We start from the raw sequence: 144,179 nt of genomic DNA on the forward strand, positions 1-144,179 counted from the left end.
CTGACGGTTTATGGATCCAGAACGTATTCTCTGATGAAGGACCTTCTAGCGCCAGGGAAGCCGGCAGACAAGATGTTCGAAGAGCTCAGTAAGTTGATCGGGGAACACCTTAAACCGGCGAGCAGCATGCACATGGTGAGACACCGGTTTTACAATCACCGGCGGCGAGAAGGGCAAAGCGTTCCAGACTTCGTGGCAGATCTCTGGTGACTGATGAGCCAATGTAAGTTCCAAGATGCATGCAGAGCGGAGATGCTGCAAGACTTTTTTATTGAGGGCATCGGGCACGCTGGGGTTTTCAGGAAACTGATTGAGACCAAAGACTTGACCTAGGAAGCAGAGGCTCTGATAGCCCAGACATTTATCTCAGGGGAGGAAGAGACCAGAATGATGTATGACAAAAATCTTGGCTCAAATGCGGCAAACGACCAGGGAGTCAACATTGTTAACGTGGCACACAGTTCTCTAGCCAGACAAGGGCAATCGGACATGCCCCAGCATGTAGTCGAATCCAAAGAGGGAATTCAACAGAGAAAATGGCTAGCTGAACGGCGATTCATGCCATTGCAATGCACAATGCGGCCAGTAATGGGACCATTAACACCTGTTAATGGTGCGCTTAAGGACAGTGACAGAGACAGTCAGAGACAATCGACTTGTAATGGACCTTTTGTTTCCAACAACTGGGCCTCCAGCTCATGCTGGAAGTATGGAGGCAAACACCCAGCCAGAGCTTGCAGGTATCAGCAATACACCTGCAGAAAATGCAACATCAGCGGTCACTTGGCGCGTATGTGCAGGAAGCCTGCAGCCAGGTTGATGTATGACGAGGACGGGCCCAATGTAAACCCTATGAGGCCAAATGAATATTGGGGGAAATCGCTGGAAGCTGAAGTTCAGCGAGTTCATGTGGAGCACATATACAGTTCATATACCAGGACGCCACCGATAATGATGAAAGTGCTCCTCAATGGCATCCCAGTATTAATGGAGCTAAACACGGGGGCCAGCCAGTCCCTGATGAGTATCAAACAGTTCGAAAGATTGTGGGTGTCCAAGGCCAGGAGGCCAAAATTATTGCCGATTGATGCACAGCTACGGACATATAAAAAGGAGATCATTCCGATGCCCGGCAGCGCCACGGTAGTCATGACCCATAAAGATGCGGAGAACAGGTTGCCACTCTGGATTGTCCTGGGGGACAGTCCCGCACGACTGGGGAGGAGTTGGCTTGCTGTCATGAACTGGAAATGGGGTGATGTCAATGCAATTGCTTCTGTGGAGCGAGTATCATGCTTTCAGGTCCTGGACAAATTTGACTCATTATTTCCACCTTCATCGGCACTTTCATGGGGGCCAAGGTAGTGATTCACATAAACCCGGACGCCAGACCAGTACACCACAAGGCCAGTGCGGTGCCGTACGTGAAGCAGGAAAAGATAGAATGCGAATTGGACCACCTGCTGAGGGAAGGCATCATCTCACCAGTCGAATTCAGTGACTGGGTGAGCCCGATCATGCTGGTGCTCAAGACGGATGGGTCGGTCAGGATATGTGGCGATTGCAAGGCCACCATCAATCGGGTGTCACTCCGAGACCAGTACCCGCTACTGAGAATGGAGGACCTCTTTGCGATGCTATCCGGTGGCAAACTTTTTTCAAAATTGGACCTGACCTCAGCTTACTTGACTCAGGAGCTGGCGAGTGAGTCGAAGAAGCTGACCACCATCACGACACACAAGGGGTTGTTTGAGTATAACAGATGTCCGTTCGGGATTCGTTTGGCCGCCGCGATCTTTCAGCGAAATATGGAAAGCCTCCTCAAGTCGATTCCAAGAACGGTGGTTTTTCAAGACGACATCCTCATCACGGGTCGCGATACTGAAGAACACCTCCACAATCTGGAGGAGGTGCTACTGGACCGGGTAGGGCTGCGAATGAAATAGGCGAAGTGCATCTTCTTAGCTCCAGAGGTAGAATTCCTCGGGAGGAGGGTAGCAGCAGACGGGATCAGACCTACTGCATCCAAAACGGAAGCGATCCAGAGAGCACCCAGGCCCCGTAACACGACGGAGCTGTGTTCGTTCCTGGGGTTCCTGAATTATTTTGGTAACTTTCTTCCCAAATTGAGCACGCTGTTTGAGCCGCTATACATGCTCCGACACAAAGGTCACGATTGGGTCTGGGGGGACAGCCAGGAAAGGGCTTTTGATAGAGCACGCAATTTGTTATGCTTCAACAAACTGTTAACATTATATGACCAATGTAAGAAACTTGTTTTAACGTGCGATGCGACGTCCAATGGGATCAGGTGTGTGTTGTAGCATGTGAATGCCAATGGTCAGTTACAGCCGGTAGCTTATGCCTCCAGAAGTCTGTCCCAGGCATAAAGGGGCTACAGGATGGTAGAAAAGGAAGCGCTAGCATGTGTATATGCAGTAAAAAAAAATGCACCAGTACCTGTTTGGCAGGAAATTTGAGCTGGCGACAGATCACAAACCCCAAACGTCCCTTTTGGCCGACAACAAGGCCATAAATGCAAATGCATTGGCCCGCATACAGAGGTGGGCACTCACGTTAGCTGCCTATGACTACACAATTCGGCACAGACCGGGCACTGAAAACTGCGCCGATGCATACGGCAGGCTCCCACTAGCCACAACTGAGGGTGCAACTGAGCATGATGCTGAGATGGTCATGGCTGTTGAAGCTTTTGAAAGCAAAGGCTCACCTGTGACAGCTCGTCAGATTAATGTCTGGACAAATAAAGACCCGCTACTGTCTTTAGTTCAGAAATGTGACCTGCATAGGGACTGGGCAGCCACGTACGGGGCATGCCCCGAGGAATTTAAACCGTTTCATAGGTGCAAGGATGAACTCCCGATTCAGGCCGATTGCCTACTGTGGGGAAACCGAATAGTCATGCCCCAGATGGGCAGAGAGATTTTTATCAGAGAACTTCACAATGAGCACCCGGGCATTGTCATGATGAAGGCAATTGCCAGGTCATAAGTTTGGTGGTCAGGGATAGATGCAGACCTGGAACTTTGTATTCACAGGTGCAACACGTGTGCTCAGCTGGGCAACACACCCAGGGAAGCCCCCCTTAGCCCCTGGTCCTGGCCCACCAAGCCATGGTCATACATCCATGTGGACCACGCAGGTCCTTTCATGGGAAAAATGTTTTTGATTGCAGTAGACGCCTACTCCAAATGGATTGAGTATGCCATTTTAAATTCAAGTACATCCTCTGCCACGGTAGAAAGTCTATGGACAATGTCCGCTGCCCATGGTCTACCAGATGTCTTGGTCAGCGACAATGGCCCGTGCTTTACAAGCACTGAATTCCAGGACTTCATGGCAGGCAATGGAATCAACCATGTCAGAACGGCACCGTTCAAGCTGGCCTCAAACGGCCAGGCAGAACGAGCAGTGCAGATAATCAAACAGGGGATGCTCAGAATCCAAGGGGGTTCTTTACAAAGCCGCTTATCATGTCTCCTGTTGGCCAATAGATCCTGACCACACTCACTCACAGGGGTTCCACCCACAAAGCTGCGAACGAAAAGGATGCTCAAAACCAGGTTATCCCTTATACACCCTACTATGAAAGAAATTGTTGAGAGCAGGCGTCAGTCACAATGTGACGACCATGACAGGAATGCGAGGAAGCGATGTATTGATGTCAATGACCCTGTTTTTGTCCTTAATTAAGCTGCAGGGCCCAAATGGCTTACAGGCAATGTGATTGCCAAAGAGGGGAATAGGGTTTTGGTAGTTAAACTTACCAATGGACAAATCTGCCACAAACACGTGAATCAAACTAAAATGAGGTTTCGCAACCCCATAGAAGAAGCAGAGGAAGAACACAATGTAGAGTTTACTCCACCACAGGTGACCGACCACCGGAACCAAGTGGAGGAGAGCCCAGTCACTGTGGGCAGTCTGGACAGGCCTGAGGCACCGCAAACAGCAGACACTCAGGCCAGCGCCCAACAACCGGAGCCCCAACTCAGGCGCTCTACAAGGGAGCGTAAACCACCAGAGAGACTTAACCTGTGATCCCAATAAGACTTTGGGGGGGAGGTGATGTCATGTATTCAACTATCATTGTAACCCATGTATAAGCTGAGCTAAGTTGTGCACCTTGAGAACATTGACCACAAGGAGGTGAACTTGTAGGAGACACTCCTAACCTGGACTATCAGGTATAAAAGGGGAAGCTCCACCCACCTTCATCACTTGAGGTCTTGGTAATAAAGGTAACTGGTCACAGAGTGACCTTCTCTCAAGTATGGGCCTCGTGTGCATTTATACTGTATAGGAAGGACATATCATACACAACAGTCCAGAGTTGACTTTGCAACTTACAGGGGGGATTGTTCTATGAGGAGAGATTGAGTAGACTGAGCCTGTATTCTCTGAGAGATGATCTCATTGAAACATACAAAATTCTTGCAGGGCTTGCCCGGGTAGATTCAGGAGGATGTTTCCCCTGGCTGGGGTGTCCTGAACCAGGGGTCACAATCTCAGAATAAAGGGTTGGCCATTTAGGACTGAGATGAGGAGAAATTGCTTCATTCAGAGGGTGGTGAATTTTTGGAACTCTCTACCCCAGAGGGCTGTGGATGCTCAGTCGTTGAGTAGAGTCAAGACAGAGATCGATATAAAGGGAATCAGGAAAGTGGAGTTGAGATCGAAGATCAGCTATGATCTTATTGAATGGTGGCGCAGGCTTGAGGGGCGGAATAACCTACTCCTGCTCCTATTTCTAATGTTCTTGTGTAAAACAGTTACCAGATTTCTGAACGTCAGAGGCGTACTCTACAATGGAGTACTGCTCTCCGGCATGGCTATCTAGTCCACATGTCAAATCTGTTGATGTCAGCTGAATTCTGCTATGAGTATTATCACCAGTATGCTTTTATTGACACCAACACCATAGCTGTCTGTGCTTGCAATAATCGCACCGCCACACCTATGCCGCGAATATGCAGTCTCCAGAGTATACAATCAATACACCAGCAAAGACACGCCAATCCAGGCTGACTGTATTCAACCTTGATTCAACCTTGATGACCAATGGTAAAATACTTGGAAGAACTTGGAAGAACTGTGACCTATGGAATAGATTCCTTGTAGAGGACCCCACAGTACAGCCTGAGGGATCAGACCTTCCTCGCAAACAGTGGACAACCATCATAAGGGATGGTTTTCTAGACCAATATATCAAGGAACCAACTAGGGGGGAGGCCATCTTAGACTGGGTGTTGTGTAATGAGAGAGGATTAATTCGCAATCTCGTTGTGCGAGGCCCCTTGGGGAAGAGTGACCATAATATGGTGGAATTCTGCATTAGGGTGGAGAATGAAACAATTAATTCAGAGACCATGGTCCAGAACTTAAAGAAGGATAACTTTGAAGGTATGAGGCGTGAATTGGCTAGGATAGATTGGCGAATGATACTTCAGGGGTTGACAGTGGATGGGCAATGGCAGACATTTAGAGACCGCATGGATGAACTACAACAATTGTACATTCCTATCTGGCGTAAAAATAAAAAAGGGAAGGTGGCTCAACCGTGGCTATCAAGAGAAATCAGGGATAGTATTAAAGCCAAGGAAGTGGCATACAAATTGGCCAGAAATAGCAGCGAACCTGGGGACTGGGAGAAATTTAGAACTCAGCAGAGGAGGACAAAGGGTTTGATTAGGGCAGGGAAAATGGAGTACGAGAAGAAGCTTGCAGGGAACATTAAGACGGATTGCAAAAGCTTCTATAGATATGTAAAGAGAAAAAGGTTAGTAAAGACAAACGTAGGTCCCCTGCAGTCAGAATCAGGGGAAGTCATAACGGGGAACAAAGAAATGGCAGACCAATTGAACAAGTACTTTGGTTCGGTATTCACTAAGGAGGACACAAACAACCTTCCGGATATAAAAGGGGTCAGAGGGTCGAGTAAGGAGGAGGAACTGAGGGAAATCCTTATTGGTCGGGAAATTGTGTTGGGGAAATTGATGGGATTGAAGGCCGATAAATCCCCAGGGCCTGATGGACTGCATCCCAGAGTACTTAAGGTGGCCTTGGAAATAGCGGATGCATTGACAGTCATTTTCCAACATTCCATTGACTCTGGATCAGTTTCTATCGAGTGGAGGGTAGCCAATGTAACCCCACTTTTTAAAAAAGGAGAAAGAAAACGGGGAATTATAGACCGGTCAGCCTGACCTCAGTAGTGGGTAAAATGATGAAATCAATTATTAAGGATGTCATAGCAGCACATTTGGAAAGAGGTGACATGATAGGTCCAAGTCAGCATGGATTTGTGAAAGGGAAATCATGCTTGACAAATCTTCTGGAATTTTTTGAGGATGTTTCCAGTAGAGTGGACAAGGGAGAACCAGTTGATGTGGTATATTTGGACTTTCAGAAGGCTTTCGACAAGGTCCCACACAAGAGATTAATGTGCAAAGTTAAAGCACATGGGATTGGGGGTAGTGTGCTGACATGGATTGAGAACTGGTTGTCAGACAGGAAGCAAAGAGTAGGAGTAAATGGGTACTTTTCAGAATGGCAGGCAGTGACTAGTGGGGTACCGCAAGGTTCTGTGCTGGGGCCCCAGCTGTTTACACTGTACATTAATGATTTAGACGAGGGGATTAAATGTAGTATCTCCAAATTTGCGGATGACACTAAGTTAGGTGGCAGTGTGAGCTGTGAGGAGGATGCTATGAGGCTGCAGAGCGACTTGGATAGGTTAGGTTAGTGGGCAAATGCATGGCAGATGAAGTGTAATGTGGATAAATGTGAGGTTATCCACTTTGGTGGTAAAAACAGAGGGACAGACTATTATCTGAATGGTGACAGATTAGGAAAAGGGGTGGTGCAACGAGACCTGGGTGTCATGGTACATCAGTCATTGAAGGTTGGCATGCAGGTACAGCAGGCGGTTAAGAAAGCAAATGGCACGTTGGCCTTCATAGCGAGGGGATTTGAGTACAGGGGCAGGGAGGTGTTGTTACAGGGCCTTGGTGAGGCCACACCTGGAGTATTGTGTACAGTTTTGGTCTCCTAACTTGAGGAAGGACATTCTTGCTATTGAGGGAGTGCAGCGAAGGTTCACCAGACTGATTCCTGGGATGGCGGGACTGACCTATCAAGAAAGACTGGCTCAACTGTGCTTGTATTTACAGGAGTTCAGAAGAATGAGAGGGGACCTCATAGAAACGTTTAAAATTCTGATGGGTTCAGACAGGTTAGATGCAGGAAGAATGTTCCCAATGTTGGGGAAGTCCAGAACCAGGGGTCACAGTCTAAGGATAAGGGGTAAGCCATTTAGGACCGAGATGAGGAGAAACCTCTTCACCCAGAGAGTGGTGAATCTGTGGAATTCTCTACCACAGAAAGTTGTTGAGGCCAATTCACTAAAATTATTCAAAAGGGAGTTAGATGAAGTCCTTACTACTAGGGGGATCAAGGGGTATGGCGAGAAAGCAGGAATGGGGTACTGAAGCTGCATGTTCAGCCATGAACTCATTGAATGGCGGTGCAGGCTAGAAGGGCCGAATGGCCTACTCCTGCACCTATTTTCTATGTGTCTATGTTTCGAACCACCTCAGAACTGGTCATGGTAGATGCTGCCATCTTCTCCATAGGCATAAGATTAAAAAATCACCATCATGCGACTGTGGAGCTCCTAATCAGACCCTGGAGCACATCATTGAGCACTGACCTCAGAGGAAATTTGCAGGCAGCCTACAAGATATCCACACTGTTACACCAGAAGCTTTGGCCTGGATATCTGATTTAGATACTGACATTTGATTTGCTTTGCTACTGCCATACGATCGAAGAAGAAGACGGAAAGTGTGTCAAAAGCCAGGGATAATCAAATTTGCAGAACTCATCTTTACTAAATTTGAGAATAAATGCATCAGGCAATATAAAATGGGCGATGGCAGCACTGAAAGAGATAATGATTTCGAGACTTGGTTGCAGTGCAGTAATTGAAGATAATGGGATTAGAGGTTTTCTACCAAGTAGCATGCATAAAGAGTAATGTCTTATAGTAAAAAGGTAAATCTAAAGCTGTGGAGTAATGGAGTATTTCAGAATAGTACATTTAAAGCATTCAGATATACTGTCTACTAAGAGGGGACTTTTGGATTTTCTGATGAGATTGTTAATGGTTCTGATGGCACCATTTGCAAATGAGTAGAAAACAATTTCGAGCTAGAAAAAAGTGGGTAAAGCTAATGAGAGCAATTATTTTAGCACTAATGTGCCTGAATTAAGAGTTATGGTTCTGCACTTCCACTTTTAAGTGCTCATCCCCTTCTATTGCCAGTGTAACGGACTTTGTAAAAGTAACTATGAGGGAAAGAACCAGTCCTCAAACGGACTACCCTGATTGATTCCTAACTTGTAGAACAGCAACAACAACTTGCATTTATAGAGCACCTTTAAAGTAGTAAAACATCCCAAGGCGCTTCGAAGTCAGGAGCATTATTAAACAATCTTTGATACCTCAAGAGTCACATGACATATTAGGCAGATGACCAAATGCTTGGTCAAACATTTCGGTTTTAAGGAGCATCTTAAAGTAGGAAAGAGAGGCAGAGAGGCGGGAAGGTTTAGGGAGAGAATTTAAAAGCTTAGGGCCTTGGCAGCTGAAGACACGACCACCAACGGTGAAGTGAGTAAAATTGGGGATGTACAAGAAACCTAATTTGAGGAATGTAGATATCTTTGAGGAGGTTACGGAGAACTCTCATCCTGGCGATGGAGGGATTTGAAAACCAGGATGAGAGTTTTAAAATGGAGGTGTTGCTCAACCGGGAGCCAATGTAGGTCAGGGAGCACAGGTGTGACCCAGTCAGCGCCTCACAACTAACCTGGCATGCTTTGATGAACCCGAGATGCAGAATGTCCACAGCGTTGGTCTACTCTCCAGACCTCCACAACCAGTGCCTGCAAAGAGACGCTCGGTCACTCAAACATGGAACACCAGGACTGGTTTGATGAAAATGACAAGGAGATCCAAGAGTTAATAGATCGCAAGCGAAGGGAATTTCTGAGCCTTAAACAACAACCCAACTCGGGAGCAGCAAGGCAGCATTGCAGACGGCTTAAGGCTGAGATCCAACAAAAAAAAACGGGACCTAAAGAACAGGTGGTGGATGGAGAAAGCACTGGAGATACAGCAACTGGCCAACAGCCATGATGTGTGAGGATTCTTCATTGCAGTTAAGGCCACCTATGGGCCAAAAATCCAAGGCCCCACCCCACTGCTGGCCAAGAATGGGGAAACACTCATCAAAGACACCGAGGAAGTCAGGGCCCGCTGGAAGGAGCATTTCAAAGATCTCCTCAATCGAGACTCTGCCTTTGACTCGAGTGTTCTCGACTCCATCCCGCAGCATGCTACCCACCACCACCTCAGTAAAACTCCAGCAAAACCCCAGCACTGCACAAGGTAGAAAAAGCCATAAGAAAGTTTAAGAACAACAAGGCTACGGGAAGGGGTGGAATCCCTGTTGAGGCATTGAAGTATGGTGGAGAGGCACTACTGGCGTGAATACATGACCTCATCTCTCTCATCTGGAGGGAGGAGAGCATGCTGGGAGATCTCACAGAGAGAGTGATCGTGACCTTCTTTAAAAAAAGGGGACAAATCCGACTGTGGCAACTACAGGGGAATCTCCCTGTTCTCAGCCACTGGGAAAGTTGTCGCTAGAATCCTCCTCAACCGCCTTCTCTCTGTGGCTGAGGAGCTCCTCCCGGAGTCACAGTGCGGATTTTGTTCCCGCACAACGCACATGATTTTTACAGCGCAACAGCTGCAGGAAAAATGCAGGGAACAGCACCAGCCCTTATAAATGGCCGCCTTTGACCTCACAAAGCTTTTGACACTGTCAACCACGAGGGTCTATGGAGCGTCCTCCTCCGTTTCGGATGTCCCCAAACGTTCATCATCATTTTCCGCCTGCTCCACGATGACATGCAAGCTGTGATCCTTACCAATGGATCAATTACGTCCCAATCCACGTCCGGACCGGGGTCAAACAGGGCTGTGTCATTGCCCCAACCCTTTTCTCAATCTTCCTTGCTGCCATGCTCCACCTCACAGTCAATAAGCTCCCGCTGGAATGGAACTGAACTACAGAACCGGTGGGAACCTGTTCAGCCTGGCAAATCCAGGCCAGATCCAAGACCACCCCAACGTCTGTCATCGAGCTTCAGTATGCGAACGATGCCTGCGTCTGCGCACATACAGAGGCTGAACTCCAATTCATAGTCAATGCATTTACTGAGGCGTACAAAACATGAGCCTTGCGCTAAACATCCGTTAGACAAAGGTCCTCCACCAGCCTGCCCTCGCCGCACAGCACTCCCCCCTCCCCCCCCCCCCCCCCCCGCAGTCATCAAGATCCACGGCGTGACCCTGTACAACATGGACCATTTTCCCTACCTTGGGAGCCTCTTATCAACAAGAGCAGACATCGATGACGAGATTCAACACCGCCTCCATGCGCCAGCGCAGCCTTCGGCCGCCTGAGGAAAAGAGTGTTTGAAGACCAGGCCCTCAAATCCACCACCAAGCTCATGGTCTACAGGGCTATAGTAAGACCCACCCTCCTGTATGGCTGAGACATGGCCATGTACAGTAGACACCTCAAGTCGCTGGAGAAATATCACCAACAATGTCTCCGCAAGATCCTACAAATCCCCTGGGAGGACAGACGCACCAACGTTCGCAACCTCGACCAGGCCAACATCCCCAGCATTGAAGCACTGACCACACTTGATCAGCTTCACTGGGCAAGCCACATCATTCGCATGCCAGACACGAGGCTCCCAAAGCAAGTGCTCTACTCAGAAACCCTTCATGGCAAGTGAGCCAAAGGTGGGCAGAGGAAACGTTACAAGGACACCTTCAAAGCCTCCCTGATAAAGTACAACATTCCCACCAACACCTGGGAGTCCCTGGCCAAAGTGGAAGAAATGCATCTGGGAGGGCGCTGAGCACCTCGAGTCTCATCTCCGAGAGCATGCAGAAATCAAGTGCAGGCAGCAGAAAGAGTGTGCGGCAAACCAGTCCCACCCATTCTTTCCCTCAATGACTGTCGGTCCCACCTGTGACAGGGACTGTGGCTCTCGTATTGGACTGTTCAGCCACCTAAGAACTCATTTTTAGAGTGGAAGCAATTCTTCCTCGATTTCGGGGACTGCCTATGATGATGATGGGTGAATGGGATTTGGTGTGAGTTCGGACGAGCAGCCAAGTTTTGGATGAGCTTAACTTTATGGGGGGTGGCAGATGGGAGGCTGACCAGGAGTGCGTTGGAACAGTTAGGTTAACAAAGTTTTGCTCTCCTTATTTAAAGAAGGATATACTGGCATTGGAGGCAGTTCAGAGAAGGTTGATTCCGGTTGACTTATGAAGAAAGGATGAGTAGATTGGGTCTATACTCATTGGAGTTTAGAAGAATGAGAGGTGATCTTATTGAAACATGTAAGATAGTGAGGGGGCTCGACAAGGTAGATGCAGAGAGGATGTTGCCACTCATGGGGGAATCTAGAACTAGGGGGCATAGATTAAGAATAAGGGGTCACCCATTTGGATCTGGGATGAGGAGGAATTTCTTCCCTCAGATAGTCGTAAATCTGTGGAATTCTCTTCCCCAGAGAGCTGTGAAGACAGGATTATTGAATATATTTAAGGTGGATATAGAGAGATTTTTGAGTGACAAGGGAGTGAAGGGTTATGGGGAGTGGGCAGGGAAGTGGAGCTGAGCCCAAGCTCAGATCAGCCATGGTCTCATTAAATGGTGGAGTAGGCTTGAGGGGCCAAATGGCCTACTCCTGCTCCAAATTCTTTTGTTCTCATGTTCTTAAAGGCATGAATGAGGATTTCAGCAGCAGATGAGCTGAGGCGGGGTGGAGTCGGGCGATGTTAGGGAGGTAGAAGTCGGCGGTCTTAGTGATGGCGTAAATATGTTGTGGGATGTTTATCTCAGGGTTCAATTCAACATACCACACCAATGCTGCGAACAGTTTGATTCAGTCTCGGACAGTTGCCAGGGAGAGGGAACAGAGTCGGTGGCTAAGGAACAGAGATTGTAGTGTGGACCGAAGATACTCAAATTCTAGTACCTTGCATTGGAGTTCAAATACCTTTCCCTCTTGCTTCAGGACCTTGATCTGAGCAACTCTCTTCTCACTTCATCCATTAACACATATGAGCATTTGAAAAGAGAAAAATAAGGTAACATTTCCGGTGGGTGACAGTAAGGGGAACATTTGTGAGCCCTGTTATTGGAATAAAAGAAACAGAGATATGATCAAAGAATGTTGTTGGTCCAATACACTAAATATTAATTGAAGAGAATGTGGTTGAGGCTTGAGAAGTCATGAGGGTACCAGTTTCATTAATGTTAACTTCTGTGATGAAGATATACCTCTGCCAGGAACTTAAGGGCCTGGAGTTTCCGTTCGATTTAGCTCATTTTGCCCCAAATCGGCATAACCAGGAGAAAAGATCGCAAATTTTAAGTGCAAATTACGTTCAGTGCAAATTGAGTTTCCGCGATCTTTTACACTAGTTTAAAAAACATCGCGCTAGAAGCCGGCCCCACCCATAAAGCTGGCCATGCCCCCAGGATGAATAAATCACCATCAGGATTTTGCACTAATTGTGCTCATTTGCAGGCCTTTGAGGAGGCTCTATAAATTTAAGCTGGAACTTTTGAATGTATTTTTCTTTAATTTACTAAGAAACTGACTACTGTACCCAAATATAACTAGCAAATGGTTTGGTATATGTCATTTTCAGTTAGTTAAAATTGGGTTGATCACAGGAGGTGGTTGACACTGATCAAAAATGTTGTTGTGATAAACCCATTTTCAGCTATATTAATCAAACTGCACCAAGTTATCACTTAACTATATCAAGGAATATTTTTAATGCAAATTTCTGCATTGGCTCATGGCAGATTTTGCTTTCAGTAACATGCAAATGATTTTGAGTGGAAAATTGAGGAAAAAAAAACAATTCTCAGATAGCCAATTGCGCCCAAAGTGGAAACTCTACCCCAAGATGTTTGTCAGAGTATGTTTTTGATGCAATTTGTCGTTCCTCAGTTGCCTGCTGAAATGGGCTGAATTTTCTCTACCATTATGACTGCACCAAACATGTAGACTGGTACACTGCTTGAGTAACAGCTTTGCTTGTCTTTAAGAGAATTTCTTTTGTTTTAACCAATTATACGGTGCCCTCCACCAGATTTGAGAACAGATATAAAGGGAGCTGGGCTATCTTGCCTGATAAGTTTGGGTCGAAGATTGTGAGAAGTCGTATATATCATCATCATCATCATCATAGGCGGTCGCTCGAAACGAGGATGACTGGCTTCCACGCCAAAAAAAAAGGACGAGTTCACAGGTGTTTCAATAAAGGACCCGAACTACATCCTATGCATGCATTTTTTTAATGTGGGCTGGCCGTTGCACACCAGCCACCACATGGGCTTGACAGAGCTAGGTCATGGTCCAGTGGTAAGGATTCGCCAAGACAACTGGAGACCAGTTCTGCTGCACGGACCTAGTGCGGACACGTATTACAGTGTGGGCTGGTCCGTGCTGCCCCTGGGCCCCTGGCCCCGAACTCGCATCTCCCCTGGGCCCCGATCACGGAGCGGCGAGAGGCTGTGGTCATGTACAAGGTCCACATTCATCTAGCAACTGGTTAAATTCATGAGAGGTTACTGACGCAGTAATAATTTAGCTAGATCAAGCATTTGGGCAATATGTTGGAGAGTTTTCAGTGTGCATCGATATAGGCTCAGTCAGTCACACTCTGGCCTCTGAGTCGGAAGGTTGAAGGTACAACTGACACTCCAGATGAGTACTGAGAGTGCTGCACTGTTGGAGGTGCCGTCTTTCGGATGAGACGTTAAATCGAGGCTCTGTCTGCTCTCTCAGGTGCACATAAAGGATCCCGTAGTACTATTCCGAAGAAGAACAGGTGAGTTATCTCTGGTATCCCAGCCAATATTTATCCCTCAATCAACATCACTAAAGTAAACCAGATTGCCCAGTCAATATCACTTTCCTTAGGAGCTTGCTGTGCGCAAATTTACTGCTGCATTCCCTACATTAGAACAGTGACTAAACTTCAAAAATACTTCATTAGCTATAAAGTGCTTTGGGACATCTGGTGGTAGTGAAAGACACTATATAAATGCAGGACTTTTTTCTGTACTCTCGCATAAGCTGGCACCTTCAGGCGAGAAGGGGAGAACATTAGTGATAGGGAAACTAGTGTAAAATGAAATTGGAAAAAAGCGTTAGCAGCACAAAAAGAATAGAAAGAAAACCAGTCCACAAATAATATATACAAGGTCGACATTCATCGAGCAACTGATTAAATTTGTGGGTTGATTTGAAAGCTACAAATGTAAAAGAAATGTATTGACTTACTTTGGAGTGGGCTGCATGCAAGACTCTGGCCCCATTTTAACTCTGGGCAGGTTTTAGACTGGAAGACGATGAAGTGATTTGGAAACTCATCCACTGCTGCACATATCGGGCCTGGGTTATTTTTGTCTCGGTGTCAGCTGTGGCTCAGTTGGTAGCACCCTCGCCTCCAAGTCAGAAGCTTGTGAGTTCAAGTCCCACTCCAGAGACTTGAGCATAAAAATCTAGCCTTGCCACTCTAATGCAGTACTGATGGAGTGCTGCATTGTTGGAGGTGCTGTCATTCTGATCAGATGTTAAATCGAGGCCCCCTCTGCTTCCTCAGGGATATAAAAGATCCCATAGCACTATTTTGCCCTCAATCACCTGAAGAGAGTATTTGGTCGTTATCACATTGCTGTTTGTGGTAACTTGCTGTGCACAAATTGGCTGCCGCATTTCCCCAAATTACAGCAGTGACTACACTTCAAAAGTAATTCATTGGCTGTAAAGCGCTTTGGGATGTCCTGAGGTTGTGAAAGGTGCTTTAGAAATGCAAGTCTTTCTTTAACTCCCAGGTTTCATTAACTGCCACAGGTCCATTTCCTGCCGTGGGATGGAAGTGGCTGAAAAGTACATGTCTGCACACCAGCAAACAGGTAGGTCTGGAAAATAGGGTTGTAGGAGGATCTCGCAGGGAGGAAAGGAGTGGGATGAGTTCTGGAGCAGGGTGGTCTTAACTTTATTGGTGGGGAATAAGGGGAGCACTCATGAGAATCGAGCTGCCAGCAACAAATTAGAATAAATTAGTTGGGAAAGAATGGCTACGATAGAAATAACTTTGTATTGGTGGTTTTTCCATGACCTCTGATGCACTTAATGCGCCTAATAATCTTGGATGCCCATTTCAAATGAGCATCATTTGCATTGAATGCTCTGCATGCCAGAATGGCTGGAAATTGCAAGCAGCGACGAGCGCACCCCCAAAATTGAAAGAATTCATCTGCCTATTTGAGGTATGTATGACCACTGCTGTATATCCTGCCTCTTAAAAAATGCTTGCCGTAAAAGATGGTTGGGTGCACCTTAGGCAGGACTTCTGCCCATTTTCTGCTCCTGGTTACCGAATTACTGAACAAAGATCAGGTTGTTAGGTCAGAACAATCGAAAAGAAAGAACTACATGGATTTATATAGCGCCATTCATGACCACCGGACATCTCAAAGCGGTTTAGAAACATATAAACATTAAAATTAGGTGCAGGAGTAGGCCATTCGGCCCTTCGAGCCAGCACTGTCATTCAATAAGACCATGGCTGATCATTCCCTCAGTACCCCTTTCCTGCTTTCTCTCCATACCCCTTGATCCCCTTAGCCATAAGGGCCATATCTAACTCCCTCTTGAATATATCCAATGAACTGGCATCAACAACTCTCTGCGGCAGGGAATTCCACAGGTTAACAACTCTCAGAGTGAAGAAGTTTCTCCTCATCTCAGTCATAAATGGCCTACCCCTTACCCTAAGACTGTGTCCCCTGGTTCTGGACTTCCCCAACATCGGGAACATTCTAGCCGCATCTAACCTGTCCCGTCCCGTCAGAATCTTATATGTGTCTATGAGATCCCCTCTCATCCTTCTAAACACCAATGTATAAAGGCCCAGTTGATCCAGTCTCTCCTCATATTTCAGTCCTGCCATCCCGGGAATCAGTCTGGTGAACTTTCGCTACACTCCCTCAATAGCAAGAACATCCTTCCTCAGATTAGGAGACCAAAAATGAACACAATATTCCAGGTGAGGCCTCACCAAGGCCCTGTACAACTGCAGTAAGACCTCCCTGCTCTTATACTCAAATCCTCTAGCTATGAAGGCCAAAATACAATTTGCCTTCTTCACAGCCTGTTTGTACCTGTATGCCAACTTTCAATGACTGATGCACCATGACACCCAGGTCTTGTTGCACCTCCCCTTTTCCTAATATGCCGCCATTCAGATAATATTCAGTCTTCGTGTTTTTGCCCCCAAAATGGATAACCTCACATTTATCCACATTATACTGCATCTGCCGTGCATTTGCCCACTCACCTAACCTGTCCAAGTCACCCTGCAGTCTCCTAGCGTCCCCCTCACAGCTCACACTGCCACCCAGTTTAGTGTCATCTGCAAACTTGGGGATATTACACTCAATTCCTTCATTCACATCATTGATGTATACTGTAAAGAGCTGGGATCCCAGTATTGAGCCCTGCGGCACTCCACTCGTCACTGCCTGCCATTCTGAAAAGGACCCGTTTATCCCAACTCTCTGCTTCCTGTCTGCCAACCAGTTCTCTATCCACGTCAGTATATTACCCCCAATAGCATGTGGTTTGATTTTGCACATCAATCTTTTGTGTGGGACCTTGTGAAAAGCCTTTTGAAAGTCCAAATATACCACATCCACGGGTTCTCCCTTTGCCACTCTACTCGTTACATCCTCAAAAAATTCCAGAAGATTTGTCAAGCATGATTTCGCCTTTCACAAATCCATGCTGACTTGGACCGATCCTGTCACTGCTTTCCAAATGCGCTGCTATTTCATCCTTAATAATTGATTCCAACATTTTCCCCACTACTGATGTCAGGTTAACCGGTCTATAATTCCCCGTTTTCTCTCTCCCTCCTTTTTTAAAAAGTGGTGTTACATTAGCTACCCTTCAGTTCATTGGAAATGATCCAGAGTCGATAGACTGGCTGAACATGATCACCAATGCATCCACTATTTCTCGGGCCACTTCCTTAAGTACTCTGGGTTGCAGACTATCAGGCCCGGGGGATTTATCGGCCTTCAATCCCATCAATTTCCCGAACACAATTTCCCGCCTGATAATGATATCCTTCCGTTCCTCCTTCTCACTGGACCCTCGGTCCCCTAGCGCTTTCGGAAGGTTATTTGTGTCTTCCTTCGTGAAGACAGAAACAAACTATTTGTTCAATTGGTCTGCCATTTATTTGTTCACCATTATAAATTCACCTGAATCGGACTGCAAGGAATCTACGTTTGTCTTCACTAAGCTTTTTCTCTTCACATATCTATAGAAGCTTTTGCAGTCAGTTTTTATGTTCCTGGCAAGCTTCTTCTCGTACTCTATTTTCCCCCTCTTAATTAAACCCTCTGTCCTCCTCTGTTGAATTCTAAATTTCTCCCAGTCCTCAGGGTTGTTGCTTTTTCTGGCCAATTTATATGGCTCTTCCTTGGATTTAACACTATCCTTAATTTCCCTTGTTAGCCACGGTTGAGCCACCTTCCCCGTTTTATTTTTACTCCAGACAGGGATGTACAATTGCTGAATTTCATCCATGTGATCTTTAAATGTTTGCCATTGTCTATCCACCGTCAACCCTTAAAGTATAATTTGCCAGTCTATTCTAGCCAAGTCACACCTCAAACCATCGAAGTTACCTTTCTTTAAGTTCAGGACCCTAGTTTCTGAACTAATTGTGTCACTCTCCATCTTAATACAGAATTTTACCATGTTATGGTCACTCTTCCCCAAGGGCCCTCGCACAACAAGATTGCTAATTAGTCCTTTCTCATTACACATCACCCAGTCCCGGATGGCCAGCTCCCTAGTTGGTTCCTCAACATATTAGTCTGGAAAACCATCCCTTATACACTCCAGGAAATCCTCCTCCACCGCATTGCTACCAGTTTGGTGAGCCCAATCAATATGTAGATTAAAGTCACCTATGATAACTGCAGTAGCTTTATTGCATGCATCCCTAATTTCCTGTTTGATGCTGCCCCAACCTTACTACTACTGTTTGGTGGTCTGTACACAACTCCCACTGGCGTTTTTTGTCCCTTGGTATTCTGCAGCTCCACCCATAGCGATTCCACATCATCCAAGCTAATGTCCTTTCTTATTATTGCATTAATTTCCTCTTTAACCAGCAATGCCACCCCGCCTCCTTTTCCTTTCTGTCTATCCTTCGTAAATGTTGAATACTCCTGGATGTTGAGTTCCCAGCCTTGGTCACCCTGGAGCCATGTCTCCGTGATGCCAATTACATCATATCCTTTAACTGCTATCTGTGCAGTTAATTCGTCCACCTTATTCCGAATACTCCTCGCATTGAGGCACCCAGCCTTCAGGCTTGTCTTTTTAAAACACTTTGCCCCTTTAGAATGTTGCTGCAATGTGGCCCTTTTTGCTTTTTGCCTTAGGTTTCTCTGCTCTCCACTTTTACTTTTCTTCTTTCTATCTTATGCTTCTACCCCCATTCTACTTCCCTCTGCCTCCCTGCATAGGTTCCCATCTACCTGCTGTATTAGTTTAACTCCTCCCCAACAGCACTAGCAAACACTCTCCCTAGGACATTGGTTCCGGTCCTGCCCAGGTGCAGACCGTCCAGTTTGTACTGGTCCCACCTCCCCCAGAACCGGTTCCAATGTCCCAGGAATTTGAATCCCTCCCTTCTGCACCACTCCTCAACCACTTATTCATCTTAGTTTTCCTGCGATTCCTACTATGACTAGCACGTAGCACTGGTAGCAACCCTGAATTTACTACTTTTAAGGTCCTACTTTTTAATTTAGCTCCTAGCTCCCTAAATTCGTCTTGTAGGACCTCATCCCATTTTTTTCCTGTATCGTTGGTACCTATATGCACCATGACAACTGGCTGTTCACCTTCCCGTTTCTGAATGCCCTGCACCCGCTCAGAGACATCCTTGACCCTTGCACCAGGGAGGCAACATATCATCCTGGAGTCTCGGTTGCGGCCACAGAAACATCGATCTATTCCCCTTACAAATTAATCCCCTATCATTATAGCTCTCACACTCTTTTACCTGCCCTCCTGTGCAGCAGAGCCACCCAAGGTGCCATGAACTTGGCTGCTGCTGCCCTCCCCTGATGAGTCTTCCCCCTCAACAGTACCCAAAGCGGTGTATCTGTTTTTCAGGGGATGACCGCAGAGGACCCCTGCACTACCTTCCTTGCACTGCTCTTCCTGTTGGTCATCCATTCCCTATCTGGCTGTGTACCCTGAACCTGTGGTAAGACCAACTCACTAAATGTGCTATTCACGTCATTCTTAGCATCATGGATGCTCCAGGTTTCGTCCACCTGCAGCTCCAGCCAATGAAGCACTTTTGGAGTGTAGTCACTGTTGTAATATAGGAAACACGGCATCCAATTTGCACACAAGCAAGCTCTCACAAATAACAATGTGATAATTGTTATGTATTTAACCCCTTGTAACCTTGTAACCTGCATCACACCTGTCCACCAGTGGGCCTACCTTGGCGTCCCAAGGGATCCCAGCATCCCTTGGGAGCACAGTATATAAGCAGGCCATCCACGAGGTACCTGCACTCTGGAACTACAATAAAAGAGCTAAGGTCACAATTGCTCATTCCACACAGTACTCGGTCTGACCATTTATTATGAGTATAACAATAATGACTCGATAATCTGTTTTTTTTTTGGTGATGTTAATTGAGGGATAAAAAATTGGCCATCACATCAGGGATAACTCCCTTGTTCTTCTTCAAAATAGTGCCATGGGATCTTTTAAGTCCACATGAGAGGGCAGACAGACCCTTGGTTTAACGTCTCATTTGAAAGTCATCATTCGTGGTCCCACGAACGAGGATGACTTGATTCCACGCGATCACAGGTGTTTCAATGAAGGACCCAATGTTCCAGTCCTGAAGTCCAATTGAGGGTGTGGAAGATGCCTGTGCATGAATTTTTTTAACATGTGGTGACCGTTGCATGCCAGCCATCACACGAGCTTGACAGAGCTCGGCCTTTATCCAGTGCCAAGGGTTAACCAGGACGACTGGAGACCTCCTCTGCTGTACGGACCTAGCGCGCACATATCACAGTGTGGGCTGGCCCGTGCTGCCCCTGCACCCTCAGCTCTTCTGGGCCCTGTACCCTCATTTGCCGCACCTCCGCCACGATCTCTCGCCACTTCTATGCCACGATCTCTTGCCGCACCTACGCCACAAACTCTCGCCACTCATCCACCCCGAAAGACAGCAACTCCGACAGTACAGTGCTCCCTCAGTACTGCACGGAGTGTCAGCCTAGTCATTTTTGTGCTCAAGTCCATGACTTGAACCCAGAACCTTCTGATTCAGAGGCGAGAGTGCTACCACTGAGCCACAGCTGACATTCTAGGCCTCACTGTCTAGATCACTCTTGAAGGTTGGCCAACTGGAAGAGGTAACAGTATGTAAACTGTTGTGAAGAACAAGCTCACGTTAAAAGTACAAAAGCAAAATCCTGTGGATGCTGAAAATCATAAATAGAAACAGAAAATGGTGGAAACACTCAACAACAACAACTTGTATTTATATAGTTCCTTTCACGTATTAAAACATCCCAAGGTGCTTCACAGGAGTATTATAAGAAACAAATTTAACACAAACCACATAAGGAGTAATTAGGGCAGGCGACCAAAAGCTTGGTCAAAGAGGTAGGTTTTAAGGAGCATCTTAAAGAAGAAAAGAGAGGTAGAGAGACGGAGATGTTTAGGCAGGGAATTCCAGAGCTTCGGGCCAAGGCAACAGAAGGCACTGCCACCAATGGTTGATCGATTATAATCGGATGCTGAAGAGGTCAGAATTAGAGGGATACAGAGGCTGCAGGAGATTACAGAGATAGGAAGGGTGAGGCCATGGAGGGATTTGAAAACAAGGATGAGAATTTTAAAATCGAGGCCTTGCTTATCCAGGAACCAATGTAGGTCAGCGAGCACAGGGCTGATGGGTGAGCGGGACTTGGTGCGAGTTCGGACATGGGCAGCCGGGTTTTGCTTGATCTCAAATTACATAGGGCAGAATGTCAGCCAGGAGTATGTTTGAATAGTTAAGTCTGGAGGTAACAAAGGCATGGATAAGGGTTTCAGCAGTGGATGAGCTGAGGCAAGGGTGGAGACGGGCGAAGTTATGGTGGTAAAAATAGGCGTGCTTACTTATGATGCAGGTTACACTTAGAAGATGAGGCAGCATCTGTGGAGAGAAAAACAGTTAACGTTTCAGGTCGATAACCTTTTGTCAGAACTGAAAAAAGATTCGAGCTATAACAGGTTTGTAGCAGAAGCAGGGAAAGGGTGGAGAGGAGGAAAGAACACAAAGGAGGCTCTGTGATAAGGTGGAAGACAGGAGAGATTGAATGACAAAAGATATGATTGTGCAAGGCAGAAAGTGATGGTAATGGGACATGTAAAGAAACCTTAATTTTTTTTTTAAACAATGGGAACAACCATGAACATTTCAACACTCGTGCTGCATTTCCAACATTCAGATTTTGCATTTGGTTTTGGACCATCTGAATCATTCTGTTTCTATGAAAAGCTGCATATCAAATTAACCCAAGGTCGTCTCCCTAGTCACAACATATTTTTAACTAGCGCTAGGAATTACAGCCTGCTTCCTTAATCTTGGCTTCATGATTAATCCAGCTACATAATAGAAGCTAAGTCATAATACTGAATAAATATTTCAGAATGTTGAAATGTTCTATTTGAACATTTCTGGGCAGCAGGAGGATAGAGTACAACACATGCTATTAAAAAGATAGCTCGAATGGCATAAACATATTTTTAAGCCGCATATTACATGCATGCTCTTGATCTGATTTGCCTGGTGGGTATTTTGTCTAGTTGAAGATGCAGTTGAGAACAAATTAAATTGTATTGTGAGGGACCCTGTCGTATCCTTATCAAACCTTTTAGTTTTGTACTGAATAAACACAGCAACGTGACTCGGTGCCAAATGCAAAAACACTGTTACCCTGCCAATTGCTTCACCAAGAGAGGATGCCTCTCATGTGTATGTCATCTTGTTAATCTTTACATTCTTAATGGAATATAATGAATGTTATCAAATCTTCTAACCTTTCGACCAGATTAATGAGGATTATTATTGCACAGTTAGTCCCTGTAGCTCTATTGTGGAATTTTTGGCCCATAGGTTTGTGGAAGATACCAGATTTAAGAAAACAAAGATTAATTAAGGAAACTGTTGGAAGGTGACCAGAATTAATTTGGGGTTGACTTTGGAATCAAGAAGTGTTACGTTTTAGGATTTATGATCTTATTTTTTCCTTTGTGGACAGGGGTTTGGAAATTATTTACTTTGAAGGGATGCGTTGTAAAACAAAGTGAATTCACACAGGTTTAATCATTAAGGGGCCATTTCAATACCCTGCCTTGTGTATTTCATACCCCTACATGAACCGAGGCTGGAAAAGCTGACTCTCTGCTCCAAAACTGGATGGTTTGCAACATTGATACATTTCAGGCTGTTATTCAAACAGGGAACAATATCAATCATGTGCAATTTTGGGGCTGGAAGAATGAGTGCGGACTTAGTTGGAGCATATGAGTAACAATTGAATTGAATATCAGTTCATCAGAGAGTAGAGGGATATAAGTATGGCCTCAAATTTGGACGATGAAAATAATCCAAGAGAGATTCAAAACATAGATATCAATCACAAGATAAGGTAACTTGTTAAATAGTTGCCTAGTTTTCATATGCACCAGTTCACTTCCCTTATATCGTCGTCTAAGTGCAACAGTCAAATAATTGAGACATTTATATCTTTACTGATGCACTGAATTTATTGAGCATACTATTTCTCAGCTGTATTTCATCCACTAATAACTTACTATAAAGTGTGTAATAATGTGTTTTTTTTATTTTACATTCAATTGCTTCACTTGAGCCAGTTATCACAGAGTATCCAGCTACAGTCCTTCTCTCCCACTGATTTAAATTTAGGTTCTACTGATCTGACTAACTTTAAAGTAATATTCTGGGTTCACATTATCTACTGTAATACATTGTCTACTGTCATGGTACATCAGTCATTGAAAGTAGGCATGCAGGTACAACAGGCAGTAAAGAAAGCAAATGGCATGTTGGCCTTCCTAGCGAGAGGATTTGAGTATAGGAGCAGGGAGGTCTTACTGCAGTTGTACAGGGCCTTGGTGAGACCACACCTTGAGTATTGTGTGCAGTTTTGGTATCCTAATCTGAGGAAGGGCATTCTTGCTATTGAGGGAATGCAGCGAAGGTTCACCTGCCTGATTCCCGGGATGGCAGGACTGACATATGAAGAAAGACTGGATCGACTAGGCTTATATTCACTGGAATTTGGAAGAATGAGAGGGGATCTCATGGAAGCATATAAAATTCTGACGGGATTGGACAAGTGAGATGCAGGAAGAATGTTCCCGATATTGTGGAAAATGTTGTGTCCAGAACCAGGGGTCACAGTCTAAGGATAAGGGGTAAGCCATATAGGACCGAGATGAGGAGAAACTTTTTTCACCCAGAGAATTGTAAACCTATGGAATTCTCGACCACAGACAAGTGTTGAGTCCAGTTCGTTGGATATATTCAAAAGGGAGTTAGATGTGACCCTTACGGCTAAAGGGATCAAGGGGTATGGAGAGAAGGCAGGAGTGGGGTACTGAAGTTGCATGATCAGCCATGATCATATTGAATGGTGCTGCTGGCTCGAAGGGCCGAATGGCCTGCTCCTGCACCTCTTTTCAATGTTTCTATGTTTTTATGTTTCATGGCAAAACTATTAAGATTTTGCAAGCAAGCTCTCCTGGCCCAGTATAAATATTCTTCGCAAATATCTATGGAGAATCTACTGTTTAGACGAATGTATATTGGAGCATTATTTATTTCCAAATGCAATATCAATGATTCTTCAGAAGCAGTTAGAATGGGTGCTCTTTTCTCCCAGATACTGAATGGTTGCACAGAGGCCTAGAACATAAGAACATAAGAAATAGGAGCAGGATAGGCCATTTGGCCCTTTGAGCCTGCTCCGTCATTCAATAAGATCATGGCTGATCTGATCTTGGTCTCAACTCCACTTTCCTGCCTGCTCCCATAAGCCTTGACTCCTTTATCAGTCAAAAATCTGTATATCTCCACCTTAAATAGATTCAATTCAGCCTCCACTGCTCCCTGGGGTAGAGAATTCCACAGATTCACGACCCTCTGTGAGAAAAATTCCTCCTCATCTCCATTTCAAATGGGCGATTCCTTATTCTGAAATTATGTCCCCTAGTTCCAGATTCACCCAGAAGGAGGCATCTACCTTGTCAAGCCCTCTCAGAATCTTACCTGTTTCAGCAAGATCACTTTTCTTCTAAACTCCAATGAGTATAGGCCCAACTTGCTCAACCTTTTTTCATAAGTCAATGCCTTCAACTCAGGACTCAACCTAGTGAACCTTCTCTGAACTGCCCCAATGCAAGTGTACCCTTCCTTAAATGAGGAGACCAAAACTGTACGCAGTACTCCAGGTGTGGCCTTACCTACAGTTGAAGCAAGACATCCCTGCTTTTATACTCTATCCCCCTTGCAATAAAGGCCAACATTCCATTTGGCTTCCAAATTACTTGTTGTATCTGCATGCTAACTGTTTGTGTTTTATGTACAAGGACATCCAGATCGCTCTGTACTGCAATCTCTCTCCATTTAAATAATAATTTGCTTTTTTATTTTCCCGGCCAAAGTGGATAACCTCACATTGTCCCACATTATACTCCATCTGTCAATTTTTTGCCCACTCACTTAACACAACAGATTAATGAGCGAAGTTAAAGCACATGGGATTGGGGGAAGTGTGCTGACATGGATTGAGAACTGGTTGTCAGACAGGAAGGAAAGAGTAGGAGTAAATGGGTACTTTTCAGAATGGCAGGCAGTGACTAGTGGGGTACCGCAAGGTTCTGTGCTGGGGCCCCAGCTGTTTACATTGTACATTAATGATTTGGACGAGGGGATTAAATGTAGTATCTCCAAATTTGCGGATGACACTAAGTTGGGTGGCAGTGTGAGCTGCGAGGAGGATGCAATGAGGCTGCAGAGTGACTTGGATAGGTTAGGTGAGTGGGCAAATGCATGGCAAATGAAGTATAACATAAAAAACATAGAAAATAGGTGCAGGAGTAGGCCATTCGGCCCTTCTAGCCTGCACCGCCATTCAATGAGTTCATGGCTGAACATGCAACTTCAGTACCCCATTCCTGCTTTCTCGCCATACCCCTTGATCCCGCTAGTAGTAAGGACTACATCTAACTCCTTTTTGAATATATTTAGTGAATTGGCCTCAACAACTTTCTGTGGTAGAGAATTCCACAGGTTCACCAATCTTTGGGTGAAGATGTTTCTCCTCATCTCGGTACTAAATGGCTAACCCCTTATCCTTATACTGTGACCCCTGGTTCTGGACTTCCCCAACATTGGGAACATTTTTCCTGCATCTAACCTGTCTAAACCCATCAGAATTTTAAACGTTTCTATGAGGTCCCCACTCATTCTTCTGAACTCCAGTGAATACAAGCCCAGTTGATCCAATCTTTCTTGATAGGTCAGTCCCGGCATCCCGGGAATCAGTCTGGTGAACCTTCGCTGCACTCCCTCAATAGCAAGAATGTCCTTCCTCAGGTTAGGAGACCAAAACTGTACACAATACTCCAGGTGTGGCCTCACCAAGGCCCTGTATAACTGTAGCAACACCGCCCTGCCCCTGTACTCAAATCCCCTCGCTATGAAGGCCAACATGCCATTTGCTTTCTTAACCGCCTGCTGTACCTGCATGCCAACCTTCAATGACTGATGTACCATGACAACCAGGTCTCGTTGCACCTCCCCTTTTCCTAATCTGTCACCATTCAGATAATAGTCTGTCTCTCTGTTTTTACCACCAAAGTGGATAACCTCACATTTATCCACATTATACTTCATCTGCCATGCATTTGCCCACTCACCGAACCTATCCAAGTCGCTCTGCAGCCTCATAGCATCCTCCTCGCAGCTTACACTGCCACCCAACTTAGTGTCATCCGCAAATTTGGAGATACTACATTTAATCCCCTCGTCTAAATCATTAATGTACAGTGTAAACAGCTGGGGCCCCAGCACAGAACCTTGCAGTACTCCACTAGTCACTGCCTGCCATTCTGAAAAGTACCCATTTACTCCTACTCTTTGCTTCCTGTCTGACAACCAGTTCTCAATCCATGTCAGCACACTACCCCCAATCCCATGTGCTTTAACTTTGCACATTAATCTCTTGTGTGGGACCTTGTCGAAAGCCTTCTGAAGGTCCAAATATACCACATCAACTGGTTCTCCCTTGTCGACTCTACTGGAAACATCCTCAAAAAATTCCAGAAGATTTGTCAAGCATTATTTCCCTTTCACAAGTCCATGCTGACTTGGACCTATCATATTACCTCTTTCCAAATGCGCTGCTATGATATCCTTAATAATTGATTCCATCATTTTACCCACTACCGATGTCAGGCTGACCGGTTAAAATTCCCTGTATTCTCTCTCCCTCCTTTTTTAAAAAGTGAAGTGACATTGGCTACCCTCCACTCGATAGAAACTGATCCAGAGTCAATGGAATGTTGGAAAATGACTGTCAAAGCATCCGCTATTTCCAAGGCCACCTCCTTAAGTACTCTGGGATGCAGTCCATCAGGCCCTGGGGATTTATCGACCTTCAATCCCATCAATTTCCCCAACACAATTTCCCGACTAAAAAGGATTTCCCTCAGTTCCTCCTCCTTACTAGACCCTCTGACCCCTTTTATATCCGGAAGGTTGTTAGTGTCCTCCTTAGTGAATACCGAACCAAAGTACTTGTTCAATTGGTCTGCCATTTCTTTGTTCCCCTTTATGACTTCCCCTGATTCTGACTGCAGGGGACCTACGTTTGTCTTTACTAACCTTTTTCTCTTTACATATCTATAGAAACTTTTGCAATCCGTCTTAATGTTCCCTGCAAGCTTCTTCTTGTACTCTATTTTCCCTGCCTAATCAAACCCTTTGTCCTCCTCTGCTGAGTTCTAAATTTCTCCCAGTCCCTGGGTTCGCTGCTATTTCTGGCCAATTTGTATGCCACTTCCTTGGCTTTAATACTATCCCTGATTTCCCTTGATAGCCACGGTTGAGCCACCTGCCCTTTTTTATTTTTACGCCAGACAGGAATGTACAATTGCTGTAGTTCATCCATGCGGTCTCTAAATGTCTGCCATTGCCCATCCACAGTCAACCCCTTAAGTATCATTCGCCAATCTATCCTAGCCAATTCACGCCTCATACCTTCAAAGTTACCCTTCTTTAAGTTCTGGACCATGGTCTCTGAATTAACTGTTTCATTCTCCATCCGAATGCAGAATTCCACCATATTATGGTCACTCTTCCCCAAGGGGCCTCGCACAGCGAGATTGCTAATTAATCCTCTCTCATTACACAACACCCAGTCTAAGATGGCCTCCCCCGTCGTTGATTCCTCGACATATTGGTCTAGAAAACCATCCCTTATGCACTCCAGGAAATCCTCCTCCATCGTATTGCTTCCAGTTTGGTTAGCCCAATCTAAGTGCATATTAAAGTCACCCTTTATAACTACTGCACCTTTATTGCATGCACCCCTAATTTCCTGTTTGATGCCTTCCCCCACATCACTACTATTGTTTGGAGGTTTGCACACAACTCCCACTAATGTTTTTTGCCCTTTGGTGTTCTGCAGCTCTACCCATACAGATTCCACATCATCCAAGCTAATGTCCTTCCTAACTATTGCATTAATCTCCTCCTTAACCAGCAATGCTACCCCACCTCCTTTTCCTTTTATTCTATCCTTCCTGAATGTTGAATACCCCTGGATGTTGAGTTCCCAGCCCTGATCATCCTGGAGCCACATCTCTGTAATCCCAATCATATCATATTTGTTAACATCTATTTGCACAGTTAAATCATCCACCTTATTACGGATACTCCTTCCATTGAGACACAAAGCCTTCAGGCTTGTTTTTTTAACACCCTTTTTCCTTTTAGAATTTTGCTGTACAGTGGCCCTTTTTGTTCTTTGCCTTGGGTTTCTCTGCCCTCCACTTTTCCTCATCTCCTTTCTGTCCTTTGCTTTTGTCTCCTTTTTGTTTCCCTCTGTCTCCCTGCATTGGTTCCCATCCCCCTGCCATATTAGTTTAACTCCTCCCCAACAGCACTAGCAAACACTCCCCCTCGGACATTGGTTCCGGTCCTGCGATGTGGATGAATGTGAGGTTATCCACTTTGGTGGTAAAAACAGAGAGACAGACTGTTATCTGAATGGTGACAGATTAGGAAAAGGGGAGGTGCAACGAGACCTGGGTGTCATGGTACATCAGTCATTGAAGGTTGGCATGCAGGTACAGCAGGTGGTTTAGAAAGCAAATGGCATGTTGGCCTTCATAGCGAGGGGATTTGAGTACAGGGGCAGGGAGGTGTTGCTACAGTTGTACAGGGCCTTGGTGAGGCCACACCTGGAGTTTGTGTACAGTTTTAGTCTCCTAACTTGAGGAAGGACATTCTTGCTATTGAGGGAGTGCAGCGAAGGTTCACCAGACTGATTCCCGGGATGGCGGGAGTGACCTATCAAGAAAGACTGGATCAACTGGGCTTGTATTCACTGGAGTTCAGAAGAATGAGAGGGGATCTCATAGAAACATTTAAAATTCTGACGGTTTTAGACAGGTTAGATGCAGAAAGAATGTTCCCAATGTTGGGGAAGTCCAGAACCAGGGGTCACAGTCTAAGGATAAGGGGTAAACCATTCAGGACCGAGATGAGGAGAAACTTCTTCACCCAGAGAGTGGTGAAGCTGTGGAATTCTCTACCACAGAAAGTTGTTGAGGCCAATTCACTAAATATATTCAAAAAGGAGTTAGATGTAATCCTTACTTCTAGGAGGATCAAGGGGTATGGCGAGAAAGCAGGAATGGGGTACTGAAGTTGCATGTTCAGCCATGAACTCATTGAATGGCGGTGCAGGCTCGAAGGACCGAATGGCCTACTCCTGCACCTATTTTCTATGTTTGTTTGTTTCGAACCTGTCTATATAACTCTGCAGATTTTGTGTGACCTCTTCACAACTTGCTTTTCCACCTATCATTGTATCATCAGCAAACTTGGCAACATTACACTTGGCCTCTTCATCCAAATCATTAATATAAATTGTAAATAGTTGAGACCCAGTATGATCCCTGTGGCAGTGAAAGTTTGCCAAGCATGATTGAATTTCAAATCCAGATGGAGGGTGAGAAAGTTGGATCGCTAACCAATCTATTAAGCTTAAATAAAGGAGACTGTGAAGGTATGAGGGCAGAGTTGGGTAAAGTGGACTGGGAAAATAGATTAAACTGTAGGACGGTTGAAGAACAGTGGTGTACATTTGAGGAGATATTTCACAACTCTGAAGAAAAATATATTCCAGTGAAGAGGAAAGGATGTAAGAGAAAAGATATCTATCCGTGGCTATCTAGGGAAATTAAGGATGGTATCCAATGAAAAACAAGGGCATACAAAGTGGCCATAACTAGGATAGAAGACTGGGGTGCTTTTAAAAGCCAGCAAAGAACGACTAAAAAAATGATTAAGAAAGGGAAGATAGACTATGAAAGTCAACGAGTACAAAATATAAAAACAGATAGCAGGAGTTTCTCTAGGTATATAAAAAGGAAAAGAGTGGCTAAAGTAAATGTTGGTCCCTTAGAGGATGAGACCGGGGAATTAGTAATGGGGAACATGGAGATGGCAGAAACTCTGAACAAATATTTTGTATCAGTCTTTACGGTAGAGGATACGAACAATATTCCAACAGTGGTAGCCAAGGGGCTATGGGGGGGAGGAACTTAAACCACAAAATCACAATCACTAAGGAGGTAGCACTCAGTAAGATAATGGGACTAAAGGCAGATAAATTCCCTGGATCTGATGGCTTGCATCCTAAGGCCTTAAGAGAAGTAGCGGCAGGAATCGTGGATGCATTGGTTGTAATTTACTAAAATTCCGTGGATTCTGGCAAGGTCCCAGCAGATTGGAAAACTGAAAATGTAACGCCCCTATTTAAATAATGAGGCAGACAAAAAGCAGGAAACTATAGAGCAGTTAGCCTAACATCTGTGGTTGGGAAAATGTTGGAGTCCATTATTGAAGAAGCAGTAACAGGACATTTGGAAACGCAAAATTCAGGCAGGCAGAGTCAGCATGGATTTATGAAGGGGAAGTCATGTTTGACAAATTTGCTGGAGTTCTTCGAGGATGTAACGGATAGGGTGGATAAAGGGGAACCAGTGGATGTGGTGTATTTGTACTTCCAGAAGGCATTTGACAAGGTGCCACATAAAAGGTTACTGCACAAGATAAAAGTTCACAAGTTAGGGGGTAATATATTAGCATGGATAGAGGATTGGCTAACTAACTGAAAACAGAGAGTCAGGATAAATGGTTCATTCTCTGGTTGGCAACCAGTAACTAGTGGGATGCCGCAGGGATCAGTGCTGGGATCCCAACTATTTACAATCTATATTAATGACTTGGAAGAAGGGACTGAGTGTAACGTAGCCAAATTTGCTGATGATACAAAGATGGGAGGAAAAGCAATGTGTGAGGAGGACACAAAAAATCTGCAAAAGGACATAGACAGGCAAAGTGAGTGGGCAAAAATTTGGCAGATGGAGTATAATGTTGGAAAGTGTGAGGTCATGCACTTTGGCAGAAAAAAATCAAAGACCAAGTTATTATTTAAATGGAGAAATATTGCAAAGTGCTGCAGTACAGTGGGACCTGTGGGTACTTGTGTATGAAACTCAAAAAGATAGTATGCAGGTACAGCAAGTGATCAGGAAGGCCAATGGTATCTTGGCCTTTATTGCAAAGGGGATGGAGTATAAAAGCAGGGAAGTCTTGCTACAGCTATATAAGGTATTGGTGAGGCCACACCTGGAATACTACGTGCAGTTTTGGTTTCCATATTTACGATAGGATATTCTTGCTTTGGAAGCAGTTCAGAGAAGGTTCACTAGGTTGATTCCAGGGATGAGGGGGTTGACTTATGAGGAAAAGTTAAGTAGGTTGGGCCTCTACTCATTGGAATTCAGAAGAATGAGAGGTGATCTTATCGAAATGTATAAGATTATGCGGGGGCTTGACAAGGTGGATGCAGAGAGGATATTTCCACTGATAGGGGAGTCTAGAACTAGAGGGCATGATCTTAGAATATGGGGCCGCTCATTTAAAACAGAGATGAGGAGAAATTTCTTCTCTCAGATGGTTGTAAATCTATGGAATTCACTGCCTCAGATAGCTGTGGAAGCTAGACATTGAATAAATTTAAGACAGAAATAGAAGTTTCTTAAACAATAAGGGGATAAGGGCTAATGGAGACTGGGTTGGGAAGTGGAGCTGAGTACATGATCAGATCAGCCATGATCTTATTGAGTGGCGGAACAGGCTCGAGGGGCCGTATGGCTTACTCCTGTTCCTATTTCTTATGTCCTTATGTTCATATGTAACCTGAAAATGACTCATTTATCCCGACTCTCTGTTTTCTGTTAGTTTTCCAATCCTCATTCTATACTAATATATTATCCCCAACTCGATAAACTTTTAACTTGTGCAGTAACCATTTATGTGGCACCTTGTCGAATGCTTTTTATAAATCAAATACACTGCATCTAGGTTTAGAGGGGATTTGAGGGGGGCTTCTTTACGCAGAGGGTTGTGGGGATCTAGAACTCTCTGCCTGGAAGAGTCGTGGCTGTAGAAACCCTCACCACTTTTAAGAGATGGTTGGATGGTCACATTAAGCTCATGGTCTACACCTGAAGTTGCTGGAGAAATACCATCAACCATGTCTCCGCAAGATCCTGCAAATCCCCTGGGAGGACATACTTAACAACGTTAGCATCCTCAACCAGGCCAACATCCCCAGCATTGAAGCACTGACCACACTCGACCAACTCCACTGGACAGGCCACATTGTTCGCATGCCAGACGCGAGACTCTCAAAGCAAGCGCTTCTACTCGGAACTCCTTCACGGCAAACAAGCCAAAGGTGGGCAGAGGAAACATTTCAAGGACACCCTGAAAGCCTTCCTCATAAAGTACAACATCCCCACTGACACCTGGGAGTCCCTGGCCAAAGACCGCCCTAAGTGGAAGAAGTACATCCGGGAGGGTGCTGAGCACCTCGAGTCTCATCGTCGAGAGCATGCAGAAATCAAGCGCAGGCAGCGGAAAGAGCGTGCGGCAAACCTGTCCCACCCACCCTTTCCCTCAACAACTGTCTGTCCCACCTGTGACAGGGACTGTGGTTCTCGTATTGGACTCTTCAGTCACCTATGAACTCATTTTTAGAATGGAAGCAAGTCTTCCTCAATTCCGAGGGACTGCCTGTAATGATGATGATGGATGGGCACTTAAAGTGCCGTAATCTGTAGGGTTACGGACCTAGAGCTGGTAATTGGGATTCGACTGGATAATCTTTTGTTGGCCGGCGCAGATGCAGTATAATGTGGATAAATGTGAAGTTATCCACTTTGGTAGGAAAAACATAAGGACAAAGTATAATTTAAATGGTGATGGCTTGGGAAGTGTAGATGTACAGAGGGACCTGGGTGTCCTTGTACACCAGTCATTGAAAGCAAACATGCAGGTGTGCAGCAAGCAGTTAGGAAGGCAACTTGTATGTTGGCCTTCATTGCAAGAGGATTTGAGTACAGGAGCAAGGATGTCTTACTACAGTTTTCCAGGGCCTTCGTGAGACCGCAACTGAAGTATTGCGTGCAGTTTTGGTCTCCTTACCTTAGAAAGGGATATACTTGCCATAGAGGGAATGCAGCGAAGGTTCACCAGACTGATTCCTGGGATGGCAGGACTGTCGTATGAGGAGAGATTGGGTTGGCTCATATTCATGAGAGTTTAGAAGAATGAGAGGGGATCTCATTGAAACATATAAAATTCTGATTGGGTTGGATAGACTGGATGCGGGGAGGATGTTTCCCCTGGCTGGGAAGTCTCGAACAAGGGGTCACAGTCTCAGGATACGGGGTAGGAAATTTAAGACCGAGATGAGGAGAAATCTTTTCACTCAGAGGGTGGTAAACCTGTGGAATTCTCTACCACAGGAGGCTGTGGAGGCAAAGTCACTAAATATATTTAAGAGGGAGCTAGATAGATTTCTAGAAACAAAAGGCATCAAGGCGTATGGGGAAAAAGTGGGAATATGGTGTTGAGATAGAGGATTAGCCATGATCATATTGAATGGTGCTGCAGACTCGAAGAGCCAAATGGCCTCCTATTACTCCTATTTTCTATGTTTCTATGCTTCTATAATAGTAAGTACTGCAAGGAATCGAATACGGCCAACGTGATCTTCTGGACTAGTTTTGATCGCTTGGATGGGTCAGAGAGGAATTTTCCCAGATTTTTTTTTCCCTAAATTGGCCTGGGTTTTTAATCTGGTTTTTGCCTCTCCCAGGACATCACATGGCTCCGGTTGGGGTAGAGTGTAGAATGTTTCAGTATAAGGGGTATAGCAGTTGTGCAAGGCGGACGAGTTGGGCTGGGTGCTCTTTGCCTTTCCGCCATTGTTCATTGTTCATGGGTTTATATGTAACCTTCAGGGCTGCTGACCAAGGGCCGTGCGGCTCTTTGTTGGCCGGCTTGGACCCGATTGGCCAAAATGGCCTCCTTCTGCGCTGTAAATTTCTATGTTTCTATCTGCTGGTTCCCCTTTATCCACCCTGCTTGGTACATTCTCAAAGAACTCGAGCAAGTTTGTCAAACATGATTTTCCTTTCATAAAACCATGCTGACTCTGCTTGACTGCATTATGATTTTCTAAATGTCCTGCTACTACTTCCTGAATAACAAACTCCAGCACTTTCCCAATGACAGATGTAAGGCTAACTGGTCTATAGTTTCCTGCTTTCTGTCTCCCTCCTTTCTTGAATAGGCACATTACATTTGCGGTTTTCCAATCCGCTGGGATATTTGCGGAATCCAGGGAATTTTGGTAGATTATAACCAATGAGTCCACGATCTCTGCAGCCACTTCTTTTAAGACTCGAGGGTGCAGGCCATCAGTTCCAGGTGACTTGTCCAGCTTTATTCCCATTTGTTTGCCGAGTACTTTTTCTCTAGTGATCGTGATTGAAATCATACAATCACAGAGATTTACAGCACAGAAGGAGGCGTTTTCAGCCGATTGTGTCCGCGCCGGCCGAACAAACACTATCCAGACGAATCCCACTTTCCAGCTCTTGGTCCGTAGCCCTGTAGGTTATGGCACTTTAAGTACACATCCAAGTAATTTTTAAATGTGGTGAGGGTTTCTGCTTCTACCACCCAGTCAGGCAGTGAGTCCCAGGCCCCGACTACCCTCTGGGTGAAAACATTTCCCTTCCTATCTCCTCTAAACCTCCCCCCAATTGCTTTAAATCTCTGTCCCCTGGTTGTTGACCCTTCTGCCAAAGGAAACAGGTCCTTCCTATCCACTCTATCCAGGCCTCTCATAATTTTGTACACCTCAATCAGGTCTCCCCTGAGCTGCCTCTGTTCCAAATAAAACACCCAGCATTTCCAATCTTTCCTCATAGCCAAAATTCTCCAGTCCAGACAACATTCTTGACAATCTCCACTGCACCCTTTTCAGCACAAACACATCCTTCCTGTAATGTGGTGACCAGAACTGCACATAGTACTCCAGCTGCCGAACCAGTGTTTTATACAGTTCAAGCATAACGTCCTTGCTCTTGTATTCCATGCCTTGACTAATAAAGGCAAGCATTCTGTTATACATGTAAACTTGTATTTACTCTGTACAGCCACCAGAGGGCTCATCCCCTGGAGTCCCAAGGGATACCATAATCCTTCGGGAGCACAGTATTTAAGAAGACTTCACAGGTTGGAGAGGCTCTCTGGAGACCTGCAATAAAAAACTACGGTCGCACTTTACTTTGAGCTCACAGTGTCCAGTCTGACTCTTTCTCCATACACGACAACTGACGACGAGATACAAAGAGCGAACCCAAAGATGCAGAGAACAATGGGCAACCTGGAGCAATTCTCGGAGGGAGATGATTGGGAAACTTTTGTGGAGCGACTCGACCAATACTTCGTGGCCAACGAGCTAGATGGGGAAGAGAGCGCTGCCAAACGAAGGGCGATCCTCCTCACAGTCTGTGGGGCACCAACATATGGCCTCATGAAGAATCTGCTCACTCCAGCGAAACCCACGGAGAAATCGTACGACAATTTGTGCACATTGTTCCGAGAGCATTTGAACCTGAAGGAAAGCGTTCTGATGGTGAGGTATCGGTTCTACACCTACAAAAGGTCTGAAGGTTAGGAAGTGGCGAGTTATGTCGCCGAGCTAAGACGCCTTGCAGGACATTGCGAATTTGAAGAACATTTGGAGCACATGCTCACAGACTTTTTTGTACTTGGCATTGGCCACGAAACCATACTTCGCAAACCTTTGACTGCAGAGACCCCAACTTGAGTAAGGCCACAGCGATAGCCCAGGCGTTCATTGCCACCAGTGAGAATACGAAGCAAATCTCTTCGCACATAAGTGCTGCTACAATTACTGTGAACAAAATGATGTTGTTTTCGAATCATAACATACAGGGCAGGTCACACATACCTGCAGCTATACGTCCGCAAATGTCTCAGAGTCCACCTTCAAGGGTGATGAATGCAAGGCCATTAACACCTTGTTGGCGCTGCGGGGGTGATCACCTTTTCCATTCATGCCGATTCAAAGAGTACGTTTGTAAGGGCTGTAGAACAATGGGACACCTTCAACAAGTGTGCAGGCAAGCTGCAAAGCCTGCTGCACCTGCAAACCACCATGTTGCAGAGGAGGACAGATCCACAGAGGATCACGATGAACCAGAGCTTCAGATCGAGGAGCCAGAGGGACATGGGGTGCACACATTCATCACAAATCGGTCCCTGATAATGCTGAATGTTGAACTAAATGGACTCCCAATGTCAATGAAGCTGGACATGGGCAGGAGCCAGTCCATCATGGGCAAAAGACTTTTGAAAGGTTGTGGTGCAACAAGGCCTTAAGGCCAGTCTTAACTCCAGTTCGCACGAAACTAGGAACTTCGACGAAAGAACTGATTCCTGTAATTGGCAGTGCTACCGTAAAGGTCTCCTATGATGGAGCAGTGCACAAGCTACCAATCTGGGTGGTACCGGGCGATGGTCCCACGCTGCTCGGCAGGAGCTGGCTGGGAAAGATACGCTGGAACTGGGATGACGTCCGAGCACTATCGCCCACTGATGACACTTCGTGTACCCAGGTCTTAAAGAAATTTATTTTGCTGTTCGAAACAGGCAGATTCACATAATTCCAGGGGTGTGAACAGTACTGTTAGTGTGAATGTTTCCGAGGAAGAATCACTCAACACTCTGAGTTAGTTCCAACATCAAAACGGCTTTTATTACGCCGGCAGGGAGAAAGCCTCTGGGTACTCCAGGTACTTTATTTGGCCTTTATTCTCCGCCGAACAAAGAAATCCATCGACATTTATATGTTTTTACAACAGTTCACTACAGTTACTCATCCCATGTCGGCTGGTCAAAATCCAATCATAATGATTACAGATTACATATAGGTTTATTTGAGCCAATAGAATTGGCCCCTGCAAATCAGGGGGCTGCATAATCAGTTCATGTTTAGCTGGAGCTGACTCATGCTCTTGTGATGTTCTCCAGACTCCCTTATCCTTGGGTTCTGCTTGTGCCGAGCTTTCTTATCTTAACTTAGTTGCTAGGACATCTTGTCTGGAGTTATTGATTAAGGACATTCCTGGTACGAGGCACTGCAGTATTCTGCTAGGATATCTTGTCTGAAGTTGTTGATTAAAGACATTCCTGGTACCAGGCACTGCAGTGTCAGCAGTGATCCAGAAACTTAGCTAACTTGGCTAGCTGAATTCCCATAATGCTTTGCGGAGCCCCCTGGCTGCCATTTTACACATACATACATACATTTTGCAGGTGCCTTTGCCTTTGGAAGTGTGCTACAACAATGCCCCCTTTCGGTAAGGGACTAGTCCTAGTCCCCTTTAACTGACAACATTGGTTATAAGTTATTACCCTATTTATATCTTTATGTACCACCGGTACTCCCTGCCTCAGCGTGCTGGCCAGTCACGTGATTTCAGGAGTTCCGGTTGCTTAGATCAAATTGATATAGTTCAAATTCCCCGTCCCTCTGTTGGACAGATCTCTTTATTCGCTTGAGCTCTGGTTCTGATTCTCCTTTGTCGTGCATAATGCCTGTAGGTCCAACAGGCCATAATATCTCATGACAGTGCTAAGACCAGCTGTACCCCGACCAGTATGTGCGATATTATTCAAATCCAGGGTGTCTGTTTACGTTCATCCCCCAGTCCCAGACCCTCCTCCACCAACTCTGGTTTTGTAACTCTTGGTCAGTATTCTTCTCCAGTATCTGTCTGTAGCTGGTGGTAGAGTCTGACAGACTGGCCTAGTCTGAGTCTTAGTTCCCTTACTACCTCAGTTAAATGTGGGATAGGGGCCTGTTCTGGCTCGTCATAATCCTGCAGGTGATCGTGGAGCTGATCAATGGCATTAATGATTTCGGTGCCTCGGCGTCAAACCTGGATAATGCGGGCTTGTCCTCCTGTGATGGGTCGTAGGGTTGTTAAGCAAAAGTTTGGTTGCAGGATCTGGCATTGTAAGTCATTGCACTGATATGAACATGCCGTGGTCGAGACACAGTATTTCCCTTTGCCCCCGTAACCTGCTCTGGCAAAATGTGTGGGGGCAGGTACGATTTCCAATACGCATGCATCGGTTCGGTTAAATCCACACTCGTTAGTTCTCCCTGTCCCACCGGGTGAGAGCACACCGTAATGTCACCCGTCTGCTTGCATCCCATTAGAGTGTGTTGTCTCTGCGGATAGCAGAGGTTGCGGTCAGATAGTAACAGAGGGAGGTGTTTTCCCATATGATCCCGATATTCTCCAGTTGATCAAGGGGTATGGTGAGAAAGCAGGAATGGGGTACTGAAGTTGCATGTTCAGCCATGAACTCATTGAATGGCGGTGCAGGCTAGAAGGGCCGAATGGCCTACTCCTGCACCTATTTTCTATGTTTCTATGAAACGGTCCTACATAAGAACATAAGAACATAAGAACATAAGAATAAGGAACAGGAGTAGACCATCTAGCCCCTTGAGCCTGCTCCGCCATTCAACAAGATCATGGCTGATCTGGCCGTGGACTCAGCTCCACTTACCCGCCCGCTCCCCGTAACCCTTAATTCCCTTATTGGTTAAAAATCTATCTATCTGTGATTTGAATACATTCAATGAGCTAGCCTCAACTGCTTCCTTGGGCAGAGAATTCCACAGATTCACAACCCTCTAGGAGAAGAAATTCCTTCTCAACTCGGTTTTAAATTGGCTCCCCCATATTTTGAGGCTGTGCCCCCTAGTTCTAGTCTCCCCGACCAGTGGAAACAACCTCTCTGCCTCTATCTTGTCTATCCCTTTCATTATTTTAAATATTTCTATAAGATCAGCCCTCATCCTTCTGAACTCCAACGAGTAAAGATCCAGTCTACTCAATCTATCATCATAAGGTAACCCCCTCATCTCCGGAATCAGCCTAGTGAATCGTCTCTGTACCCCCTCCAAAGCTAGTATATCCTCCCTTAAGTAAGGTGACCAAAACTGCACGCAGTACTCCAGGTGCAGCCTCACCAATACCCTATACAGTTGCAGCAGAACCTCCCTGCTTTTCCACTCCATCCCTCTCGCAATGGAGGCCAACATTCCATTCGCCTTCCTGATCACCTGCTGCACCTGCAAACTAACATTTTGGGATTCATGCACAAGGACCCCCAGGTCCCTCTGCACCGCAGCATGTTGTAATTTCTCCCCATTCAAATAATATTCCCTTTTACTGTTTTTTTTCCCAAGGTGGATGACCTCACATTTTCCGACATTGCATTCCATTTGCCAAACCTTTGCCCATTCGCTTCATCTATCTAAATCTCTTTGCAGCCTCTCTGTGTCCTTGACACAACCCGCTTTCCCACTAATCTTTGTGTCATCTGCAAATTTTGTTACACTACACTCTGTCCCCTCTTCCAGGTCAGCTATGTATAGTTGTGGTCCCAGCACCGTTTCCTGTGGCACATCACTAACCACCGATTTCCAACCCGAAAAGGACCCATTTATCCTGACTCTCTGCTTTCTGTTAGCCAGCCAATTCTCGATCCATGCTAATACATTTCCTCTGACTCCGCGTACCTTTATCTTCTGCAGTAATCTTTTGTGTGGCACCTTATCGAATGCCTTTTGGAAATCTAAATACAACACATCCATCGGTACACCTCTATTCACCATGCTAATTATATCCTCAAAGAATTCCAGTAAATTAGTTAAACATGATTTCACCTTCATGAATCCATGTTGCGTCTGCTTGATTGGACTATTCCTATCCAGATGTCCTGCTATTTCTTCCTTAATGATAGCTTCAAGCATTTTCCCCACTACAGATGTTAAACTAACCGGCCTATAGTTACCTGCCTTTTGTCTGCCCCCTTTTTTAAACAGAGGTGTTACATTAGCTGCTTTCCAATCCGCTGGTACCTCCCCAGAGTCCAGAGAATTTTGGTAGATTATAACGAATGCATCTGCTGTAACTTCCGCCATCTCTTTTAATACCCTGGGATGCATTTCATCAGGACCAGGGGACTTGTCTACCTTCAGTCCCATTAGCCTGTCCAGCACTACCCTCCCAGTGATCGTGATTGTCTCAAGCTCCTCCCTTCCCACATTCCTGTGGCCTGCAAATTTTGGCATGGTTTTTGTGTCTTCCACTGTGAAGACCGAAGCAAAATAATTGTTTAAGGTCTCAGCCATTTCCACATTTCCCATTATTAAATCCCCCTTCTCATCTTCTAAGGGACCAACATTTACTTTAGTCACTCTTTTCCTTTTTATATATCGGTAAAAGCTTTTGCTATCTGTTTTTATGTTTTGCGCATGTTTACTTTCGTAATCTATCTTTCCTTTCTTTATTGCTTTCTTAGTCATTCTTTGCTTTCGTTTAAAATTTTCCCAATCTTTTAGTTTCCCACTAACCTTGGCCACCTGATACGCATTGGTTTTTCATTTGATACTCTTCTTTATTTCCTTGGTTATCCACGGCTGGTTATCCCTTCTCTTACCACCCTTTTTCACTGGAATATATTTTTGTTGAGCACTATGAAAGAGCTCCTTAAAAGTCCTCCACTGTTCCTCAATTGTGCCACCGTTTAGTCTGTGTTCCCAGTCTACTTTAGCCAACTCTGCCCTCATCCCACTGTAGTCCACTTTGTTGAAACATAGTACACTCGTTTGAGACACTACTTCCTCACCCTCAATCTGTATTACAAATTCAACCATACTGTGATCACTCATTTCAAGAGGATCTTTTACGAGGAGATCGTTTATTATTCCTGACTCATTTCACAGGACCAGATCTAAGATAGCTTGCTCCCTTGTAGGTTCTGTAACATATTGTTCGAAAAAACAATCCCGTATGCATTCTATGAATTCCTCCTCCAGGCTACCCCATGCGATTTCATTTGACCAATCGTTATGTAGGTTAAAATTCCCCATGATTACTGCCGTTCCTTTTTCACATGCCTCCATTATTCCCTTGATTATTGCCCGCCCCACCATGAAGTTATTATTTGGGGGCCTATAAACTACGCCCACCGGTGACTTTTTTCCCCTTACTATCTCTAATCTCCACCCACAATGTTTCAACATTTTGTTCATTAGATCTCTCACAACTGCCCTGATATCATCCTTTATTAACAGAGCTACCCCACCCACATCCTAGTGATCGTGATTGTCTCAAGCTCCTCCCTTCCCACATTCCTGTGGCCTGCAAATTTTGGCATGGTTTTTGTGTCTTCCTCTGAGAAGACGGAAGCAAAATAATTGTTTAAGGTCTCAGCCATTTCCACATTTCCTATTATTAAATCCCCCTTTTCGTTTCGCCCTTGTATATCCAATGAGTTTACAATGGAGGTTCTGTTGTTAAAACCGGTATCAGCATCATTTACTATTCCCCTCTTAGTCCTATGAATTTGCTCCTGTCCGAGGAATCTACTGGCGCCCATGGCATCTGCGGCCTGCTGCATTACAACTTTACTCAACATGTTATACATATTTCTTGCCTGCTCTGTACAATATTCTGGCATTCGTATGCCTGAGACATTGATCAGGAAAGGCACAATTTCATGTTTGACATTATCATATAATAGTTCACCCTCGTTGAACAATACAATCCCATTTTCTGGTCCCTTAGTAGTTATGGGGCATGGCAATTCCTCAGGCTGTGTGGTGGTTCTTAGGGGGCGTGATGTTGGGGAAGGTGAAAACATACATACAAAGATACGGCGGCTGCCTCTACCTCCTCATAATATCCGCACAACCCCGCCCCCTTCCAGAAGGTCACCGTCGGTTGGGGTTGGGCAGGGGGCGCACAAATTATCCCAAAGGTACATTTATCGAGCCCCCTGGCCTCCCTTCACTCAATGCAACTGCTCCTTGTACCCGTGGAGCATTGCATGCATACTTTGTCCTTATTCAGGTTCACTTGCAGCCATGCATTAAAATAAGTCCTGTCCTTGCTCCAGTCCTTGGCTGCTGGGATGCACATTCCATCCGTTAAATTGAACAAGACTCGATAGTTCATGTAGTTGTTTATTTCCTGTGTGCGCTGCAATCCGTTGGTATCAACCAGTGTTTGCGTGGGTCTCAAGGTTCCCAATCTTATGAGTTGAATCAGTTGCTGCGGTCCCATCTCGGTGAATTTTATCTGCAATTTCAAACAGACAGCCTGGTCATTACCAGGTGTTAAGTTCTGGTCTATTGTATCGTAGTTACTCTGTGGGATCAGAGGTAAGGGTTAGGTTATCCATATTCTTTATAGTCGTACCATCTCTTCATGTCCCTGTCTGGGCTGCTGTCGGTTTTGTCTATGAGCCTGCTGTGCTCGAGCCTGCACGATGACCCATCTAAATATTATCCAAACTCCAATCAACACCAATGCCACCACTATTCCTCCAAACATCCCAGTCTGCTTTACTGTTAGGTTGGGTTTGTGGGAGTACATTGGCTCGATTGCCATTGGTGATGATGCTATAGCTGTGCACTGCGCTATCTGTCTGGTCCCGTTTCTCTTTAAATTTCTTCCAGCTTATTTATCTTGGCTTTTAACTTGGTGGTAAAAACAGAGAGACAGACTATTATCTGAATGGTGACAGATTAGGAAAAGGGGAGGTGCAAAGAGACCTGGGTGTCATGGTACATCAGTCATTGAAGGTTGGCATGCAGGTGCAGCAGGCGGTTAAGAAAGCAAATGGCATGTTGGCCTTCATAGCAAGGGGATTTGAGTACAGGGGCAGGGAGGTGTTGCTACAGTTGTACAGGGCATTGGTGAGGCCACACCTGGAGTATTGTGTACAGTTTTGGTCTCCTAACCTGAGGAAGGACATTCTTGCTATTGAGGGAGTGCAGCGAAGGTTCACCAGACTGATTCCCGGGATGGCGGGACTGACCTATCAAGAAAGACTGGATCAACTGGGCTTGTATTCACTGGAGTTCAGAAGAATGAGAGGGGACCTCATAGAAACATATAAAATTCTGACGGGGTTAGACAGGTTAGATGCAGGAAGAATGTTCCCAATGTTGGGGAAGTCCAGAACCAGGGGTCACAGTCTAAGGATAAGGGGTAAGCCATTTAGGACCGAGATGCGGAGGAACTTCTTCACCCAGAGAGTGGTGAACCTGTGGAATTCTCTACCACAGAAAGTTGTTGAGGCCAATTCACTAAATATATTCAAAAAGGAGTTAGATGAGGTCCTTACTGCTAGGGGGATCAAGGGGTATGGCGAGAAAGCAGGAATGGGGTACTGAAGTTGAATGTTCAGCCATGAACTCATTGAATGGCGGTGCAGGCTAGAAGGGCCGAATGGCCTACTCCTGCACCTATTTTCTATGTTTCTATGTTTCTATGTTTCTATGTAACTCTTGACCAGCTAGTTCTGTTTTATTTTTATTCTGACTGTCCCACCATTTCTTCTGTCTGTCAGGTGAGTCTTCTTTATTTTATTAAGAAATTCAAATTAGTAAGGTCCAGTGTAAAACAGCTGTCAATGGAGATCTGATGTCATTATGTGACTTTGCGTAATCATCCAAATCTTTGTGCCTTCAAAACTTGCTTAGAAATTAGGAATCCATTAAAACAGCAGAGATCATTTGTAAAGTGGTCATAATAAAAATCTTCTCATCGGGAAAGACAGCATTTTAGATTAAACTCCAAATTTTCTGAACTTCTAATTCAAATACTTGCCAAAGATTTTTTTTTAATTGATTTAAAACGAGACCACACATTTTTAATAGCTATTTTGTTTACTGAAATCCAATTTTCACACAAGCTATAAACATGCCAACATTTTGGGTTTTTTTACGGTCCCGTTTACCGAGCAAATCTTGTGTTTTATTTCTATCATGGCTTTTTTTTTTCCAGAACTAGAGCAGAGTCCAGCACGTAGGCTTTGAAAGCTGCTTTCCGTTATCTCAAATGTTCCAGTTTCAAGGCCATTACATTGTCCTTTGTTCTAAACTGCTAAAGCCTGCCGTTTTCACATTTTAATTTTTCCAAAGTCCCTTTTACACTTTCGCAGGAGTTTGACTTCATCCCTGAAGGTATTTCTAGATTGTTTCCAAACCTTTTAGTTTTATTTTTTTTTAAAGAGATCAGATTTAACTTTTTATTTTAAATGTATCGCATTTTGTTGTGCCTTTTCTTAACCAGTGGTACATGAAACCTTCACAACAAAATTAACTCTTCACTGTTCCCATCCGAATTTCTGCTCCTCTTTTGTAGAATTTGTACTTGCTGTTGAATTACAAAATGTCAAATATGGTAAGACTGTTTTTTTTTAATATCTGCCTAACTTCTGTTTTAGAAGCTGATCAAAAACTTTAATCTTTTGCTCTGTAACTTCAATTTTGTGATAAAGTATCTCATAAATTACATCTTTTTTAAGCTTCAGCTTCTGACGCAGTATGTGTACTTTTATTAAAAAGGCTTCCAAACCCAAGATTTTCCAATACAACCAAAATGCTTATCAATGAGAATCACCTGAAATATCTCAAAATCCTAATTCAAATATTGTACTGCCAATCTTTTATTTAAAAATCTCTTTACTGAGCTAGAAGCTTTCACGTCAAGGTTTTACACAAAGGAAAATGGGAGCGTACTTCCCCAGCCCGCAGCCTCAAGAGACCCACACAGGCTTTTTTTTTTTAAAGGCATTACAACTTCCCTTCTCCATTCTTTATCTCAATCCTAGACTAAGTTTATTGTCTTTCAACCCAATGTAATCAATAATTGCATGTTTTCTTTTGACAGGTAAGTGAGCGTATTGAATTTTTTTAATCATTTGCTCAACAAACCTATCCTTTGTGCATTTCCTAGCTCCATAACTTATCATCAGAATAAATTCATACCTGCGTTTCTAACTTAAAATGTAATTCAATTCTAGATTCACACTTTTTTAAAACTTCCCAAAAACCTTCTCATCGGGAAAGACAGCATTTTAGATGAAACTCCAAATTTTCTAAACTTCTAATTCAAATACTTTCACTCTGTCTGAAAAAGTGGGTGGAGCCAAAACAAACAGACAGCTCCACCACTTTCCCAAACAGGCTTTCAGACACATGAAAAATTCATTAATTCCCACCTCAAATATTCCACAGTCAAAAATCACGCAAGCATTCTTCATTCAAAGACAGACATTCACAAAAGTCTCTTTTCATTCAACAAAGTTTATTGTTTGGCCGGTTATATTTTTGGATCCATACTTCACTTTAGATAGTCACTATTAGGTTTTCTTTTATTTCTTACATGTTGATTTACTTCCTCTGTTAATTTTACGTGGGCTCGAAGAATCAGAACCCAGGTCTTTTCAATTACTTTCTTTTGTTTCTCCGCCAGGTGGCGGGTGAGAGACCTTTCCAGCCCTCACTCGAGTTTTGTTGGTTTACTGGCTATTTCGGTCGGACTAGAACTCTTAGGAATCTACTCTCAGAGGTGCGCTTTCTACCAAGCGCAACTTGTAGTAGACTGTCTCCTGGCTTGCCATCGGGTCACGAGTCTGTCACAACGTTTTTTTTTTACAACAGGCTTATGATACAATTCTTAACTACATTAAGTAATTCCCAACAGCGCTCTATGTATCCTTAACAAACTACCTACCACCATTTTGCCTGTTGATCCGACCCTGTTCACAGGTTTGGTTTCCGTTGGTCACCGTGCACCGCCTGGTCCCCGGGGTATATTTCAAATCACACCACTGGATCCAGGAGATGTCGCTTGGCATCACGATCCCACCGTCTAAGTATGTTCCCTATGCCTACGTAATTCCTGGCCGTCACATGGGACCAAGTCCTCTTAATTCAGGCTCAGGCTAGGCGATTGAGATATTGGACCGTTTCCTCGTGTCGATCAACCGGCGTCCACATTCAGCACCCTTTATAATACCTTTTTTAAATCTATACTCACCCGGTTTTCCAAGGGTGTCCAGCGTCTTCGGATCCTGTTCATGACACCACTGTCAGCACGAATGTTTCCCAGGAAGAATCACTCGACACTCTGGGTCAGTTCCAACATCAAAATGGTCTTTATTACGCCGGCGGGGAGAAAGCCTCTGCGTACTCCAGGTACTTTATTTGGCCTTTATTCTCCGCCGAACAAAGAAATCCATCGACATTTATATCTTTTTGCAACAGTTCACTGCAGTTACTCATCCCATGTCGGCTGGACAAAATCCAATCATAATGATTATAGATTACATACAGGTTTCTTTGAGCCAATAGAATTTGCCCGTGCGCATCAGGGGGCTGCATAATCAGTTCATGTTTAGCTGGAGCTGATTCATGCTCTTGTGATGTTCACTTGACCCGCTTATCTCTGCTAACCTTGAGTTCTGCCTGTGCCTAGCTTTCTTATCTTAACATAGTTGCTAGGACATCTTGTCTGGAGTTATTGATTGAGGACATTCCTGGTATTAGGCACTGCAGTGTTCTGCTCGGATATCTTGTCTGAAGTTGTTGATTAAGGACATTCCTGGTACCAGGCACTGCAGTGTCAGCAGCTATCCAGAAACTTAGCTAACTTGGCTAGCTGAGTTCCCATAATGCTTTGCGGAGACACCTGGCAGCCATTTTACACATACATACATACATTTTGCAGGTGCCTTAGCCTTTGGAAGTGCGCTAAACAAGTAACATACATGATGTGAAAAAGGGAAGAGATCGAGCTAGACCGGCTGCAAAGAAAGGGCATAATTTCCCCGATCGAGTACAATGAGTGAGCCAGTCCTATTGTCCCAGTCCTCAAGAGAGATGGCACCTTTAGAATCCGTGGTGACTACAAAGTAATTATCAATTGTTTCTCCCTGCAGGACCAATACCCACAACCAAAGGCCGACGACCTCTTTGCAATGCTGGCGGGAAGAAAGAGGTTCACGAAGCTGGATCTGACTTCAGCCAACATGACGCAGGAATTGGAGGAATCATCGAAGGCCCTCACCTGCATCAACACGCACAAAGGACTTTTTGTTTATAACAGATGTCCGTTTGCAATCCGATCAGCGGCGACGATATTCCAGAGAAACATGGAAAGTTTACTGAAGTCGGTCCCGCACACCGTGGTCTTCCAGGACGACATCTTGGTCACAGGTCGGGACACAGTCAAGAATTTGCAGAAACTGGAAGAGGTTCTTAGTCGACTCAACCGCATGGGGCTCATGTAAAAACGCTTGAAGTGCGTTTTCCTGGTGCCTGAAGTGGAGTTCCGAGGAAGGAGGATTGTGGCGGACAGCATCAGGCCCACCAATGTGAAGACGGAGGCAATCGAGAATGCACCACAGAACGTGACGGAGCTGCAGTCATTGCTGAAACTCCTGAACTACTTTGACAACTTCTTACCGGGTCTCAGCACCCTGTTAGAACCACTACATGTCTTACTACGAAAAGGGGACGAATGGGTTTGGGGCAAAAGCCAAGAAAATGCCTTTGTAAAAGCTAGAAAATTGTTATGCTCAAACAAGTTGATTGTGTTGTATGATCCATGTAAGCGTTTGGTACTAGCATGTGATGCGTCGTCATATGGCGTCGGGTGTGTATTGCAACAAGCTAATGATTTCGGGAAACTGCAACCAGTTGCTTATGCATCCAGGAGTCGGTCTAAGGCTGAGAGAGCCTACGGCATGATTGAGAAAGAAGCGTAAACTTATGTCTATGGGGTAAAGAAAATGCATCAATACCTGTTTGGGCGAAAATTCGAATTGGAAACTGACCATAGGCCACTTATATCCCTGTTCTCCGAGAGTAAAGGGATAAACACCACCGCATTGGCCCGCGTTCAGAGATGAGCACTCACGTTGTCCGCATACAACTACGCCATCCGCCACAGGCCAGGCACGGAAAACTGCGCCGATGCTCTCAGTAGGCTGCCATTGCCCACCATGCGATGGAAATGGCGCAGCCCACAGATCTAGCCATGGTTATGGAAGCATTTGAAAGTGAGGAATCACCCGTCACTGCCCGGCAGATCAAAACCTGGACAAGCCAGGACCCCTTATTATCTCTAGTCAAAAGCTGTGTGCTTCACGGGAGCTGGTCCAGTGTCCCAGTGGAAATGCAGGAAGAGATTAAGCTGTTCCAGCAGCGCAAAGATGAAATGTCTATACAAGCAGACTGCCTTCTGTGGCGCAATCGAGTAGTGGTCCCCAAGAAGGGCAGAGACACCTTAATCAGTGACCTCTACAGTACCCACCCAGGCATCGTAATGATGAAAGCGATAACCAGATCCCACGTGTGGTAGTCCGGAATCGATGCGGACTTCGAGTCCTGCATTCACAGATGTAATACATGCTCGCAGTTAAGCAATGTACCCAGGAAGGCACTGCTAAGATTATGGTCTTGGCCCTCCAAACTGTGATCCAGGGTACTATGCAGGCCAGTTCTTGGGTAAAATGTTCCTTGTGGTTGTAGACGCGTACTCCAAGTGGATGAATGTGATATAATGTCGGCTAGCACGCCCGCTGCCACGACTGAAAGCCTGCGGGCCATGTTTGCCACACACGGCCTACCCGATGTCCTGGTGAGCGACAACGGGCCATGTTTTACCAGTGCTGAGTTCAAAAAATTCATGACCCGTAACAGGATCAAACATGTCACATCTTCCCCGTTTAAACCAACGTCCAATGGTCAGGCAGAGAGAGCAGTTCAAACCATCAAGGCTTGAAGAGGGTAACTGAATACTCACTGCAGATTCGCCTAAACTGCTTCGCAATCACATGAGACCCCACTCACTCACTGGGATCCCACCTGCTGAACTGCTCATGAAAAGAGCATTTAAGACAAGGCTCTCGTTAGTTCACCCTGATCTATATGAACAGGTAGAGAACAGGCAGCTTCAACAAAGTGCATACCATGATAGCGCAAATGTGTCACGCGTGATTGAAATCAATGATCCTGTATTTGTATTAAATTATGGACAAGGTCCCAAGTGGCTTCCTGGCACTGTCATGGCTGAAGAAGGGAGCAGGGTGTTTCAGGTCAAACTGCTGCTGTGTAAGGAGAAAGAGTCAGACTGAACACTGAGCTCAAATTAAAGTGTGACCGTAGTTTTTTATTGCAGGTCTCCAGAGTGCCTCTCCAACCTGTGAGGCCTCCTTAAATATCTGTGCTCCCAAGGGATTATGGGATCCTTTGGGACTCCAGGGGATGAGCCCTCTGGTGGCTGTACAGAGTAAATACGTATACATATGTCGCAACACTCCCCCGCAAAGTCAATAGTCTAACTATTTACAATGTGAGTCAATCTGGGGCCTTCTTTCCCTGGTTGATCGTCTCGGTGTGAACGCTGGTGTTGTTGAATCATTTGTTGGGCCCTCGCTGGGCTGCTGTGCAGCTGGTCTTGGTGGGCTGCCTGGTGTGTTGGGCCCTGCTGGGCTGCTGTGGATGATGGGTTCAGCTTTGTGGTCAACCGTGGTGCCGGTTGCCACTGGTGTGTATGTTGGGGGATCAAAAAAGGTAGGGTCCAAGGTGGGTTGCTCAGGATCGTCCGTGAATCTGAGTTTGATTTGGTCCAAGTGTTTCCGGTGAATGAGTCCATTTGAAAGTTTGACCCGAAACACTCTGCTCCCCTCTTTGGCCATGACAGTGCCGGGAAGCCACTTGGGACCTTGTTCATACTTTAATGCAAATACAGGATCATTGATTTCAATCTCACATGACACATTTGCGCTATCATGGTATGCACTTTGTTGAAGCTGCCTGCTCTCTACCTGTTCATGTAGATCAGGGTGAACGAACGAGAGCCTTGTCTGAAGTGCTCTTTCCATGATCCATTCAGCAGGTGGGATCTCAGTGAGTGACTGGGGTCTCGTGCAGTAGCTAAGCAGGACTCGAGATAGGCGAGTCTGCAGTGAGACTTCAGTTACCCTCTTCAAGCCTTGCTTGATGGTTTGCACTGCTCTCTCTGCCTGACCTTTGGACGCTGGTTTAAACAGGGCAGATCTGATATGTTCGATCCTGTTACGGGTCATGAATTCTTTGAACTCAGCACTGGTAAAACATGGCCCGTTGTTGCTCACCAGGACATTGGGTAGGCCATATATGGCAAACATGACCCGCAGGTTTTCAGTAGTGGCAGCGGACGTGCTAGCCGACATTATCTCAGATTCAATCCACTTGGAGTACGCGTCCACAACCACAAGGAACATTTTACCCAAGAGCTGGCCTGCAAAGTCGACGTATACCCAAGACCACAGTTTGGAGGGCCAAGACCATAAACTTAGCGTGCACCACCTTGGGTACATTGCTTAACTGCGAGCATGTATTACATCTGTGAACGCAGGACTCTAAGTCCGCATTGATACCGGGCCACCACATGTGGGATCTGGCTATCGCTTTCATCATTACAATGCCTGGGTGGGTACTGTGGAGGTCATTGATGAAGGTGTCTCTGCCCTTCTTGGGGACCACTATTCGATTTCTCCACAGAAGGCAGTCTGCCTGTATAGACATTTCATCTTTGCGCCGCTGGAACGGCTTCATCTCTTCCTGCATTTCCACTGGGACACTGGACACAGCTTTTGACTAGAGATAATAAAGGGTCCTGGCTTGACCAGGTTTTGATCTGCCGGGCAGTGATGGGTGATTGCTCACTCTCAAATGCTTCCATAACCATGGCGAGATCTGCGGGCTGCACCATTTCCACCCCCGTGGTGGGCAATGGCAGCCTACTGAGAGCATCGGCACAGTTTTCCGTGCCTGGCCTGTGTGGGATGGCGTAGTTGTATGTGGACAATGTGAGCGCCCATCTTTGGATGTGGGCCGATGCATTGGTCTTTATCCCTTTACTCTCGGAGAACAGGGATATAAGTGGCTTATGGTCAGTTTCCAATTCGAATTTTAGCCCAAACAGGTACTGATGCATTTTTTTTACCCCATAGACACATGCTAACGCTTCTTTCTCAATCATGCTGTAGACTCTCTCAGCCTTAGACAGACTCCTGGATGCATAAGCAACTGGTTGCAGTTTCCTGAAATCATTAGCTTGTTGCAATACACACCCGACGCCATATGACGACGCATCACATGCTCGTACCAAATGCTTACATTGATTCATACAACACAAGCAATTTGTTTGAGCGTAACAATTTTCTCGCTTTTACAAAGGCATTTTCTTGGCTTTTGTCCCAAATCCATTTGTCACCTTTTCGTAATAAGACATGCAGTGGTTCGAACAGTGTGCTGAGACCCGGTAAGAAGTTACCAAAGTAGTTCAGGAGTCCCGGGAACGACTGCAGCTCCATCACGTTCTGTGGCCTCGATGCGTTCTCGATTGCCTCCAACTTCGTGTTGGTGGGCCTGATGCCGTCCGCCGCAATCCTCCTTCCCAAGAACTCCACTTCAGGTGCCAGGAAAACGCACTTCGAGCATTTTAACCTGAGCCCCACACGGTTGAGACAACTAAGAACCTCCTCCAGGTTCTGCAGATGCTCGACTGTGTTCCGGCTTGTGACCAAGAGGTCGTCCTGGAAGACCTCGGTGTGCAGGACCGACTTCAGTAAGCTTTCCATGTTTCTCTGGAATATCGCCGCCGCCGGTCGGATTCCAAACAGGCATCTGCTATAAACAAAAAGACCTTTGTGCGTGTTGATGCAGGTGAGGGCCTTCGATGATTCCTCCAGTTTCTGCGTCATGTAGGCTGAAGTCAGATTCAGCTTCGTGAATGTCTTTCCTCCCGCCAGCATTGCAAAGAGGTCATCGGCCTTTGGTAGTGGGCATTGGTCTTGCAGGGAGAAATGATTGATAGTTACTTTGTGATCGCCACAGATTCTGACGGTGCCCTCTCCCTTGACGACTGGAACAATCGGACTGGCCCACTCGTTGAACTCGATCGGGGAAATGATGCCCTCTCTTTGCAGCCGGTCTTGCTCGATCTCTACCCTTTCTCTCATCATGTACAGTACTGCTCTCATCTTGTGAGGGATGGGTTGCGCCCCCGGAATTAGGTGGATCTGGATTTTTGCTGCTTGGAATTTCCAGATGCCTGGTTCGAACAGCGAAGGAAATTTGTTTAAGACCTGCGCACACGAAGTGTCGTCAGCGGGCAATAGCACTCGGATGTCGTCCCAGTTCCAGCGTATCTTTCTCAGCCAGCTCCTGCCGAGCAGCTTGGGACCATCGCTTGGTACCACCCAGAGTGGTAGCTTGTGCACCGCCCCATCATTGGAGACCTTTACGGTAGCACTGCCGATTACAGGAATCAGTTCTTTCATGTAAGTTCTTAAATTCGTGCGAACTGGAGTTAAGTTTGGCCTTGAGGCCTTGTTGCAGCACAACCTTTTGAAAGTCTTTTTGCCCATGATGGACTGGCTCCCGCCCGTGTCCAGATCCATTGACACCGGGAGTCCATTTATTTCAACGTTCAGCATTATCGGGGGACCAATCGTGGGGAATGTGTGCATCCCATGAACCTCTGCCTCCTCGATCTGAGACTCTGGTTCATCATGATCCTCCATGGATCTGTCCTCCTCTGCAACATGGTGGTTTGCTGGTTTAACAGGCTTTGCAGCTCGCCTGCACACTCGTTGGATGTATCCCATTGTTCCACAGCCCTTGCAATCGTACTCTTTGAATCGGCATGAATGGAAAAGATGATCACCCCCGCAGCACCAACAAGGTGTTAATGGCCTTGCATTCATCACCTTTGATGGTGAACTCTGAGACATCTGAAGACGTGAGCTGCAGGTATGTGTGACCTGCCCTGTACGTTACGATTCGAAAACAGCATTACTTTGTTCACAGTGCTTGTAGCAGCACTTGTGTGCTGAGAGATTTGCTGAGTATTGTCACTGGTGGCAATTAATGCCTGGGCTATCGCTATGGTCTTACTCAAGGTTGGGATCTCTACAATCAATAGTTTGTGAAGTATGATTTCGTGGCCAATGCCAAGTACGAAAAAAGCTGTGAGCATGTGCTCCAAATGTCCTTCAAATTCGCAATGTCCTGCAAGGCGTCTTAGTCCGGCGACATAACTCGCCACTTCCTGGCCTTCAGACCTTTTGTAGGTATAGAACCGGTACCTCGCCATCAGAACGCTTTCCTTCGGCTTCAAATGCTCTCGGACCAGTGTGCACAAATCGTCGTATGATTTCTCCATGGGTTTCGCTGGAGTGAGCAGATTCTTCATGAGGCCATATGTTGGTGCCCCACAGACTGTGAGGAGGATCGCCCTTCTTTTGACAGCGCTCTCTTCCCCATCGAGCTCGTTGGCCACGAAGTATTGATCGAGTCGCTCCACAAATGTTTCCCAATCATCTCCCTCTGAAAATTTCTCCAGGATGCCCACTGTCCTCTGCATCTTTGGGTTCGCCATCTGTATCTCATCGCCAGTTGTTGTGTATGGCGAAAGATTCAGACTAAACACTGTGAGCTCAAAGTAAAGTGTGACCGTAGTATTTTATTGCAGGTTTCCAGAGTGCCTCTCCAACATGTGAAGCCTCCTTAAATACCTGTGCTCCAAGGGATTATGGGATCCCTTGTGACTCCAGGGAATGAGCCCTCTGGTGGCTGTACAGAGTAAATATAAGTACACATATATAACAGACTCATTCACCGGAAACACTTGGACCAAATCAAACTCAGATTCATGGACTATTCTGAGCAACCCACCTTGGACCCTACCTTTTTTGATCCCCCAACATACACATCAGTGGCAACCGGCACCACAGTTAACCACGAAGCAGAGCCCATCATGCACAGCAGCCCTGCAGGGCCCAACACACCAGGCAGCCCAGCAACTCCAGCTGCACAGCAGCCCAGCGAGGGTCCAACAAATGATTCAACAACACCAGCTTTCACACCGAGACGATCAACCAGTGCAAGAAGGGCCCCAGATCGATTCACATTGTAAATAGTTACAATATTGACTTTGTGGGGGTGTGTTGTTATATATGTAAACTTGTATTTACTCTGTACAGCCACCAGAGGTCTCATGCCCTGGAGTCCCAAGGGATCCCATAATGCCTTGGGAGCACAGGTATTTAAAGAGGCTTCACAGGTTGGAGAGGCACTCTGGAGACCTGCAATAAAAGACTAAGGTCACACTTTACTTTAAGCTCACAGTGTCCAGTCTGACTCTTTCTCCAAACACAACACATTCCGTATGCCTTCTTAACCAACTTATCTAGGTGGCCTGCTACCTTCAGCGATCTGTGGACCTGCACTCCAAGGTCCCTTTGTTCCTCTACACTTTTCAGTGTCGTACCATTTAATGTGTATTCCCTTGCCTTGTTCAACCTCCCCAACTGCATTGCCTCACACTTATCTGGATTGAATTCCATTTGCCACTGTTCCTGACTAGTACATTGATATCTTCCTGCAATCTGCAGCTTTCTTCTTCATTATCAACCACACAGCCTATTTTAGTGTCATCTGCAAACTTCTTAATCATACCCCCAATATTCAAGTCTAAGTCATTGATATATACCACAAAAAGCAAGGGACCCAGCAGTGAGCCCTATGGAACCCCACTGGATACAGTCTTCCAGACTCAAAATCACACTTTGTTTCCTGCCTCTGAGCCAATTTTGGATCCAACTTGCCACTTTGCCCTAAATCCCATGGGCTTTTACTTTCATGACCAGTCTGCTATGTGGGACCTTATCAAAAGCTTTGCTAAAGTCCATATTACATCATACGCACTGCCCGCATTAACACTCCTGGTTACCTCCTCAAAAAATTCAATCAAGTTAGTCAGACACGAACTTCCCTTAACAAATCCATGCTGACTGTCCTTGATGAATCGATGTCTTTCCAAATGAAGATTTATCCTGTCCCTCAGGATACTTTTCCCACCACTGAGGTTAGGCTGACTTGTCTGTAATTACTCCGTCTATCCCTTCCCCTTTCTCCCATTTTAAACAAAGGGACAACATTAGCACCACACCTGTAGCCAGAGAGGACTGGAAAATGATGGTTAACGCCTCTGCTATTTCCTCTTTTGCTTCTCAACAGCTTGCGATATGTTTCATTCGGGCCTGGGGATTTATGCACTTTCATAGCTGCTAAGCCCCTTAATATTTCCTCTCTCACCATGTTTATCTCATCTAATATTTCACATGCCTCCTCCCGCATTGCAAAGTCTGCATTTCTGTGCTTTTTCCACCCACTATCTATTCCTTAGGTCGCGGGTTTTTTGTTGGACCTCGGCCGTCAGCTACCTGTAGAGCTGCTTTGTTGCTCCCAAATTGGGTTGCTGCTTTAAGTTAAGAATGCCTTTCTCCTGCAGCTTATTAGCTCCTGGATCTTCTGGTCGTTCTCATCAAACCAGTCTTGGTGTTTCCTGGTTGAGTGACCGAGCGTCTCTTTGCAGGCACTGTGGGCACTCTGCGTCTCGGGGTCATCGAGGGTCGCCAATTTGGCAGTCAAACGCTGGCTGTTTTGGGCTTTCTTAACTGGGTCTTTGAGTGCCCCGCCATTGATTTTTCTGCAGCATTGTTTCTGTTGCCGTCGCTGCTTTGGGGCTATATTGATAATAACGGAGCGGATTAGGCGGTGGTCCATCCACTAGACATCCGCTCCTGTCATGGCGCAGGTGATGCTGACGTCCTTGCGGTCTCTCACTCGGACGATGAAGTAGTCGAGCAGGTGCCAGTGCTTGGAGCGAGGGTGTTGTCATGATGCTTTTTACTTGTACCCCTGAAGGAACAAGGTGTTGGTGATGACAACGTTGTGCTCCAGGAATTTTGTCAGGAGCAGGGCACCGCTGGAGTTGGATTTCCTACCCCCTCTCTGCCGATCACAACTCCCCAGAGGTCTATGTCCTTAACGACGCTGGCGTGGAAGTCGCCCAGGAGGATCAGTTTGTCATCCGTAGGGACTCGGGGCAGGGATTGTTTGAGGCTGGAGTAGAATTCCTCTTTGGTCTCATCCGTTGCGTCGATGACGAGGTCCAACACCGTCTCCAGTGTGCCAATGCAGCCTCCGGTCACCTGAGGAAGAGAGTGTTTGAAGACCAGAACCTCAAATCTTGCACCAAGATTATGGTCTACAGGGCAGTCGTGATACCCACCCTCCTATATGGCTCAGAGACGTAGACCATATACAGCAGACACCTCAAAGTGCTGGAGAAGTACAACCAGCGCTGCCTCCGCAAGATCCTGCAAAGCCACTGGGAGGATGGACGCACTAACATCAGTGTTCTCGTTCAGGCCAACATTCGCAGCATCGAAGTAGTGACCAGGGCAGGGAAGTGGACCTGAGTCCATGATCGGATCAGCCAGGGGATTTATCTGCCTTGAGTCCCAAGGGGTATGGCGAGAAAGCAGGAATGGGGTACTGAAGTTGAATGTTCAGCCATGAACTCATTGAATGGCGGTGCAGGCTAGAAGGGCCGAATGGCCTACTCCTGCACCTATTTTCTATGTTTCTATGATCGTATTAAATGGTGGAGCAGGCTCGAGGGGCCGTATGGCCTACTCCTGCTCCTATTTTTTATGTTCTCCTATACTCGACCAGCTCCGTTGGGTGGGTCACATCGTCCACATGCCCGACACAAGACTCCCAAAGCAAGCGCTCTACTCGGAACTCCTACACGGCAAAGGAGCCCCAGGTGGGCAGAGGAAATGTTTCAAGGACACGCTCAAAGCCTCCTTGATAAAGTATATCCCCACTGATGAGTTTTTATAGGTATATCAAAAGGAAAAGAGTGGCTGAAGTAAATGTTGGTCCCTTAGAGGATGAGACCAAGGAAATAGTAATGGGGAACATGGAGATGGCAGAAAATCTGAACAAATATTTTGTATTAGTCTTTAAGGTAGAGGACAACAACATTATTCTAATAGTGGATAGTCAAGGGGCTATGCGGGGGAGGAACTTAACACAATCACAATCACGCAGGAGGCGGTACTCAGTAAGATAATGGGACTCAAGGCAGATAAATCCCCTGGACCCTGATGGCTTACATCCGAGGATCTTAAGAGAAGTAGCAGCAGGGATTGTGGATGCATTGTGGTTGTAATTTACCAAAATTGCCTGGATTCTGGAGAGTTCCCAGCAGATTGGAAAACTGCAAATGTAACGCCGCTATTTAAATAATGAGGCAGACAAAAAGCAGGAAACTATAGACCAGTTAGCCTAACATCTGTGGTTGGGAAAATGTTGGAATCCATTATTAAAGAAGCAGCAGCAGGACATTTGGAAAAGTAAAATTTGGTCAGGCAGTCAGCATGGATTTATGAAGGGGAAGTCATCTTTGACAAATTTGCTGGAGTTCTTTGAGGATGTAACAAACAGGGAGGATAAAGGGGAACCAGTGGATGTGGTGTATTTGGATTTCCAGAAGGCAAGGTGCCACATAAAAGGTTACTGCACAAGATAAAAGTTCACTGGTTGGGGGTAATATATTAGCATGAATAGAGGATTGGCTAACTAATAGAGAACAGAGAGTCAGGATAAATGGTTCATTCTCTGGTTGGCAACCAGTAACTAGTGGGGTGCCATAGGGATCAGTGCTGGGACCCCAACTCTTTTCAATCTATATTAACGACTTGGAAGAAGGGACTGAGTGTAACGTAGCCAAGTTTGCTGACGATACAAAGATGGGAGGAAAAGCAATGTGTGAGGAGGACACAAAAAATCTGCAAAAGGACATAGACAGGCTAAGTGAGTGGGCAAAAATTTGGCAGATGGAGTATAATGTTGGAAAGTGTGAGTTCATGCATTTAGCAGAAAAAATCAAAGAGCAAGTTATTATTTAAATGGAGAAAGATTGCAAAGTGCTGCAGTACAACGGGACCTGGGGTTACTTGTGCATGAAACACAAAAGCAATGTATGCAAGTGATCAGGAAGGCCAATGGTATCTTGACCTTTATTGCAAAGAGGATGGAGTATAAAAGCAGGTCAGTCTTGCTCCAGCTATATAAGGTATTGGTGAGGCTACACCTGGAATACTGCGTGCAGTTTTGATTTCCATATTTACGAAAGGATATACTTGCTTTGGAGGCAGTTCAGAGAAGGTTCACTAGATTGATTCTGGGGGTGAGGGCGTTGAATTATGAGGAAAGGTTGAGTAGGTTGGGCCTATACTCATTGGAATTCTGAAGAATGAGAGGTGATCTTATCGAAACGTATAAGATTATGAGGGAGCTTGACAAGGTGGATGCAGAGAGGATATTTCCACTGATGGGGGAGACTAGAACTAGAGGGCACGATCTTAGAATAAGGGGCGCCCATTTAAAACAAAGATGAGGAGAAATGTCTTCTCTCTAAAGGTTGTAAATCTATGGAATTCACTGCCTCAAGCTGTGGAAGCTGGAACATTGAACAAAGTTAAGACCGAAATAGACAATTTCTTAAACGATAAGGGGTTATGGGGAGCGGTCGTGAAAGTGGAGCTGAGTCCATGATCAGATCAGCTATAATATTGAATGGCGGAACAGATTCGAGGGACCGTATGGCCTACTACTGTTCCTATTTCTTATGTTCTTATGATACCTGAGAGCCCCTGGCCAAAGACCGCCCGAAGTGGAGGAAGAGCATCCGGGAGGGCGCTGAGCACCTCGAGTCTCGTCGCTGAGAGCATGCAGAAAACAAGCGCAGGCAGCCGAAGGAGTGTGCGGCAAACCAGACTCCCCGCCCACCCTTTCCTGTGACAGAGACTGTAATTCCCATATTGGACTGTATAGTCACCTGAGAACTCACTTTTAGAGTGGAAGTAAGTCTTCCTCGATTTCGACGGACTGCCCATGATGAAATCCCCCACCATTACATCTCTATTACATCTCGGGAGCCTCCTATCAACAAGAGCAGGCTTCGACGACGAGATCCAACACCGCCTCCAGTGCGCCAGTGCAGCCTTCGGCCACCTGAGGAAAAGAGTGTCTGAAGGCAAGGCCCTCAAATCTACCACCAAGCTCATGGTCTATAGGGCTGTTGTAATACTCGCCCTCCTGTGTGGCTCAGAGACATGGACCGTGTACAGTAGACACCTCAAGTTATTGGAGCAATATCACCAAAGATGTCTCCGCAAGATGCGACAAATCCCCTGGGAGGACAGGTGCACCAACATCAGCATCTTCATTCAGGCTAACAACCCCAGCATTGAAGCACTGACCACACTCGATCAGCTCCGCTGTGCAGGCTACATCGTCCGCATGTCAGACACGAGACTCCCAAAGTAAGTGCTCTACTCGGATCTCCTTCACGGCAAACGAGCCAAAGGTGGGCAGCGGAAATGCTACAAGGACACCCTCAAAACCTCCCTGATAAAGTGACACCTGGGAGTCCCTGGCCCATGACTGCTCTAAGTGGAGGAAGTGCATCCGAGAGGGCGCTGATCACCTCGAGTCACAACGCCGAGAGCATGCAGAAATCAAGTGCAGACAGCGAAAGAGCGTGCGGCAAACCAGTCCGACCCACCCCCTCCCTCAACGACTATCTGTCCCACCTGTGACAGAATCTGTGGCTCTCATATCGGACTGTTCAGCCACCAAAGAACTCACTTCAGGAGTGGAAGCAAGTCTTCCTTGATTCCGAGGGACTGCTTATGATGATGATGATAGTTTTTGCACCACAGCAATTTGCCCACATATTTGTTCTTCTATCTCTGTGATTGTTTTAAGTTCCCCTCTCCCTATAACCCCTTGAGTAGCTATTATTTTTTGGATGCTTTTATTGAATTCTACCATGAAGACCAATACAAAATATATGTTCAAAGACTCTGCCATTTCCCTGTTTCCCATTATTAATTCCCTAGTCTCATCCTCTAAGGGACCAACAGTTACTTTAGCCACTCTCTTCCTTTTTATATACCCGTAGAAACTCTTACTGTCTGTTTTTATTTTTCTTGCTAGTTTACTCCCACAATCTATCTTCTCTCTATTACTTTTTTAGTCATCCTTTGCTGGTTATAAAGATGTCCCAATCCTCTGTTCTACCACTAATCTTTGCAACATTGTATGCCTTTGTTTTCATATTGATTCCATCTTTAACTTCCTTAGCTAGCCACAGATGGTCCATCCTTCACTTATAGTCTTTTTTTCTCACTGGAAAATATCTTTGCTGAGAGTTGTGAAATATCTCCTTAAATGTCTGCCACTGCTTATCTACTGTCTTACCCTTGAATCGATTTTCCAAGTCCACTTTAGCCAACTCTGTCTTCATACCTTTGTAATTGCCTTTGTTTAAGTTCCGGCCTATGCCGATGGATTGCTTCATAATCAGTGCATGATCTTTTTTGTGTTGATGAGGGACAGTGCTGATCATACGCCAGAAAATTCTCTCCAGAGAAGGAGCCTCAAGGTTTTTTTCCCTGCTAATTTTGTCACTTATACAATTCAGCAGGAATTGTTGGTTAACCATTACAGTGCAAATCTTGGCCATTTTTTCCTTTTTCCCTTCCTAACCCAGGGGTGCTGGACTAATTTTACATCTTAATAGAAGTATTCCTATTATTTTCCCACCACTTTGTAAGTATTTTTCTTGGCCGCCTTCAATTTTATCCCCTGTGCAATACAATATTCCCTGAATGAAAGTTTTCCCAGGTCTCAAAATGCTAGTTTTGACAGCCATTAGTTACCTCTCTCTTCCCTTCTCTGAAGAAGTGCTGAGCTCTGCTGGATGCTCTTCCCTTCAGGCAATGGTTCTGAAATCTCAGCATCGTATGTCATCATGTTATTTGTGAGCAAGGTCATTGCGACAAAAATGAAGCATGGCTCCTTTGCCTTGTTTCCTTCCCCCAGGTGCCAGATGTCAAGAATTTGTGAGTGTGTCATTGTATACTGTTGCGTTCTGATTTAAAGGTTATGGGCCCAAAATTAATGAACTCACCGCTGACTGCCGCCGACATTCCTCTGGAAGATCCGCCCAGTGCCACTTTCGAGGTGGGCTGGAGCGGGCAGGGGAGAGAGCCGCCAGGAAGGGCCCGCTGACGTCAGCGAACGGCCGAGTGGCGCAACTGAGCTCCTGCCCACCGAGCTCCCAGATTCATGCGGGCAGGAGTCAGCGCCAGAACGGGGATGGACCATTGGCTGGAGGCTGGTCTGTCCCAAACGGTAAGTATGAAGAGCCTGAGAAAAAAGTTAGTAAACATTTTTGTTTCCCACAGCGACTTACCTCAATGGAGTCTCCTGAAGGTCTTCCGATGGTTTTGTTTTCCTGATGATTTTTCTTTGCAGGTCTTCGACTTTCCGTGGGCCCGTCTCCATCCTCGGCGGCACTTGGGCGGCAAACGCCTTTGTTGCCGAGATTGGGCGCTCACGCCGGCAGCCGCCCAGATTGGCGTCATAAATCCCTCGTTTGCCACCCACCGACCTTCAAGGGACCTTGTTGATGAATATCCCATCCAAAGAACAGTCAGGTACCTCGGCAGCCATCGGCGACACTTGAGCAGGCGGGGGCCTTCATCAATTTTGTGCCCTATATCTTTAAGGAATTTGCATCAGTTGGTACTGCTAAAACACCTTTGGCATAAATTAAGACAATTGTTCCCTCAAAAGATTTTGGAAGATCACGATTTGTACATTTAGTTAATAATGCTTCATTTCACGTTCTATATTAAAAGGAATATTTTATTCAAGGACCGAAAACATGAAAATCCCTGCATGACTCTGCTTCGGAAGTAGCTTGACCCTGAAACTGCACGTTGTATTTGCTGTTTCTGAAGTCTCACATCCGCACAACACAATTAACAAACCAGCAAATTTTGCCACAAAATCGATTCAACCGACTTCCCCTCCCCCGGAAAAGTTACACGTCCATATTTCTCTAAGGAGGTAATAGGGGACTTCTGCCAGCAATGTCCCCCCATGAACTGAACTGCCTCCTGTGCAGCCAGCCTCCACCAATGTGTGTCCTATTCAAATCTTTGCACACGCATGGTATCTGCAATGGAAAAGCTGGTGAGTGGACTGTGTGGGACCTTGCAAATCACTGCACGGCTGCCCAGTTTGGTGGGGACAATGGGCCGGAATTTGTGGTCGGAGGCATACCTCCGGAGTACGTCACCGAACCGAAAATATAAAATGAATCTCCCTGCTGGCTCCTGGGCTTGGGAGACTTCGGGTCCAGGGGCTCCAGGCGTATGCCTGCTGAAAGGCCAACAGATCCCAGGCATGCAGGTGGTTCGGATGCGTCCCTGGGATCACATTGACCAGGTCCTCCTATCAGAAAGGAGGATTCCACTGATGTCAGTACTGAATGGAATTCCCTAATGACAAGCAATGGTATCCCCAAATAATTAAAGCATGTTACAATTCCATTAAAAATAAATGTTCCCATTTTCACATGTAAGTAAAAGTTCCTTTACTGAAGCATGTACAACGAAAATTAAATTTTTTGAAAAAAAAATTCAAATATTTTAATCTAGACCAAAATTTACATGAACTAATTTTAAGTGTTTGTGGATGATTTTTATTAATTTTTAATTGAGCATTTATATTGGTCCTGAAATTCCGTTAGGCGGCTTCCTGTCATGTATTCTACTGCCATGTCTCAACTGACCTAAGTTGTACACCGTGACAACACTGACCACTAGGTGGTGAACTTGTGGGAGACACTCCGAACCTGGACTTTCAGGTATAAAAGGGGAAGCTCCACCCACCTTCATCACTTCATTGCTGGAATAAAGGTTACTGGTCACAGAGTGACCTTCTCTCTAATATGGGCCTCGTGTGCATTTATACTGTATAGTAAGGACATATTACTTCCCATGGGCAATTGTCTCCGACCGGAGAGTTTTTACAAAATTACCTGGTGATCCAGGAGGCCTTATCTTCTCGCGCTGCGAAGTGCGCTCCTGTCCTCCAGGTTCCTACGCAGAAGATGCAGTCACATATGACTGCTCAACAAATCAGGTACAGTATTCTCAATTAATAGCAATGGGAACTCTGTTCTCATTGCGATTAATTGAGAAAAAAAATCAAACACAATAAAACCAAATAAAAAATAAAAAACACCTCACATAATTAAAATTAATTGAAATTAAAGTTAATAAACATCTTAGAGAAAGCATTTTTTACCGAGTTTTTAAAAAGTTTTTTTAATTATGTTTTAAAATAAATTTAAAATAGTGGGCAGGGTTTTTAAAAATAAAATGTGTATTTTTAATTTTATTTTTTATGTTTCAAGTGTGTTTTAAGATTCTTACGCCTGTAAAAATAGGCTATGGACCTGCTTTTATCAGGCACGAGTTTTGAGGACATTTGCTGGGCAAGATATGGGTAAATACCGCAATCTTGCCCATGCAACTGTTCTCGTTCCCGCGATGCAGATGATCTGTCAAGCTGGATCTTGACCGAGCGGAAAAGCTGGTCTTCAGCGCATGCACATTGTGCGTTGAAAACCGGATTTTGCAATGCTTTCCCTGGTCAGTAGACATACCGTACTGTCCCGGGGAGGCTGGAATTTCTGAGCCATTAACCCTTCCGCTCGTGAAAGCAGCTTTTACCAGGCGTAAGGATTCGTGGGCATTTGCTGGGCAATAGCACTGCGCCAGCAAAAGTGATTTCTGTTTCGGTTCGGCATATCTGTCAAGGTGAAACTTGATAGATCGCATGTTCTGGGTTTTCGAGCATGCGCAACGCATGTGGAAGCCCAGAACTTGCAGGGCCTTTTACAAAGCTTACTACAGCGTACAGTGTGCATATGCTGTCATCGGCCCCACAAAAACCGGGCCATTATCTGCCAGCTAATACATGAGGACCTTCAGTCAAAATCATCTGCCCGCATTGCTCTGTTTGTGAAGCTGACGACTGTACTTAACTTTTATGCATGTGGTCATTTCAGGCATTATATTAACCAGGGTGCAGTACATCCATGCATTTGTTAGGTGACTGTCACAATTTAAAGAGAATTGCGGTCTTCATCAATTTAGTACCACAGCAAGTCAGCAACACAATACGGACATCCAGTTTCACAGGATTGCTACCTTTCCCAAGGTTCAGGGTAAAATACTGGCACCCATGCTGCTTCGCAAACTCCTACAGACAAGCCCCTCAACTTTCCCAACAGAATGGGGGACTGAAATTCAGCCTCCTGATGAGGCCTACCATCGCCGGCGGCTACGTGGCGGTGTCAAATGGCCACCGATTTGTAGTCAAATAGCCGCCGGTAGCCAAATTCTCTCCGGTGGTTTTTCCGGCGGTCCCCACTTCCGCCTATTAACACTGTGCGAATATGCATATTGAGCTCACATGCCCAACAACGGTGCCTATTACTCATTTTTTAATTTACTAATCAGAAAGGCATTTTGGCACATTTGTAAACCCTGTTAGTCACATGTAGCTAGTGGCTAATGTATTGGATAATACTGCTCTAGCCCCATGCACATCCACATTGAAGTAGTTCACAGGAAGTCCAAGAGCTAATGGAACAATTTATCAACTTACAGTGTAATGTTTTAATTGTAGAACACACAAGTTCTGCTCTGGTTAAAAATTGACTGGCCAGCAGTATAAATTCTCTGCTCCTGCATTCCTCGTGGGGAGTTACGTTGGAATGGAGTGTCAGTTGGAAATAGAGCTACATCACTGTAGTGGTTGTAATCCACCAAAATTCTCTGGGGCGGTCTCAGCAGATTGCAAAATCACAAATGTCACGCCCCTATTTAAAAAATGAGGCAGAGAGAAAGCAGGGAACTATAGACCAATTAGCCTAACATTGGAGATTGGGGAAAATGCTGGAGTCCATTATTAAGGAAGCAGTAGCAAGACGTTTTATGAAAGGGAAATCATGCTTGACAAATTTGCTGCAGTTCTTTGAGGATGTAAGGAGCAGGGTGGATAAGGGGAAACCAGTGAATGTGGTGCATTTGGAATTCCAGAAGGCATTCGATAAGGTGCCACATAAAAGGTTACTGCACAAGATAAAAGTTCATGGGGTTGGGGGTAATATATTAGCATGGATAGAGGATTGGCTAACTAACAGAAAACAGAGAGTCGGGATAAATGGGATTTTTTCCGGTTGGCAAACAGTAACTAGTAGGGTGCCACAGGGATTGATGCTGGGGCCTCAACTATTTACAATCTATATTAATGATTTGGATGAAGGGACCAAGTGTAATGTAGCCAAGTTTGCTGATGATACAAAGACGGGTGGGAAAACAATTTGTGAGGAGGACACATAAAATCTGCAAAGGAATATAGACAGGCTAAGTGAGTGGGCATAAATTTGACAGATGGAGTATAATGTGGGAAAATGGGAGGTTATTCACTTTGGCAGAAAAAATAGAAAGGCAAATTGTAATTTAAATGGAGAAAAATTGCAAAGTGCTGCAGTACAGAGGGACCTGAGGGTCTTTGTGCATGAAACGCAAAAAGATAGTATGCAGATACAGCAAGTAATCAGGAAGACAAAAGGAATGTTGGCCTTTGTTGCAAGGGGAGATAGAGTATAAAAGCAGAGAATCCTGCTGTACCTGTACAGGGTACACTGTGATATGTGTGCGCACTAGGTCCATGCAGCAGAGCAGGTCTCCAGTCGTCCTGGTTAACCCTTGCCACTGGATAAAGACCTAGCTCTGTCAAGCCCGTGTGGTGGCTGGTGTGCAACGGTCACCACACAATAAAAAAAATACATGCACAGGCATCTTCCACCCCCTCAATTGGAGTTCAGGACTGGAACATCGGATCTTTCATTGAAACATCTGTGAACTCATGTGGAAGTAAGTCATCCTCGTTCGAGGGACCGCCTATGATGCTGATGATTGGTGAGGCCACACCTAGAACACTATGTGTAGTTTTGGTCTCCGTATTTAAGGAAGGATCGACTTGCATTGGAGGCTATTCAGAGAAGGTTCACTTGGTTGATTCCGGAGATGAGGGTTTGACATGAAGATAGATTGAGTAGTTTGGGCCTATACTCATTGGAGTTCAGAAGAATGAGAGATAATCTTATCGAAACATATAAGATAATGAGGGGGCTTGACAAGATGAATGCAGAGAGGCTATTTCCACTCATAGGGAAAACGAAAACTCGAGAACATAGTCTCAGAATAAGGGGCCGCCCATTTAAAACTGAGATGAGGAGGAATTTCTTCTCTCAGAAGGTTGTAAATCTATGGAATTCGTTGCCCCAGAGAACTGTGGAGGCTTGGTCATTGAATATATTTATGGCGGAGATCGACAGATTTTTGAGCGATACGGGAATAAAGGGTCCTGGGGAACGGGCAGAGAAGTGGAGCTGAGTCCATGATCTTATTAAATGGCGGAGCATGCTTGAGGGGCCAAATGGCCTACTCCTGCTCCTATTTCTTCTGTTCTTCTTATGTTCTTATGTGTTGACACGATGACGTCACCAGCCGGGCGCTGATGACTGACAGCGGCGGACACAAGCCCGCCCCAACTTCCGCCCCCATTATCCCTCAGAGAGAAGGCAGGAGTGGGGTACTGATGTTGCATGATCAGGCGTGATCATATTGAATTGGTGGTGCAGGCTCGAAGGGCTGAATGGCCTGCTCCTGCACCTACTTTCTATGTTTCTATGACCGATTTCCGGCCCTCTCGGGGGGAAAAAAACGACAAAGATCTGAATTTCGCAAGATGGGCCGGCGCATCCAGTGCGGCGACCAAAGCACGAGAAAAACGATAGGTGCAACTCGTTTCCGTCAGGGATGAATTTCGGCCCCTGGGTTTCCACTACTCGTATATACAGATTGTATGTGTGGGACAACAGGAGTAAGTGATCCTGCATGTCAACATGGGATTTGTTGTCACAATGCCGTCATCCTTTGATATTTGACTCTCCTTTAGCTGGTTAAAGAATAATAACAACTTAACCTAAGAAATCGGAGCTGGAGTAGGTCATCCGGCCCCTCAAGCCTGCTCCACTATTCAATGAGCTCATGGCTGATCTTCTACCTCAACTGCACTATTCCCATATACCTTGATTCCCTTAATATCCAAAATCTATCGATCTCTGCCTCGAAAATACTCAGCGACTAAGCCTCCACAGCCCTCTGGGGTAGAGAATTCCAAAGATTCACCAACCTGTGAGTGAAGAAGTTTCTCCTCATCTCAGTACTAAATAGCCGACCCCTTATTCTGAGTCTGTGACCCCGAGTTCTAGACTCCCCAGCCAGGGGAAACATCCTCCCTATATCCACTCTGTCAAGCCCTGTAAAAATTTTATATGTTTCAATGATCCTCTCATTCTTCATTAAAGCATGTCAGGTGGATGACTTTCAGGTGACTAGGTCTATGTACTGCTCTCATAGCTCACGATCCCAATAGGAGTTGCCCAAACAGCAACAAAGGAGCACTGTGGTGATCAAGAGAACTATTGGTGTCCTAAAGGCACACTTTTCACTTCTTAGACAGGTCGTGAGGGCTCTGTGATATGCTCAAGGTCATGTGTCACAAATCGTATTTGGCTGTGTTCTGCATAATTTCACCGTACAAAATGACTTGATTTTCCTGGTGAGATGGCCATTGCTACTGTAAAAGCTGAAATACATAGCGGAGAGCATCAAGATCACTATCATTCAGAGGACTCCTCAGTGCTGCAAAAGGCATCAGAGCACAACTGTTCACTGAAACATGGAAACATAGAAAACAGGTGCAGGAGTAGGCCATTCGGCCCTTCGAGCCTGCACCACCATTCAATAAGATCATGGCTGATCATTCACCTCAGTACCTCTTTCCTGCTTTCTCTCCATACCCCCTGATCCCTTTAGCCGTAAGGGCCATATCTAACTCCCTCTTGAATATATCTAATGAACTGGCATCAACAATTCTCTGTGGTAGAGAATTCCACAGGTTAACAACTCTCTGAGTGAAGAAGTTTCTCCTCATCTCGGTCCTAAATGGCTTACCCCTTACCCCTTATCCTTAGACTGTGACCCCTGGTTCTGGTCTCCCCCAACATCGGGAACATTCTTCCTGCATCTAACCTGTTCAGTCCTGTCAGAATTTTACATGTTTCTATGAGATCCCCTCTCATTCTTCTAAACTCCAGTGAACACAGGCCCAGTCGATCCAGTCTCTTCTTGTATGTCAGTCCTGTCATCCCGGGCATCAGTCCGGTGAACCTTCGCTGCACTCCCTCAATATCAAGAACATCCTGAAATATTTATTGCCATGGTCTTGACTCCTTCAAATTAATGCCAAATCTTTCAATCTAGTATTCATCCTAAAACATCAAAGCAGATCGAACCTCTTTGCCCCGACATAATTGTGCCAAAAATAATCACCTGAATGAATGAGTTGGCAATAAACAAATGCCCTCTTTACTGTATGACGATCATAACCATGAGTAACAAAGAACAATATAACTGGACATTGTTCTTTTAATAGAACGAACTCCAAAGTGAACACAAGCCAACCTATTCTTTCCTGGAACAGTGCTTTTCCTGCTGTCTAAACATGCCTTCCTTCTGAAATTGATAGCTTTTTGTGAAACAAAGGTATCAAGATATGGGCTAAAGGCAGGTATATGGAGTTAGGTTGCAGATCAGCCATGATCTCATTGAATGGTGGAAGACGCTTGAGAGGCTCAATGACCTCCTCCTGTTCCTATGTTCCTAGTTAATGGCACTTCCTAGATCTTAAAAGCCCTGATAAATGAAAATCGGCATTCCGATAGCCAGGATCTGGAGGACACGATGCAGAATCCAAATTAATTGGCACATGCTCCATTGATGTCTGCAATGCTTCTCTGATAGTGCAAATCAGAGCAATGCACTCAAGAATCATACCTATCAGTTGCTGGTTGGGAATATTTGCTCTGGGGAAATGTGCATGGCACCACATAGATGGGATTAGATGAAGAAGGTTGGGAGGAGACTCGGCTCCACTTCCCTGCCTGCTTCCCATAGCTCTGATATACTGACCATACTCACCCATCAGTAGTAAAAAGTAAGCTCACCTCTTTTTTTCACCTGTCGCCTCTGAAGGCATTTTTCTTGAATTTTATTCTTAATTAATATGATGCTTTGTCTTAACATATAAGATCCTGAAATTGGAGTGTGAGGGAATATCATTTACAATCAACTAGCATCTCATCTAAAATGCTCTATGATCACCACCACCTTCTCAAGGGCAATTAGGGATGGTCAATAAATGCCGGCCTTGCCAGCAACACCCACATCCCAGAAACAAAGGTTTTAAAAATGATCAAGCCGAACACAAATAGCCGATTTTCAAACCGACTTTGAATTGGAATTCATATCTGTGAGAAACCTAAATTCCAAGCTGGATTGATCGAAGCCAAGCCAATTCCAATTCTAACGTGACTAAAATGATCCCAATTTCTGGTTGATTTCAGCTTGTCGTCTGTTGCTCTGATGTCTTCCATCACATGAGCCTACCTGCCGATTTCAATATAGTAAATTACAACAAACCAGGCATTTAATTTGTTGCCAATTTGTTGTAATGGTAGCAATTTATCTCATCAAGGATAGAGCGCATATTACAGATAAATGTCTTCATGCTGAATGCTGTCATGATCTCTGATGTTACCGCCATGCTGCCCTTGCACTCATCAATATGAGTAATAGATGACAATTAACAATGATGAGTATGTCATAGCGACAACTTGACAATGTACTATTAAAGCTGTGAATATATCTTGTTGTAAATACAAAGCTGCTTGACATTTCTAGTGGTATTGAGATATGTGGAGTCTTTTGCTCTCTGCCAGTTGAAGCTGAGGTGCCATATCTATAAATAATCACTGTGAGAATTAACTTCTGTTCAACAGTGTCATTTCCGTAATTTAACCGTAAGCGAACAGCCGTCATGTACCAATAAATTGAGCTGCACCCATCTGGAGTGCGGTAATTTTGCTGTCCTCTTTTCCTCAGATGTCGCTGACTAATTTGACAGCTGCTCAAAAAAAATTACTTTGAAAAAAGACAAATGCAGGTGTGTTAATAATATATGACCAAATTGGGCCATGTGTATTCATTTTTATTTAATCGAATTGAAATCATTTTACTGGTATAATCCTTTAAAGTTATATGATACCTCATAGAATTATTTATTGATTTCATACGTGCTCAATAAATAAATTTGCACCTGAAAAATTGGAATAGTGAATGTGCCTGGTAGTGGGAAAGGCGAACTTTACTTCGAGAACATGAGCAGAGGAGGAAGGGTGAACCAGCCTGTCTAATGTTGTCCATAAAATCAAAAACAATTGAGTCTATTTTGCACAGATGTAAGAACATGCTTTCATACTGGGTGAGGGACATCAAACTATTTGGCAATTGCACAGGTGAAGTTACCGGCTTAGGCATTGCATTTTTGAGGATGAAACTAGTCGAGTGGACAAGGGAGAACCAGTGGATGTGGTGTATTTGCAATTTCAAAAAGCTTTTGACAAGGTCCCACACAAGAGATTGTTGTGCAAACTTAAAGCACATGGTATTGGGGGTAATGTATTGACGTGGATAGAGAACTGGTTGGCTGACAGGAAGCAGAGAGTTGGGATAAACGGGTCCTTTTCAGAATGGCAGGCAGTGACTAGTGGGGTGCCGCAGGGCTCAGTGCTGGGACCCCAGCTATTTCAACATACAACAATGATTTAGATGAAGGAATTGTGTGTAATATCTCCAAGTTTGTAGATGACACGAAACTGGGTGGTGGTATGAGCTGCAAGGAGGATGCTTAGAGGCTGCAGGGTGACTTGGACAGGTTAGATGAGTGGGCAAATGCATGGCAGATGCAGTATAATGTGGAAAAATGTGAGGTTATCCACTTTGGGGGCAAAAACATGAAGGCAGAATATTAGCTGAATGGCGGCAGATTAGGAAAAGGGGAAGTGCAATGAGACCTGGGTGTCATGGTACATCAATCATGCAGGTACAGCAGGCAGTGAAGAAGGAAAATAGCATGTTGGCCTTCATAGCTAGGGGATTTGAGTATAGGGGCAGGGAGGTCTTACTGCAGTTGTACAGGGCCTTAGTGAGGCCTCATCTGGAATATTGTGTTCATTTTGGTCTCCGATTCTGAGGAAGGACTTTCTTGCTATTGAGGGAGTGCAGCGAAGGTACACCAGACTGATTCCCGGGATGGCAGGACTGACATATGAGGAGAGACTGGATCGACTGGGCCTGTGTTCACTGGAGTTTAGAAGAATGAGAGGGGATCTCATAGAAACATATAAAATTCTGATGTGACTGGACAGATTAGATGCAGAAATAATGTTCCCGTTGTTGGGGAAGTCCAGAACTAGGGGTCACAGTCTAAGGATAAGGGGTAAGCCACTTAGGACCGAGATGAGGCGAAACTTCTTCACTCAAAGAATTGTGAACCTGTGGAATTCTCTACCGCAGAGAGTTGTGGATGCCAGTTCATTATATATATTGAAGAAGGAGTTAGATATGGCCGTTACAGCTAAAGGGATCAAGGGGTATGGAGAAAAAGCAGGAAAGGGGTACTGAGGTGAATGATCAGCCATGATCTTATTGAATGGTGGTGCAGGCTTTAAGGGCCGAATGGCCTACTCCTGCATCTATTTCCGATGTTTCTGTTTCTAGACAATCTGTTCAGATAAAGTCCGTTCAGGGATTCGAATCAGTGCTGATGTGGACAACAACCCCCGTGACTAATTGTGTTTTGTAGAAAATGTAATTCCTTCTGTAGCCAGTATTAATCAGGAGGGACGATTTTCTACTGTGAGCTGGTACAGTGGAATCTTCAAAATTTTTTATGAAGAATACATAGAAACATAGAAACTAGCTGCAGGAGTAAGCCATTCGGCCCTATGAGCCTGCACCACCATTCAATAAGATCATGGTTGATCATTCATCTCAATACCCCTTTCCTGCTTTCTATCCATTTCCCTTGATCCCTTTAGCTGTAAGGGCCATATCTAACTCCCTCCTGAATATATCCAATGAACTGGCATCAACAATTCTCTGCGGTCGGAAATTCCACAGATTAACAACTCTCTGAGTGAAGAAATTTCTCCTCATCTCAGTCCGAAATGGCTTGCCCCTTATCCTTAGACTATGTCCCCTGGTTCTGGACTTCCCCAACATCGGGAACATTCTTCCAGCATCTAACCTGTCCAGTCTCGTCAGAATTTTATATGTTTCTAAGAGATCCCCTCTCATCCTTCTAAACTCCAGTGAATACAGGCCCAGTCGATCCAGTCTCTCCTCATATATCAGTCCTGCCATCCCGGTGAAACTTAGCTGCACTCCCTCAATAGCAAGAATGTCCTTCATCAGATTCGGAGATCAAAACTGAACACAATATTCCAGGTGAGGCCTCACTAAAGCCCTGTACAACTGCAGTAAGACCTCCCTGCTCCTATACTCAAATCCCCTAGCTATGAAGGCCAACATACCATTTGCCTTCTTCACCGCCTACTGTATCTGCATGCCAACTTTCAATGACCGATGTATCATGACACCCAGGTCTCGTTGCACCTCCCCTTTTCCTAATCTGCCGCCATTCAGATAATATTCTGCCTTCGTGTTTTTGCCACCAAAGTGGATAACCTCACATTTAACCACATCATACTCCATCTGCCACCCGTTTGCCCACTCATCAAACCTATCCAAGTCACCCTGCAGCCTTTCAACATCCTCCTCACAGCTCACACCACCACCCAGCTTAGTGTAATTTGCAAACTTGAAGATGTTACACGCAATTCCCTCACACAAATCATTCATGTATATTGTAAATAGCTGGGGTCCCAGTACTGAGCCCTGCTCACGCCACTTGTCACTGCCTGCCATTCTGAAAAGGATCCGGTTATCCTGATTCTCTGCTTCCTGTCTGCCAACCAGTTCTCTATCCACATCAATACATTACCCCCAATACCATGTGCTTTAATTTTGCATACAAATCTCTTGTGTGGGACCTTGTCAAAATCCTTTTGAAAGTCCAAATACACCACATCCACTGGTTCTCCCTTGTCCACTCTATTAGTTACATCCTCAAAAAATTCTAGAAGATTTGTCAAGAAGGATTTCCCTTTAATAAATCCATGCTGAAGGGCCAAATGGCCTACTCCTGCACCTATTTTCTATGTTTCTATGACCGATCCCGTCACTGCTTTCCAAATGTGCTGCTATTTTATCTTTAATTATTAGTTCCAACATTTTCCTCGCTACTAATGTCAGGCTAACTGGTCTATAATTACCCGTTTTCTCTCTCCCTCCGTTCTTAAAAAGTGGTGTTACATTAGCTACCCTCCAGTCCATAGGAACCAATCCAGAGTCGATAGACTGTTGGAAAATGATCACCAATGCATCCACTATTTCTAGGGCTACTTCCTTAAGTACTCTGGGATGCAGACTATCAGGCCGCAGGGATTTTTCAGCCTTCAATCCCATCAATTTCCCTAACACAATTTCCCGCCTAATACGGATTTCCTTCAGTTCCTCCTTCTCACTAGACCCTCGGTCCCCGAGTATTTCCGGAAGGTTATTTGTCTTCCTTCGTGAAGACAGAACCAAAGTATTTGTTTAACTGGTCCGCCATTTCTTTGTTCCCCATTATAAATTCACCTGAATCTGACTGCAAGGGACTCCTGTTTGTTTTCACTAATCTTTTTCTCTTCACATATCTATAGAAGCTTTTGCAGTCAGATTTTATGTTCCCAGCAATCTTCCCCTCCCAATTAAACTCTTTGTTATATTACAAATTTCTCCCAGTCCTCATGTTTCCTGCTTTTTCTGGCCAATTTATATGCCTCTTCCTTGGATTTAACACTGTCCTTAATTTCCCTTGTTAGCCACGGTTGAGCCATCTTCCCCGTTTTATTTTTACTCCAGACAGGGATGTACAATTGTTGAAGTTCATCCATGTGATCTTTAAATGTTTGCCATTGCCTATCCACTGTCAACCCTTTAAGTAACACTCGCCAGTCTATTTGAGCCAATTCACATCTCACACCATCGAAGTTATTTTTCCTTAAGCTCAGGACCCTAGTCTCTGAATTAAATGTGTCACTCTCCATCTTAACAAAGAATTCTATCATATTATGGTCATTCTTTCCCAAGGGGCCTCGCACAACAAGATTGCTGATTAGTCCTTTCTCATTACACATCCCCCAGTCTAGGATGGCCAGCCCTCCATTTCGTTCCTTGACATATTGGTCTTGAAAACCATCCCTAATGCACTCCAGGAAATCTTCCTCCACCACATTGCTACCAGTTTGGTTAGCCCAATCAATATGTAGATTAAAGTCACCCATGATAATTGCTGTACCTTTATTGCATGCATTGCTAATTTCTTGTTTGATGCTGTCCCCAACCTCACCACTAGTGTTTGGTGGTCTGTACACAACTCCCACTGGCGTTTTCTGCCCTTTGGTATTCCGTAGCTCCACCCATATATTTATGATTTTGCTACAACTAGTTCCCAGGCAAAATTTTAAGCCTCTCGTGTTGTCCAGGTGATTGCCCCAGACCACAGCCTCTGGTCCTTCAACTCTGATAGTGAACTGATCTTCAATTTCCACGATAGTATTTAAATCGATTTATATTCTGATTAAACATCACCTAACACAATGGGACATAAATTGGGGCCTCTCTGAGTGCATGTATGTTGTCCACACGCATCCCTGGGAGAAGGGCCTTTGCGAGTGGAGATTTGTGCAATTTGCCAGGTGTGTGGCCTGCTTTTACCAGTGTAAGAGTGTTAAAAGATGAAAAAATAAAACTTTATCAATAATGTTTATTGTGGTGATTGAAATGATACAATGAACTCCGTCCTGTGAGCCAGTTACTAGGTATAAGCTGGTCAGTCTTTAATGGCTTCCAGAAGTGAAGATACAAAGGTGAAGTTCAGGTTATATATCAGGCTCAGCACGAGTGTGCCGATGACCCTAAGACCTCCGCCAGTAGTGCCCCCTGTTGGTGGGCAGACTTAATGTACATACATTACATCATTTCCCCCCCACCCCCCCGCCAGTTCTTGGCACAAGTCCATATTACAAGTTCAGATGGTCCGGAACCCTTCGCTCCCTTGTTGACCGTCTCAGTACAATCCCAGTGCTTCTGAGTCTCCCTCAACTTGGGGCTGGGCAATGACCACAGTGGGTTCTTCTGATGGCTGGACGTGAGTTGGTTGGTCATCTAACCTCGCAGTGTCTTCTTCCAACTGTTCCGGTTCGTCAGTGTGTCTTAGCTTGATTTGATCAATGTGTTTCCTACACATCTGCCCATTCTTGAGCTTAACCATGTACACCCGGTTATCCTCCTTATCTGTAACATTGGCTGGGAACTACTTGGGCCCTTTAAATGGATAAGTACATACACTGGGTCATTTACAGATATGTCGCGTGACACTGCGGCGTGGTCATGATACCACTGCTAGCGTTGACGTCTGGTTTCGACATGATCGTTAAGGTCAAGATGGACTAGAGAGAGCCTGGTTTTGAGGCCTCTCTTCATCAATAGTTCAGCAGGCGGGACCCCGGTGAGTGTGTCTGGCCTTGTCCTGTAACTGAGCAGTATGCATGACAGGTGTGTCTGCAAGGAACCGTGAGTTACGCATTTCAGGCTCTGCTTGATGGTTTGAACTGCCTGCTCCGCTTGACCATTGGACGCGGATTTGAATGGGTCTGACCTCACATGTTTTATGCCATTGCGTTTCATGAACTCTTGAAACTCCAGGCTCATGAAACATGGTCCGTTGTTGCTGACAACGATGTCTGGCAGACCATGTGTGGCAAACATGGCTCTCAGGTTCTCAATGGTGGCAGTGGAAGTGCTGGATGACATGATTACACATTCTATCCATTTGGAATATGCATCCACCACCACAAAGGGGCCCACAAAGTCGATGTGGATTCGAGACCAAGATTTGGATGGCCATGACCACAGACTGAGCGGAGCTTCCTTTGGGGCATTGCTTAACTTCATGCAAGTACTGCACTGATGCACGCATGACTCTAAGTCCGAGACAATGCCAGGCCACCAAACATGGGACCTGGCTGGCCTTCATCATGACAATACTGGGATGCATACTATGTAACTCCCATACAAATCTCGTCCTGCCTTTCTTGGGCATTACAACACGATTACCCCACAGTAAACAGTTGGACTGGATGGAAAGCTCATCTTTGCGACGGCTGTATGGTTTGGTTTCATCACCCATTTCCTTGGGGATGATCGACCAGTCCCCGTTAAGAACACGACATTTTACAACCGATAGGGTCGGATCCTGGCTGGTCCAGGTCTTAACTTGTTGAGCAGTGACAGGCGACCCTTCACTCTCAAAGGCATCCATGACCATGAGTAGCTCTGTGGGCATTGACGTTTCCACCTCTGGTGTGGGCAACGGTAACTGGCTCAGTGTATCAGCGCAGTTGTCACTGCCTGGTCTATGGCGAATCATAGGCAGATAATGTCAGCGCCCACCTCTGGATGCGGGACGACGCGTTGGTATTGATACCTTTATGTTCCGAGAACAATGATATTAAGCGACTTGTGATCGATTTCCAGCTCGAAACGAAACCCAAACAGGTACTGGTGCATTTTTTTTACCCCATAAACACATGCTAAAGCCTCTTTCTCTTCCATGCCGTAGGCTCTTTCCGCCTTGGACAGGCTTTGAGACGCATATGCAACTGGTTGTAGTTTGCCTGACTCATTGGCTTGTGGAGAACGCAGCCGACCCCATAGGACGACGCAGCACAGGTCAAAACTAGATGCTTGCATGGGATGGGTCATACAGTACCAGTAGCTTGTGAGAACACAACAGATTTCTAGGCTTTTCAAAAGCTCTGTCTTGAAGTGTTCACCCCACACCCAGTCATCTCCTTTCCTGAGCAGCTTGTGCAAAGGCTCTAATACTGTGCTCAATTTGGGTAAGAAGTTACCGAAGTAGTTGGGAAGACCCAGGAACGAATGCAGCTCCGTCACATTCTGGAGCCTGGGTGCATTTTTGATGGCATCTGTTTTCGCATCTGTAGGCCTGATTCCGTCTGCAGCAATCTTTCATCCAAGGAATTTGACCTCTGGTGCCATGAAAATGCACTTCGAACATTTCAGCCTGAGTCCCACTTTGTCCAGATGACACAGAACCTCTCCCAGGTTGTGTAGGTGCTCGGTGGTGTCACGACCTGTGACTAGGATAAGGTCTTGGAATACCATGGTCTTGGGGACGGATTTCAATAGGCTCTCTGTTTCTCTGAAATATGGTTGCCGCCGAACGAATGCCAAAAGGGTACCTGTTGTAAATAAACAGTCCTTTGTGCGTGCTGATGCACGTAAGTTTCTTTGATGATTCAACCAGTTCTTGTGTCATGTAGGCCGACGTTAGATCCAATTTGGTGAACGATTTACCCCCGGCTAGCGTTGCAAACAGGTAATCAGCTTTTGGTAGTGTGTACTGATCTTGCTTCGAAACTCGGTTGATCGTGACCTTATAGTCTCCACAAATCCTGATCGTGCCATCGCTCTTTAACACTGGAAAAATGGGGCTGGCCCATTCATTAAATTCGACCGGTGAGATGACCCCCTCACGTTGTAGCCTGTCCAATTCGAGCTCACCCTTTTCACTCATCATGTGTGGGACCACCCTGGCTTTGTGATGGATGGGCCTTGCGTCTGGGCCAAGGTGAATCTGCACCTTGGCTCCTTTGAAGCTGCCAATTCCCGGTTCAAACAGTGAGGGAAATTTGCTCAGCACTTGAGCACACAAATCATCATCCGCTGATGATTTGATATCATACCATTTCCATTTTATTTTCTCGAGCCAACTCCTTCCGAATAATGATAGGCCATTGCCTGGGATAATCCATAATGGTTGATCATGAACCGCTCCCTCATATGACATTCTCAGTGCTGCACTACTGATCACTGGTATGAGCTCTTTGGTGTCGATACACAACTTCGCATTGATCGGACTCAGCTTGGGTCTCCCTGCCTTGGTCTCCCACAGCTTTTCAAAAGTCCTCTGGCTCATTATCGATTAACTCGCACCCTTGTCTAATTCCATGGATACCGGCACGCAGTTTAATTTCAACTCCATCATTATCGGTTGGCTCTTTGTTAGGAACCCACGTACGCTATATACTTTCTCCTCGGAGCTCTCAAATGCCTTGGGCTGCATCGCCAGATCCATGCCAAATTGATCATCATCCACGTGGTGTGTCACAGCTCACTTGCTCTGCTGTGGACGCGTCCACTGAAGGTGCCCCGTCTTCGCACACCCTCTGCATACATACTGCCTGAAGCGGCACTGATGGGGTTGGTGATTGCCCCTGCAACGCCAACACGTTGAGCTCGGATTTGCGCCCGATGGCGGGCTTTGAGCAGCTCTGTTCTCACATACACAGTCGAGTAGGCCCTCGGTGGCGAACCTTGAGCGGCTCCCGTTCTCACATACGCAATCGAGTAGGCCCTCGATGGCGAACTTTGTGCGGCTCCTGGTCTTGCAGAAGCAGTCAAGTAGGCCCTGCAATGTGTGAGATTTTGTCTGTGGAAAATGTTTTTAATAGTGCAGCAGCATCAAGTATGAATAGACCTACAGAATACTAACGCTTGATGCTGGAGTTAGAGTTGGGCCTGATAACCTGTCAGATTTGAAGGCACCTTTCCTGTACTTATTGGTTTTATTGATTTTTAGCAAGTTTAGTAATCAGTGCAGGCATTAACACAGACTGGAGAGGGAAAACTGCCAGTAAATTGGTCAACATGATTTTCCCTTTACTGGTAAATCTGTCCAACCACCAGAAGAATTCAGACTGTAAACTTTTTCTGTAAGAGCAATTGTGATAAACTCTCCATTTCTTAAAGCTTTGGACAAAAGCAAAATGCTGCGGATGCTGGAAATCTGAAATAAAAACAGAAAGTGCTGGAAATACTCAACATGTCAGGCAGCATCTGTGGAACGAGAAGTAAAGTTAATGTTTCAGGTCGATGATAGACCCAGACATGGAGTGAGGAAAATCGCAGTTCTGATGAAAGTTCATGGACCTGAAATATTAACGCTGTTTCTGCCTCCACAGATGCTGCCTGACCTGTTGAGTATTTCCAGCATTTTCTGTTTTTATCTTAAAGCTTTGGCTATCCCTCATCTCCAAAATTAAACTTTACTATAAAATGTGATGATATTTAAACACAAATGGTTTTTATTCAGTTTAATTATGGGTAAGTTTGTCCATGAAAGACTTGTTGATAACTGTAAAGAGTCCAGTTATGAAAGTTTCACCTGTTGCCTACTTGTGACGTTTTAGATAGACCAAGATTCTTAGAAAAAACTAAAGTGCTTAACTACTTTATTTTTAAATGAAAAATGTACTTTGGGAAACTTTCGGGATACAGTATACGAGTAATTTGCGACGTGACGTGTGGTAAGTATAATACGTTTGGGAGAATAGAAACATGGACACATAGAAAATAGGTGCAGGAGTAGGCTATTCAGCCCTTCGAGCCATTTAATAAGATCATGGCTGATCATTCCCTCAGTACCCCTTTCCTGCTTTCTCTCCATACCCCTTGATACCTTTAGCCGTAAGGGCCATATCTAACTCCCTCTTGAATATATCCAATGAACTGCCATCAACAACTCTCTGCGGTAGGGAATTCCACAGGTTAACAACTCTCTGAGTGAAGAAGTTTTTCCTCATCTCAATCCTAAATGGCCTACCGCTTATCCTAAGACTGTGTCCCCTGGTTCTGGACTTGCCCAACATCGGGAACATTCTTCCCGCATCTAACCTGTCATGTCCCATCAGAATCTTATATGTTTCTATGAGATCCCCTCTCATCCTTCTAAACTCCAGTGTATGAAGGCCCAGTTGATCTAGTCTCTCCTCATATGTCAGTCCTGCCATCCCGGAAATCAGTCTGGTCAACCTTCGCTGTACTCTCTCAATAGCAAGAACGTCCTTCCTCAGATTAGGAGACCAAAACTGAACACAATATTCCAGGTGAGGCCTCACCAAGGCCCTGTACAACTGCAGTAAGGCCTCACTGCTCCTATACTCAAATCCCCTAGCTATGAAGGCCAACATACCATTTGCCTTCTTCACCGCCTGCTGTGTAGCTGCATGCCAACTTTCAATGACTGATGAACCATGACACCCAGGTTTCATAGCACCTCCCCTTTTCCAATCTGCTGCCATTCAGATAATCTGCCTTCATGTTTTTGCCCCCAAAGTGGATAACCTCACATTTATCCACATTATACTGCATCTGCCATGCATTTGCCCACTCAGCTAACCTGTCCAAGTCACCCTGAAGCCTCTTAGCGTCCTCCTCACAGCTCACACCACCACCCAGTTTAGTGTCATCTGCAAACTTGGAGATATTACACTCAATTCCTTCATCTAAATCATTAATGTATATTGTAAAGAGCTGGGTTCCCAGCACTGAGCCCTGCGGTACTCCACTCGTCACTGCCTGCCATTCTGAAAAGGACCCGTTTATCCCGACTCTCTGCTTCCTGTCTGCCAACCAGTTCTCCATCCACATCAGTATATTACCCCCAATACAATACGCTTTGATTTTGCACACCAATCTCTTGTGTGAGACCTTGTCAAAAGCCTTTTGAAAGTCCAAATACACCACATCCACTGGTTCTCCCTTGTCCACTCTACTAATTACATCCTCAAAAAATTCCAGAAGATTTGTCAAGCATGATTTCCCCTTCATAAATCCATGCTGACTTGGACCGATCCTGTTACTGCTTTCCAAATATATTTTTTAGGCTCTTCAGAAGTAAGAAGTGACTTTCCACCTATGGTTCCCAAACTCTCCACAACTGGGGTTTTCTTCATGTCATGTCTGGTCTGTAGACTAATTGATAGAGATTGATTACTCTGATTAGTCAAACGCTCCATTATCATTGTATCATGTGACTACCTGCATGGTAGAAGACGAAATAGTTGGACTTTGATCCTTTTTCATCGAGCAAGTTCTATGTTCCTAATATCCAGGGTGGCCTAACTGAGGAGCCATTTGTTTTTTTAAATAAAGACACTTCTTACTTCTGAAGAGCCGAAAAAATATATTTCTCTCTCCCTCCTCTTTCTCTCTTTAAGAGCAGTATTATTTTAAGGTACTTTTGTGGCTGGGAGATTTGGCAACATCTATTTGAAAGAGAGAGGATTAAGGGCCATGTTCTTGGCAGTGGGAAAGAGGGGAAGGCTATTGGATAGGTGGTCATAACACCATCTGGGTTCCGGGAGTACGCTAAACCCTGGGTACACAGACAGCAACCTGTTCTAAAGTAGATTTTATGCTTTCAGTGACAACTGTATGGCCCCAGTTTCCATTATGAACTGTTTTCCTTGGTATGGTACAAAGTCTTCTGGTCTATGCGACCCTTTTGTTGCATCCCTGATGTGTTCTGCGTTAACTGGTCTCTGATAGGGTCGTGGTGGAGGTGCCACAATTTGCCTCAGCAATTCTGGTTTGTGGAGGATAAAACTTGACTACGCTTATTACTCCTGAAACTATGCATTGATCCTTGCTGTAACAGTTATGTGGCTGGTTACAGAGGTTTCCTCAGCTCTGTAAGCCCCATGGTGCAATAGCTCACTATCATTCACTCCTAAGCTATGTTGTTCAAGAAGAGAAACTTGACTGGTAAACCTCGCTTCATTTAGTTCATGCAGATTGCTATTTGGGTCTGAGGTTGGGAAATCTGAGTAATTTTCAAAATAAAGGCTTGTGCCTCCTGACTGAGGGAGTGGTGCCCTGTTGGAGCTGCCATCTTTTGGATGAGACATTAAACTGAGGCCCTTTCCGGTCGATGGAAGAGATCTCATGGCACTGTTCAAAGAAGTGCAAAGGCATTCTCCTCCGTATCCAATATGTATCCCTCAACCAACATCACAAAAACTGATTTACTGGTCAGTGCTGTTTGTTTGACCTTGCTGTGCACAAATGGCCGACTGTGTTTTCCTTAATTACAACAGTGACTACACTTCAAAAGTACTTTGTTGGCTGTCAAGCGTTTTGGGACATCCTAAGGTCATGAAAGGCATGATAGAAATGCAAGTTGTTTTTCATTTGGATTTACCCAGTCTTTCTGGATGATAAATTCAGTGAAAAACAAAGTGTATCTTCTATTCATACCAGTTGTTGCTGCAAAAGCATCATAGAACCAAAATAGCTATTTCATTCAATCACCTCTGTCTTCTTTACATTCTCGGGATGTGGGTGTCACTGGCAGGGCATTTATTGCCCATCCCTAGCTGCCTGGTGAATCTGTTTTTGACCCGCTCCAGTCTGTGGGGTGAAGGTACTCCCACAATGAAGTTGAGCAAGTTTGCATGATCTGAGATTAAATATAATAACATTTATGTTTCCTTTCCTGACGTACCACCTAACAAATGATGTCCAAGTTTAGAGAGAGACAGAAAGAGTGGGGTTTTCGCAATGTATTTCAATAAAATTCTAACTATGTGAAGCTATTTATCGGCTGTGGTCGTGGAGCCTTAAAGTTATATCGGGGGACACTTTATTTTAAACAGGTTTATGCCTCAATTAACAGATGAAAGGAAGACATTGCAGATGACTGTGTGAACTGTTTGTATGAGGGTTGTCTCATGGTGGAATTTCAGGGCACCAGAGTTTCACCACTAAGATTGTAATCTTTTAAAAGCAAAACCATATTTAATGATCCTTCGTCCTTTTCTTTTTATGATCAAACCAGCTCAGACTATCCCTTCTGAAAATCTGCTGTTCTGCACAAAACAATTGGTCTTAAAGCTATAAACCATAGTGTAGGCATATGTAGTGCATCAAATTCCTGACTGTACATTAATGGAGCCTCTCCAGCTGTACTCAATATCACTAAAGTGTTGCAGTTTGAGATTTCTGGTCACCTGAATTTTGTTAACATTTGTATTTTACATTTGATTTTGAAGAAGGTACAGATGCTGCTGGTAGTGCTGGAACACAGTAACTGTGCTAGCCCGCACCAGGAGTGGGGAGCTGGGCAAGGCAAATGTTTGGGCAGGTGCAGTGGAGACAACTTGATGCAGAATCTGCTGCCAGGTTATGTTGCCATACATCTGTATTACTACCGCATGAAATCCACCCTGAGGTGAGTGGAGTTTCTGCTGGCACTGAATCGGAGTATGCCGATTAGCCCAGATGGTACCGCATTTCAGAAGACAAGTTTCAGCCAGTCCTGTGCCAGATCTGAATTCTGAAAAGCAGGATAACTACAACTAGGGTTTCACTCGGCCGGATTCAGCTCGCCATTTAGTGCAGTACTTACTTCCTTACAGCTGGTTTGCACTGATGATGATTTTCAGGACACTTTTCCAGTCCCATGTGTATTATTTTGAGGTTCAACTTGGCTCTCCCTCAGCAGAAATGATGAGCTATATTTGAGACAATTGGCATCATTCAAATTGAAGCTATTTTCAAAAAATCTTCAAATATGACAAAATTAAAGCTCATGGTATTGGGGGTAATGTATTGATGTGGATAGAGAACTGGTTGGCAGACAGGAAACAAAGAGTAGGAATAAAGGGGTCCTTTCCAGAATGGCAGGCAGTGACTAGTGGGGTACCGCAAGGCTCAGTGCTGGGACCCCAGCTATTTACAATATACATTAATGACTTAGACACAGGAATTGAATGTAATATCTCCAAGTTTGCAGATGATACTAAGCTGGGTGGCAGTGTGAGCTGTAAGGAGGATGCTAAGAGGCTGCAGGGTGACACAGAGAGGTTAAGTGAGTGGGCAAATGCATGGTAGATGCAGTACAATGTAGATAAATGTGAGGTTATCCACTTTGGTGGCAAAAACAGGAAGGCAGAATATTATCGGAATAGTGACAGATTAGGAAAAGGGGAGGTGCAACGAGACCTGGGTGTCATGGTACATCAGTCATTGAAAGTTGGCATGCAGGTACAGCAGTGGTGAAGAAGGCAAATGGCATGTTGGCCTTCATAGCGAGATGAATTGAGTATAGGAGCAGGGAGGTCTTATTGCAGTTGTACAGGGCCTTGGTGAGGCCACACCTGGAATATTGTGCACAGTTTTGGTCTCTTAATCTGAGGAAAGACATTCTTGCTATTGAGGGAGTGCAGCGAAGGTTCACCAGACTGATTCCCGGGATGGCAGGACTGACATATGAAAAAAGACTGGATCGACTAGGTTTATATTCACTGGTATTTAGAAGAATGAGAGGGGATCTCATAGAAACATATAAAATTCTGACAGGATTGGGCAGGTTAGATGCAGAAGAATGTTCCCGGTGTTGGGGAAGTCCAGAACCAGGGGTCACAGTCTAAGGATAAGGGGTAAGCCATTTAGGACTGAGATGAGGAGAAACTTCTTCACTCAGAGAATTGTGAACCTGTGGAATTCACAGAAAGTTGTTGAGGCCAGTCTGTTCGATAAATTCAAAAGGGAGTTAGCTGTGGCCTTTACGGCTAAAGGCGTATGGAGAGAAAGCAGGAATGGGGTACTGAAATTGCATGATCAGCCATGATCATATTGAATGGTGGTGCAGGCTCAAAGGGCCGAATAGCCTACTCCTGCACCTATTTTCTATGTTTCTATGTTTCTATGTGTCCAAAACCTTCTTCGTGTCTGTGGTTATCAGGGGCACTTGTAATTAACAAGAGTAAGTGGTAAAGAATGTTATTCCCCATGCTTAAGAAAGGCATCCAGTGTTGACTCTCCAGTTGTAATTAGCTCTGCTGATTGTTTCCCATGTAAGGGTCTAAAGACATACATACATCGTACGAACAGCATGATTTTCCTAAGTGTCAATTTGTCCTCTTTTCACATGAGCTAATTGCACCTCTCGCAAATTCCTAGGATTGGCATTATACTTTATCAGTTGAATGAGCTCTTTTGAAGAAAGTAGAAGTCAATTTACCTGAAAAGGCATTTAATTTTTGGAATGAATTATTTACTCCAATTTCTAAGGAACTGCTGCCATACCTTATTAACAGAGTGCAAGCATAATTGCAATTATATTTTGTTCACAGATTGTCTCCAAGTTATAATGAAACTGAAATGAGCAGATATGTCCAGGGAAGGTTTCCTCTGTACAATCTTTCCACAAAAATCATAAGCTGTCTTTGTCAATATGTTTATAATCTTCCCACCCACAGTACATAGATGAAATCTCTCTCATAATAGGAATTAATTAATGGAATCCTTTTTACAGGAAAAATTGACCAGACCGATTCACTCAGGTTGATGCAAGGTCTGTGTTTAGATGCAACCAAGCTGAATTTAAAGTAAAAACCGAATATAGTGGAACTAATTTAGTTTTCTTGAATGGTTATTCCCCCACTCCCCCACATTATTAACATATCTGTTGTCATAAGGCGCTTATTGACCTGTTGTGCATTTCGAGTCATTTATTTTCTTATTTCAATATATTCAGCATTTGCCCGTGTCTTTTTACCCTAAAATAAAATCTGCCTGTTTTTACCCAAATATGGATCCCTTCTGTCCAAAACTCTGTGTATTTTATTGAAGATTTTAAAACTTGTTCGGCTGACCTGAAAGTGGCGACACCTGTTCACCAATTTGACTTTTTTCTGCCAGAAGTACAATTGTCAGAAGGAAACTGCCGACGTTTGTGAAAAATTCTTAAATAATCTGGAAAGGAGGACAATCCCATTCAAGCTGTCGAATACAAGGTAAACTGCCACTTAATGGTCATTCCTCAGTGATAACTGTAAATGCACACTCAGCGCATTCATTCAACCGATCAATCATGGTATGGGACTCATTTGAAAGCTGACGTCAAACGCTGAAAGAATCAAAATAAATTTGGAAAAGAATCTTGCCATGGGAGCAACTCGACAGTTTTAATTAAGGTGTGTCTAATATCGGTTTTGTCTCAGAGCCTTTGGACAGCTTTGCAGGCTGTGGTAGTCGCATGGATACCATCATCATCATTGGCAGTCCCTCGAAATCGAGGAAGACTTGCTTCCACTCAAAGTGAGTTCTCAGATGACTGTACAGTCCAATACTGGAATTACAGTCTCTGTCACAGGTGGGACGGACAAGGGTTGAAGGAAAGGGTGGGTGGGGAGTCTGGTTTGCCGCACGCTCCTTCCGCTGCCTGCGTTTGTTTTCTGCATAATCTCGGCGACAAGACACGAGGTGCTCAACGCCCTCCCGGATACACTTAGAGGGGGTCTTTGGCCAGGGATTCCCAGGTGTCGGTGGGGATGTTGCACTTTATCAAGGAGGTTTTGAGGGTATGGTACAGGACTAGCAACCCAGAGGTTGTGATTTCACCAAGGCTTTGAGTTACAGCTGAGTACACTGGACACAACAAAAGGTTACCGGTCCTGAAAACATTTTGGCCCTGCTGCTGAAGATTTGCACTTCCCTAGCCAAGCTGTTCCAGTATAGCTACAGCATTGGCATCGACCCAACAATGTGCAATGTTGCCCGGTTATGTCCTATCCACATATACACAGGAAAAACCTAACAGTCAATTACTACTCGAACACCCTCCTTCCAATCATAAGTAAAGTGATAGAAGAAGCTAGCGCTTTCTAGCAATCCCTACTCATCAATAACCGATTCATTAATGTTCATTTTGGGTTCTGCCAGAAGCATCCTGCTCCAAACTTAATCACAACCTTGATCCAGACATGTATACAAGAGCTAAATGAAAGAGGAACAGTGAGAGCAGCTGCCCTTAACATGAAGCCAGCATCCAATAGAAAGTGGCATCAAGCAGCGCCAGCAAAGCTGAGGTCAATAGAGTTCAAAGGTAAAACCTGCCAATGGTATGACTCTAAATCTGAGTCGATGCCTGGCCACCACACATGGGATCTGGCTATGACTTTCATCATTACAGTGCCCAGGTGGGTGCTGTGCATGTATCTCTGCCTTTCTTGGGCAAGACCATGCAGAGACATTTTGCCTTTGCACCTGTGGAATGGCTTAATCGCCACCTGCATCTCCACTAGGACACTGGACCAGTTCCTATGGAGGACACAGTTTTTTATCAAGGACAGTAAAGGATCCTGATTGGTCCAGGTCCTGATCTGGCGGGCTGTAATGGGGGACTTTTTGTTCTCGAATGCGTCCATGACCATGAGCAAGTCCGCTGGCTGTGCCATTTTCACCCCGGTGGTGGGCAATGGCAGCCTACTGAGAGCATCTGCGCAGTTCTCTGTGCCCGGTCTGTGGTGGATTACATAGTTGTATGCCGACAGCGTGATTGCCCATCTTTGGATGTGGGCAGAGGCATTGGTGTTAATCCTTTTGCTCTCAGAGAACAACGATATGAGCGGCTTGTGGTCAGTTTCAAGCTCAAACTTGAGGCCAAATAAGTACTGGTGCATTTTTTTTACCCGTAAATGCACACCATAGCCTCTTTTTCAATCATGCAGTATGCCCTTTCGGACTTGGACAAACTCCTGGACGCATATGCGACCGTTGACACTTGTAGAACCGATAACTCGCCATCAAAAGGCTTTCATGAGGATTGAGGTGCTCCCGGATCAGCGTGCACAATTCTTCTTAGGACTTCTCTGTTGGTTTTTCCATGGCTTGGAGATTCTTCATGAGGCCATAGGTTGTTGCCCCACAGACAGTTAGGAAGATCGCCCTTCGTTTGGCAGCGTTCTCGTCCCCTTCCAGCTCGTTAGCCACAAAGTATTGGTTGAGTCTTTCAGAAGGCGTTCGACAAGGTCCCACACAAGAGATTGATGTGCAAAGTTAGAGCACATGGGATTGGGGGTAGTGTACTGACATGGATTGAGAACTGGTTGTCAGACAGGAAGCAAAGAGTAGGAGTAAATGGGTACTTTTCAGAATGGCAGGCAGTGACTAGTGGGGTACCGCAAGGTTCTGTGCTGGGGCCCCAGCTGTTTACACTGTACATTAATGATTTAGATGAGGGGATTAAATGTAGTATCTCCAAATTTGCGGATGACACTAAGTTGGGTGGCAGTGTGAGCTGCGAGGAGGATGCTGTGAGGCTGCAGAGCGACTTGGATAGGTTAGGTGAGTGGGCAAATGCATGGCAGATGAAGTATAATGTGGATAAATGTGAGGTTATCCACTTTGGTGGTAAAAACAGAGAGACAGACTATTATCTGAATGGTGACAGATTAGGAAAAGGGGAGGTGCAAAGAGACCTGGGTGTCATGGTACATCAGTCATTGAAGGTTGGCATGCAGGTGCAGCAGGCGGTTAAGAAAGCAAATGGCATGTTGACCTTCATAGCAAGGGGATTTGAGTACAGGGGCAGGGAGGTGTTGCTACAGTTGTACAGGGCATTGGTGAGGCCACACCTGGAGTATTGTGTACAGTTTTGGTCTCCTAACCTGAGGAAGGACATTCTTGCTATTGAGGGAGTGCAGCGAAGGTTCACCAGACTGATTCCCGGGATGGCGGGACTGACCTATCAAGAAAGGCTGGATCAACTGGGCTTGTATTCACTGGAGTTCAGAAGAATGAGAGGGGACCTCATAGAAACATATAAAATTCTGACGGGGTTAGACAGGTTAGATGCAGGAAGAATGTTCCCAATGTTGGGGAAGTCCAGAACCAGGGGTCACAGTCTAAGGATAAGGGGTAAGCCATTTAGGACCGAGATGCGGAGGAACTTCTTCACCCAGAGAGTGGTGAACCTGTGGAATTCTCTACCACAGAAAGTTGTTGAGGCCAATTCACTAAATATATTCAAAAAGGAGTTAGATGAGGTCCTTACTGCTAGGGGGATCAAGGGGTATGGCGAGAAAGCAGGAATGGGGTACTGAAGTTGAATGTTCAGCCATGAACTCATTGAATGGCGGTGCAGGCTAGAAGGGCCGAATGGCCTACTCCTGCACCTATTTTCTATGTTTCTATGTTTCTATGAGTCTCTCCACGAAGGCCTCCCAATCATCCCCTTCTGAGAACTTCTCCAGGATACCGACTGTTCTTTACATTTTCGCATGGTTATTCGTTACCTCGTTGCCAATTGTTATGCTCATAATAAAGGATGAAACTGAGTACTGTGTTCAATGAGCAAGTATGACCTTAGCTCCTTTAATGTCACTCTAGATTGCAGCTACCTTGTGGGTGGCCTGCTTATATACCATGCTCCCAAGGGATGCTGAGATCCCTTGGGACTCCAACAGGTAGGCCCTCTGGTGCTAGTGTAATACAGGTTACAAAGGGTTAAATACATCATAGCTACCTTTCTATTTACCAGTGACGTGCCGACAAAAATCCCCCCACCCCCATGATTGTGCGCACATTGAATTACCCTGAAATTCTAACAATAACTATTTACAACATACTATATATCATAGAATAGAATCATAGAAATTTACATCACGAAAGGATGCCATTTCGGTCCATCGTGTCCATGCCGACAAAGAGCTATCCAGCTGAATCCCACTTTCCAGCTCTTGGTCCGTAGCTCTGTAGGTTACGCCACAAGAAGGTTTCTGCCTCGAGCATCATTTCAGGCAGTGAGCTCCAGACCCCCCACCACCCTCTGGGTGAAAAGATGGCCTCTACCACCCCAAATGTCTGATACTACTTTACTTCAATTCTTGCAAATAGAGCGAAAAGTAGATGGCGCCCAACAATACAGACTGTCAAGTGTTGCCACCACCTCCTGACAGGAAAGGTGCACTGCCAAATTTTGGGATGGTATTCCGAAGTGCTATCAAGATCTCTTACTGGCTTGAAGGATCTGTGGACAACCTACGGGTGGATTGCTTTGTGCACAGTTCAATCAAATCAAGTGACAGAGGCTTGTTTGCAGGGGTTGGCGGATGGGGAAGGAGATATTAATTTGATGGGGCACAGGTATTTCCTGGGTGCCAGGATTCCCAAAACATAGAAACATAGAAAATAGGTGCAGGAGTAGGCCATTTGGCCCTTCTAGCCTGCACCGCCATTCAATGAGTTCATGGCTGAACAAGCAACTTCAGTACCCCATTCCTGCTTTCTCGCCATACCCCTTGATCCCCCTAGTAGTAAGGACGACATCTAACTCCTTTTTGAATATATTTAGTGAATTGGCCAAAAACAACTTCCTGTGGTAGAGAATTCCACAGGATCACCACTCTCTGGGTGAAGAAGTTTCTCCTCATCTCGGTCCTAAATGGCTTCCCCCTTATCCTTAGATTGTGACCCCTGGTTCTGGACTTCCCCTAAATTGGGAACATTCTTCCTGCATCTAACCTGTCTAAACCCGTCAGAATTTTAAACATTTCTATGAGATCCCCTCTCATTCTTCTGAACTCCAGTGAATACAAGCCGAGTTGATCCAGTCTTTCTTCATATGTCAGTCTGGTGAACCTTCGTTGCACTCCCTCAATAGCAAGAATGTCCTTCCTCAAGTTAGGAGACCAAAACTGTACACAATACTCCAGGTGTGGCCTCACCAAGGCCCTGTACAACTGTAGTAACACCTCCCTGCCCCTGTACTCAAATCTCCTCGCTATGAAGGCCAACATGCCATTTGCTTTCTTAACCGCCTGCTGTACCTGCATGCCAACCTTCAATGACTGATGTACCATGACACCCAGGTCTCGTGGCATCTCCCCTTTTCTGAATCTGTCACCATTCAGATAATAATCTGTCTCTCTGCTTTTACCACCAAAGTGGATAACCTCACATTTATCCACATTATACTTCATCTGCCATGCATTTGCCCACTCACCTAACCTATTCAAGTCACTCTGCAGCCTCATAGCATCCTCCTCGCAGCTCACACTGCCACCCAACTTAGTTTCATCCGCAAATTTGGTGATACTACATTTAATCCCCTCTTCTAAATCATTAATGTACAATGTAAACAGCTGGGGCCCCAGCACAGAACCTTGCGGTACCCCACTAGTCACTGCCTGCCATTCTGAAAAGCACCCATTTACTCCTACTCTTTGCTTTCTGTCTGCCAACCAGTTCTCAATCCACATCAGCACACTAACTTTTCACATTAATCTCTTGTGTGGGACCTTGTCGAAAGCCTTCTGAAAGTACAAATACTCCACATCAACTGGTTTTCCCTTGTCCACTCTACTGGAAACATCCTCAAAAAATTCCAGAAGATTTATCAAGCATGATTTCCCTTACACAAATCCATGCTGACTTGGACCTATCATGCCACCTCTTTCCAAATGCGCTGCTATGACATCCTTAATAATTGATTTCATCATTTTACCCATGACCGATGTCAAGCTGAATGGTCTATAATTTCCTGTTTTCTCTCTCCCTCCTTTTTTAAAAAGTGGGGTTACATTGGCTACCCTCCACTACACAGGAACTGATTCAGAATCTATGGAATGTTGGAAAAAGACTGTCAATGCATCCACTATTTCCAAGGCCACCTCCTTAAGTACTCTGGGATGCAGTCCATCAGGCCCTGGGGATTTATCGGCCTTCAATCCTATTAATTTCCCCCAACACAATTTCCCGACTAATAAGGATTTCCCTCAGTTCCTCCTTCTTAATAGACCCTCTGACCCCTTTTATATCCAGAAAGTTGTTGTGTCCTCCTTAGTGAATACCGAACCAAAGTACTTGTTCAATTGCTCTGCCATTTCTTTGTTCCCCATTATGACTTCCCCTGATTCTGACTGCAGGGGACCTACGTTTGTCTTTACTAACCTTTTTCTCTTTACACATCTATAAAAGCTTTTGCAGTCATTCTTAATGTTCCCTGCAAGCTTCCTCTCGTACTCTATTTTCCCTGCCCGAATCAAAAATTAAAGAACATAGTGGAAAAGAATTTACAACACTGTTTTATAATGGTGAACTGACTTTAAGAATTTGACTTTAGCAGTCCAGTTCAAAGGATTAGTCATTAGCCTGACATCCGACATAGTGCAAATGCTGGAACCTATTATTATGCACTTGGTAACAGGGCAGTTAGGATATAATAATAGGTTTGGGCAAATTCAACATGGATTATGAAAGGGAAATCATGTTTGACAAATCTGTTAGAATTTTTTGAGGTTGTAACTCAGAGAATAGATGAGGGGGAACCAGTGGATGTGGTGCATTTTGATTTTCAGAAGTCATTCGATAATGTGCCACACAAGAAGTTATTTAACAACAAAGGCTCATGAGTTTGGAGGTAATATACGAACATGGATTGATATGTTAACGGACAGAAAAAAAAAGAAATATTGCAATAATTATGGGCAATTATAATCTTCATATTGATTGGGCAAATCAAATTGGCAAAGATAGCCTTGAGGAAAAGTTCATAGAGTGTATTCAGGATGGTTTCTTGTAACATTAAGTGTGGAACCAACCAAGGGAGCAGGCTATTTTAGATCTGGTAATTTGTAATGAGACATGATTCGGTAGAGGACACTAAAAATATCCCAACAGTGGATAGTCAAGGGGCTATGGGGAGGGGGAGGGGGGAAAGAACTTAACACAATCACAATCACTAAGGAGGTGGTCCTCAGTAAGATAATGGGATGAAAGGTGAATAAGTTCCCTGGACCTGATGGCTTCCATCCTAGGGTCTTAAGAGAACATAAGAACATAAGAAATGGGAGCAGGAGAGGCCCCTCGAGCCTGCTCCGCCATTCAAGAAGACCATGGCTGATCTGACCATGGACTCCGCTCCACTTCCCCGCCCGCTCCCCATAACCTCTTATCCCCTTATCATTTAAGAAACTGTCTATTTCTGTCTTAAATTTATTCAATGACCCAGCTTCCACAGCTCTCTGAGGCAGTGAATTCCAAAGATTTACAATCCTCTGAGAGAAGAAATTTCTCCTCATCTCTCTTTTAAATGGGCGGCCCCTTTATCTAAGATCATGCCCTCTAGTTCTAGTCTCCCCTATCAGTGGAAACATCCTCTCTGCATCCACCTTATCAAACCCCCTCATAATCTTATATGTTTTGATAAGATCACCTCTCATTCTTCTGAATTCCAATGAGTAGAGGCCCAGCCTACTCAACCTTTCCTCATAAGTCAACCCCCTCATCTCCGGAATCAACCTAGTGAACATTCTCTGAACTGCCTCCAAATCAAGTATATCCTTTTGTAAATATGGAAACCAAACCTGCACGCAGTATTCTAGGTGTGGCCTCACCAATACCCTGTACAGCTGCAGCAAGACTTCCCTGCTTTCGTACTCCATCCCCTTTGCAATAAAGGCCAAGATTCCATTGGCCTTCCTGATCACTTGCTGTATCTGCACACTATCCTTTTGTGTTCCATGCACAAGTACCCCCAGGTCCCACTGTACTGCAGCACTTTGCAATCTTTCTCCATTTAAATAATAACTTGCTCTTTTTTTTTCTGCCAAAGTGCATGACTTCACACTTTCTAACATTATACTCCATCTGCCAAATTTGTGCCCACTCAGTTAGCCTGTCTATGTCCTTTTGCAGAATTTTTGTGTCCTCCTCACACATTGCTTTTCCTCCCATCTTTGTATCATCAGCAAACTTGGCTACGTTACACTCAGACCCTTCTTCCAAGTCGTTAATATAGATTGTAAATAGTTGGGGCCCCAGCACTGATCCCTGCAGCACCCCACTAGTTACTTGTTGCCAACCAGAGAATGAACCATTTATCCAGACTCTCTGTTCTCTGTTAGTTAGCCAATCCTCTATCCATGCTCATCTGTTAACTCAACCCCGTGAACTGTTATCTTGTGCAGTAGCAACAGGGATAGTGGATGCATTGGTTGTAAATTACCAAATTCCCTGGTTTCTGGGGAGGTCCCAGCAGATTGGAAAACTGCAAAAGTAACACCTCTATTTAAAAAAAGGAGGCAGATAAAAAGCAGGAAACTATAGAGCATTTAGCCTAACATCTGTGGTTGGGAAAATGTTGGAGCCATTATTAAAAAAGCAATAGCAGGACATTTGGAAAAGCAAAATTCAGTCAGGCAGAGTCGGCATGGATTTATGAAGGGGAAGTCATGTTTGACAAATTTGCTGGAATTCTTTGAGGATGTAACTAACAGGGTGGATGCCGTGTATTTGGAGTTCCAGAAAGCATTTGACAAGTTGCCACGTAAAAGGTTACTGCACAAGATAAAAGTTCACGGGGTTGGAGGTAATATATTAGCATGGATAGAGGATTAGCTAACTAACAGAAAACAGAGAGTCGGGATAAATGGTTCATTCTCGAGTTAGCAATCAGTAACTAGTGGGGTGCCGCAGGGATCAGTGCTGGGACCCCAACTATCTACAATCTATATTAACGACTTGGAAGAAGGGACCGAGTGTAACGTAGCAAAGTTTACAAACGATACAAAGATGGTAAGAAAAGCAATGTGTGAGGTGGACATAAAAAAACCTGCAAAAGGACATGGACAGGCTAAGTGAGTGGGCAAAAATTTGGCAGCTGGAATTTAATGTTGGAAAGTGTGAGGTTATGCACTTTGGCAGAAAAAATCTCTTATGTATCGAAGAACTCCATGAGGCTTAGTACTGTGAGCTAAACTTAGTATGACCTTAGTCGTCTTTATTACAACTCCAGAGTGCCTAAACAACATGGCAGCGAACCTTTGATACTGGCCTTGCACGTGTGTGCAGGTGACCATTAGGACTCCAACAGTCGCGCCCTCTGGGGGCAAGTATTACATAGTTACATACATAATATCACTCCCCCCCCCCCTCCCCCGCAGCCGCCAAGTCTTCGGTACAAGTTATTTACAAGTGGAGGCGATCTGGAGCCCTTCGCTCCCTGGTTGATCGTCGAAGTTCAAACCCTGATGTGTGTGAATTGGTCGGACCATTGCACCGTGGCTGGTCTGACAGGACTGTCAGGAATGGTGTGTTCATCCTCATGATTGACAGAGAGGTCGACTGCTGGTTGGGTGTGTGTTGGTGGATCGTCGATGGTGATGTCCTCTTCAAGTCGTTCCTGGTTGTCCGTAAATCGCAATTTGGGCTGATCTAAATGCTTTCTTCACGTTTGGCCATTTAACAGTTTGATTATAAAAACCCTATTTCCTTCCTTGGCCAAAACAGTGCCAGCAACGCACTTGGGGCCATGACCGTGATTGAGGACAAACACAGGGTCCTTAACATCAATGTCGCGTGTCAGAAGCAGAAACCCTCACCACATTCAAAAAGCACGAGGACATGCTCCCAAAGTGTCGCAACTCACAAGGGCACGGACCAAGCGCTGGAAAGTGGAAGCAGGCAGACAAAGACACGATGGGCTGAAATGGCCTCCCAGAGAAGAGAGGTTGTGAGTAAATTTGCAAGAAATATGAAAACAGACAATAAGTGCTTCTACAGGTTAAAAAAAAAAGGAAAATAGTAGCTAAAGTAAATATTAGAGGATGAGACTGGGGAATTAATACTGGGGAACAATCCAAATATTTTGCATCAGTCTTCATGGTAGAAGACACGAAAAGCATCCCAATAATAGAAAATGAAGGGGCGAAAGGGAGCGGGGAACTTAAAACAATCACTATTGTTATGTACGTGTAAATAACTGACAAACTGAGCCAGGAGAAATGTAACTTAAACCTACCAAATTGGATAGCCTTACATTTTCCCACATTATACTCCATCTGACAAATTTTGCCCACTCACAGCTTATCGAAATCCCTTTGAAGATTCTTTGCACCTTCCTCACAACTTGCTTTCTCACCAATTTTTGTATCATCAGCAAATTTGGTTACATTACACTCGGTCCCTTGATCCAAGTCATTAATATAGATTGTAAATAGTTGAGGCCCCAGCACTGATCCCTGTGGCACTCCACGAGTTACAGTTTGCTACCCTAAAAATGACCAATTTATCCCAACTCTCTGTTTTCTGTTAGATAGCCAATCCCCTAATATACTACCCCCAATCCCGTGAGTTCTTGTGCAATTATGTTTTGTGTGGCACCTTATTGAATCTTTTCTGGAAATCCAAATACACAACATCAACTGGTTCCCCTTTATCCGCTCTGCTTGTTACATCCACAAAGGACTCCAGCAAATTTGTCAAACATAATTTCCCTTTCATAAAACCATGCTGACTCTGCTTGACTATTATGATTTTCGACTCTTTCTTTAGTTATCCTTTAGCTCTTAATGTATTTATAAAACGTCTTTAGGTTTTCCTTGATTTTACTTGCTAAAAAATGTTCATGTTCTCTCTTTGTTTTCCTAATTTCCTTTTTAATTTCACCCCTGCACTTTCTGTACCCCTCTGGACTTTCTGCAGTATCGAGCCCTCGGTATCTGTCATAAGCCTCCCTTTTTTTCTTTATCCTTCCCTGTATGTCCTTGACATCCAGGGAGCTCTAGATTTGTTAGTCTTGCCCTTTTTCTTGAAGGGAACATACTTGTTCTGAGCCCTCACTATCTCCTCCTTGAATGCCTCCCACTGCTCTGACACTGATTTACCATCAAGTAACTATTTCCAATCCACGATGGCTAAATCACCTCTCTGCTTATCAAAATTGGCTTTTCCCCAATTGAGAACATTTATTCTTGGTCTATCTTTGTACTTTTTCATAACTACCCTAAATCTAACTGAATTAGATCACTAGCACCAAAATGCTCTCCCCCTGATAACCCTTCTATCTGCCCAGCCTCATTCCTAAAACAAAGTCCAGAAACGCCACCTTCCTCGTTGGGCTTGCTACATACTGGCGAAAAAAAAACGTTCGCATGGCCGACTCCTGCTTATAATTCTTATATTCTTAAAGTGCTGGGACTGTAGAAAACCTAAACAAAATTCAATCTGGCGAGGGACCTATTCACAGAAACCTCTTGACTCTAATGAAGCAGGAAAGCAACCTGTGTCGATAGGAAAGATGTCAAAAACAGTAGCATTTTGAATGATGCAACATCATACAGAGAGGATCTTGAGAAAAAGAAAGTGAGGAGATGTTACTCTCCTGCAATGCTGGTGAAGTTGAGGGGGTGCAATTTGTTGTGGGCAGCAGCATAAACTGGGCACTCTTGCATCGGTTGGCCGTTTCAAACTCTGCCCAATTTTCTCTTCCTTTGACTTTGTGCTGATTCACTCTCGGTCTTTTTGTGCTGAATTTCAACACCAGGATATTTTACCCTTTTCTTGGAAAACAACAACTTTGTGACAACCTGAATGTCCAGTATCAAATTCAAGGCACTTAAAGGGTTGACATTGAAAGAGACGATAAAGGCAAATATAAAGGGGGCGAATTTGCCCCTTTTTGCAATTCGCCATTAGCACCTCCAGTGGAGCGCTAACGGGGTGAAAAACACTTTTTGCCCAGGGATGGGGGGCAAGGGAGGCTATTGCCCCACAGCCTTTGAGGCTTGTGAGAGCGGGTGTTAGCACCAGCCTTGCGGGTCGTGAAGATGGCTGATATCCGCTATCAGGGCGGAAAGTAAAGGAGAGGTCGCCAACGCCCCGCGCTCCATCTTTAAAGTTTTCCGATTCTCTGGTCGGCTCCCAGAATGGCTACCTTGCGTGGTCTGGGCCGCCATTTTACAGCCCGGCACTCCGTTTTGGTGCTGGGTTACAGACCTGGTGCCACGTTGCAGACCTGTGGTTGAGTGGAGACCATCAGAGGCCTTGCAGAGTGCGCAGCGGCCCTCCGCCATAAGCAATAGGTCAGAGCTACGCAGAGTTAGTGCCGCTGGTCCCGCCCCTACTGGAAGTAGAGTGTGCAAGATTTCGCACCACTTCCTTTGAGAGACGGTAAGTTTAATTCAGCGGCTGGGCGGGACTTTAGTGCCAGGTGTAGGAAGTCCCACCATGAGCAGGTTACAACCCCCAAAATGTCTATTGGATTAAATGTATAAAGAAAGAAAAGTATGCTAGATTTGTTTCTTGGTGTTACTGTCCCCTGGTGAAGTACCGAGCCAGACACATCACTTCATGCTTTGCTGGGTATTTCTACTTTGGATCAGCTTCAAACTTGGTGAACATAATTGGGGGTATGTTCATTGTGATTCTTCCTGAATTAGGAATTCTCACGTTCCCAAGTTTCGATTACCACAACAGATAATGGTCGCAAACGTTAGATGAATAATATGTCACATGTTGACATTACTGTGCTGCTCCATTGAGGAGGAAGAGCAGGCCAATCAGTCAGAAAACTCAGAAAATATTGATGAAGGTTTTCATGCTGGTTGTCAGTGGAAGAGGAAGATAAGCTGGAAGATGCTTATCATTTTCAGGGTGCAGGCTGCATGCCTTGTACACTGCATTTACTCATCAAAGGGAATGACAGAAATCCCACACTTAACAGCCTAATTATTGGCAAATACAGTGATAAAATCCTTCAAAGCAAGATAAAAAGATGTAGAAAAAGTCTGGAATTAAATTGAATTTCTTTTCTTCGTTTCTCAATCTCTTTACCACTTTGTCCTTTGTAACCTCTCCTGCCCTGTGTCCTAGCTTGTGCCTTCTGTTATTCCAAGTCTGGCCTGTTTGCACTCTTTCCCCACTTCCTCCGTTCCACTATCTGTGCCAGAGCTTTTGACTGTTTGAGCTATTCATTCTGGAATTCTTCTGAATGTAAAATCCTTTATCTTCTGTTTTCTTCCCTCCCTTCAAAAGCCCCCTACTATGAAATGGCAACCACCATTTGATATTGTGGCTTTCAGGGGCGAATGGTCACAAAAATGAGGAAGTGGATGAAGTGAAAAGACAACGCCTTCGTTTTCAATTCATCTATCACACAAGGTGAAGTGAAAGATATATCAATCATGAAATGCCTGCTCTCAAGGGTTTATTACCACATCTGAAGAACCATCTTCCTTGGAGCTGGTACAAATCTAATGTGAACATTCATGAAGTCAGGATTCAGAAAAATAATTCATTAGCAAGACGAATTTAGAACGCTTGCCATTACTCTTGGATCTGTCTAAAGCACATCTCGTCGTGCTTGATAACAATGCTGAACTGGACGATGCAACCGAATAAACAGCAGCATTGTACAATGCCCACCAGCTCTCAGCAGGAGGAAAGCCAGAGTGCAGGCACTGTTGAAGTTGTTGAAGAGAACAAAGGTGGGGAGAAGTTCTCAAATAAATTTAAATTGCTGGCTGGGTTGCAGATCAGTGAATGTCAAACATTGTGTAAGATGTATTCCATCTTTCGGATGAGACATTAAACCAAAACCCCATTCGCGCTCTCAGGTGGACATAAAAGATCCCATGGGACTATTTCGACTATGAGCAGAGGAGTTCTCCCCGGTGTCCTGGACAATATTTATCCCTCAAGCAACATCACAAAACACAGATTTTTTGGTCATTACCACACTGCAATTTGTGGGAACTTGCTATGCGCAAAAGGGCTGCCACGTTGCCTACATTACAGCAATGACTACACTTCAAAAGTACTTCACTGGCTGTAAAGTGCTTTAGAATGTCTCAGGTCGTGAAAGATACTTTATAAATACAAGTCCTTCTTGTTATGATCTGTAGGATTACATAAGTGACCCGGTAGATGGTTTGCGATTAAACAAATTAGGTTTCGCACTGTTGGTGTGAAGGAGGCTTAAAGCAGCTTTCGATTTTGTTTCTACTGGCTCAAAACATTCTCTCTGCATCTGCAGCATGGGCAATGGCTGTAAAAGCATTGTGTTTTGCTGGACCTTTTCGTTGGCAAAAGAAATTGCCCGCAAAGGCCCTTGAAAGTAAAAGCAAAGTACTGTTAAAAATGTTGCTTCTATGACAAGTCGGTCCAGAGCTTTCATAAAAAATGTTTCTTTCAAGTGCACTGTTGTTATAAAGTTTATTTTCCTGCCTTGGGTTTGATTTTCGAACTAAGTTGAATTGTCCAATCCGATCTGGGCTGTCAGTCGGGGCACAACACTGGGCCTCGGCAACACTGGATTAGGTAAGGGAAAATCCACCAGATTTCCTGCTCCTGATTGTTATCCAAGAACCTCTTCTAGAAGTACGTGTGTGTGTAACTTTGGTGGACTAGTTGAGACTTGACTGTGATGTTTCCTTCTCACCCCACCTCCATCCTCCATAGTGGTCAGGTGGCCTGTGGCCACGATGAAGGGTTGTAAATGGTGACACGGGCACAGTTCAGGAGTGTGACCAGTGCCCACCAAGTAGTTAATCTTTTGAGGGAAGAATGGAGAAAGTGGTCCAAAGCAAAAAGGGGAAAGTAATATTTAAAAGAAGGAAGTTGCAGTGAGAGCCCATGGGTAGATGACACAGCACACTGTTTTGAGGTGGTAAAAGATGCTTTATATTGGTGTGGTGCCGTTGACTCTCTGCACTCATGTTGTGCAGTTGATGGCAATACCTCCAAAGCTACCTTTTTCAGCAGCGGTGCAGACCCACTCCTTGATGGATCTCTGGAGCCACCATTGGAACGATGATGTAGAAGCCTCCTACCGGAAAAAAAATCTGTGAACTTACCGGATGGTCCCAGAGGTTCGACGACTTGTGGTCCTGGGCCTCTGCACGAGGGCCTGCGTAGAGGCCCACGCAGGTGTTTCGCAAGTGTCCCTGGATCACGTGGACCGACCCAACCAATCAAACTAGGGGTATTCTCAATTATACTTGCCATGCTTTCCGTATATACGGAATCACCATAAGTGTGAATGGGACTTGCCCCCAAAATACACAAACACTTAAAATAAATTTTAAAAACATCACATATTCAAAATTAATCAAAATGGAGTTTAATTAATTATTTAAAATTAAAATTAAATTTTTTGAAATTGAAATTTACATATTTTAAAGTGTCTAAAAATATACTTACCTATTTCAGAGGTTTTTAAATGTTTACATTATTGAAAAAAATTCTATTTTTCTCTCCTTTAAAGGTCTTACAGATTGCAAGTTCCGGGTTTACATCGAAACATAAAAAATAGGTGCAGGAGTAGGCCATTCAGCCCTTCGAGCCTGCACCACCATTCAATAAGATCATGGCTGATCATTCCCTCAGTAACCCTTTCCTGCTTTCTCTCCACACCCCTTGATTCCTTTAGCCACTAGGGCCATATCTAACTCCCTCTTGAATCTATCCAATGAACTGGCATCAACAACTCTCTGCGGTAGGGAATTCCACAGGTTAACAACTCTCTGAGTGAAGGAGTTTCTCCTCATCTCAGTCCCAAATGACTTACCCCTTATCCGAAGACTGTGCCCCCGGATTCTGGACTTCCCCATCATTGGGAACATTCTTCCCGCATCTAACCTCTCCAGTCCCATCAGCATCTTGTTAGTTTCTATGAGATCCCCTCTCATCCTTCTAAACTCCAGTGTATAAAGGCCCAGTTGATCCAATCTCTCCTCATATGTCAGTCCCGCCATCCCGGGAATCAGTCTGGTGAACCTTCGCTGCACTCCCTCAATAGCAAGAATGTCCTTCCTCAGATTAGGAGACCAAAACTGATCACAATATTCCTGGTGAATCCTCACCAAGGCCCTGTACAACTGCAGTAAGACCTCACTGCTCCTATACTCAAATCCCCTTGCTATGAAGGCCAACATGCCATTTGTCTTCTTCACTGCCTGTTGTACCTGCATGCCAACTTTCAATGACTGATGAACCATGACACCCAGGTCTTGTTGCACCTCCCCTTTTCCTAATCTGCCGCCATTCAGATAATAATTGCCTTTGTGTTTTTGCCCCCAAAGTGGATAACCTCACATTTATCCACATTATACTGCATCTGCCATACATTTGCCCACTCACCTAACCTGTCCAAGTCACCCTGCAGTCTTTTAGCATCCCCCTCACAGCTCACACTGCCACCCAGCTTAGTGTCGTCTGCAAACTTGGAGTTATTACACTTAATTCCTTCATTTAAATCATTGATGTATATTATAAAGAGCTGGGGTCCCAGCACTGAGCCCTGCGGTACTCCACTAGTCACTGCCTGCCATTCTGAAAAGGACCCATTTATCCCGACTCTCTGCTTCCTGTTTGCCAACTAGTTCTCTATCCACATCAGTACATTACCCCCAATACTATGCGCTTTGATTTTGCACACCAATTTCTTGTGCGGGACCTTGTCAAAAGCCCTTTGAAAGTCTAAATATACCACATCCACTGGTTCTCCCTTGTCCACTCTACGAGTTACATCCTCAAAAAATTCCAGAAGATTTGTCAAGCATGATTTCCCTTTCATAAATCCATGCTGACTTGGACTGATCCTGTCACTGCTTTCCAAATGTGCTGCTATTTCATCTTTAATAATTGATTCCAACATTTACCCCCCTACTGATGTCAGGCTAACTGGTCTATAATTATCCGTTTTCTCTCTCGCTCCTTTTTTAAACAGTGGTGTTACATTAGCTACCCTCCAGTCCATAGGAACTGATCCAGAGTCAATAGACTGTTGGAAAATGATCACCAATGCATCCACTATTTCTAGGGCCACTTCCTTAAGTACTCTGGGTTGCAGACTATCAGGCCCCGGGGATTTACCGGCCTTCAATCCCATCAATTTCCCTAACACAATTTCCCGCTTTATTAGGATATCCTTCAGTTCCTCCTTCTCAATAGACCCTCGGTCCTCTAGTATTTCAGGAAGGTTATTTGTGTCTTCGTGAAAACAGAACCAAAGTATTTGTTTAACTGGTCCGCCATTTCTTTGTTCCCCGTTATAAATTCACCTGAATCTGACTGCACGGGACCTACGTTTGTTTTCACGAATCTTTTTCTCTTTACATATCTATAGAAGCTTTTGCTGTCAGTTTTTATGTTCCCAGCAAGCTTCCTCTCATACTCTATTTTAGGCGCATGCACAGCGCATGCCTAAACCTGAAACTTGTGGGGCCCCTACGTGTGCACTTTGTACAGGCCCTTAGGGGCTGCAAATTCAGTCTCAATATCTTCTGTGGGTCCAACTAGCTTATAAAAGATATAAATATTGGCAGCAAACATCAAAGATTAAAGCAATGGGAACTAAGAGTGGTGGTTACGGCAGGCGTCTGCCTGTACAAGGGCTGCACTGAATCGTGGAATAAAACTATCAAAGACAATTTCTGTCCAGGTACTTTACTTTAAGAAAATGTCTTTTTGTACCAAGATCTGCCTCTCTCCTTTTAATCATCGTAATGTGAAGCTCAGATCACTGAAGTATCCCTTATGCATTAGTGTGACTTTGCTTCAGTTACAACTAATGAAAAATAAATTGGAGTCATTAATAAAAGGTTAGGTGGTTAATATACAACTGGAAAGCTGTGCAAATTTACAAGTTGTTATAAGTTGGCCTGTGGAAAGTGCTGCCCCATTTTCTACTTTGCTAGTAAATGTGGCAATTACCCGATATTTAAATTTTATACTGTTATACTCGAGCACTTTAAAATAACAGTTCTTCAGAATTTACAAGTAAAACAAGTACTTAAATTTATATAATGACTTTAAAGATGTAAACCATCCCAAAGCGCTTCAGAGGTGTGTCAAACAAAATTTGTATCTGAGCCATGTCATCATCATCACAGGCAGTTCCTCGAATCGAGGATGACTTGTTTCCATGTCAAAAAGTTCACAGGTGTTTCAATGAAGGACCTAATATTCCAGGTCCCGAACTAGATTCTGAAGGGTGGAAGATGCCTGTGCGTGGATTTTTTTAACGTGTGGTGGCCGTTGCACACCAGCCACCACACGGGCTTGACAGAGCTAGGTTTTGGTCCAGTAGCAAGGGTTAACCAAGACGACTGGAGACCAGCTCTGCTGCACAGACCTAATGCACACACATATCGCAAAGTGGGCTGGGCCGTGCTGCCCCTGGGCTCTCGCCTCTTCTGGGCCCAAACTCACGCCTTTCCTGAGCCCCGATCACGTTCGTCTACAATCTCTCGCCGCTCCTTCGCCCTGACCTCGCCGGCCATGCTGTATCTGCCCACGCTCCAATCACCGACTTGGATCTTGATGACGTCCCTTTTCACTATCGTTGCACTCCTGCTCCAGCACCTGCTGCTCCCTGGAGTGGCATGCCGCCGCGCTGCTCCTTCCGCTCCCTTGCCTGCTCCGATGGTGCTCGCAGGCCAAGGGCCGCTCAGCCTGCTGGGCTAGGCTGCCATGCTGCTCCTTCCACTCCCCGGCCTGCTCTGATGGTGCAAACAATTTACAGCAGCGCAGATCTGATAGCAGTCTGCCCGGGGAGGATGAAACCGGAGCTGCTGAGCCGGTAGGACCCAGGCCTCACTCACTCGCACCAAGGATATATCAGGACACACATAATACACCAAGATCTTGGTCAAAGAGGTGTATCTTAAAGGAGGGGAGAGAGGTAGAGAGGCGGAGAGGTTTAGGGAGGGAATTCCAGAGCTTCGGGCCTAGGCAGCTGAAGGTGCGGCTGCCAATATTGGAGCAATTAAAATCAGGGATGCGCAAGAGGCCAGAATTGGAGGAGCACAGAAATCTGAGGGTTGCAGGGTTGGGTGAGGTTACAGTGAGAGGGAGGGGCGAGGCCATGAAATTTGATTAATATTCCCCAAATTATTTCTTCCTGAAGATGTCCACTATGAATGAAGCATCGTCGTTGAGTCTCAATGTCTATGAATGGACTAGCAAGCCACTCAGTTGTAAATACAATCACAACACTTGAGGCACCAGCACCGCAAAGCCTGTACAGTTCAAGAAGGTGATCCACCTTTAATTTCTGAGGACAACTGGAGATGAGCAATAAATGCAGTCTTGCCAGTGTTCACATCAATTGAGGTTTCGAAAAAGGTGGAGTCACGGTTTCAAAGAACATAAGAAATAGGAACAGGAGTAGGCCATACGGCCCCTCGAGCCTGCTCCGCCATTCAATAAGATCATGGTTGATCTGATCATGGACTCAGCTCCACTTCCTCGCCCGCTCCCCATAACGCCTTATCCCCTTATCGTTTGGGAAACTGTCTATTTCTGTCTTAAATTTATTCAATGTCCCAGCTTCCACAGCTCTCTGAGGCAGTGAATTTCACAGATTTACAACCCACTGAGAGAAGAAATTTCTCCTCATCTCTGTTTTAAATGGGCGGCCCCTTATTCGAAGATCATGCCCTCTCGTTCTTGTCTCCCCCATCAGTGGAAACATCCTCACTGCATCCACCTTGTCAAGCCCCCTCATAATCTTATACGTTTCGATCAGGTCACCTCTCATTCTTCTGAATTCCAATGAGTCGAGGCCCAACCTACTCAACCATTCCTCATAAGTCAATCCCCTCATCCCCAGAATCAACCTAGAGAACCTTCACTGAACTGCCTCCAAAGCAAGTATATCCTTTCGTAACTATGGAAACCAAAACTCTACACAGTATTCCAGTTGTGGCCTCACCAATACCTTATATAGCTGTCGTAAGACTTCCCTGCTTTTATACTCCATCCCCTTTGCAATAAAGGCCAAGATACCATTGGCCTTCCTGATCAATTGCTGTACCTGCATACTATCCTTTTGTGTTTCATGCACAAGTACCCCCAGGTCCCGCTGTACTGCGGCAATTTGCAATCTTTCTCCATTTAAATAATAACTTGCTCTTTGATTTTTTTTTCTGCCAAATGTTGTGTGCATGACCTCACACTTTCCAACATTATACTCCCTCTGCCAAATTTTTGCCCACTCACTTCACCTGTCTATGTCCTTTTGCAGATTTTTTGTGTCCTCCTCACACATTGCTTTTCCTCCCATCTTTGTATCGTCAGCAAACTTGGCTACGTTACACTCAGTCCCTTCTTCCACATCGTTAATGTGGATTGTAAATAGTTGGGGTCCCAGCACTGATCCCTGTGGCACCCCACTAGTTACTGGTTGCCAACCAGAGAATGAACCATTTATCCCGACTCTCTGTTCTTTGTTGGTTAGCAATCCTCTATCCATGCTAAAATATTATCCCCTACCCTGTGAACTTTTATCTTGTGCAGTAACCTTTTATGTGGTACCTTGTCAAATGCCTTCTGGAAGTCCAAATACCCTATATCCACTGAATCCCCTTTATCACCCTATTCGTTACATCCTCAAAGAACTCCAGCAAATTTGTCAAACATGACTTCCCCTTCATAAATCCATGCTGACTCTGCCTGACCGAATTTTGCGTTTCCAAATGTCCTGCTACTGCTTCTTTAATAATGGACTCCAACATTTTCCCAACCACAGATGTTGGGCTAACTGGTCGATAGTTTCCTGCTTTTTGTCTGCCTTCTTTTTTAAATAGGGGCGTTACATTTGCAGATTTCCAATCTGCTGGAACCTCTCCAGAATCCAGGGAATTTTGGTAAATGACAACCGATGTTGTATGTTCTTTAACCCATGACTTGCAATGAATGGAATTAACGACCTGCACAAGGATTGTCTAGAATTAGGAAAAAGAATGTATAGCTGGACCTCGAGGGTTTTGGTTTCAGGAATAATCCCACTGCCACGTGCTATTTATTAGAAGAATAGCAACATAATAGTGGCCAATGCATAGCTGGAGAGATAGTGAAAATGGGAGGATGTAAATTCCAGGGTGCTTGGGACCAATTCCAAGAAATGAGTGACTTGTAGAGGAGGGACAGGCTTCACCTGAGCAAGGCTAGCATTAATGTGCTTGCTGATCATGTAACTAGTGCCATACCAGAGGGATTAAACTAAGATGGAGGAGGAAGCAAAAAAAAGGATGAGGAAAAGCAAAAGGAGCAAGAGTTAACATAAGAACATAAGAACATAAGAATTAGGAACAGGAGTAGGCCTTCTAGCCCCTCGAGCCTGCTCCGCCATTTAACAAGATCATGGCTGATCTGGCCGTGGACTCAGTTCCACTTATCCGCCTGCTCCCCATAACTCTTAATTCCCTTATTGGTTAAAAATCTATCGATCTGTGACTTGAATACATTCAATGAGCTAGCCTCAACTGCTTCCTTGGGCAGAGAATTCCACAGATTCACAACCCTCTGGGAGAAGAAATTCCTTCTCAACTCGCTTTTAAATTGGCTCCCCCGTATTTTAAGGCTGTGCCCCCTAGTTCTAGTCTCCCCGACTGGTGGAAACAACCTCTCTGACTATATCTTGTATATCCCTTTCATTATTTTAAATGTTTCTATAAGATCACCCCTCATCCTTCTGAACTCCAACAAGTAAAGACCCAGTCTACTCAATCTATCTTCATAAGGTAACCCCCTCATCTCCGGAATCAGCTGAGTGAATCGTCTCTGTACCCCCTCCAAAGCTAGTAAGGTGACTAAAACTGCCGCAGTACTCCAGGTGCGGCCTCACCAATACCCGATACAGTTGCAGAAGGACCTCCCTGCTTTTGTACTCCATCCCTCTCGCAATGAAGGCCAACATTCCATTCGCCTTCCTGATTACATGCTGCACCTGCAAACTAACTTTTTGGGATTCATGCACAAGGACCCCCAGGTCCCTCTGCACCGCAGCATGTTGTAATTTCTCCCCATTCAAATAATATTCCCTTTTACTGTTTTTTTTCCCAAGGTGGATGACCTCACATTTTCTGACATTGTATTCCATCTGCCAAACCTTAGCCCATTCGCTTAACTTATCTAAATCTTCTTGCAGCCTTTCTGTGTCCTCGATACAACTCGCTTTCCCACTAATCTTTGTGTCATCTGCAAATTTTGTTACACTACACTCTGTCCCCTCTTCCAGGTCATCTATGTATATTGTAAACAGTTGTGGTCCCAGCACCGATCCCTGTGGCACACCACTAACCACCGATTTTCAACCCGAAAAGGACCCATTTATCCCGACTCTCTGCTTTCTGTTCGCCAGCCAATTCTCTATCCATGCTAATACATTTCCTCTGACTCCGCGTACCCTTATCTTCTGCAGCAACCTTTTGTGTGGCACCTTATCGAATGCCTTTTGAAAATCTAAATGCACCACATCCATCGGTACACCTCTATCCACCATGCTCGTTATATCCTCAAAGAATTCCAGTAAATTAGTTAAACATGATTTCCCCTTCATGAATCCATGCTGCGTCTGCTTGATTGCACTATTCCTATCTAGATGTCCCGCTATTGTTGTAAGAAAAATGCGAGAAAAACAGGAAATAGCACGTTGATTGAGATCAGCAAAAAGAGGGGCAAATAGCTAATAATAGTAGGAGAACATATGGGAAATATAGATCGCAACATAGATTCAATATGAATGCAAAAAAGTATTAAGAAAAGTCAGATAAGGGTGCTGCTTTGCAGGAAATATATCTAAGTTCAATGAAAATGAAAGGTTCAGACCCAAATTCACTGGGCAAAAAGGTTGACAAATATTTCAATGAATCAGCAATGGGCAACCTACAAATATGACCTGCTTAGAATACAATAAACGTGTATTCCTATTGGGAAAAAGGATGGGGGCATCAAGGATACTGTAGATTAATACATTAAAATTGAACTGAAACAGCAGGCATATGATAAAATTAAAGCTAATATGGCTGAAGAAAATTATATGGAACATAGAAAGTGCAAAGAAAGAACATGCATACATTAATACAGCACGTTTTACAATCTCCTATTGTCGCAAGGACCTTTACAGCCAATGAAGTACTTTTGAAGTGCAGCAGCCCATTTGCAAACAGCATGGTCGCACAAACAGCCATTAAATAATTGACCATACTATCTATTTTAGGTGTTGGTTGAGGGTAAGTGTTGGCTAGGACACCTGGGGAGCTCCACTGCTTTTCTTCAGAAAGTGCCATGGGATTTTCAATGCCCACCTGAGAGAGCAGACGGGGCTTCTGTTTAAAGGTGGCACCATTGATAGTGCAGTGCTCCATCCGTACTGCATTAAACTGCCAGCCTACATTAAGTCTCTGGATTGGCGCTTGAACCCACAAACTTTTGACTCAATGGTAAGAGTGCTGCATTTGAGCCCAAGGGGCTGAAAAGGCAGATTAGAAGGAATCAAGGAAAATTTGAAAACCATTTTGAAAAGTATTTTCTATTTTTTTTCTCCGACTGTGCGATTACAACACAACAAATGGATAAAGATTTCAAATTAATTCTGTCATTTGACAGTAGGGCTTCACTACTTTTACATCATTTGATGTAATTATCTGTATAAATTAAAATATAAATCCAGTTGGCATTTAAATTAAAAGATGTTTAAAGCTTAATGAGAAAAATGTGCTTGTGTGGGGACTGGTTAGCTGAAATATCTGGGTTATTAGTATGACAGGCCATGAGGCAGTTTGACAGATAATCTGAAACTAATTTCATTGAATGCCAGTCAGGCCTCCTGGAATAAAAAGAGAAAGAAAAGAATTAACAACTAGCTTACGCAGTGTGATCACCAACATCCCCAACGGTTTCGAGAAATGCAATGAAAGGCAGTCAGCATTCACAACTTATCAAAATCGGACTGCTGAGCTCAGCTGACGACAACCAGGATGAATCAATTGGCTGCACCCTGGCATCTGAGTCTGAAAATTGCGGCTTTGTGCCCCATTCCCAGGAGCGGACTGCAACAGCGAGGGGAGGCAGCATCATCGGCCCAGTGTTGTCCAATGCGGCTGCCGCGAACCACTTGTGGCTAATTAGGAATCCAGATGTGTCTAATTGTAATTCTCATTGGTAAATAAAAAATCAGCATCAGATCTCCATAGTTTTATTAGTATGGCACATACACGGTTACATAGGATTAAATAGGATATACAGCACAGAAACAGGCCATTCGGCCCAACCAGTCCATGCCGGCATTTATGCTCGACTCGAGCCTCCTCCCATCATTTCTCATCTAAATCTATCAGAATAACACTCTATTCCCTTCTCCCCCATTTGTTTATCTTGCCTCCCCTGAAATGCATCTATACTATTTGCCTCAACTTCTTCTCATTTTTAGGCTGTCCCCCGGAGTCGGGGATGACTGGCTTCCACATTAAAATGAGTTCTAAGGTGACTGATGAGACCAATGCGGGCCAGGTCCCGAACTTCATTTTAAAGGTTGGAAGATGCCTGTGAGTGAATTATTTTAGTACACCAGCTACTGCACGGTCTTGGTCAAATGGCAAGGGGAACACGCACACACACACGCACACAATCTGCCCCCCCCATTTATTGGTGTCTCCCTCCCAAAATTAAAGCAATGGTCACTTTAGACAATAAACCTAATTAAAAGATACTCCTGTGCTTCAATTCATTGATAACAAGTTCTGCAGAAGGAAACATCTGAGATGACAAAAGCACCACTTCCACAATCAGCAGCTTGTTGGAAAGACGAAGATATTGGCCCGGAATTTGCAGTCAGGAGCGAAGCGAAGGCATTCGCCACTGGCCCCGAAGTAAGCTTCCCACAAAGATCTTCAGGTTTTCCGACGTGTAATTAAAATCAACGGAGTATAGTGATCCCTGTGGTAGCAAGTTGCATATTCTCATCACTCTCTGGGTAAAGAAGTTTCTTCTGAATTCTCGATTTGATTTCTTTGTGTTTATCTTATATTTTTGGCTTCTAGTTATGCTCTTCTCCACAAGTGGAGACATTGTCTCTGCATCTACTGTATCTAAACATAGAAAAATAGAAACATAGAAAATACTTGCAGGAGTAGGCCATTCGGCCCTTCGAGCCTGCACCACCATTCAATATGATCATGGCTGATCATGCAACTTCAATACCCCATTCCTGCTTTCTCTCCATACCCCTTGATCCCTTTAGCCGTAAGGGCCATATGTAACTCCCTTTTGAATATATCTAACGAACTGGCCTCAAAAACTTTCTGTGGTAGAGAATTCCACAGGTTCACAATTCTCTGAGTGAAGAACTTTCTCCTCACCTCGGTCCTAAATGGCTTATCCTTAGGCTGTGACCCCTGGTTCTAGACTTCCCCAACATCGGGAACATTCTACCCACATCTAACCTGTCCTGTCCCATCAGAATCTAATATGTTTCTATGAGATCCACTCTCATCCTTCGAAACTACAATGTATAAAGGCCCAGTTGATCCAGTCTCTCCTCATATGTCAGTCCTGCCATCCCGGGAATCAGTCTGGTGAATCTTCACTGCATTCCTCAATAGCAAGAACGTTCTTCCTCAGATTAGGAGACCAAAACTGAACACAATATTCCAGGTGAGGCCTCACCAATGCCCTGTACAACTGCAGTAAGACCTCCCTGCTCCTATACTCAAATCTCCGAGCTATGAAGGCTATCATAGGCCTTCATAGGGAATATTATTTGAATGGGGAGAAATTACAACATGCTGCGGTGCAGAGGGACCTGGGGGTCCTTGTGCATGAAACTCTTTTTGGGAGTAAACAAAAAACATTAAACTGTACCCCCCGATCTGGGGGAAACACCAACATTTACAAGGCCCTTTTTGTATTTTTTGGGGGGGTTTTTTGGGCACAGAATCAAATTTTTTGCCAAGTGCCCCCTATAAAAGGGGAGGGGGACACTAAAAGCACCGGCAATTAAAACAAATTAACTTAAAAACATAAAATCAAATTAAAATTTGGTTGCCGGGTGTGATGATGCACTCCAGTCTCTCCGGTGCCCACCTCTTGCGGAAGGCCGCGAGCGTACTGGTGGACACCGCGTGCTCCATCTCCAAGGACACCGTGGACCGGATGTATGCGCGGAAGAGAGGCAGGCAGTCTGGCTGAACGGCCCCCTCGACCGCCCGCTGCCTGGACCGGCTGATGGCCCCCTTGGCCGTGCCCAGGAGCAGTCCTTCGAGGAGGCCCTCGGACCTACCCGCTCCCCTCCGCACAGGGTGCCCGAAGATCAGGAGTGTGGGACTGAAGTGCAGCCAGAATTTCAGGAGCAGCCCCTTTAAATAACAGAACAGGGGCTGCAACCTCGTGCACTCAATAAAAACATGGAACACGGACTCTTCCAGACCGCAGAAATTGCAGGCGGCCTGGGAGCCCGTGAACCGGCTTAAAAATTTATTGCACGGCACTGCTCCGTGCACCACCCTCCAGGCCAAGTCCCTGACAAATAGTGGGAGGACCCCTACGTAGAGTGCCCTCCATCGGGGACCCCCGCCTCCTCCGGACGGCAAGATGGTACGCCATGGCGTGTCCGGACGGCAGTCGAGGATGGCAAAGTTGAGAGTGTGCAGGAGCAGCCGTACAGGAAACACCTCTGCGCGGAACTGAAAGGCACGGAGGGGATTTCCCCGAGGCGGCTCAAGTTGTGAGGCGCCGGCCCCCGAGGGAGGTTCTGGGGTTTGGTGCCGATGAGGAATTCCGTCCGGACGGGGGTCAGTTCGGACGGGATCTCCCCATGTGCTTGAGCCTCCTCGATGCACCTAACGGAGTCGGGGCCCAGAGCTCTTTTTAGCGACTCGATGGCATCGGCTGCGTGGCGGACGTTGGCAGAATTTAGGCGCCGCGCCAGCGTGTCTGGCGCCATCCAGCCCACTCCTCCACCATCGAGCAGGTCCCTGACCCTGGTCACCTCATCAGCCACAGCCCTCTCGTCCTCCTTATGCATGAATCCCAAAAAGTTAGTTTGCAGGTGCAGCAGGTAATCAGAAAGGCAAATGGAATGTTGGCCTTCATTGCGAGAGGGATGGAGTACAAAAACAGGGAGGTCCTGCTGCAACTGTACAGGGTTAGGGTGAGGCCGCACCTGGAGTACTGCAGCAGTTTTGGTCACCTTATTTAAGGAAGGATATACTAGCCTTGGAGGTGGTACAGAGACGATTCATTTGGCTGATTCCGGAGATGAGGGGGTTACCTTATGATGATAGATTGAGTCGACTTGGTCTTTTCTCGTTGGAGTTCAGAAGGATGAGGGGTGATCTTATAGAAACATTTAAAATCATGAAAGGGATAGACAAGATAGAGGCAGAGAGGTCGTTTCCACTGGTCGGGGAGACTAGAACTAGGGGACACAGCCTCAAAATACGGGGGAGCCAATTTAAAAGCGAGTTGAGAAGGAATTTCTTCTCCCAGAGGGTTGTGAATCTGTGGAATTCTCTGCCCAAAGAAGCAGTTGAGGCGAGCTCATTGAATGTATTCAAATCACAGATAGATAGATTTTTAACCAATAAGGGAATTAAGGGTTATGGGGAGTGGGCAGGTAAGTGGAGCTGAGTCTACGGCCAGATCAGCCATGATCTTATTGAATGACGGAGCAGGCTCGAGGGGCTAGATGGCCTACTCCTGTTCCTAATTATTATGTTCGTATATTATCATACCATTTGCCTTCTTCACCGCCTGCTGCACCTGTATGCTAACTTTCAATGACTGATCAACCATGACAACCAGGTCTCGTTGCACTTCCCCTTTTGCTAATCTGCCGCCATTCAGATAATATTCTGTCTTCGCGTTTTTGCCCCCAAAGTGGATAACCTCACATTTATCCACATTATACTGCATCTGCCATGCATTTGACCACTCACCTAACCTGTCCAAGTCACCCTGCAGCCTCTTTGCGTCCCCGTCACAGCTTACACCGCCACCCAGTTTAGTGACATCTGCAAACTTGGAGATATTACACTTAATTCATTCATCTAAATCATTGGTGTATATTGTAAAGAGCTGGGGTCCCAGCACTGAGCCCTGCGGCACTCCACTAGTCACTGCCTGCCATTCTGAAAAGAATCCATTTATCCCGACTCTCTGCTTCCTGTCTGCCAACCAGTTCTCTATCCACGTCAGCATATTATCCCCAATACCATGTGCTTTGATTTTGCTCACTAATCTCTTGTGTGGGACCCTGTCAAAAACCTTTTGAAAGTCCAAATACACCACATCCACTGGTTCTCCCTTGTCCACTCTACTAGTTTCATCCTCAAAAAATTCCAGAAGATTTGTCAAGCATGATTTCCCCTTCATAACTCCATGCTGACTTGGACCGATCCTGTCACTGCTTTCCAAATGCGCTGCTATTTCATCCTTAATAATTGATTCCAACATTTTCCCCAATACTGATGTCAGGCTAACCGGTCTATAATTACCCGCTTTCTCGTTCCCTCCCTTTTTAAAAAGTGGTGTTACATTAGCTACTCTGCAGGCCATGGGAACTGATCCAGAATCGATAGACTGTTGGAAAATGATCACCAAAGCATCCACTATTTCTAGGGCCACTTCCTTAAGTACTCTAGGATGCAGACTATCAGGCCCCGGGGATTTATCGGCCTTCAATCCCATCAATTTCCCTAACACAATTTCCCACCTAATAAGGATATCCTTCAGTTCTTTCTTCTCACAAGACCCTCAGTCCCCTAGTATTTTCGGAAAGTTATTTGTGTCTTCCTTCGTGAAGACAGAACCAAAGTATTTGTTCAATTGGTCTGCCATTTCTTTGTTCCCCATTATGAATTCACCTGAATCCGACTGCAAGGGACCTACGTTTGTCTTCACTAATCTTTATCTCTTCACATATCTATAAAAGCTTTTGCGTTCAGTTTTTATGTTCCCGGCAAGCTTCTTCTCGTACTCTATTTTCCTCCTCTTAATTAAATTATTTGTCCTCCTCTGCTGAATTCTAAATTTCTCCCAGTCCTCAGGTTTGCTGCTTTTTCTGGCCAATTTATATCTCTTCCTCAGATTTAACACTATCCTTGATTTCCCTTGTTAGCCACAGTTGAGCCACCTTCCCCATTTTATTTTTACTCCAGACAGGGATGTACAATTGCTGAAGTTCATCCATGCAATCTTTAACTATTTGCCATTGCCTATCCACCATCAACCCTTTAAATATCATTTGCCAGTCTATTCTAGCCAATTCACACCTCAAACCATCGAAGTTACCTTTCCTTAAGTTCAGGATCCTAGTTTCTGAATTAACTGTGTCACTCTCCATCTTAATAAAGAATTCTACCATATTATGGTCATTCTTCCCCAAGGGGCCTCGCACAACAAGATTGCTAATTAGTCCATTCTCATTACACATCACTGAGCTAGGATGGCCAGCTCCCTAGTTTGTTCCTTGACATATTGGTCTTGAAAACCATCCCTAATACACTCCAGGAAATCCTCCTCCACTGCATTGCTACCAGTTTGGTTAGCCCAGTCAATATGTAAATTAAAGTCACCCATGATAACTGCTGTGTCATTATTGCATGCATCCCTAATTTCTTGTTTGATGCTGTCCCCAACCTCACTACCACTGTCTAGTGGTCTGTACACAACTCCCACCAGCGTTTTCTGCCCTTTGGTATTCCGTAGCTCCACCCATACCGAATCACATCATCCAAGCTAATGTCCTTTCTTACTATTGCATTAATTTCCTCTTTAACCAGCATATGCCACCCCTTCTCCTTTTCCTTTCTGTCTATCCTTCCTAACTGTTGAATACCCCTGGATGTTGAGTTCCCAGCCTTGGTCACCCTGGAGCCATGGCTCCGTGATGCCAATTACATCGTATCCGTTAACTGCTATCTGTGCAGTTAATTCGTCCACCTTATTCCGAATACTCCTCGCATTGAGGCACAGAGCCTTCAGGCTTGTCTTTCTAACACACTTTGCCCCTTTAGAATTTTGTTGTAATGTGGCCATTTTTGCTTTTTGCCTTCGGTTTCTCTGCCCTCCACTTTTACTTTACTTCTTTCTATCTTTTGCTTCTGCCCCCATTCTACTTCCCTCTGTCTCCCTGCATAGGTTCCCAACCCCTGTCATATTAGTTTAATGCCTCCCCAACAGCACTCGCAAACACTCCCCCTAGGACACTGGTTCCGGTCCTGCCCAGGTGCAGACCGTCCAGTTTGTATTGGTCCCACCTCCCCCAGAACTGGTTCCAATGTCACAGGAATTTGAATCCCTCCCTTCTGCACCACTCCTCAAGCCATGTATTCATCTGAGCTATCCTGTGATTCCTACTCTGACTAGCACATGGCACAGGTAGCAAGCCTGAGATTACTATCTTTGAGGTCCTTCTTTTTAATTTAGCTCCTAGCTCGCTAAATTCGTCTCGTAGGACCTCATCCCATTTTTTACCTTTATCTTTGGTACTTATTTGCACCATGCCAACTGGCTGTTCACCCTCCCTTTTCAGAATGCCCTGCACCCGTTCTGATACATCCTTGACCCTTGCACCAGGGAGGCAACATACCATCCTGGATTCTCGATTGCGGCCGCAGAAATGTCTATCTATTCCACTTGCAATTGAATCCCCTATCACTATAGCTCTTCCACTCTTTTTCCTGCCCTCCTGTGCAGCAGAGCCACCCACAGTGCCATGAACTTGGCTGCTGCTGCCCTCCCCTGATGAGTCATTCTCGCCAACAGTTCCCAAAGCAGTGTATCTGTTTTGCAGGGGGATGACCGCAGGGGACCCCTGCACTACCTTCCTTGCACTGCTCTTCCTGTTGGTCACCCATTCCTATCTGGCTGTGTACCCTTTACCTGTGGTAAGACCAACTCGCTAAACATGCTATTCATGTCATTCTCAGCATCGTGGATGCTCCAGAGGAAATCCACCCGCAGCTCCAGTGCCGCAATGCGGTCCGTCAGGAGCTGCAGGCGGATGCACTTCCCGCACACGTAGTCGTCAGGGACACTGGAAGCGTCCCTGACTTCCCACACAGTACAGGAGGAACATAACAAGTGTCCAAGCTCTCCTGCCATGACTTAACCCCTAGATTAACTTAATTTGGCAACAACAATGCTAAATTTTACTTACTGATAAAGAAAAGAAAAAGAAAAAAGAAAAACTATTCACCAATCACTTACCCCCTTCATATTTCAGTCCTGCCATCCCGGGAATCAGTCTGGTGAACCCTCGCTGCACTCACTCACTATCAAGAACGTCCTTCCTCTGATTAGGAGACCAAAACTGAACACAATATTCCAGGTGAGGCCTCACTTAGGCCCTGTACAACTGTAGTACGACCTCCCTGCTCCTATACTCAAATCCTCGCGCTATGAATGCCAACATGCCATTTGCCGCCTTCACCATGTGCTGTACCTGCATGCCAACTTTCAATGACTGATGTACCATGACACTCGGGTCTCGTTGCACCTCCCCTTTTACTAATCTGTCATCATTCAGAAATATTCTGCCTTCCTGTTTTTGCCACCAAAATGGATAACCTCACATGTATCCACATTATACTGCATCTGCCATGCATTTGCTCACTCACCTAATCTGTCCAAGTCACCCTGCAGTCTCTTAGCATCCTCCTCACAGCTCACACTGCCACCCAGCTTAGTGTCATCTGCAAACTTTGAGATCGTACACTCAATTCCTTCATCTAAATCATTGATGTATATTGTAAATAGCAAGGGTCCCAGCACTGAGCCCTGCAGCACCCCACTTGTCACTGCCTGCCATGTTGAAAAAGACCCATCATTCCTACTGTTTGCTTCCTTTCTACCAAACAGTTCTCTATCCACGTCAGTACATTACTCCCAATACCATGTGCTTTAATTTTGCATACAATCTCTGGTATGGGACCTTGTCAAAAGCCTTTTTAAAGTCCAAATACACCATCCACTGCTTCTCCTTTGTCCATTCTACTGGTGACATCCTCAAAAAATTATGGAAGATTTATGAAGCATGATTTCCCTTTCATAAATCCACGCTGACTTGGACTGATCCAAATGTGCTGCTATTACATCTTTCATAATTGATTCCAACATTATCCCTATTATCGATGTCAGGCTAACCAGTCTATAATTCCCTGTTTTCTCTCTCCCTTCTTTTTTAAAAAGTGAGAATACATTAGCAGTCCTCCAATTCATAGGAACTGATCCAGTGTCGATAGAATGTTGGAAAATGACCACCAATGCATCCACTATTTCTTGGGCCACTTTGTTAATTACTCTGGGATGCAGACTATCAGCCCCTGAGGATTCATCGGCCATCAATCCCATCAATTTCCCCAACACAATTTTCTGACTAATAAATATTTCCTTCAGTTCCTTCTTCTCGCTTGACCCTCGGTCCCTTAGTATTTCCAGAAGGTCATTTGTGTCTTCCTTCGTGAAGAAAGAACCACAGTATTTATTCAATTGTTCTGCCATTTCTTTGATCCCCACTATAAATTCACCTGATTCTGACTGCAAGGGACCTACATTTGTCTTCACTAATCTTTTTCTCTTCACATATCTATAGAAGTTTGGCAGTCAGTTTTTATGTTCCCTGCAAGCTTACTCTCATAATCTATTATCCCCCTCTTAATTAAACCCTTCGTCCTCCTCTGCTGAATTCTAAATTTCACCCAGTCCTCAGGTTTGCTGCTTTTTCTGGCCAATTTATATGCCTCTTCCTTGGATTTAATACTATCCCTAATTTCCCTTGTTAGCCACGGTTGAGCCACCTTCCCTGTTTTATTTTTACGCCAGACAGGGATGTACAATTCATGTGATCTTTAAATCTCTGTCATTGCCTATCCACCATCGACCCTTCAAGTATCATTAGCCAGTCTATCCTAGACAATTCACATCTCATACCATCGAAGTTACCTTTCTTTAACTTATGGACCCGATCTCTGACTTAACTGTGTCACTCTCCACCTTACTGAAGAATTCTACCATATTATGGTCACTCTTCCCCAAGGGGCCTCGCACAAAAAGATTGCTAATTAATCCTCTCTCATTATCCAACACCCAGTCTTGGATGGCCAGCTCTCTAATTGGTTCCTCGACATATTGGTCTGGAAAACCATCCCTTATACACTCCAGGAAATCCTCCCCCACCATATTGCTACCAGTTTGGTTAGCCCAATCTATATGTAGATTAAAGTCGCCAATGATAACTGCTGTACCTTTATTGCACATATGCCTAATTTCCTGTTTGATGCCATCCCAAACCTCACTACTACTGTTTGGTGGTCTGTACACAACTCCCACTAGCATTTTCTGCCCTTTGGTGTTCCGCAGCTCTATCCATACAGATTCCACATCATCCAAGCTAATAGTCTTCCTTACTATTGCGTTAATCTCCTCTTTAACCAGCAACGCTGCCCCTTATTTTCCTTTCTGTCTCTCTTTCCTGAATATTGAATACCCCTGGATATCGAGTTCCCAGCCTTGGTCACCCTGGAGCCATGTCTCTGTAATCCCAATTACATCATATCCGTTAACAGCTGTCTGCGCAGTTAATTCATCCACTTTATTACGAATGCTCCTCGCATTGAGACACAGAGCCTTCAGGCATGTTTTTTTAACACTCTTTGTCCTTTTCGAATTATGTCGTAATGTGGCCCTTTTTGATTTTGCCTTTGATTTCTCTGCCCTCCACTTTTACTTATCTCCTTTCTACTTTTTGCTTCTGCCCCTCTTTTACTTCCCTCTGTCTCCCTGCATAGATTCCCATCTCCCTGTCCTATTAGTTTAAATCCTCCCCAACAGCACTCGCAACCACTTCCCCGAGGACATCAGTTCCAGTCCTGCCCAGTGCAGAACGTCCGGTTTGTACTGGTCCCACCTTCCCCAGAACAGGTTCCAATATCCCAAGAATGTGAATCCCTCCCTCTGGCACAATTCCTCAAGCCACATATTCATCTTAACTATCCTGCTATCTCTACTCTGACTAGCATGTGGCACTGGTAGCAATCCTGAGATTACTACCTTTGAGGTCCTACTTTTTAATTTAACTCCTAGCCCCCTAAATTCAGCTTGTAGGACCTCATCCCATTTTTTACCTATATCATTAGTACCTATATGCACCACCATAACTGGCTGTTAACCCTCCCCCTCCAGAATGCCCTGCAGCCACTCTGAGACATCCTTGACCCTTGCACCAGGGAGGCAACATAGCATCCTGGAGTCTCGATTGCAGCCGCAGACATGCCTATCTATTCCCCTTATAATAGAATCCCCTACCAGTACAACTCTCCCACTCTCTTTCCTGCCCTCCTGTGCAGCAGAGCCACCCATGGTGCCATGAACTTGGCTGCTGCTGCCTTCCACTGATGAGCCATTTCTCCCAACAGTATCCAAAGTGGTATATCTGATTTGGAGGCAGATGACTGCAGGGGACCCCTGCATCTTCCTACTCCTGCTCTGCCTAATGGTCACCCATTCACTATCTGCCTTTGGAAACTTTACCTGTGGTATGACCAACTCACTAAACGTGCCCTTCACGACATTCTGGAAGTGTCCCTGATTTCCCACATAACACAGAAGAAGCATGACATGGGCTCTCCTGCCATGACTTAACCCTTAAATTAACTTAATTTGGCAACAATGCCAAAGGTTTTCTACTGATAAGAAAACCAAAAGAAAAAGATAAAATACTCACCAATCCACCAGCCAATCACTTACCTGCTTGGCTGTGATGTCACACTTCGATTTCTTTTTACTTCTTTGTTTTACTTTCAGCCTCGATCTCCCGCTCCCGCTGCTGTGGTTCCTCCTGAACTCCGCACCCTTTCATAAGTTTAAAGACCTCTATTCGGTCACCCCTCGGTCACCTTTTTTCAAATGAATAGAGACCCAGCCCGTTCATCCTTTCCTGATAGGCATAGCCTCGCATTTCTAATATCATCCTTGCAAATCCTCTCAAGTATACTCTCAAGCATCCCTATATCCTTTTTATAATATGCTGGCCAGAACTGTACGCAGTACTCCAAGTGTAGTCTAACCAAGGTTCGATACAAGTTTGGCATAATTTCACTACTTTATAATTCTATCCCTCTGGAAATAAACTCTAGTGCTTGGTTTGCTTTTTTATGGCCTTGTTAAACTGTATCACTACTTTTAATGATTTGTGTATTTGTACTCCAAGATCCCTTTGCTCCTCTACCCCACCCAGATTCACACTCTCCAAGTGATAAGTCATCTCCATATTCTTCCTACCAAAATGTAATACCTCACATTTATCTGTTGAATTTCATTTGTTAATTATATGCCCATTCTGCAAGTTTATAAATGTCCTCCTGTAATTTGTTGCAGTCTTCCTTAGTATTGACTATCCCCCCCCCCCCCAATTTGGCATCATCCACAAATTTAGAAATTGTGTTTTTGAATTCGAAGTCGAAATTGTGAACAAAAGTGGTCACAGCACTGATCCTTGTGAAATATCAACCCACCTTTAGCCACTGTGCATAGTTACCCTTTACTCTTACTCTCTGTTTTCTGTCTTGACACCAGCTGCTTGCCTCCTGCCTCCACATGCTCTGACACTTTTCATTAGTCTATAGTTCCTCTTTGCCTTCCTAATTGTTTTTTGACTTCCCTCCTAATCTCTTCGTATTCTCCCTTATCATGCTCTCCCCTGCTGTCCATGTACTGAATGTATGCCACTTTCCTTCCACTTCATTTTTCCCTTGTGTCTTTATTCATCCATGGTGCCTCATTAGTGCTTATTTTGTTCTTTTTTTAGTGGAATATATTTTTCCTGGACCCTGTTGAACTCCATTTTAAATGTTTCCCTTTGCTGCTCTATCATTGTTTGCCAATATTGTTGCCCATTTTATTTTCCCAAGTTCTATTCTCAGCCCCTCAAAATCAGCTTTTCTCCAATCTATTACTCTGGTCCTTATCATACATATATCCTTTTCAATTATTATCTTAAAGCACATTGTATTGTGATCATTATTGCCAAGATGTTCCCTTGCTTTTATTTCTTGTATTTGCTCTAGTTCATTCCCCATGACTAGATCCAATAGTGAATCCTCCCTTGTTGTTTTTTTTACATTTTGGGTTAGAAAGGAGTCCAGTACACATTGTTGGAACCCCATTCCATTGTCCTCTTTATCGACCTATTCTGTCCAATTAATATCAGATGAAGTTGAAATCCCCATGATGATTATTCTATATTTTTTTACTAATTTCCCTAATATGTTTGCATATTTCTTCCTCTACCTCCCTTCCACTATTAGGTGAATCACAGAATCATAGAATGGTTACAGCACGGAAGTAGGCCATTCAGCCCATTGAGCCCATGCCGACTCTCAGCTAGTCCCACTCCTATGCCGTTTCCCCGTAACCCTACAAATGTTTTTTCCTTCAGATAGTTATCCATCTTCCTTTTGAAAGATAAAACTGAGTCTGCTTCCACCACCCTTTCAGGCAGTGCATTCCAAAACCCAACCATTCACTGCATAAGAACGTTTATTCTTACACCGCCTTTGGTTCTTTTGCCAATCACCTTAAATCTGTGTTGCCTGGTTCTTGACCCTTATGGCAATTGGAACAGTTTCTCGCTATCTACTCTGTTCAGACCCCTCATGATTTTGAACACCTCTATCAAATCTCCTCTCAATCTTCTCTGCTCCTGTCTTCCTGAATTCTAGCACTTTTCTCCTCACAGTTCACTATACTTTCAAATTTTGTTTCATTTGCAAATTTTAAATTGTGCCCTGTACACCCATGTCCAAGTCACTGATATATATGAAAAAGATCAGTGGTCCTAGACCCGATACCTGGGAAACACCACTGTATCCCTTCCTCTAGTCCAAAAAACAACCGTTCACTACTACGCTCTGTTTCCTGTCACTTAGCCAATTTTGTATCCAGGTTGCCACTGTCCCTTTTATTCCATGGGCTTCAACTTTGTTGGCAAGCCTATTATGTGGCACTTTACCGAATGCCTTTTGTACACTTTATCAAGCGCTTTATTAATCCATCACTATCCAAGTGACTGTTATTTTTGTCCCTGATCACTGTTTCTAAACGCTTCCCCACTGCCTAGGTTAAACTGACTGGTCTGTAGTTGCTGGGTTTATCTTTACACCCTTTTTTGAACAATGGTGTAAAATTTGAAATTCACCAGTCCTCTGGCATCACCCCTGAATCTATGGAATATTATGGCCAGTACCTCTGCGATTTCCGCCCTCAATTCCCTCAGCATCCTCGGATGCATCCCATCCGCCCCTGGTGATTTATCTACTTTAAGTACAGCCAGCCTTTCTAATACCTCTTCTTTATCAATTTTTATCCTATTAAGTGTCTCCACTCCCTCCTCCCTCACTATGTCTATGACAGCATCATCTTCCTTGGTGAAGATAGATGTAAAGTACTTGTTTATTACCTCAGCCATACCCTCTGCCTCCATTCATAAATCTCGTTTTTGGTCCCGAATCGGCCCCACCCTTCCTCTTACTACCCTTTCATTATTTATATGCTGATAGAAGACTTTTGGATTACTTTTTATTTTGGCTGCCGTTCTATTCTCATACAGTCTTTTTGCCCCTCTTATTTTCTTTTTCACTTCTCCTCTGACCTTTCTATATAGAGCCTGAGTCTCAGATGTATTTGCAACCTGACAACTGCTTCATCATATTCTCTATCTGTTTCTTCATGCAGGGAGCCCTGACTTTAGTTGTCCTGCCTTTCCCCCTAGTGAATATGTACCTCGAATGTAACCAAACTATTTCTTCTTTAAAAACAGCCCATTGTTCCGTTGCAGTTTTGCCTGCCAATCTTTGATTCCAGTTTACCTGAGCCAGATCCATTCTCATCCCACTGAAATTGGCCTTCCCCTCCCACCCACCCAGTTAAACATTTTTACTCCAGATTTCTCCCTATCCTTTTCCATAGCTAATCTAAACCTTACGAAATTATGATCGCTGTTCCCTAAATGTTCACCTACAGACATTTGCTCCACTTGACCTACCTGATTCACCAGAACTAAATCCAGCAATGCCTCTTCCCTCATCGGGCCAGAAACCTACTGATCAAGAACGATCTCCTGAACACACTTCAGAAATTCTTCCCCTTCTCTGCTCTTAATGCTATTATGATCCCAGTCTATGGGCACAAGTTTCGGCTTGAGTTGCTCCTATTTTTTTTGGAGCAACTAGTTTAGAATGGAGCATCTTAGACATTGCAATTCTCCGCATTTCGTTTGCTCCAATTCTAGTGAGTTAGAATAGTTTCATTTTAGTACAGTTTTTTTTCAAAAGGGGGCGTGTCCAGCCACTTATGCCTGTTTTACAAGTTTAGGCATAGAAAACTTACTCCAAACTAACTTAGAATGGAGTAAGTGTAGATTTTTGTACGCTCAGAAAAACCTTGCCAACACTTTATAAATTAGGAGCAGGGAATGAGAGATGGGGGTTGTGGGGGCGGTGGGGCGATGGGGGCAGGGAGGAAGCGAAGTTTGACTGAAGTTAGGGAATTTTACAAGCACTTAACACTTCACTTCTACAAATAAAGAGCCATCATCAATAATAAATGAAAAATAAATCAAATAAAAAAGAAATAAAATTTTCCTACCTGTCTGAAGCAGCAGCAGGCTCCGAGCTGTGGAGACGAGTTCGGCCGTTCAGCCAGGGAATAGGGGAGGCGTGAAAAGCACCGGGAGGGAGAGCCAGCCAGACTATGAAATTGCTATGAATTATTATGGTTATATTATTTTCTGAGACACGAGTAGGGAGTTTAAAAAGTTTATAAATGTCTGGAAAATTGAAGGTACAAATCATGAGAGGGATGTAGTATAATGTTATCATCATTAATGGATTTCAGTGGCAGCTCACCAGTGCGACTCAAATTTTACTTTTTGAAGGAATACAAAATAGCTCTCCCAAAATGAGAACGATAGAAAAGAAATGAAATTTGTGTCCCACTGCGCATGCACGCACGCTCCAGCGTGCATGCGCAGGGCTGAAGATGTGAGCTCGCTCCGCCCCCCTGCTGGTAGTTCTTCAGCACGAAGCCTTGGCCCTACCCCCAGCAGCTCCTGCTGTGCCACGCCGACCTGGAACAGGCCCAAAAAATATCGCAGAATACGGTGGTAGGTATTAGGCGCACTTTTTGTTCTATGAAATAGGCGTATCTCTTGGAGGTGCGCCGTTCTAAGGGAAAGCCAAAACTTGGGCCCTATATTAGGATAGTTGAAATCCCCCATTATTACCACTCTACAGTGCTTGCACCTCTCTGTAATTTCTTTGTAAATTTGCTCCTCCATATCTTTCCCATGATTTGATAGCCTATAGAATACACCTAGTAGTGTAATGGCAACTCTATTATTTCTTAATTCTAGCCCTACAGATTCTATCCTTGATCCCTCCAGGATATCCACCCTCCAGGACATTTTTACCCTCTCCATCACTGTAACATTCTCCTAAACCAATACTGCCATACCACCTCCTATCTTTCCTTCTCTATCTTTCCTGAACACCCTATATCCAGGAATATTTAATACCCAATCCTGCCCCTTTTGGAGCCAGATCTCAGTTATTGCCACAACATCATATTCCCATGTGGCTATTTGTGCCTGCAGCTTACTGACTTTGTTTACTATACTTTGTGCATTCACATGGATAAACTGTAAACCCATATTAGACCATCCTGTATTCTCTCTTAGTCTGATCCCACATATTTCCTTCCTATTTCTTACTTTAATGCTCTTTGCCTCTCCTAATCCTTTGAACACTTTATTTCCCCTTTCTAGTGTTACATCCTTGTGCCCATCTCCCTACCAAATTAGCTTAAACCCTCCCCAACAGCATTAGCAAACCGTCTGGCGAGGATATTGGTTCCAACCCTGTTGAGGTGCAACCCATCCGGCCTGTAGAGGTCCCACCTCCCCCAGAACCGGTCCCGATGCTCCAGGAATCTGAAGCCCTCCCTCGTGCACCATCTCTCCAGCCATGCATTCATCTGCTTTATCCTCCTATTCCTATACACACATGTGGCACTGAGAGTAATCCAGAGATTACTACCTTTGAGGTCATGCTCTTGAATCTCTTTCCTAGATTACTAAACTCTGTCTGCAGGACCTCATCCCTCTTTCTACCTATGTTGTTGGTACCAATACAGACCATGAACTTTGGATATTCACCCTCCCATTCTGTATTCGCTCAGTGATATCCTTGAACCTAGCACAGCCAGGGAGGCAACATACCATCCTGGAATCAGGTCTTTGGCCGCAGAAATGCGTGTCTGCTCCCCTAACTATTGAAACCCCTACCACTATTGCTCTCCCATTCCTCTTCCTCCCAGGCCTGTACAGCTGAAACCCCGTGGTGTCATGGACTTGGTTCTGGCTGTACTCTCCAGAGGAAACCTCGCCCCCACCAGTACTCAGAACAGAATACTGGTTGGAGAGTGAGATGCACTCAAGGAACTCCTACACTACTTGGCTGTTCCTCCTCTTCTGTCTGGTGGCCACCCATTCCCTCTCTGGTTGCACACTCTTAAGCTGCGGGATGACCACCTCGAAGCTCTCAGCCTCATGGATGCACCACAGTGATGCCAGCTGCTGCTCAAGCTCTAAAACCCAGAGCTCGAGCTTCTCCAGCTGATGACACTTCCTGCACATTCTGTGAATTCATCATCATAGGTAGTTCCTTGAAATCGAGGAAGACTTGCTTCCACTCTTAGCATGAGCTTAGTACAGCTTAGGTGGCTGTACAGTCCAATACGAGAACCACAGTCTCTGTCACAGGTGGGACAAATAGTCGTTGAGGGAAAGGGTAGGCAGGGAGCCTGGTTTGCCGGATGCTCCTTCCGCTGCCTGCGCTTGATTTCTGCATGTTCTCGGCGACGATACTCGAGGAGCTCAGTGCTCTCCCGAATGCACTTCCTCCACTTAGGGCGGTCTATGGCCAAGGACTCCCAGGTGTCAGTGGGGATGTTGCACTTTATCAGGGAGGCTTTGAGGGTGTCCTTGTAACATTTCCTCTGCCCGCCTTTGGCTCGTTTGCCGTGGACGAGTGCCGAGTAGAGCGCTTACTTTGGGAATCTCGTGTCTGGCATACAAACTATGTGGTCTGCCCAGCAGAACTGATCAAGTGTGGTCAGTGCTTCAATGCTGGGGATGTTGGCCTGGACGAGTTCACTAATGTTTGTGTGTCTGTCCTCCCAGGGGATTTACAGGATCTTGCAGAGACATCGCTGGTGGTATTTCTCCAGCGACTTGAGGTGTCTACTGTACATGGTCTGAGCCATACAGGAGGGCGGGTATTACTATGGCCCTGTAGACCATGAGCTTGGTGACAGTTTTGAGGGACTGGTCTTCAAACACTCCTTTCTTCGGCTGGCCGAAGGCTGCACTGGCGTACTGGAGGCAGTGAATTAAGAAGGCACAGAATGTGTACTCCATGAGTTCTAAGCTGCCCTGCAATGCCTCTATTTAATAGACTATGCACTAACTTCGCAGAAATAAACTTAAAACTAAAAAAACACTCACCAGCTACTCACCAATCAGCTCCTTCCTTTGTGTGGACGTCACTTTAGGTTTTTTACTCTGACATCGCTCATTCAAATTCTGCCTGTGTTGAGTTGCTCCCAGCTCCAGTTCCGCTCAGGTCCGCCTGTGGTCTGTGGCCTGCACTCACCGTGCTCTCTATCCTCGCTCAGCTCTCGCTCCGCTCCCACTCAGGTCTGTAAATTACCCCTATTAGTGTGATTGATCCATTGTTGTCTTTTATCTCTATCCACATGGATTCTGTATTTCAACCTTTTAGCGCATTTATTTTTGTTGTTGCTTTTGAGTGCTTTACTTTCTTGGTTACTGAATGGTGGTAGATGTTTGTTAAGTGCTTACCCATGTGACAAGTCCATTTTACCTGGATTGTGTGAGTGTCTGTACGGACATTTTCAACTAAAATTATTGCCTCTGGCTACAATGGTGTTGTTGCAGAACCAATTGTGGCTAGTCAGCAATTTCTATTGGACAACAGTGAACAGTGGAGTAAATGCAGCTCTCCCCACTAAGATTGCAGTCTCAGAATTGGCCCCATCAAACTGAGATCCATCTTGGCTGCCTGTCGATCTGTCCTGTCTGCCTGATAGATGGATATCAAATATCCCACAGCACAACTCAAAAAAAAGTTTCCCTGCATTTTCACCAACACTCCTCCCTTGACCTGCATCACTAAAGACACTCGTCACTTATCTTATTGTTTGCTTGCCTAAACATCACTCTAATTAAAAAGCTATTTAGAATGTTTCAATTAATTTTGCTGTGATGAACACAAGTATTTATTTTCCAGCTCTTCCTGTATTAATTAATGAATTGCGTACTTCATTGGTGATGATGTCAGCTGTGGCTCAGTGGATAGCATACTCACCTCTGAGTCAGAAGGTTGTGCGGTTCAAGTCCCACTCCATGTAAAATCTGCTTCTCACAGTTCAACAACTATAAAATTGTATTTATATAGCGCCTTTAACGTAGTGCCTCCCAAGGATCTATCCTTGGCCACAAAAGAAGAAACTACAGCCGATGACCAAAAGCTTGGTCAAAGAGGTAGGATTTAAGGAGCATCTTAAAGGAGGAAAGAGAGGTTAGAGAGGCGGAGAGGATTAGGGAGGGAGTTCCAGAGCTTAGGGCCCAGGCAGCTGAAGGCACGGCCACCGATGGTTGAGCACTTACAATCAGGGATGTTCTAGAGGACAGAATCTGAGGAACGCAGACGTCTCGTGGGATTGTGAGGCTGAAAGAGATTACATAGATAGGGAGGGGTGAGGCCATGCAGGATTTGAAAACAAGGATGTGAATTTGGAAATCGAGGCGTTGCTTAACCGGGAGCCGATGTCGGTCAGCGAGCACAGGAGCAATTGGTGATGGGGACTTGGCGCTAGTTAGGACATGGGCTGTCGAGTTTTGGATGACCTCAAGTTTATGAAGGGTAGAATTTGAGACGCCAGCCGGGAGTGCGTTGGAGTAGTCAAGTCTCGAGATAACGACATGGATGAGGGTTTCAGCAGCAGCAGGAGGTGGGAATAGATTGTTTTACTTATGCTGAGGACATGTGGCCGGAAGATCATTTCAGGGTCAAATATGACGCCAAGGTTGCGAACAGTCTGGTTTAGCCTCAGATCGATGTTGGGGAGAGGAATGGAGTCAGTGTCCATTATAAGTGTGGATACTCATTCTTCCAGGTTTTAATTGCTGGAGATGACACAAATATAAAATGCAAAATTTATTTTAAAAAACCTTTCCTTTGTCTCTCTCTCCTCTTTCGCTCAGGTCACAGATGCCCTCGCTGCGACATTATCAGCAACTTGCCATGCAAAAATTTAGTAAAATTTAAATGTGCAAGGGCAAGTCTAACTAATAACAGATGTTGTTAGCTGCCCTGCAACAGTAAATTATGGCCCATTAACTTTAGTGCAACTGCAATCTGTGCCAATCCAACTTCAGAACATTAAGATAAAACTGACCATCCCATTGGCTCTTTTCTCGCAATTAGAAATTTTACCAACAGTTGGGCAGTGAACAGAATGTTGTCAGTGGCCCGGATATTGCAGTCAGCAGCGAACAAACAGTGCTTGCTGTTCATTACACTTACATTTGCTCACGGAATTTCTATAGGCTTTTGCACTGAAACCTGCAGTGATTCGAAAACCATTTCAGTACAGCGCCCTCTAATGGATATCTGGGGCTTGTGTGAACAGGCCAAACAACAGTGTATCTTCTTAACCAATCAGATTGAAGAATCCTGACTGAGGTATGCAGAGTCTGAACCAGGAAGTAAAAATTAGAATATTTAATTCAAAGTTAAATCAGGTACAGAAAGTAAAAGAAAAAAATGGATTAAGATTGGGTTATGAGAGAAAAAGTTTTTAAAAATTCTAACTTTAAAAAAATCTCCAACAATAATTAAAATTTGAAGGAATGAAACTCCACACTTGTAAACGTTAGTTTTCAGCGCCATAGAAGTTGTTTGGTAGTAATTAATATTTATCTAACACCATTAAAAATGTATTTACACTGGAATGGACAAGCCCTAACTTGTTCTGTTGTGTTTCATCTGTATATAATCATATAAGTTCAGCAACTTCACGTGTTTCAATGCCGAGTCTCTTCGCGAGATATCGTGATAACGAAGCTTCTGAAGGAGCAGGGCAACTAGGACAGCGACTTCCTGATTTCTACCTTTAACTGCACATGTCTGATTTACTGATAGCCTCACCGTTATTTTTACCGGAAAATCCAGGCCAGTGTGTTTTAAGTGCGCATGAGCAAAGTCGCTTTTTTTCCTCCCTACTGAAAACAGATGCACAGGGTGAATACGACATACTGCTGCCAGCTTGCAGTGGTATAAAATCAGGTAAATATGTAAATTGTACTTTTTTAGACCTGTTTTTGACACAGAGGCACCATGTTACTACATGTCACAATAAGATGGCCACTATGCGTGACAAGCAATGATTGTCTTGTTCATTAAAAGAAGTATTGCCTATTGTTTCAGAGTCAGTGATAAGGGACACTAGGTGGTGCAATGGATTGCAGCACTGTCTGCTTACATCTGGAATGCATGTGTTGAATCCAGCCTAGATTAGAAAGGAAAGTCTTCCTCTCTCCACCAGTTTTAAAGACAGAACTTTAAGAAGGAAGGCGGGGTGGGTGGGGGCTCAAAGGCGAGCTGACTTTAATGGCAGGGCCCGATTTGCATGCGAGGCCTCGGCTTGCCACCTGCAGTCAGCCAGATTCAGAGACTGACTGGCTCTGGGCGGATAGGCTTGCGGCCGCTCAGAGGACAAAGGGAAACTGACCACAGCACTGTGGTACAGGGGGCCATTCAAGTTGGGGTAGTAAAAAGAAATGTGGTAGTGGTAGGGGACAGTACAGTTAAGGGGACAATATAGTTAGGGGGATAGATACTGTTCTCTGCAGCCGAGAGCGTGAGTTCCGAAGGCTGTGTTGCCTGCCCGGTACCAGGGTTAAGGACATCTCCTCTGGGCTGGAGAGGAACTTGGAGTGGGAGGGGAAATATCCAGTTGTTGTGGTCCACGTGGGTACCAACAACATATGTAGGACAAAGAAAGAAGTTCTGCTGAGGGAGCTAGGGGCTAAGTTAAAAAGCAGAACTACAAAGGTAATAATCTCTGAATTACTATCTGAGCCACGAGCAAATTTGCACAGGGTAAATAAGGTCAGAGAGATTAATGCGTGGCTCAAAGATTGGTGTGGGAGAAATGGGTTTCAATTCATGGGGCACTGGCATCACTACTGGGACAGGAAGGACCTGTTCTGTCAGGACGGGCTTCACTTCAACCAAGTCGGGACCAGTGTCCTGGCGAATCGAATAATTGGGGTTGTAGATAGGGCTTTAAACTAAATATTGGGGAGGGAGGGATCTGGTGAGCGGAAATTTAAAAAGAGAAACAAGAATGCAAAAGTGCAGGGTAGCAATAGGGATAATGATAATCAGATTGTCACAGGAAGGAACAGAGCATATACACATAAGACAAAATTGAAAGCTCTATATCTGAACGCACGCAGCATTTGTAACAAGATAGATGAGTTGACAACACAAGTAGAAATAAATGGTTATAATTTGATTGGTATTACAGAGACTGATTACAAGGTGACCAAGGATGGGACCTGAAAATGCAGGGGTATTTAACATTTTGTAAGGATAGCCGGAAAGGAAAAGGAGGGTGGATAGCTCTGTTAGTAAGGCATGAGATCAGTGCAGTAGTGAGAAAAGATATTGGCTCAGGAGATCAAGCTGTAAATTCAGTTTGGGCCCCCAAATAATAACTTCACGGTGGGACGGACAATAATCAAGGGAATAATGGAGGCATGTGAAAAAGGTACGGCAGTAATCATGGGGAATTTTAACCTACATATCGATTGGTCAAATCAAATCGCACGGGGTAGCCTTGAGGAGGAATTCATAGAATGCAGATGGGATTGTTTCTGAGAACAGTATGTAACAGAACCTACAAGGGAGCAAGCTATCATAGATCTGGTCCTGTGTAATGAGACAGGAATAATAAACGATCTCCAAGTAAAAGATCCTCTCGGAATGAGTGATCTCAGTATGCTTGAATTTATAATACAGATTGAGGGTGAGGAAGTAGTGTCTCAAACAAGCGTACTATGCTTAAACAAAGGGGACTACAGTGGGATGAGGGCAGAGTTGGCTAAAGAACACAGACGAAACGGTGGCAAAATTGAAGAACATTGGAGGACATTTAAGGAGCTCTTTCATAGTGCTCAACAAAAATATATTCCAGTGAAAAAGAAGGGCGGTAAGAGAAGGGATAACCAGCCGTGGATAACCAAGGAAATAAAGGAGAGTATCAAATTAAAAACCAATGCGTATAAGGTGGCCAAGGTTAGTAGGAAACTGGAAGATTGAGAAAATTTTAAACGACAGCAAAGAATGACTAAGAAAGCAATAAAGAAAGGAAAGATAGATTACGAAAGTAAACTTGCGCAAAACATAAAAACAGATAGTAAAAGTTTTTACCGATATATAAAACGGAAAAGAGTGACTAAAGTAAATGTTGGTCCCTTAGAAGATGAGAAGGGGGATTTAATAATGGGAAATGTGGAAATGTCTGAGACCTTAAACAATTATTTTGCTTCGGTCTTCACAGTGAAAGACACAAAAACCATGCCAAAGAGTGCTGGTCACGGGAATGGGGGAAGGGAGGACCTTGAGATAATCACTATCACTAGCGGGGTAGTGCTGGACAGGCTAATGGGACTCAAGGTAGACAAGTCCCTTGGTCCTGATGAAATACATCCCAGGGTATTAAAAGAGATGGCGGAAGTTATAGCAGATGCATTCGTTACAATCTACCAAAATTCTCTGGACACTGGGGAGGTACCAGCGGATTGGAAAGCAGCTAATGTAACGCCTCTGTTTAAAAAAGGGGGCAGACAAAAGGCAGGTAACTATAGGCCGGTTAGTTTAACATCTGTCATGGGGAAAATGCTTGAAACTATCATTAAGGAAGAAATAGCAGGACATCTAGATAGGAATAGTGCAATCAAGCAGACGCAGCATGGATTCATGAAGGGGAAATCATGTTTAACTAATTTACTGGAATTCTTTGAGGATATAACGAGCATGGTGGATAGAGGTGTACTGATGGATGTGGTGTATTTAGATTTCCAAAGGGCATTCGATAAGGTGCCACACAAAAGGTTACTGCAGAAGATAAAGGTACTTGGAGTCAGAGAAAATGTATTAGCATGGATCGAGAATTGGCTGGCTAACAGAAAGCAGAGAGTCGGGATAAATGGGTCCTTTTCGGGTTGGAAATCGGTGGTCAGTGGTGTAACACAGGGATCGGTGCTGGGACCACAACTGTTTACAATAAACATAGAAGACCTGGAAGAGGGGACAGAGTGTAGTGTAACAAAATTTGCAGATAACACAAAGATCAGTGGGAAAGTGAGTTGTGTGGAGGACACAGAAAGGCTGCAAAGAGATTTAGATAGGTTAAGCGAATGTGCTAAGGTTTGGCAGATGGAATACAATGTCGGAAAATGTGAGGTCACCCACCTTGGAAAAAAAAACAGTAAAAGGGAATATTATTTGAATGGGGAGAAATTACAACATGCTGCGGTGCAGAGGGATCTGGGGGTCCTTGTGCATGAATCCCAAAAAATTAGTTTGCCGTTGCAGCAGGTAATCAGGAAGGCGAATGGAATGTTGGCCTTCATTGCGAGAGGGATGGAGTACAAAAGCAGGGAGGTCCTGATGCAACTGTACAGGGTATTGGTGAGGCCGCACCTGAAGTACTGTGTGCAGTTTTGGTCACCTTACTTCAGGAATAATATACTAGCTTTGGAGGGGGTACAGAGACGATTCACTAGGCTGATTCCAGAGATGAGGGGGTTACCTTATGATGATAGATTGAGTAGACTGGGTCTTTACTCGTTGGAGTTCAGAAGGATGAGGGGTGATCTTATAGAAACATTTAAAATAATGAAAGGGATAGACAAGATAGAGGCAGAGAGGTTGTTTCCACTGGTCGCGGAGACTAGAACTAGGGGGCACAGCCTCAAAATACGGGGGAGCCAATTTAAAACCGAGTTGAGAAGGAATTTCTTCTCCCAGAGGGTTGTGATTCTGTGGAATTCTCTGCCCAAGGAAGCAGTTGAGGCTAGCTCGTTGAATGTATTCAAATCACATATCGATAGTTTTTTAACCAATAAGGGAATTAAGGGTTATGGGGAGCGGGCAGGTAAGTGGAGCTGAGTCCACGGCCAGATCAGCCATGATCTTGTTGAATGGCGGAGCAGGCTCGAGGGGCTAGATGGTCTACTCCTGTTGCTAATTCTTATGTTCTTAAGATAAGAAATAATAAAGGTAAGTGTCACTGGTGGGAATGGTCGACAGGTCCCCAAACAGAAGCCAAGCTGTAGGACAGAGTATAAATCAAGAAATCATGGAGGCTTGTAAGAAATGTATGGCAGTAATCTTGGGTGATTTTAATCTTCATATTGATTGGACCAATCAAATTGGCAAAGGGGTAATCTGGAAGAAGAGTTCATAGAGTGCTTGCCTGCAGGATGGTTTCTTGGAACAATATGTTGTGGAACCAACCAGGAAGCAGACAATTTCAGATCTGGTAATGTTTAACAAGTCTGGATTAATTAATGATCTTGTAGTGAAGGATCCTCTTGGGAAGAGTGATCATAGCATGGTACAATATCAAATTCAGTTTTAGGGCGAGAAAGCTCGGTCTCGAACTAGTGTCCTGAACGTAAATAAAGGTAATTACAAAGGTATGAAGGCATAGTTGATTAAAGTGGACTGGGAAAATATATTAAAACTGTAAAAAAGCAGTGGCAAACATTTAAGGAGACATTCCATAACTCTCAGCAAAGATATATTCCATTGAGAACGAAAGACTCTCAGAGAAGGATGAACAATCCGTGGCTAACTAAGGAAGTAAAAGATGCTTTCAAATTGAAAACAAAGGCATACAATGTTGCAAAGAACAGTGGAAGGCCAGAGGATTGGGAAATATTTAGAAACCAGCAAAGGACAACAAAAATATGATAGAGAGATGATAGCATATGAGAGTAAACTAGCAAGAAACATAAAATCAGACAATAAGAGCTCTGACAGGTATATAAAAAGGAAGCACCGAGCTAAAGTAAATGTTGGTCTCTCAGAGGATGAGACTGGGGAATAATGGGGAACAGGGAAATTGCGGAGACTTTGAATAAATATTTTATATTGGTCTTGATGGTAGAAGACATTAAAAGCATCCCAATAATTGATAATAAAGGGGCTATTGAGGGTCGGGGGGGGGGCAGGGGGTGGAAATTAAAACAATCACTCATCATCATCATAGACAGTCCCTCGAAACCGAGGAAGACTTGCTTCCACTCTAAAAGTGAGTTCTCAGTTGACTGTGCAGTCTAATATGGGAATTACAGTCTCTGTCACAGGTGTGGCAAACAATGGTTGAAGGAAAGGGTATGTTGGGAGCTTGGTTTGCCACATGCTCCTTCCACTGTCTATGCTTGATTTCCGCATGCTCTTGGCGACGAGACTCGAGGTGCTCAGCGCCCTCGTGGATGCTCTTCCTCCACTTTGGGTGGTCTTGAGCCAGGAATTCCCAGGTGCCGGTGGGGCAATTGAACTTTATTAAGATGGCTTTGAGGGTGTCCTTGAAATGTTTCCTCTGCCCACCTGAGGCTCGCTTGCTGTGTAATCGGATCTCTCAGTAGAGCACTTGCTTAGGGAGTCTTGTGTTGGGCATGCGGACGATTGGCCTGTCCAACCGAGTTGATCGAGCATGGTCAGTGCTTCAATGCTGGGGATGTTGGCCTGAGCGAGAACACTGAAGTTGGTGTGTCTATCCTATCACAATCACTTTCACTCGAGAAAAAGTGCTCAGCAAACTAATGGGATTAAAGGTGGACGAATCCCCTGGGCCTGATGGCCTGCATCCTAGGGTTTTAAAAGAGGTGACTGCAGAGATAGTGGATGCACTGATTGTAATCTACCAAAATTTCCTGGATTCTGGAGAGGTCCCAACGGAGTGGAAAACTGAAAATGTAATGTCTCTATTAAAGAAAGGATGGAGTCAGCAAGCAGGAAACTATAGACCAATTAACCTAACGTATGTCATTGGGAAATGCTGGAGTTCATAATTAAGGAAGTAGTAGCAGGACATTTAGAAAATCATAATGCAGTCAGGCAGAGTCAGCATGGTTTTATGAAAGTGAGATCATGTTTGACAAATTTGTTCGAGTTCTTTGAGGATATAATGCGCAGGTGGATAAAGGGGAACCAGAAGATGTCATGTATTTGGATTTCCAGAAAGCATTCGATAAGATGCCACATAAAAGGTTACTGCACAAAATAAGAGCTCACAGGGTTGGAGGTAATATATTAGCGTGGATAGAGGATTGGCTAACTAACAGAAAACAGAGAGTTGGGCTAAATGGGTCATTTTCAGGTTGGCAAACTGCAACTAGTGAGGTGCCACAGGGATCAGTGCTGGGGCCTCAACTATTTACAACTTTTTTTAATGACTTGGATGAAACCGAGTGTAATGTAGCCAAATTTGCTGATGATACCAAGATAGGTGGAAAGCAAGTTGTGAGGAGGACACAAAGAATCAACAGGAGCATAAAGATAGGCTAAGTGAGTGGGCAAAAATTTTGCAGATGGAGTATAATGTGGGAAAATGTGAGGTTATCCACTTTGGTCGGAAAAATAAAAAAGCTAATTATGATTTATATGGGGAGAGATTACAAAATGCTGTCGTACAGAGGGATCTGGAAGTCCTTGTACATGAAACACAAAATGTTAACATGCAGGTACAGCAAGTAATTAGGAAGGTAAATGGAATGTTGGCCTGTATTGCAAGGGGGATGGAGTATAAAAGTAGGGAAGTCCTGCTACAAATGTAGGTAAGGCCACACCTGGAGTACTGCATACAGTTTTGGTCTCATTATTTAAGGAAGGATATATTTGCATTGGAGACAGTTCAGATATACTTGCTTTGGAGGCAGTTCAGAGAAGGTTCACTAGGTTGATTCCTGAGATGAAGATGTTGTCATATGAAGAAAAGTTGAGTAGGTTGGGACTATACTCATTGGAGTTTAGAAGACTGAGAGGTGATCTTATTGAAATGTGTAAGATTCTGGGGGGCTTGCCAGGGTAGATGCAGAAAGGATGTTTCCCCTCATGGAGAATCTTGAACTAGGGGGCATAGTTTCAGAATAAGGGGAAATGAGGAGGAATTTATTTTCTCAGAGAGTTGTGAATCTTTGGAATTCTCTACCTCAGAGAGCTGTGGAGGCTGGGTCATTCAATGTATTTAAGGTGGAGATGGACAATTTTTGAACGATAAGGGAATCGAGGGTTTTGGGGAGTGGGCGGGAAGTGGAGTTGAGGCCAGGTTCAGATCAGCCATGATCTTATTGAATGGTGGTGCAGGCTCAAGGGGCCAATTGGCTTATCCCTGCTCCTATTTCTTATGTTCTTATGTGTTCGCATGGGGGCCACGCCTTTAAATGGATCGGGGGTGGGGGTGATAGAGGATCTGTGGTCGGGTCATTAAATGGATTGGCTTGGTGGGGGAGGTTGCATCTACAATTGGGGGGAGGTTGGGTGGAAGCGAGGATCGGGGCTGGATTGTTGGGGGTGTGGTTGCAAGGCAGATCATGGCCTGTCACTGAAGGATCATGGCTAGCTTCAGCATCATCACTGGGGGGAGTAGTCTGCAAAGGTGATTGGAGACCTTCTGGGGAGTCTCCGATCACAAAATTTTGCTTAGCCAAGATCCAGGAGTTAGGAGGAAAGGCACTTACCTACTGAATCTTGCAGTCCCCACCTTGCTGCAATTTTCACGAATTGTGTGAAGTTTGTCCACGTGCAGTTAACAACAAAATGGAGATTCAAAAAGAGGCTTCCAGCCTCATTATAATATTTAAATTTGTGCCCCGGCCCATGGGAGCGTGTTGATTGCCCGCCCCTGTCCTGCCTCCTTTAAAACTGGAAGTGGGTGGGTTAAAGGCAGGATCAGGTCATGAGTCCGATTTTTACAATATAACTACCATCATGCTCCAAGCCCACCTAAGGTTAAAATTCCCCTCTAAGTGTTTGAATTTAAGTGGTTCTGACTCAGATCATGGTAAATATTAGCCCTGAAATCCCGATCCTCTGCTTCCCGCGGGCGCTCGCCAGAAAATGGCTAAAAAGATCCCACCTACCTTTACCTGCTACGCCCACCAGAGGTCCTGGTCCTGAGGCCTCCTCTTCTTAGAAACATAGAAAATAGGTGCAGGAGTAGGCCATTCGGCCCTTCGAGCCTGCACCGCCATTCAATGAGTTCATGGCTGAACATGCAACTTCAGTACCCCATTCCTGCTGTTTCGCCATACCCTTTGATCCCCCTAGTAGTAAGGACTACATCTAACTCCTTTTTGAATATCTTTAGTGAATTGGCCTCAACAACTTTCTGTGGTAGAGAATTCCACAGGTTCACCACTCTCTGGGTGAAGAAGTTTCTCCTCATCTCGGTCCTAAATGGCTTACCCCTTATCCTTAGACTGTGACCCCTGGTTCTGGACTTCCCCAACATTGGGAACATTCTTCCTGCATCTAACCTGTCTAAATCCATCAGAATTTTAAACGTTTCTATGAGGTCCCCTCTCATTCTTCTGAACTCCAGTGAATACAAGCCCAGTTGATCCAGTCTTTCTTGATAGGTCAGTCCCGCCATCCCGGGAATCAGTTTGGTGAACCTTCGCTGCACTCCCTCAATAGCAAGAATGTCCTTCCTCAGGTTAGGAGACCAAAACTGTACACAATATTCCAGGTGTGGCCTCACCAAGGCCCTGTACAACTGTAGCAACACCGCCCTGCCCCTGTACTCAAATCCCCTCGCTATGAAGGCCAACATGCCATTTGCTTTCTTAACTGCCTGCTGTACCTGCATGCCAACCTTCAATGACTGATGTACCATGACACCCAGGTCTCGTTGCACCTCCCCTTTTCCTAATCTGTCACCATTCAGATAATAGTCTGTCTCTCTGTTTTTACCACCAAAATGAATAACCTCACATTTATCCACATTATACTTCATCTGCCATGCATTTGCCCATTCACCGAATCTACCCAATTCGCTCTGCAGCCTCATAGCATCCTTCTCACAGCTCACACTGCCACCCAACTTAGTGTCATCCGCAAATTTGGAGATACTACATTTAATCCCCTCGTCCAAATCATTAATGTACAGTGTAAACAGCTGGGGCCTCAGCACAGAACCTTGTGGTACCCCACTAGTCACCGCCTGCCATTCTGAAAAGTCCCCATTTATACTCCTACTCTTTGCTTCCTGTTTGACAACCAGTTCTCAATCCATGTCAGCACACGACCCCCAATCCCATGTGCTTTAAATTTGCACATTAATCTCTTGTGTGGGACCTTGTCGAAAGCCTTCTGAAAGTCCAAATATACCACATCAACTGGTTCTCCCTTGTCCACTCTGCTGGAAACATCCTCAAAAAATTCCAGAAGATTTGTCAAGCATGATTTCCCTTTCACAAATCCATGCTGACTTGGACCTATCATGTCACCTCTTTCCAAATGCGCTGCTATGACATCCTGAATAATTGATTCCATCATTTTACCCACTACCGATGTCAGGCTGACCGGTCTATAATTCCCTGTTTTCTATCTCCCTCCTTTTTTAAAAAGTGGGGTTACATTGACTACCCTCCACTCGATAGGAACTGATTCAGAGTCAATGAAATGTTGGAAAATGACTGTCAATGCATCCGCTATTTCCAAGGCCACCTCCTCAAGTACTCTGGGATGCAGTCCATCAGGCCCCGGGGATTTAGCGGTCTTCAATCCCATCAATTTCCCCAACACAATTTCCCGACTAATAAGGATTTCCCTCAGTTCCTCCCCCTTACTAGACCCTCTGACCCCTTTTATATCCGGAAGGTTGTTCGTGTCCTCCTTAGTGAATACCGAACCAAAGTACTTGTTCAATTGGTCCGCCATTTCTTTGTTCCCCGTTATGACTTCCCCTGATTCTGACTGCAGGGGACCTACATTTGTCTTCGCTAACCTTTTTCTCTTTACACATCTATATCAACTTTTACACTCTTTCTTAATGTTCCCTGCAAGCTTCTTCTCGTACTCCATTTTCCCTGCCCTAATCAAACCCTTTGTCCTCCTCTGCTGAGTTCTAAATTTCTCCCAGTCTCCGGGTTCGCTGCTATTTCTGGCCAATTTGTATGCCACTTCCTTGGTTTTAATACTATCCCTGATTTCCCTTGATAGCCACGGTTGAGCCACCTTCCCTTTTTTATTTTTACGCCAGAAAGGAATGTACAATTGTTGTAGTTCATCCATGCAGTCTCTAAATGTCTGCCATTGCCCATCCACAGTCAACCCCTTCAGTATCATTCGCCAATCTATCCTAGCCAATTCACGCCTCATACCTTCAAAGTTACCCTTCTTTAAGTTCTGGACCATGGTCTCTGAATTAACTGTTTCATTCTCCATCCTAATGCAGAATTCCACCATATTATGGTCACTCTTCCCCAAGGGGCCTCGCACAACGAGATTGCTAATTAATCCTCTCTCATTACACAACACCCAGTCTAAGATGACCTCCCCGCTAGTTGGTTCCTCGACATATTGGTCTAGAAAACCATCCCTTGTGCACTGCAGGAAATCCTCCTCCACCGTATTTCTTCCAGTTTGGTTAGCCCAATCTATGTGCATATTAAAGTCACCCATTATAACTGCTGCACCCTTATTGCATGCACCCCTAATTTCCTGTTTGATGCCCTCCCCAACATCACTACCACTGTTTGGAGGTCTGTACACAACTCCCACTAACGTTTTTTGCCCTTTGGTGTTCTGCAGCTCTACCCATATAGATTCCACATCATGCAAGCTAATGTCCTTCCTAACTATTGCATTAATCTCCTCTTTAACCAGCAATGCTACCCCACCTCCTTTTCCTTTTATTCTATCCTTCCTGAATGTTGAATACCCCTAGATGTTGAGTTCCCAGCCCTGATCATCCTGGAGCCATGTCTCCGTAATCCCAATCACATCATATTTGTTAACATCTATTTGCACAGTTAATTCATCCACCTTATTACGGATACTCCTTGCATTAAGACACAAAGCCTTCAGGCTTGTTTTTTTAACACGCTTTGTCCTTTTAGAATTTTGCTGTTCAGTGGCCCTTTTTGTTCTTTGCCTTGGGTTTCTCTGCCCTCCACTTTTCCTCATCTCCTTTCTGTCTTTTGCTTTTGTCTCCTTTTTGTTTCCCTCTGTCTCCCTGCATTGGTTCCCATCCCCCTGCCATATTCGTTTAACTCCTCCCCAACAGCACTAGCAAACACTCCCCCTCTGACATTGGTTCCGGTCCTGCCCAGGTGCAGACCGTCCGGTTTGTACTGGTCCCACCTCCCCCAGAACTGGTTCCAATGCCCCAAGAATTTGAATCCGTCCCTGCTGCACCACTGCTCAAGCCACGTATTCATCTGCGCTGTCCTGCGATTCCTACTCTGACTAACACGTGGCACTGGTAGCAATCCCGAGATTACTACTTTTGAGGTCCTACTTTTTAATTTAGCTCCGAGCTCCTTAAATTTGTTTCGTAGGACCTCATCTCTTTTTTTACCTATGTCGTTGGTACCAATGTGCACCACGACAACTGGCTGTTCTCCCTCCCTTTTTCGAATGTCCTGCACCCGCTCCGAGACATCCTTGACCCTTGCACCAGGGAGGCAACATACCATCCTGGAGTCTCGGTTGCGGCTGCAGAAATGCCGATCAATTCCCCTTACAAATGAATCCCCTGGCACTATCGCTCTCCCACTCTTCTTCCTGCCCTCCTGTGCAACAGAGCCAGCCACATTGCCATGAACTTGGCTGCTGCTGCCCTCCCCTGATGAGTCATCCCCCTCAACAGTACTCAAAGCAGTGTATCTGTTTTGCAGGGGGATGACCACAGGGGACCCCTGCACTTCCTTCCTTGCACTGCTCTTCCTGCTGGTCTTCCATTCCCTATCTGGCTGAGGACCATTCACCTGCGATAAGAGCAACTCGCTACATGTGCTACTCACGTCATTCTCAGCATTGTGGATGCTCCAGAGTGAATCCACCCTCAGCTCCAACTCCGCAACGCGGCCCGTCAGGAGCTGGAGGTGGATACACTTCCCGCACACATAGTCGTCAGGGACACTGGAGTCGTCCCTGAGTTCCCACATGGTACAGGAGGGGCATAACACGTGACCGAGCTGTCCTGCCATGACTTAACCCTTAGATAGGCAACAACAATGCTAAAGTGTACTCACTGTTATAGAAGAGAAAAAAGAAAAACTACTCACCAATCACCAGCCAATCACTTACCCCCTTGGCTGTGACGTCACCTTTCTGTTTCTTTCTACTTCTTTTTTGCCTTCTCCCTGTAGCTGCACAAATACGCCTTTTATCGGCCTCACCCACGGACTCCTGACGCCTCTCCACGCACCTCTCGCCGACACTGGGCCCCGGACTCCCTGCTGTGCCTTTTATAGGCCTCACCAACGGACTCCCAATGCCTCTCCACGCACCTCTCGCCGACTCTGGGCCCCGGACTTCCTGCTGTGCCTTTTATAGGCCTCACCAACGGACTCCCGACGCCTCTCCACGCACCTCTCGCACTTCTTGCGCAACAGAGCGCGTGCACGTTGGAATGTCCGTGGGAGTCACATGTGCCTGGACACCCAATCACAGTAAAGTATTTTCTCATTCATAGTAATTGGTCCGAAACTCCTATTACTATGAATGAGAAACACCCCCAAATACCCAAACACTGTACAAAAAATTAAGAAAATCACCTCACATAAATACATTGTAGAAATTAAAGTTGATAGAAATGTTTTTGAAAAAAAAAATTTGCCGATTTTTAAAGAAAAGTTTTATTTCTGGTTTAAAATAACCTTACCTTAGTGGGCAGGGTTTTTAAGATTTTTTTTTAATTTTATTTTTATATGTTTTTGTATGTTTTACATCTCTTATGCTGGTAATAGCAAGTTATGCGCCTGCTTTTACCAGGCGCAAGAGTTTTCGGGACATTCACTGGGCAAGAGATGGGTAAATACCGCAATCTTGCCCACATGAATGTCCTGGCTGTGGTGATATGGAGGATCTGTCAAGCCAGAGCTTTACCGATCGGACAAGTCAGTTTTTGGTGCATGCGCATTTAAGGATATTCGCAGGGCAAGAGATGGGCAAATCGTCCGATCTCTGCCATGGGAATGCATGACAGATCTGAAAAGTCGATTTTCGGCGCATGCGCATCACACCTTGAAAACCGGCTTTTGCGAAGCCTCACGGGTCCGTGCGCACTTCATCCTTAGTCCTTTTATTTTGTATTCAGGTCCAAGGAAAGGTTTGCCTTTTGTTCACCTTCTCCAACTTTTCTTGTTTATACTGTCAATGGTGCAGTCCAGTTCTGGAATGGAGACCCCATCTTCTATGTGTGTCGGACATGTTTTGGCATCGTGACGGGCTGAAGCCATTGTTCGGAGACATAGCAAGAAAAATGGTTAACATGCATTTTAAACGAACAGTCGAGGTTGAACAAGAGTATCTCATGCGTTTCCTCTCTGCTGGGAATCTCGGAGGAAATCTTTTCTCTCGGTTCTCTTCCAGAGGATACTCCCCCTCTTCTTCCCCCTCAATTCAACCTAACCTGTTTTTCCCTCCAACCCACCTCAATCTGATTCTCATCTTCCCACCCTCCATTCATGCTGGTACTCATGTTAAGTGTCGTTTCACCTCCATTCAACCTGGTACTCTTTCCCCACTTCCCAGTTTATGATGGTACTCTTTTCTTCCTCCACCCTCGGTACCTAATGGCACTGTCCCTCACCACCCTTTCAGTTAATTTTAGCATTCTACTTCCTCACTATCCCAAAGGACAGCTCCCACTTACTGCTCCTCTCTCTCCCCGCTTCATTGCTCCCTTTTCTCTCTCCTTTATTCCCCCTTCCCCCTTCACTTATTTTGCCCCCCCCTCCCAATTTTCCACCTATCCATTTCCCCTTCATTGTCATCCAGTCTCTGTCCTCTGCCCCCCGCCCCCCCTCTGCCAAGTGCTGCTGTGAACGGAGGTAATTTAGGTTGCTGCGTACTGGAGATGGCAATTCCTGCTCTCAGAAGAACTCCCACTCACACTATGCTACGGCTGGCATCACTATCATTCGCAACAGGATTGCAGTGGAAGTGGGACCTGGTCTGTGCTCATTTTTGTCAGCACACGTTGATTGATAACATATGCTCCCAAAATGCTGACTCTCAGTGTGAAGCACTGTTAATCATTGGCACGCATGAATATTCTTTACAGAATGATTATGATCACATCTCAAAGGTGAGCAGTGGAAATAAATTGTACACCAGAAGAATTGTTGCACTGTTGACTTCTCCGAACTGAAAACTTTTGAGAAAACCTGAGCATAATATTGAGGACTGTTTCTTTTCTTTAATGATGCCAAGTTCTGTTTAGTCAAAAATATCCAGCATCTTGGCTTAATAATCACATCAGAAGTTAGTGGAAGCACATGAGTCCCAATGCGTTGAGAGAATGCTGGTGTAGCACTCAGCTTTATGAACTAGGAAGTTACAGGTTCAATTTGTGCTCTGTTGGCATTAAGGTAATGTTACCTGCAGAAAGCTCCTTCAGTACTAGATTATGTGGTCAAGTCCTGGAGTGATGCATTAACCATATCTTTCTGACTGAGGCAAGAGTGTGACCACCTGAGTCATGCTTGTCATATACACAAAGCTGGAGGATTAAGACAAAAGTTATCTGAATTTTAAGCATGGGTAATATTATGTGTATATAGTGGTGAAATTTACAGAGACAGTTATTCTCCCTTGAGCCTCTTTCCTTTTCACTGAACCAAGTTTCTCTTGCTACACAGGTATTAAACCACATTTTATCTATTCACAAATGCTGTGGTACTGAAAAGAGCAAAGTGCATCATTTTACGTGCCTGTTGGAAGAATTGCACATTTGGCTTGGTTAA

Source organism: Pristiophorus japonicus, chromosome 1 (assembly GCF_044704955.1).
Source record: "Pristiophorus japonicus isolate sPriJap1 chromosome 1, sPriJap1.hap1, whole genome shotgun sequence".
NCBI lineage: Eukaryota > Metazoa > Chordata > Chondrichthyes > Pristiophoridae > Pristiophorus > Pristiophorus japonicus.